The sequence below is a fragment of the Emys orbicularis genome, chromosome 2 (assembly GCF_028017835.1).
Source record: "Emys orbicularis isolate rEmyOrb1 chromosome 2, rEmyOrb1.hap1, whole genome shotgun sequence".
Classification (NCBI taxonomy): domain Eukaryota; kingdom Metazoa; phylum Chordata; order Testudines; family Emydidae; genus Emys; species Emys orbicularis.
The window spans coordinates 286,931,740-287,075,918 of record NC_088684.1 but is presented as its reverse complement, the minus strand read 5'-3'; the positions used below and the strand labels follow the sequence as shown (position 1 = coordinate 287,075,918).

Sequence of the window (144,179 nt, the reverse complement as noted above, 5' to 3'; positions counted from 1 at the left end):
AAAACTCATGCAAATCACCCAGGGGGTGGAACGGCTCAGGAGCTGTTTACAATCTCAGGGGGCATCACCCCCTACTGTTTTTCGTTGCTAGGAGCTGTGTTAATCCTTCCCCCCCTCCTCCCGCACAATCAGGGCCATTCACAGGAATCAAAATGTCACGCTTTTGGAGGGGCACTTTGTGTCCCCTGGCAGCCGGAGGGGCTGGCTCTCCCCCTCTCCCTCGCTCTCTCTGCCCCGGCCCTGGAGGAGTTCTGTGCCCCCACTGATTATGGGGCCCGTGCCCCTATTTGCCCCCCCTTTGCGCATGCCACAGCAGACAATCACACAGAAAACATCAATACATTGAATACAATGGTCCTCAAAGATACTGCCTGGGGTTGCAGTATCTGTCGCAGAAGTGACCAGCCCTTCTCAGTGGCTGGCTTTTGTTGTTTGAACAGGTGAAGATGCTCAGGGCTTTGAGGGATACTTTTTCCTAGTGGCATTTACTCATGTCTCTTCTCAGTTTGCCGTTCATCTAGCGTTGGGCAAAACCAGTTTGGGATACAGTAAGTGCCAACCTGCATCTTCCCTCAATCCTCACAATTAAGCCAAATGTCTAGAGCAGTGTTTCCCAAACTTGGGACGCCAATTGTGCAGGGAAAGCCCCTGTCGGGCCGGGCTGGTTTGTTTACCTGCCCCGTCCGCAGGTCCGTCCGATCACGGCTCCCACTGGCCGCGGTTCGCTGCTCCAGGCCAATGGGAGCTGCTGGAAGCGGCGCGGACCACGGTTTGCTGCTCCAGGCCAATGGGAGCTGCTGGAAGTGGCGCAGGCCGAGGGACGTACTGGCCGCCACTTCCAGCAGCTCCCATTGGCCTGGAGCAGCGAACCACGGCCACTGGGAGCCGCGATCAGCCAGACCTGCGGACGCAGCAGGTAAACAAACCGGCCCGGCCCGCCAGGGGCTTTCCCTGCACAAGCAGTGTCCCAAGTTTGGGAAACACTAGTCTAGAGCTTTATAAATGTTTCCACACTTCCTGCTTGTGGCATAGCCAAGACACGAGCAACTGGCTTTTGTGTCTGGACAGGGGGTTGAGTTAATGGGAACACTCGCTACAACTCACGTTAAATTGCTAGTGAAGACAAGCCCCAGGACAGAAGGTTGTTTTCATGGTATTTCAAGCCTGGCCACAAGCGGAAATATACTTGAAATCTCATGAAAACAGTTGACCCTCAGTAAGATTGCTATCTCATCACAGTTTCTAGACCAGGGGGTTGTGTCTGCTCTGGTCTTAATAGGGGCAGGGAGCCGGGAATCATAGAGGGGCTCAGTTTAGGAAGGGAGGTTCTTGGTGTGGTAAAGGTTAAGAATCCCTGTTTTAAACCAGAGATTTGGATTATAGTTTTTAATAAGCATCTGAGCTTTTGGATGCTAGTTCAAGCTGATTATCCAAGCTCAGCTGACGCCTGACATCTTTTGAGCGAACTCTTTTACTAAAGAGAAGGGAATATTGTCCAAACACCTGAGTTCTGCTGTGAACTCTGTGGCCTATGATGGAAAACATTTGATGCTCTGCCAAATTCAGATCCAACAACAATATTCTGTGCTCTGATATATAATACATGCAGCTTAACAAAAGACCAGGAAACACCCAAGGGGCAGGACTGGCTGGCTGTAGTCAAGGCAGGCCTTTCATTCGGCAGGAAGGTAGGCAGAGAATAAAACGCAATCAAGGTATTTTTTTTTAAACTAATATAATAGTTAACTGTGTTGTAAGCAAACACAATTTGGGAGTCGGAGAATGACACCATCACAGTGCTTTGGCATATGAATGAAAAGAGAGAGTCAGTGAGCCACATTGTACCCTGCGTTACTCCTGTTCAACCCCAGTAACTTAACAGAGGGGAGAATTTGTCCCAAAGATTGTAAAGACAGTAATGAACTGGCTGGTGCATGTGCATTCTACTGCCATCTACTGGAGAGACTGAGAACTGGTCACCTGCGTGTCATAGATCTTATACTGATACCACACAGTTTGCTTTAACTCAAGTGGTAGTAGCCTGTGCTTACAGAGCAGGAGGATCTACATTCTCTGCCTCCTGCTGCCAGGATGTTCTGAACAACAATGGTGATGACAATAAAGCTCCCAGGTGTCTGGGTTTGTTACAATGTACCAGCTCAGGTATTACTTGAAATAAATGGGGGGTTAGCCCCAGTACCCTGGCTAAATTGCATTCTAACTTCCCCCTGCAGTGTCAACTGGCTCTTGTATCCCTGTTTGCTTCCTGTTTAAACTGTTCTGTAGTGTTGTGAGTGGTTGATTAGCTTTTGGGTCAGACCCCAGAGGTGGCTGCATGTCACTGGTGGGATTAAGTGGATCATCTGTCTATACCAGGGGTAGGCAACCTGCGGCACGCGTGCCAAAGGTGGCACGTGAGCTGATTTTCAGTGGCACTCACACTGCCTGGTCCTGGCCACCGGTCCAGGGGGTCTGCATTTTAATTTAATTTTAAATGAAGCTTCTTAAACATTTTAAAAACCTTATTTACTTTACATACAACAATAGTTTAGTTATATATTATAGATTTATAGAAAGAGGCCTTCTAAAACTGTTAAAATATATTACTGGCACACGAAACCTTAAATTAGAGCGAATAAATGAAGACTCAGCACACCACTTCTGAAAGGTTGCCGACCCCTGGTCTATACGCTGGGGAGCCTCTGGAATGAAAGACATTTGATACATGGACATAATCATAAGAGTGCAAGACTTGGAGCTATTTTTTGTCCTAAAGAGAACCACAGCCCCCACTGGTATTTATGCTATTTCCCCCCTTTGGATCTGTGCCTCACCAACCTACCATACAAGCTTTGGGCCAGATCCTCAGCAGATGTAAATTGGTGTAGCGCCATTGGATTCTATAGAGCTGTGGCGAGTTACACCCATTGACGATCAGGTCCCATAGCTTTGAAAGTTACCCTGTCTGTCGCCTGGGAATCGCCTGTTTGTTTTACTCACACACAAGAAGGTGGAGTTAGTGCAGAATGGGTGTGAGGGGGATTCCTGGGTTTTGCACACAGCCGAAGCTCCCATCTGCCCCGCCGTACAATACATGCTAAGAAGCATAACAGGCCAACGTTCTGCTCCAAACTCCTCATTGTGCTTTTGTGGGTACGATCCACAGCTCATGTCGTGCCTGGCATCTTGTTTGACCCTTTGGCCCTGTTCAGTGTGTGTAACATGGGGCCAAATCAGAGTGTGGGGCAGCATTTTATCTATCCTCATTTGAAATGACACCACAAGGTGCAAGGCCGTGGGGAATCAGAGCCATGGTCTGTTGTTCGAATGGCTAAAGCCAGCAAAAGTCTGCAGTGAATTTTGTTCTTATGGGTGAATCCACGTTCTAGGAGCCTCGCTGCCACTTGGCTTGGAGTTTTACCAAACTGGATAGTTATTGTACACTTTGTCTTTCTCCCCTTCAGTTCAACCAGCAGAATGACGGAGACTGACACGGGCCTCCCCACTATCGAGAGAAAGCCGGGGCTGCAGATATGGACCATAGAGGTACAGTGAGAGGAGCGCATCCTTCGCAGATTGGAGGGGGAGGGTCTGGGGGTGTTTTACAAGAAAGAGATGCTGTGAAGATTGCTTAGGTGAGAGAGAAAAGATGGTCTTGTAGTTAAAGACGAAGGAAGACTAGGAATCAGGAGACCCAAATTCTATTCCCAGCTTTATCCCACTCTGTGTGTAACGTTCAGCGACTCGTGCGACGGCTCTTGGCCTCAGTTTCCCCATCTGTAAAATAGAGATAATACTGACTTAGGAAACAGGAATGTTGTGAGACTAAAGTTGATACTTTATTACAGTAGCATCCAGAGACTCCACTGCACTAGGTGCTGCACGTACACTCTGTAATAGACAGTCCCCGCCTTGTACAGCTTTCAATCTAAATAGACAAGACCAAGATTGGGAGAAAGGAAGCGTTACTATTCCCACATTACAGCTGAGAAATAGAGGATTTAAGTGACTTGCCCAAGGTCCCGCAGTGAGTCAGTGGCAGAGTCAGGGACTGAGCCCAGCTCTTCAGAGACCCCAAGACTATCCAGAGCAGATACTGTTGTTCACAGCAGCACTGATGTGACTGTAGATATGCCTGAGCCCGGTCTGCACTAGTGGCTTAGCACTGGTCCCGACGGCCTGTTGCCAGCCGTGACGGTAAGACAGGTGCTAGGGAGATGCTGCAGCTGGCGGAGAGTCCTGACCAAAGAGGTGGCCGTGGCTAGTGCCTGGCTCAGCCTGTTTTCCCCAGAAGGGTGTTCCACAGCTGGCCGCCTGCTGCTGAGCGTGCCCCAAACAGGAGCCCAGCCCGAGGCTTAGAGAGCAGAGCCCAAGGAGCTGAGCAGAGACTGTCGTGTGACTCTCACTGGCAGGGACTGTGCAGTGAGACCTGCTTGGCGAAGATGTTGCCATTGGGAATGATGGAGAGTCATTGCCTTTCCCTGTTTGTGCACGTGGCATTGCGCCACTTTCCAGGGGAGCTGTCATTAAAAGCAAGTCTGTTCCCCAGGGACACGCTGGTATGAGGGGAAACCAGTTGGGCGACCAGAAAAATGCACGGCTTGAACTGCTGTGAGCTGCAGGCTCAGCACAGCCATAGAAGAGAGTGTGAGTGTGAGTGTAATGTTGGAAGGGGTTCTCAAGCTTGTAGTGCCCACCAAAGCTGCTTGTTAAACCCCCTCTCCCACCACCAAAACTGAAAGTAGGCCAGGGCTGTCCACTGGCTCAAACGTTCCCAGGCAAATGCTGGAAGCTATCGACTCTTGCCTTGACCCTCAGATCACCCTGTCACAGAGCTGTGTGGTTCAAGAGGCAGCTTGGAGCAGGAGGTGTAACTAACGCTCTGAAGTATGTGCACTCACTGATCCCTCCGCTGCCTCGCCCATCCCCACCCTTAGTACGATCGTAATTCCCAGGCTACGTACTGTGAGCAGGAGAGATCTAGATAGGGGAGTCAGAGATGGAAATGCCTATGACGTCATCCAGTCCAACCACCGCGCCCCCCTCCCTACAGTGCAGTTACTAGTTATTCATTCATTTGGCTTTAAAATGTCCCAAGCAATGAGGTCTCCACCATTTCCACATGGAATATGTAGTGGCTCACATTGTCAGGCCCTTTTTCCTGGTATTCACCCCAGTCCTTCCTTTCTGAACTTCATTCCATTCCTTCTCGTTAGACACACTTATTACTGCCCTGAATACGTTACTCTCACCTTTCAGATACTCATTGACGGGGCGGCGAGTTATATGGTACCGGGGTGCCCGTGCTCCAGGAATATTCAGGGCCCAGGGGCCCGGCTCCACCAATGTTCAGGGCCAGGTCTCCCCCCCAGCCCCGCCTGCCGTGCCCGCGCGTCTCCCCCGAGTGTCTCCCGGCCCCGCCTGCTGCCCCCGGGTGATTTAAAAGGGCCCCGGGGGCCCCCAGCCGCCACCACCGGCAGCACAGTGGGGCTAAGGCGGCTTCCTGTCTGCCCTCGCTCTGCGCCACTCCCAGAAGCGGCCGGCACGTCCCTCCAGGCCCGGGGGAGGGCGGGTTTCTCCGTGCGCTGCCCCCGCCCTGAGCACCGACTCCGCAGCTCCCATTGCCTGGGGACTGCAGCCAATGGGAGCTGCAGGGGTGGTGCCTGCAGGCAGCGGCACATGGAGACCCCCCAGCCCCTCTGCCGGAGCCGCTGCCAAAGCGGTGTGCGGGTCGTTTTCAAGAGCTGCCCGAGATAAGCCCCGCACCCCTGCCCCAGCCCGCACCCCACACCCAAACTCCCTCCCAGAGCTCACACCCTGCACCCCCTCCTCCACCCCAACCCCCTGCCCCAGCCCAGAGCCCGCACCCCAAACCCCCTCCCGCACCCAAACTCCCTCCTAGAACCCGCACCCCTCCCACACCCAAACTCCCTCCCAGAGCTCACACCCTGCACCCCCTCCTCCACCCCTGCCCCAGCCCAGAGCCCGCACCCCAAACCCCCTCCCGCACCCAAACTCCCTCCTAGAACCCGCACCCCTCCCACACCCAAACTCCCTCCCAGAGCCCACACCCTGCACCCCCTCCTCCACCCCTGCCCCAGCCCAGAGCCCGCACCCCAAACTCCCTCCCAGAGCCTGCACCCCCTCCTCCACCCCAACCCCCTCCCACACCCAAACTCCCTCCCAGAGCCTGACCCTTCACTCCTCCTACACCCAAACTCCCTCCCAGAGCCCACACCCTGCACCCCCTCCTCCACCCCAACCCCCAGCCCAGAGCCCACACCCCAAACCCCCTCCCGCACCCAAACTCCCTCCCAGAGCCTTAGGCAGGTGTGGGGGGGCGGGACTTGGACCCGTTTTGGGCACCACCAAAAATTATACAAACCTGCCGCCCCTGCTCGTTGATCGTTGTTTTGAACCCCGTATGGTTCATTGATTCATAGATCTTAAGACCAGAAGCAACCCATATGTTGCGTCAACTTGTCTACAGGCCATAAAGTTTCACCCAGTGACCCCTGCACTGACCCCAGTAACTTGTGTTTGGCTAAACTCTTCCAGAAGGACATCCAGTCTTGCTGTGAAGACTCCAAGAGATGGAGAAACCTTGGTAGCCTGGTCTAAGGGTGAATCACCCTCGCAGTTGTAAAAATGTGTGCCTTCTTTCTAACTTGAGTTTGAGTCCCCTCTTGATTGTCTAGCACTGTGTTAATAAAAGGCCTGATATGGAACAAACCAAACCAGAACATTTGCCTGGGAAATTACAATAATATGCCCTTGTGTACATAGTGTGCAGTATGTACAGTGTACGCGGTCAATGTCTGCCTACACCCATAGCACACAGAAATCAAACTAGCCCAGGACTGTGCTCTATAAATAGCGAGTGAGTCATAAACCACACATCATTGGTCTGAATTTCAGCCCAGTGAGTTTGCCTGGTTTCATATTCTTGTTTGAAGTGAACTGGAAAACTCCATGCAAATGCGAATGGAGCCCAGAAATCTATTCTGCCTGTTCTCTGCTTATCTGAGTGAGGGAACACGACGGGGCTCTCGGCGTGTGGCTTACTGACCTTTCAAACGCTAGTTCTCTGCCTCTATGAAGCCTGCTGTCTCTTCAGTGTTAGCTAGGGTAGGTGCCAGGAATGCTCCATTCTGGGCTGTCGCTGGCCTAAGAGGTCAAATGCAGCAGTCGAATCCTCTGGTAATGGTGAGCCTTGATGCTGCTCAGGCCAACAGCAGGGTTTGAACTCAAGTCTTTCAGCAGTAGAAGTATGAGGCTTTGTCACTTGAGGATAGCTCAGTGGTTTGAGCATTGGCCTGCTAAACCCAGGGTTATGAGTTCAATCCTTGAGGGGGCCATTTAGGGAACTGGGGTAAAAATCTGTCTGGGGATTGGTCCTGCTGTGAGCAGGGGGTTGGACTAGATGACCTCCTGAGGTCCCTTCCAACCCTGGTATTCTATGATTTAAAGGACTAAGGGCCTGAGTCAAAGCCTGTTGAATCACATGGGATTTGGCCCAGGCTTGAAGCAGTAGGAGACCTTTACCTCTGCTGATAATCATAGATAAGATGAGACCTATACTGAGCATCGGGTTGCTTTGTTATTTATTCATTCCCCAGATGCCTCCCTGGGCTGGGCACTGGACAAACAGATAATAAGACAGTCCTTGCGCTAAACGACTTAGCAACAGCAACTCAGGGGCACAGTCGGGAATAGAACCCAGGTGTCCCAAATACCTGTCTAGCACTCGTCCCACTAGACCACGCTGCCCCCAAAGGGAAGCGGTGTACTTCAACAGAGGCTCAAAACAGATAGATCTATTTTAAAGGTCCATTAAATCATAGAGGGAGAATTCAGCTTGTGCTTCTGGGCTTCAGCTAAAACTGAGTTGTTAGCAGTCCATCTTTATTAATCCTTGGAAAATTTAGGGATGGATTTTCCCAGCTAGGGGACCTAACAAATTAGTTGGACACTTCAGCAGTTGCTCACTGATCGTATAGCGATGGGTGCTGTGTAAGAACTTAAACAGAGGCCAAGGCGTGAGTCATAGAGGCCTCTCGCCCTCCAGTTCAGAGTTGAAATCCTTTGGCTTGCTCTGCACGTTAGAGACATGCTGTGAATAGAATCCCCAGCACCTGTTGCTAGCACTATGCAAAATCTTAGAGCCTAATATTTTTAAAAGGTGTTTTGTTGTCACGTGGTTTACCCAGCCTGTGTCTGGAGCACAACAGCTGGTCTGGAAGCATCAAAGAATTATGTTTGACCTGCTGGGGTGTGTGGGTAGGTGGCTGGGGTTAGAAAGTGCTGGAGTCTCAGACTTTCCAACAGTGTAGTTGTAATATGGCCTTTCTGCAAAGGTGAACTCAATGGCACAGACCATAAACAGCAGAAAGACATGATGGCTCTGGGAGCAAGACTCTTGGGTGCTTAGTGCCTGGCTCCACTGAAGTCAATGGCAAAATTCCCCTTGATTTCAGTGGGGCCCGGATTTTGCATCTTTGCTGCTTCCCTCTTTTGAACCAGGCTTATGGCAATATACAGAGGAGAAGGGTGATACCCCATTTGTTACCCCAGCAAACTCACTGCTGTATCTTGTCCGTGCATTTTTATTTTTTTTTACTGTTGCTTTCTCCGATTTCTTGCAGAAAATGAAAATGGTTCCCATTCCCGAAAAGGCTTATGGGGGCTTTTTCGAAGGAGACTGTTACATCATATTATATGTAAGTAAGCCAAGCAGATGTCAGTATGTTTGGAAATGCTCTGCACTATTTCATTAACCTCCCTTGGACTGGAGCTCAAGTCACTACTTTGCCTGGTTCCAGCAGCACCGTGGTAAAACGTAACTTATTCGCCATCCCATCAACAGCCTGATTTTAACGCCTGAAGTTGCATATTCAGTATAAGAAAGGCCAGAGAAGCAACAATGGGGGGAAATGCATGAAAAAGACAATCATCTCTGTTATGTCCTCTTGAAAATAACCCTCATACTCTGTGCTCCTGCAGACTATTCCCTCCAGGGAGCGCTAAGGTGAAGGCCTATAGTTTGAAAACTGACTAACTGGATTTTGGGTGTGCCAAGGGTGCCCAGTTTTGAGAACCTTAAAATGGACCTGGTTTTCAGGGGTCGGGTGATCAGCCCTTTTTTTTGAGAATCGGGCCCCTCTAAGGTGTCTCAAGTTGGGCTCCTAGAAATTCAGGCAACCAAAATCACTGGTGGTTTTTGCAAAAGTTGGCCTTAGTGACTTGCCCAGGGTCACACACTCAGTCCGTAGCAGAGCTGGGAATAGAAGCTACGTCTTCTGCATCCTGTCCTGTGCTGTAACCACAGTATTGTGTAGTGGTAAGAAAACTGGAAGGGGGGGGGGGTCAGGAGAGCTCACGAGTTCACTCAGAATTTGAGCCAGGCTCACTTGCGATTTGACCCAGGCTACCCCAAAGGCTGAGGCACTTCTGAGAACCGAGGCTGAGCAGCTGGCTTGCAGCAGCAGAAGTGCCGTGCGTTCCCAGGGTGATATTCCAGGAGAATGTGCTGTATTGGGGCTTCTTTAATATCTCCCTAACTCTTCATTTGCATAGATCATTCCAGGTTCAGAGCATAGGCACTGGAACTAGGGGAGCTGGGGGTGCTGCCGCATCCCCTGGCTTGAAGTGGTTTCCATCATACACAGGCTTTACAGTTTGGTTCAATTCTCTCAACCCCCTCCTCTCTACACATTGTTCTAGCGCCCCTGGTTCAGAGGCCTGCTTGGGTTCACTTTTCCATTTGGCAGCTGTTCGGAGCAGTGCTCCAGAGTGACCATTGCAAAGGGCCGAAAGCATCTTCGATGGGCTTATCACACTTCCTAAAGCGGGTGGGTGGGGGTGTAAATTCTCCCCTTCCTCCATAGCCCCTGCAGCTCAGGTCTTCCACCCTCCAGATTAGGGAATTGCTGGTAGACCCGCATGGTCAGTGGGACATAGACCCACCCCTTCTCTGCCAAGTCCTGCCCACATTGCACTGGTATATGGGGAGCTCAGGCAGAGCCATGTTACCCCCAAATCCTGCCCTGCCTTCCTTATGGAGGGGAAGCAGAATTATTCCTTTGGTTTATACAGGGCTGGAGGTGGACTCAAATGGGTCTCTTCTTCCCACCCATCAGGCTGATGCAGCTGCACATGGACTAAGCCAGGGTTTATTCAGGGGAGGAGTGTTGGTCACTCCAGCATTAGAAGAATCAGCTTGTTCATGCTGGGACATGCTTCACTTTCCAGGCCAGGCATTGCCTGAATACAGCCTGCCTGCTGCTCAGTGACTCATAGGGTGGCACCCTTGGGATCTTTAACAAAAGGGAAGGCCCGCCATGCCCTGCAGCTAGTCATATTTCTCAAGCAGATGCTTTATGAAAGCAAACAGCAAGGTTGGCTGAGTCTCGGGCACAGCTGTGTGTGCTCAGAAATGAAAGCACCCAGCTGCCATTGACTTGAATGGAAATTCTGCGTGAGGAGGTGATGACAGAACTTAACCCTTAGACAGGGCGAGGGAGGAAAGGTGGGGTTGTGCTGAAGAGTTTGTCTACACTGCGGTGAGACACTCGTGGCTGGCCCATGCCAGGTGATTCAGGCTAAGGGGCTGTTTAATGATATAGACGTTTGGGACCCTCTTACCTCGCAGGGTCCTAGAGCCAGGGCTCCAGCATAGGCCCGAATGTCTACACTGCAATTAAACAGCCCCTTAGCCTGAGCCCCACAAGCCCGAGTCAGCTGGCACAGGCCAGCCGCAGGTTTTTAATGGCAGTATAGACATACACACGGCCAGTAGACGGATCGACGGGTAGCAATCGATCTATCGGGGATCGATTTATCACGTCTCGTCTAGACGCGATAAATCGATCCCCGAACGCGCTCCCCGTCGACGTATGGAGGTCGCGGACTGTTTAGGTACGGATTGTCTCTAGAGCAATGAGGCTCTGAGCTGCTTGCAGGATTGCACATTACATGGAGTGATTTCATTGCACATTAAGCAGCTATATCGAAAGAAATCAAGTTCTTCTCTGCTTGGGCTCTTAAACCGGTGCTCACCAACGTTATCTGAGTGCTTTCCACAGAACAAAACAGATAAACAGAATTTAGCCTCAAACCATTTTATAAAATGAGTCTCTATTAGTTTTCCTTCACAGTGGATGATGGAGTTTATCATTATAGGTGATGAGAAATGCCCAGCACCATTCACAAAACACCTGTCTTCAGAGGGCTTGCCTTTTCTCTTTAGGCTATTTGGCTTCACACAACAGGAATCACAATGGGAGGTGTATGGACCTCAAACGCACATGGAGCTAGACCTGTGTTTGAGAGTCAGCAGGGTTTCACACACACCATTTGTAGTCACTTTGTATTTATTCTGTGTATTCTCGGCCTTTTGGCTGAGGGGTGAAAACATTATGTGTGTATAGAAGCATAGAAGATTAGGGTTGGACCTCCCCCACTGCAACTTGAGACCACTGCTCCTTGTTCAGTCATCTGCCACCACTGAGAACAGCCGAGCTCCATCCTCTTTGGAACCCCCCTTCAGGTAGTTGAAGGCTGCTATCAAATCCCCCTTCACTCTTTTCTTCTGCAGAGACATCGAGCCCTATGATCTATATTGTGTACAAAAAATTGCATTCAGTGAATGTTATTTAGGCTGCAAAATCAATCACTCAAAAAATTAGGGGGGAAATGCCAGATTTACAGATGCCCTTGCAATGGTCAGTCTGTCACCTTGTACCCAATGACCTGGGGATCCTGTGGGAAAAACAGTGTGTGATCATGTAATTGAAGACTGTATCCTCATAATGCACATGTGTGAGAGCGTTTTGTGCAAGGTTCTGACCGCATGTAGGAACATTCATTAAATGACCAATAGAACACTCACCAAACATGAGAGTAAGGGCAGCTCGCTAGTTGTGGCAGTCAGGCCCTGATCTGGGAAAGGATGGGTCTAGTGGTTAGTGTTAGTCTGGGGCATGGGAAGCCTGGGATCAAGGCATTGTTCTGCCACAGGTTTCCTGTGTGAATGTAGGCAAGTCGCTTAGTCTGTGCCTCCATGAACTGGGGGTAATAGCACCTCCCTACCTAGCAGGAGTGTTGAGAACAAATAGAATCATAGAATATCAGGATTGGAAGGGACCTCAGGAGGTCATCTAGTCCAACCCCCTGCTCAAAGCAGGGCCAATCCCCAGACAGATTTTTACCCCAGTTCCCTAAATGGCCCCCTCAAATAGAGTGAAGATTTTGAGGCGCTCTGTTACTATGGTAATGGGGCCATATATGTACCTGAGACATAACAAGTAAGCACTTGCTAAAAAGGTAGGCATGTGTTTAAGTCCCATTAAGTGCTTTCCTGAATCAGGGCCTCCCGGCGTTCTTTATGGCTCAAATCCTGCTCCCATTGAAATCACTGGCAAAATTCCCAGGAGCTTCCGTGGTGCAGGGCTTGGCCCTAGGACAGCTTGATCTCAGGTAGGTTTTCGCATGCAGAATATTAAGGGTAAATCCTGTTTCCCTTGCTCAGGGGAACGTTCACTGCCTGCATGGGAGTTTTGCCTGAGTAATGGCTCCGCGAGCCAGCTCTCTAGTTTATACCCGTTCTCCTCTGCCAGAGGTATTATTCACAAGATGCCAATCATGCTTTCAAGCTGGCCTGGTTCCTGGATTGCAGGTCTAAGCAGATCTGCATGGTTCCACTGTGTGAACCCTCCCAGTGCAACGACTCTCACCCTGACCTCCTCTTTATGCCACTTTTGTCTTTCCAAGAACAAGAAGACCTCAAACGGCTTCATCACAGACCTGCACTACTGGATCGGGAAGGACTCCACTCAGGATGAACAGGGCGCTGCAGCCTTCTACGTCACGCAGATGGATGACATGCTTGGGGGAAGCCCAGTGCAACATCGAGAAGTGGAGGGACATGAGTCCGAGGCCTTCAAAAGCTACTTCAAAAGTGGCATTATGTGAGTGGAAATAAATGGCGCCTGCCCAGCTGGCCCAAGCACTCAGACTAGGCTGTAGGTCTGGTCAAAAACATTATTATTTTTTAAATTTTCCCTGTTTTTTCCCCAAATTTTCAAAAAAATTCATCACAATTTTAAAATCTGAAAATTGTTGACCAGCCTCATAGTTGGTCAAAATCAGGGGAAATTTTCATAAACTCCTTCCTCAAATTTTTCTCCCCAATTTTTTTATTTTGGAATGGGAAACATTTCACCCATCTCTACTAAATCCTTTGAATCTTTACTGTACATGCAGGGTAAAAAATGGATGGGCCAAAATCTCCTCTTCATTAAACCCCACGCAGGCCTGAGTCTCATTTCAGGTAACCAGGACACATCGTTAGGACCTTCATAAAACAAACTCTGTACAGGACATGATTCTAATCTCACATTGGCAGTAATCAGGAGTAACTCCATTGAAGTCACTCTATTTTAGGCTCTTATGTGACCTCCATTACCAGAGTATATGAATGCTTTACAATCTCTAATGTATTTAGACCACTGGACCAGCCTTTCTCTCCGGGACTGCCTCATACCTTGTGTAGTTATTCATACCTGTGCAAAGCCGGGCTAAAATGCTATAAAATCTGAATTCACCCTCACATTGCTGATAGCATTTTGCACCCATTTTATTAACCATTATTAAATTTGTGGACCAAGTTGAAATATTATGTTACTGGTGTGTTACCAACTGGGCTAGAACTATTATAAAACCCCAAAGCTACATCTTTTCTTTCCCACACAGGCATGCACATTGCTGAAACTTAGTGCAAGGCCTGATACATGCATGTGAGGTGTGCGATTGTGCAAAATACATGGTGATCACGAGAGGATGCCACCCATCCCACTCCTTGCTGGTGCACCCCACAAGCCAGGAAAACAGCTCAGGAATTGGGCTGCGTCTGTGTCTTCATCATAAAGTTGTGTTGGAAGGAACTAATGACATCATGCCTTGTGACAAAGGTGTGGGGCAAGGGTACCCCAGTGTCACGAGGCACCTCACTACCACCTGCCCTTAGCGCGAAGCGGGGAGCATGGATCAGCGTTCAAGTCACCCTCCCCACAGTACCTGGCCTGAGCCAGGGAAGCTAATGGTTCAACTGGTGGACCAAATGCGGTGATGAATCCTGAGGCACGTTGCGCATACGCTAAGAAGAAGAAACAAGAAGCAGTCAACAAAATAAGAACGGCCATATTGGGTCGGACCAATGGTCCACCTAGCCCAGTATCCAGTCTTCTGACAGTGGCCAATGCCAGATGCTTGAAAGAGAATGAACAGAACAGGGCAGTTATCAAGTGATCCATCGTCTGTCATCCAGTCCCAGCATCCGGCAGTTACTGTGTATTAGCAACCTGAATCCACTAGTTTCTGGCAACACAAGACTTCCCTCCAGGCCCCTGTCTCTCAGTACAGGTTAGCGGTAGGCACACACCAACCTCCAAGTCGTCTGAGCATCCTGCTGGAGTGCTCAGCCCCTGTCCCATGGAGCACTCATACAAGTCTCAGATTGGCTACTCCCAGAGGAATAGTACACATAAGAACATAAGAATGGCCCTACTGAGTCAGATCAAAGGTCCATCTAGCCCAGTATCCTGTCTTCCGACAGTGGCCAGTGCTAGGTGCCCCAGAGGGAATGAACAGAACAGGTAATAATCAAGTGATCCATCCCGTCGCCCATTCCCAGCTTCTGGCAAACAGAGGCCAGGGACATCATCCCTGCCCAGCTTGCAAGATTCAACTCAGCATCATCATTTACTTAACACACAGCTCTATATATATTGATAAACTTTTCAAAGAACAGAGATCCAAGTGGTAGAAAGTAAGAATATTGGAAACAAATGATTGCCTAGAAAAAAATCATAACACGCTTTCCAGAGCCTAAAGTTAACTCGAAAGACATTCCCTGTCTCCTACAGGGTAGCTTCCCCTAATTCCTTTCCCCAGCATTTTCAACCAGTTTTACTGAGGTGCTGCTTTCTCCTAAGATCAAGTTTGCTGATGGCTTGCCGTCACAGTTTGAAGGAATAACTGGGGAGGGAGGGTTCATCTGCATCCCCAGATCAAGTTTCAAAAGTTCATTGTCTTTCTTCAAAACAGGATAAACCCCGACTGGGTTTGTTTTTTCCTGCAGTTTCCGTAATCTATTGATTAGAATTTTGCTCAGACTTTAAATGGATGTGAACTGTACAATATTTAATTTACATGTAAACAGACAGAGAAACATTTCTTGCCTGAAAAAACACAACTGCTTTTCACCTTTCTGGTGACCAGTCCCTTTGTCACAGACTTTAAGTACATAATTGTCAGTCTATATACGTAACTCCTTACCCAACATCCATACGTACACCTCACAATGGTTATGACGACCAGTGTGACACAGGGTTTAATTGGAAACCTTACATGACATTCTTCTAGTGCACCCAGGGGATCCTTGTACCCTATATGCCCTTGGCATTCAGTGGTTCTTGGGTCACAGTAGGACCTGCAGTCAAACATTGTGATCCACATGTCCCACAGCACAAGCACAAATAGCTTACGTCGGAGAGGAGGGTGGCATCCTGAGTCCCTGCAGAATGTTGTTTTAATTAGGGGTGGTCAAAATTTTTCCATGAAAACTGTTTTTCGATGGAAAATTAGATTTTTCAATACAATGGTTTCTATTTTCAAAAAGAGTCTGGGGAAAATTTTGCTTTTTCATCAAAAAACTGTGTACCTGGGAACTGAAATATTTCAATTCCGAAATGCCTCTGCAGTGCCTATGGGGGAGAGACTTCAAGTGGTCACAATTCCATTCTCCTCTATGGGCCAGGTTCACCATATAGACTCCACCTCCCATGATGCACCACAGCCACGTGAGGCTTATGATGCAAGAGGGAAGATCATGGTGCATCATGGGAGATGTAACCTGACCAGAGAACCTGGCCTATCGAGGAGAATGGGAGCACGAGGAGCACAAACTACAACTCCCCTGAGGCACTGTGGCAGCATTTTCAAAAACAAACTTCTGGATATTTCAGATTTTGATTTTTTTTTTTTGCCAAAAACTTGACATTTTCCTGGGAAAACCCTCATTTTCTTACCTGCTCTAATTTTAACCCTCGATTCCCTGTTACGCAACAGCTACAAGAAGGGAGGCGTCGCTTCAGGATTCAAGCACGTGGAGACCAATATGTACAACATCAGACGCCTCCTTCATGTCAAGGGGAAGAAGCATGTGTCAGCCACAGAGGTAAGGGCAGAAGCGCTTGATTTGTATTAGTCACTCATGGTGAATTTCATAGGAGCAATGCTGTCGGTTAATGGTCTGGCATACCATATGGCTTTCCAGTGCGAGAAAATCTGGGTCAGATTCTGACCTCACTTCGGTTTTATACCCATGTAACTCACCAGGACCAAATCCTCAACGGGTGTAAATCACCCTGATTCCAATGAAGCCAATGGTGCTGCATCAGTTTGAACCAGCTGACCATAGATTTCAGTGGACTTACGCCTTACACCGGTGTGAGATGCAAATCAAGCCCTCTGAGCAATGGCTGCAAACACGGAGCCTGATTCTCGTCTTCTTTACACCAGTGTCACTCAGTGTTGAAGACAATGGAGTGACACTGGTATAAGTGGAAGCCGAATCAGATTTGCAGTCCTTCTAGCTGAAGTCATGGATTTCTTACACAACTAAAACGGAGCCAACTATGAACTTGATCTTGTAGCAGCCTTGTCGTCTGAAGCTGGAGGAAAAAATGGTTCCGGTTTTTATATGCATTTCCCTAGGGCCTGCTGCAGGTGGTTGTAATAATAATTATTACATATGATGATATCATGTATCATTATGTATGATTAACATATTATTCAATAATATTATTGTATTTTTAAGACCGCATTGGATTGCCAAGACATGCACATGTCTAAGCTGACTCACCGCACCGCTGCATTGCTGTAACCCTGGCTGTCCCTTCCCTCCCCCACTCAGCGCTAATATTAGGCCCCGATCCTTCAGAGACTTGCACACATGCTTACCCTTATGCTGTGCTAGGAGTCTCATTGGCTCCATCAGTGCCAACTCACACAGTACGCGCAGAGCTTCTGACCCTGCTTTATGCAGGATCGAGACCTTGGCTTGCATATGTGGTACCCGTAAATAGATGAGCCTCCCAGACGGGGGGGGGGGGGGGGGCTAGGGGAAGGGCGCGATAGAAGCCCCCTGCTCTGTTATGCAGAAGCAGCTGGGACTGCAGCACTGAATATAAAGGATCTCTTTCAAGCACCAGCATTATTACTCATCACCACTGTAAGCTCCTTGGTGCAGGGACTGTGCGCTTTCTCTTAGTCCTGAAACTTTTCCATGGGTGGGGGGGGGGAGGAGGGAATCCATTTTCCGATCAACTCTACTCAACTGATTGTTCATCACAGTTTGAAAATCCCTGCCTTCCAGAATAAACAACGTTCAATAACTTACAGTGGGTTTTGCTATCCTGGAGAGAGAAAGAGAGAGAAGCTGGATATGAGTCAGCAATGTGCCCTTGTTGCCAAGAAGGCAAATGGTATATTGGGCTGCATTAGTAGGAGCATTGCTAGCAGATCGAGGGAAGTGATTATTCCCCTCTATTCAGCACTGGTGAGGCCACATCTGGAGTATTGCGGATAAGTTGGAGAGAGTCCAGTGGAAAGCAACAAAAATGATTAGGGGGCTGGGGCACATGCCTTATGAGGAGAGGCTGAGGGAACTGGGCTTATTTAGTCTGCAGAAGAGAAGAGTGGGGGGTGGGGGGGATTTGATAGCAGCCTTCAACTACCTGAAGGGGGGTTTCAAAGAGGATGGAGCTAGGCTGTTCTCAGTGGTGGCAGATGACAGAACAAGAAGCAATGGTCTCAAGTTGCAGTAGGGAGGTCTAGGTTAGATATTAGGAAACACTATTTCATTAGGAGGGTAGCGAAGCACTGGAATGGGTTACCTAGGGAGGTGGTGAAATCTTCATCCTTAGAGGTTTTTAAGGCCCGGCTTGACAAAGCCCTGGCTGGGATGATTTAGTTGGCGTTGGTCCTGCTTTGAGCAGGGGGTTGGACTAGATGACCTCCTGAGGTCTCTTCCAACCCTGATATTCTATGATTCTAAGCTGTTGGCCAGTAGGCCCAGCCAATCATTTATTCCTATGCAGTGTCCTGCACAGAGGTTATTGCTGTTACCAGAAAACTAGAAGTTTTAAAAGAAGAACAAGGAGATCTGCACATGGGCGTGCGCGCATATTCTTCCTTGAATTTTAAAAAAATGCCTGGTGTTCCCATCCCTTCAAACAGGATAATAAATGATAAATCCCTGATCGTGTTATGAATAGTTTAATGATTTTGCAGAGAAAAATAAGCATGTTGTTAATATCCGAGTGTAGTTCCTTCCCCAGAAGCCAGTTTTCCTTGACGATCATTGTTCCCTGGTAACACGCACTGTTTCATTATCTCGTGACAGGTGGAGCTTTCATGGGACAGCTTCAATGAGGGGGATGTGTTTCTGTTGGACCTGGGGAAAGTGCTGATCCAGTGGAATGGTCCCAACTGCAACATTGCGGAGAAATCCAGGGTCAGTGCAGAAAACGCCATTGGATTTATTTGGGGCATTTTGAAAGCCTGAAAAATGAAGAGAAATATGACCAATGATGATTGCAAAATAGCAGCCTCCCCGGCACAAAACGAGTGATACACTGATGAGTAGTTAAAACCCTATCAGAGGGCTATATTCCCATTAACGGCTGCTACAGGAGAGGAAGAATCGTGTTGCTGTTATGGCATGGGACAGGTTCAGGGGATGTAGGTTCAGTTCCTGGCTCTGCTGCAGATTCTCTGTGTGGCCTTGAGCAAATCACTTAGCCTCTCTAGACATCATTTAGGTCTATGTGACCTAGTGCTTAAAAAGTCAGGAACTTTATGTACACTAGAGATCTCAGGGGTGGGGAAATTTGTTTTAAAAGAAGGTAGTGTGGACTAGTGCAAAGTGACAGAAGAAAAAGTAGCAGAAGAAAAGCAGACGTAGAAATAAGAATACCAAGCTCTTATGTATCAGCTTTTCTCCATAGATCTCAAAATATTTTACAAAAGTATCATTATCGACATTTTACAGATGGGGAAACTGAGGCACAGAGGGGTGATGTGACATGGCCATGATCATCCTGCAGGACCATGGCAGTGTTAGGGAGGACTAGGTTCTATTCCTGAGTTCCCATCCAGCGTCCTGTCCCACTGGACCACACACTGCCTCTCTGTGGTTGTCAGGGCCAATGCAATGGAAGGCCATCAAAAACCAGGAGGCAATTATGAACCAGGTTCTGGGGGCATAGGGGAGATGCCTGAGGTTGTGGGTGAACTCATGGCACTCCTTTATATGTATGAAAAGGCAGGCAGCATCTTTCTGCATGTTGTGGCATCCGGAGAGCTGGGCATTGGGGTAGGGTTACCATATTTGAACATTCAAAAAAGAGGACACTCCACGGGGGCCCCTGGCCGCGCCCTAACTCCACCCCTTCCCCGCCCCCATTCAAACCCCTTCCCCAAATCCCCGCTCCGGCCCTGCCTCCTCTCCCAAGCGCGCCACGTTCCCCCTCCTCCCCCCCAGCCGCGCGAAACAGCTGTTTTGCGGCGCATGCGCTGGGAGCTAGGGGGAAAAAGCGGGCGCTCTCTCGAATGATCAACTCTTCTTTGGGGAAAAATAATAATGGCAAAATCCTGGATGTTTAGATATTCAAAAATTCCTCCCAGATGGCGATTTAAGAACCAAAAAGCCGGACATGTCCGGGAAAATACAGACGTATGGTAACCCTACCTTGGGAACACCATGGAGAAGGTAGCAGCATGGTCAGGGTAAGGCGAGCAGCTGATGCTTTCAGCAGAGGTGGAGAGGAGGCAGGTTCCCCAAGGAGCAATGGGGCAGAAGAGGCTGCAGGGCAGATTTCCAGACATGAGAAACGTGGCAGCAGAAGGAGGGTTTGCAGTGAGAGATGATGTCCAGATTTCCTTCGACGCTAGAATTCCAAGGCTGCTTGAAAACGTTCTGTCTAAACTGTTTTTCAATGGAAAATTGGGTTTTCAACTCAATAGCTTTTTTCACCAAAAAATGTCTTTCTACAGAGAATGTAAAGATTTGGTTAAAAACCGAAACGTTTCCATTTGGAAACGCTGCCGTGGTGCATCATGGGAGTTATAGTTTGGGTGCCTCGTGCCCCCATTCAACTTGTGGAACTCCTTACCTGAGGAGGTTGTGAAGGCTAGGACTATAACAATGTTTAAAAGGGGACTGGATAAATTCATGGTGGCTAAGTCCATAAATGGCTATTAGCCAGGATGGGTAAGAATGGTGTCCCTAGCCTCTGTTCGTCAGAGGATGGAGATGGATGGCAGGAGAGAGATCACTTGATCATTGCCTGTTAGGTTCACTCCCTCTGGGGCACCTGGCATTGACCACTGTTGGTAGACAGATACTGGGCTAGATGGACCTTTGGTCTGACCCAGTACGGCCTTTCTTATGTTCTTATGTTTGTGGTTGCCCAGCCAGACTGCATTGACCAAGATAATAAATTGGACTGAAATATCCTGTGTGAGCATTGAAAGTCAGTCCTGACCCGGCACCTACAGAGGTGAAAGGCGAGTCCTTTCATTGGCTAAATCAGGACCTATCTCTTACAGGGACTGGCTCTGGCTCGTAGCATCAGGGATGATGAGAGAGGCGGCCGTGCCCAGATTGGCATCATTGACAATGAGAAGGACTCGCCGGACCTCATGCAGATCATGAAAACAGTGCTTGGGGAGAGACGTGGGGCGCTCGGGGCCGCCACGCCCGATGAGAAAGCCGATGAGCTGCAGAAAGCAAACGTCCGGCTCTACCAGTAAGTCTGGGCTAGGCCTCCAAACCCAAGCCCTGGGAATGAGTGTGTGTCCCCCAAGAGGAGAGTCCCTTCTCCCCCAGCCCTCTGTGAATTTTTCTCTGCCCATTGCCTCCTCTAGTGTCTACGAAAAGGACGACAACTTGGTGGTGCAGGAGATAGCCACCCGGCCCCTCACACAAGATCTCCTCCAGCATGAGGTAAGGTGTGGGGAAATAAGGGGGGGATGCTAAGGTTGTAAGCTCTTTGTGATGAGAACTGTCACTTCTTGTCCCCTGCCTGCACAGCACCTGCATAGTGGTAACTGGGTCCTTGCCTGAAGCCTGTAAGTGAAATGATCAAACAAATAATAATGAAGGCGGAGTATGGCAGTTAGGTGCCTAACTACCTTGGAGGCTCTTGGGCCTTAGAGACCTTCCATATCTCAAACTATCAGGTGCCTTTTTAAAGGGAACCACCGGCTGTCTGAGGTCTGCTTTTGGTGGTTGATGGGTGAAGGTGGATTGAAGCCGCTATGAGAGACGGTGACCTGCCCGCCCTCACCGCCCATGGACATGTGACCTTGGCAGTCACTAAAGGAACAGTCAAGTGTCTCAAGGCACTGTCAGAACAGAGATGGTTAATAGCTCATGTTCGTATACATGAGGGAGGATCTGGCTAAAATATGATAGTGAATTTGTCCCTACTAATTTCTTCAAACAAACCAGCCCGCAAGATCGGGGGGTTACCATGAGGGAAACCAATACGTCTGTCAGCTGTCACCAACCCCTCTGACTAACCAGGGTTCTCGCCTCCCTCCCTCCCTCCCTCTGTTTCTTGCTGTAGAAGCGTAAGGTGTTATCGAGGGTGGATTAGTGTACATGTCACCTCTGAGTAGAAATGATAAATAGTGCTTAATTTGTAATGAAAGAGGTGCCGGGGCTCAAGCAATTTTTTTACTTTCATAACTGATGCAGCAAGCCCGGAGGTGCTGGGGCTATGAACTGCCAAGCCCAGAGGTGCCAGGGCTACGAACTGCCAAGCCTAGAGGTGCCAGGGCTCAGCCCTGACAAGCCCTGGCACAAATTAAGCACTGATGAAAAGGTTCTGCGTTCTTCTGGGTTGTTTCTCTTTTCCTTCAGAAACAAGCAGCTCAGTTCTCCGTCACTGTTACCTGGTAGGGTGCCAGGATGCAGTTAAACTGTCAGGGATTTGAGGCAGAGTCACATGGCCTAGTTCTGATCTGGCATCAGGGCCAGCTCCAGCTTTTTTGCCGCCCCAAGCGGCGAAGAAGAAAAAAAAGATAAAGCCGAGATCGGTGGCACTTTGGCAGCAGCTCTACCGTGCCGCTTCATTCTTCGGCGGCAATTCGGCAGCCGGTCCTTCCCTCCGAGAGGGAGTGAGGGACCCACTGTTGAATTGCCGCCGAAGACCCTGACGTGCCGCCCCTTTACGTTGGCCACCCCAAGCACCTGCTTCCTGTGCTGGTGCCTGGAGCCGGCCCTGTCTGGCACAGCCTGGTTCTGATGTTGCACTGCTTTTACACCAGTGTACTCCTCTGGCTTCAGGGAAGTCACTCCAGACCTACACTGGTGCAAGACAGGTCCAAGTCAGGCATGGCTTCGTACTCCTCTAGCTCCCAGCAGGCACTCTACAAATCAGTACCACTCATTAATCTAGCACAGTGGGCTGAAGGTTGAACTTTCAGGGCCTGCATTTCTAGTCTCTCTCACCCCATGCTTTTGGGAACTGACGGATTGGTTGCTGCTGTGTGCAAAGGACTCATTGCTGGGTTTGGAACAAGTGTCAGATACTCCAGGGATCAATTTGAGCTGGGTCCAGTGCAGAAAACATTGCACCCATTTTCCAGGAATAGTGCAGCTGCCTATACTAGCTCTTACGCTGCTGCTAGCAACCGTGCACCTGAACCACTGCTGGAAAAGGGGCACAACATTTTCTAGTCTAGACACTTTGGTGACACTTGAGTGCAGGTGACACTTTGGATAAGGGGAGACACCTGGCCCCAGCAGAATTTTTGATCTATCTGTTTCCTTTGCTTCACTTCAGGACTGTCACATTTTAGACCAAGGTGGTTTTAAGATCTATGTTTGGAGAGGAAAAGACTCCAGCAAGGAGGAAAAGAGAGCAGCATTCAGCCGCGCTGTGGTGAGTCCTGTATTTAAAACAATCTGCTAGGGGAAGTAGCTAAGAACTATCTTGGACGTTGCTGATCATTACAATGGAGCATTGATTGATGGGAGCTGGCCTGTTTTCTCGCATATTAACTGAAGACAATATAGTAATAATGGATTTAAACCAACATTGTCATGCTTGGATGAATTAAATGGGAGCTGTGGGGGATGAGGCCACTTATTTATGTGCCGAAGAGTCTTTCCACCGACTTCAGTGGGTTTTAGAATAGGTCTTAAATGGGAATTTGTAGTTGACATTTTCAAAGTAGCCTACGGGGTTTAGGGCTTTGTCTTCACTGGGGAAGACGGTGTATTCATGAGTTCGCTGACTTGAAGTGAAATCCTACCGAAGACAAGGCAGTTTGTAGTTTTCACACAAGTTAGTACATGAGGAACTGCAGCACAGAGAGGCTAAGTGACTCACCCAGGGTCACACAGGAAATCCGTAGTAGGGCAAAGAATTGAACGTGGGTCTACCAAGCCCCAGGCTGACACCCAAAACACTGGATCATTCTTCCTCTCAACTCCTGGTGGCTCATCAGGAGCTCTATATATCTATGAAGCAGGGAGAAAGGGGGGCCATTCCTAACCAGACATGGGCCCATGCTGCCCTGGTCAGTCCTGGATATTGTATATCTCAGAGTTTGTGGGTGTCTAGATCTGGATTTTTGGTGCAGCCTTGTATTATAAAGGCCAGTTACAAAATTTAGGTCCAGCTCAGGGATTCACATTCCAAACCTCTTAAGGGTTTTGGGGGTATTTGGATCAGCGGGGTTGGTGTAGGTCCAGGCAACATTCAGTCCAGTTGTACTTCTGTACAGAGATTGGTATGAGCTAAGTGAAGTCCTTTTGGAATCCCCCCACAGGGTTTTATCCAAGCCAAGGGTTATTCTGCTACCACCAACGTGGAAGTGGTGAATGACGGCGCAGAGTCGGCAATGTTTAAACAGCTCTTCAAGAGGTGGACAGAAAAGGAGGAAACTCAAGGGCTTGGCAAAGTCTACACAACTAGCAAGATTGGTGAGATCATCAAGAATGATGCTGATAAATTGGAGAGGGTTCAGAGAAGAGCCATAAGAATAATTAAAGGATTAGACAACATGCCTTATAGCTATAGACTCCCGGAGCTCAATCTATTTAGCTTAACAAAGAGAAGGTTAAGGGATGACTTTATTACAGCCAATAAGTACCTCCATGGGGAACAAATATTTGATAATGAGCTCATCAATCTAGCAGAGAAAGGTCTACCATGATCCAACGGCTGGAAGTTGTAGCTAGAGAAATTCAGACTGGAAATAAGGCGTAAGTTTTTAACAGTGAGTGTAATTAACCATTGGAATAATTTACGTAGGGTCATGGTGGCTTCTCCATCACTGATCATTTTAGAATCAAGATTGGATGTTTTTGAAAGAGATGCTCTGGGAATTATGTGGGGGAAGGTCTCTGGCCTGCGTTATAGAGGAGGCCAGACCAGATGATCACAATGGTCCCTTCTGGCCTTGGAATCTGTGAATCCTCCAAGCCAGCAGTGGCTGACATTTAGCGTGCTTTATTGTCATTGATTTTGAGTTCTGTCTGCTTTCCTTATGAAAAATGATGCCCAAAGAATATCTTTTACACTGATTGTTTCAAACCTTCAGTACCTTTAAAGCCTGATTGCCCATTCTTCCATAACCACGTATCTTCCATCTTCTTTGGTAAAATAGAAAGGATTCAGCAATTTAGCAATAACAAAAATTGCTGATACTGAACGCTTACATAATAAAATAGCGAAACCGTCCGCTATGTCAAATGTAAACTGTGGCAATCAAGAAATCAGGAAACGAATCACAAATATTTACAAAAAAAACCCTTTTAACTTCAGAAATCAGTAACTATGAATCTAATAATTTATACTGGCATAAATCTGACTCCATTGAAGTTAATGGGCTTGTTCTGGATTTACACTAGTATAAGCGTGAGCAGAATTTGGCTCACTGGCTTTTGTTGAGGTGAATGTTACGGTGTATTGTTCCAAAAGGGAAAATGTTGAGCTGAGGGACAACAGACCTGGATGTTGACAGAAACGTGAAGTGAATATGCGTAGTTACATAGATATTGGATGTCTTCATCATTGTCTGTCTCCCCTCATTACCTCCAGAAATTTAACCATTTTTCCTTTTGAAAATAACATTTAAAAGGAGGAAATTATCATGAATTGTTTGTTTGGGAGGTGAATATAGGGTGACCAGATGTCCCAATTTTATAGGTACAGTCCCGATATTTGGGACTTTAACTTATATAGGTGCCTATTACCCCCACCCCCCCCACCCCCGTCCCGATTTTTCACAATTGCTGTCTGGTCACTCTAGGTGAATAATACTTTGAATGGAACTCATTGGAGCCAATCAGGGTGTACTTTTTGAATATACAATGTGATTGAGTAATTCTATTATTATTGGCCTCTTAGGAGGTCAACAATAGAACACCCAAGCTCCATCAACAATAGACGTGTACTTTGAATCATAGAACCATAGGTTTAGAAGGGACCACAAGGGTCATCTAGTCTAACCCCTGTCAACATGCAGGATTTGTTGTGTCTACTTACTCATGATATGATGGTTTTCAGATCATTACAAGCCAGGATTTTTCTCATGTATGTTATAATTGTGTGTAAATATGGGGCACTTGACAGTACTTAAACTGTATGTTCATACGGTTTGGTTAACATGTATTCTGCATATGTGTACAGCCAAGGTGGAGCAAGTGAAATTTGATGTCTCTCAGTTACATGCCAGACCAGAGCTAGCTGCAGAACAGAGAATGGCAGATGATGCCTCCGGGAAAGTTGAGGTGAGCAATCACTTTCCAAATCACTTTTCTCTTACGTGGGTTGCAGTCCTTGGCATATTTCCAAGCCTCTGCCATTTTTACATACAACTGCTGTGCAGATCTGCCCTAAGGCAGTGTGGCTGCAGCCAGAACGAACTCCCAGAATGCTGTGACTATTCAGAAGAGCTATTATAAATCCCCTCTCCCCCAGATATTCTTTGGGGGGGAGGAGGGACATCTTACCCTATGGTCTTTTGATCAGTGATGCAAAGGAGTCAGCAGGTTTGTTCGTCTAGCTCAGGTAAGGCACTGCGCGTTGTTAGCAGCCGAGAACGCGCTGATAGAATGGGCTGAGGAAATCAGTGGACTCACGCAGCCAAAACTGGAGTAACATAGCGGTGAAGTGGGCATTTGATATAGAGCCTACAGGCCTGAACTTCAGTGGGCCCCTGAAGAAGTGGCTTGGGTATATTTACACCCGCTCACATTTGCACATGCAAAATCCACCTTTCTGACCAGGCGGTTTCTATGCAGGTGTGGAGGATTGAGGATCTGCACATGCAACCAGTGGATCCCAGGACTTACGGGCAGTTCTACGGAGGAGATTGTTACCTGGTCCTCTATACGTACCTGACCTCGGGCAGAACTCATTACATTATCTATATGTGGCAAGTAAGTAAAAGGCAAGCAGGGAAGGGCTGGATATAATTGATAGAAGCTCAGAACCGAAGAAAATACAAAAATAACCCAACCCCCAAACGCTCACTCGCTCTTTGGAAAGCCCAGCATCTTTGGCTCTGTCCTGCTCTTTTGAACCCCAGTTGAGCCAGTGGTGGGACCTTCTGCATCCTTCCACATGGAGGACTAGCATGTTTCACTGAAGCAGGGCCGGCTCCAGGCACCAGCCGAGCAAGCTGGTGCTTGGGGCGGCAGATTGTTCGAGGCGGCATTCCGCCCAATCCTAGGGTGGCACGGCCGCTTTTTTGTTGTTGTTGTTGTTCCGCTCCGGCCGCCCTGTAGGGGGCGGCGGCGCGGAGGATGGGAGCACCCTGCAGCAAGCCCGGCAGGGCAGCCCGCGTCCTTCCCTCCCCGCCGACCGGAGTGGAGCCCTCGCGGCAGGCGGCGTGGCGGGAGGGGCCGCGTGGCAGCACCCCGCTGTAGCCCTGGCCGCCCCCCATCTCTCTCTCTCCTGCCCGCTCCTTCCCCCTCCTCCCCCCGCTAGCCGGTCCTCCTGCACCCGCGCTCCGGCGCACAGATCATTGTTTGTTTGTTTGTTTTTTGCTTGGGGCAGCCCAAAAGCCAGAGCCGGCCCTGCACTGAAGGGTATGATCGAATCAGGCTGCGAGTGGCAGCACTGCCTTCTACTGCAGTTCCTCCAAATGTGAGCCCAGCCAAGGCTGTCTGAAAGGAAGCCATAAACACACTGCTGCCCTGAGACAATCAGAGGCTGCTGAAAAGCATGGTAGAGCTTGGAAAGGGGTGGGGCACGCTACCCTTTGGAGGTATAGCATTTGCCACCATGCTGTCCATCAGGAAATGTTCTGTACTGTCCCAGGCCTGCGAGGACTACAGATGTTTTCCTCTGGCAGATGGGGCAGAAGGTTTCACTTGAATGACCTGCATTTTGTCAAAGCAACAGCAAGGATTGGCCCAAAAGAATTACCATTCCCCAACGCGCACACACTTTTCATAAATCTGGTAGACCTGGCGGACCTCGCACCTTGTGTAACCCTTTGCTTGTGCGCCAAGTGAATGCGGAGCGTGTGGCCGGCTGCCGCACTCCACCCCAGAGGTGGCTTCAGGCACCCTCGCTTTGCAGAGGGGTACATGACGATACAAGATGCAAGGAAGTGGAGACTCAGGCCTGTGGTTTTTCTCCACTGCCATAACCCGCAGTGGCAGTGTTGCTGACTCTCGTGATTTGATAGCAAATCTTGCAATACTTCATGATGTTCTTCACAGCCCCAGGGCGTGAGTCACGGGAATGGGAATCTCGGCTTTCACTTTTTTAAAAAATATTTTCTATCCCTCATGAAAACATGAACCCTAAAGGCTCCAAGACCAAAAACCAAATCAAAAGAATCCCACATGGATTATTTTTTAAATCTCATGTCTTGTTGGGATCCTGCCTCATTATGTTTGAGTGCCTGGGGCTGTTTGTAACTATGAAACATTCCGTGCGCTTAGCATCTCCTGACCAGCGATATCAGGTATCTCTCCTTCGATCCTAGGGCCGCCATGCGTCCGTGGATGAAATCACTGCCTGCGCATTCAACGCCGTGGAGCTGGACAAAAAGTACGGGAACGAGCCGGTGCAGGTTCGAGTGACGATGGGCAGGGAGCCTCAGCACTTCCTTGCCATCTTTAAGGGCAGCCTGATTATTTATGAGGTAATAACGACTTTGACTCCAGAACGCTGATGCCCTTAGGTGGGTGGTCGGTGATGAGGGTCACACCTGGGACCTCTGGATCTTAGTGCACGAGCCCCTGCTGCCTGAGCTGAAAGACACCCCTCTGTTAGCCAAACCTGCAACCAGCAGATCAATTTCTAACTAGCCCAGCCGTCACTAAGAGAGGGACCGAGCACCACGCCGCGTAGGCAGAGCTTACACCAGGAAGGAAGAGGAACTGTTTAAGATGGTAGATGGGGGCATTCCCAGGAGGAATGGGACTGTTTAGACTGAAATAGCCTGACAGGTCTCTTGGAATACTATGACACAGCCCAAACAGAAGTGCTGGAAACCCATACTTCTGTCGTAGGAACTTATTCAGCCCCTGTTGAGATAATATCTGAGCCCTGCTCAGTTGTTAATGGATTTAACCTCTCAACCTCCCTGTGAGGAGGAGGGCAGGGCTATTATCTTCATTTTGCAGAGGGGCAACTGAGGCACAGAGAGGCTAAGTGACTTGCCCAAGGTCACACGCAGGAAGTCTGTGACAGCGCAGGGAACTGAAAAACCACTGGGCATGCTTCCCCTCTCCACCTGGCACGTTTCAAACGAGGCTGAGCAAAGCACTAGTAAATATCTCATAGGGAACGGGGCTAGACTGGACTAGATTAAGCCCTCAGATCTTTTCCATCTCTAGATTCTAATTATTTTGTACAGTGTCGTGCATTCAAATTCTATCCCCGGAGGCTTTGCGGAATTAAACACAAGACGTATTGTCGTAAATCACAGCAAATGTTCGTAGGCTGTCCGACAGCATCTTCCAGTATCCAGCCTCAAAGTCCCCTGCAAGCCTTGTCCCTGCCACATGACTGTGAAGTGTTAGCCTGTTTCATAGGTTCTCTAGTTACAGCTAAGCCTGCTTGGGGCTCCTGGGCCCTGCGTCACGAGTGACAGATTAAATGGAGGCACGGGGAGAGCCCGAGGTTGCTCAGTGCTGGCCTAACGCTTGGCTTTGCTGGAAGCAGAGTTAGGCCAACACTGAGCATTGCTCATTAGCTGGCTTGCCCCTGGTTACACAGCAAGTCTGTGTCGTGGCTCAGTGGTTCTCAACTAGGGGTACGGAGAGATCTTCCAGGGGCTACATCAACTCATCTAGAGATTTGCCTAGTTTTACAACAGGCTATGGCCAATAGCACAGGGCCAGGGAAGGCAAGAGGCAAGGGAAAGGTGAGCAGCTTCACTTTGAAAAAAGCGCCTGTACTGACCTATAGCACAGAGCACCGTGCTTGGGGCACTGCCTTCTGCACAAGGTGCTTAGTCAGGGAAACAGCTTCTTCCCGCTCTGCAAGGCAGGCTGGAGATTCCCTCCTCGGCCTTCCCCATTCCTGCCCCTGTGTTACTGGCAAATGCCCACAGCAGGCATGTAGCATGCTGGCTGTCTTCCTGGTGGGAGATTTGAGGCCTGAGCCAAAGACTGCTGAAGGAGCAGAGAGGCTCCCAGGGAGTCCAGTGGGCTTTGGATCGGACCCTTGATCCCTCCATTCTGGCAGCTTTTAAGGGCAAGACACCCGAGTCTGCTCTTCTCACCAGAGGCCTCTTGGGCTTTCGCACCCACCATACCTCATGACACGATCTGGATTTTTGTAGGGAGGCACGAGTCGCGCACAGAATAACGAGCCCGAGCCCATGGTCCGTCTCTTCCAAGTGAGAGGTACTGATGAGATCAACACCAAAACCATCGAGGTGCCAGCCCGGGCCTCCTCCCTCAACTCCAACGACGTCTTCCTGCTCACGACCAACCAGGTCTGCTACCTGTGGTGTGGGAAGGTAAGCGAGCAGATGAAAGGAGCAGCACAATGTTGATACAAGGCCCAATTCCGCCACCCTCACTCCTGTCGACTGGTACCTCGTTACGCGAGCAGTCCCATCAGTTTCAATGAGTCCACTGGGAGAATCGGTCCCTAGGGCCCAGATCCTCAAAGGTACTGAGAAATTGATGGGAGTTAGGTGCCTAAATGCCTTTGAGGGTCTGGGCCTAGATGACTGCAAACGACAGTCGTAACAACGACTGACATCTCTGCCGCGTGCAAGAGGAAAGAATCTCTCCCTGCAGAATTGACACATCCCCTTATTGGCCCAGCCACTGGAGGGGGGAAATAATCCCAAACATTTGGGCAGCTCTAGTTCTCTCCAGAAGAGGGAAGTGATGTACAGACCATCAGCTCACAGGTCTATTCTGCCAGGCCCCTCCTGAACCCCTCTAATCTTGTGCAGGGTTGCAGCGGGGATGAGAGAGAGATGGCGAAGATAGTGGCCAACATCGTCTCCAAACGGGACAAGCAGACCATTCTGGAGGGGCAAGAGCCGGTGGAGTTCTGGGCAGCACTGGGAGGAAAAGCCCCCTATGCCAGTGACAAGAGGTAATTCTTTAAGGGCTGCAGTGGGCTTGCACAGCTGTAACTAAGCAGAGAGTCAGGTCTTTGCAGGAAGACGGGGTAAGGATTTCCAAACTCGGCCCCCTCACTAGAATGGGCCAACACGGAATCCCAGATCAGAGCATCCCCAAGCTCTGGATGTGACCCAATGCCCAGTGAAGTCCATGCAAAGACTTCCATTCACCCCAATGGGCACTGGGTCTGGCCCTTCTCGGGGAACGGGGGTTGAAATCCTGTTCTGAACTGGTCTGAGGCTTGGGTTCCTCTGTCGGAGCTGAGAAGAAGGGCTGTGTGAATGCTCCGATCGGTTTGACTGTTACAAACGTTTGCCTGGGACGCAGGAAGTTTCAGGAAGCTAAACCTGTTTGGAGCAAACTTAACCTCTCCATTCCACCTAAGCTGAGTCTGGGCAAGGTAACAGGTCTCCGCGGGAGCTATTTAAAACCTGGTGGGTTCATGTGGCTTCAACTTGAAAGCAGGCCACATCTTGGTGGTTCGGGTGGAATTTTGCTTTGACTTTTGGTGGGGGTGAAAGGGGTTCTGAACCCTTGGGATCAACTCCCAAAAAGATTCCAGCAACTCCTTTCCCCTCTCCCCCCTAACCTGCCAGCTTTCATCACAGCTGATGGGTGTTGCCATGTACAAGTTTGACCCCTAGTGGCCACAACTAGTGTCTGCAATGCATGTTGGACTCAAACATGGGAAAAGATTTCACATTTCCTGGTTCTTCTCGTCCTGCCAAGATTCCAAGAGCCAACTGTCCGATACCAGCCCCGCCTGTTTGAGTGCTCCAACCAGACAGGGCGGTTTATCATGACGGAAGTGGTGGGCTTCTGCCAGGATGACTTGGATGAAGATGATGTCATGTTACTAGACACTTGGGAAGAGGTCAGTGGAATTCCCTCCTCTCTCCCCCTCCCCCCCGTAATGGGAGCTGTGCACTTTTGTTGGCTTGACTTATTTTAATACAGTATTCAGCATGAAATTCAGAACCGCATCTTCCATCCAGGATCTCAAAGTGCTTTGCCAATATTTACACAACACCCCAGTAACGTAGGCCAGCGTAATTAATAATACCTAGCACTTTTGCAACACTTTCCAGCCAACATATCAAAGCGCTTTACAAAGGAGCTCAGTCTCATTAGAAGATCGGGTGGGGAAACTGAGGCACTGAGAGGCAAAGTCAGCCCAAAGTCAGCCAGCAGGCTGGGAATACAACCCAGGTCTCCTGAGTCCCAGGGCAGTGCTCTAGCCACTAGGCCACGCTGCCCTGAAGAGAAATTACAGTGTTAGACCCATTCGGCGGATAAGAAACAGGCACCATGCCTGGGATTTTCAAAGGGGCCTGAGGGAGCTCAGCTCCCAAATTCCTTGAGATCAGTGGCAAAGCCTGTACTAAAATCCAGTAGCTTTTAAGGCCAGACGGGTCCACTAGACCATCTAGACTGACCTCTCACTCTAAGCAGTACGTGTCGGCTCCACTGAGCTCAGGCTCTGGGGGTTTGGTTAGATGTTGCTCTTGCAGCTTCCTAGGTGCCCTGCCAGGAGGAAGGGAATTACGGTGCAATTCTGAGAATCCTCTGCCTACTGTGGGATTGCACTGAGCATATACAAGCAGCTATTCACAGCGGGGCTGGGTGATGGTTCTGGTGCCCCATAGGCAAAGCTTTGCCAACACATGTATAGGGATGTGTTCTCTTTGTCACACTGCTAATCAGTTAGTGTCACTGATGCGCTCGCCCCATCCCCAAATCCTCTTCCGTGTGCTACAGTCAGTGATCAAAGCCTGCCCCAAATTTTAGGGGACAGAAGGGAGTAGAGTTGGACTGAAAACTGAGCACTCAGCTCTGACTCCAGATTAGGTTTGAGTTCTAGGCCAGACCAGCGCTAGGATTTGGGTTTGACTGCATTGGACATTAGCGGATGTCTCCACTGCTGCTGGGACGGGAGCAGGTAGACTCAAGTAGACATCAACAAGCTTGCAAGGGGAGCAGTGGGGGCAAAACACCTAACTGGCTTCAAGACTGAGCTTGGTAAGTTTATGGAGGAGATGGTATGATGTGAGACTGCCTACAAGGGCATGTAGCCGATCTCTGACTGCTGGCCGCAAATATCTCCAACAGCCAGTGATGGGACACTAGATTGGGAGGGCTCTGATTTACTACAGAGAATTCTTTCCCTGGTGCCTGGTTGGTGGGTCTTGCCCACATGCTCAGAGTCTAACTGATGGGCATATTTGGGGTTGGGAAGGAATTTTCGGCCAGGTCAGATTGGCAGAGACCCTGGAGGGGTTTTGTCTTCCTCTGCAGCATGGGTCACGGGTCACTTGCAGGTTTAAACTTGTGTAAATGGTGAATTCTCTGTAACCTGAAGTCTTAAGCCAGGATTTGAGGACTTCAGTAACTCAGCCAGAGGTTCTGGGTGTATTACAGGCGTGGGAGGTGTGGTTCTGGGGCCTGCCATGTGCAGGAGGTCAGTCTAGATGAGCATGACAGTCCCGTCTGACCGTAAAGCCTATGAGACTCTCACTAATTCTGTACCAAGCTAGCGAGAGAAAAACAGCAGTGTGGGCATTGCCGCATGGCCTGTGGTTTGGGCTAGCCACCTGAGCTTGGACCAGGGGCTGTGCGGGCTAGGACGTGAGTGGCTAGCCATTGCTGCATCGTCCATGTTGCTGTTTTTAGTCTACTAGCTCAAGAGGACCTAGGGCGAGTCTGTCAACCCAGGCTGGGATGCTCACTCTCAGCTGCATTGTAGACATACCCCTGGAGTGCTGCTCGCACGGGCTGTCTGCTGTTTCAGAACCAAGTCGGATGTGGTGTGTAGGAATTAGATAGTATTCTTCTAGTGCAGCCTCCCAGTCTTCTATAGTTGTAGACAACAGAACCCTGCCAGAGCCACAATGTACATAGGTAGCTCGACCTTGTATGTCTGTACATAGTTAATCAGTGTAGTCATTTGGAGTCCTGTGTGGTTTCCTCATATTCTTACTGCTGTGCAGAGAGCGGGAAAACAGGCCCTGTCTGACTTCGGAGTCAATCCAGAATCAAAGTCACAAGGACAGTTTCAGAACCAGCCATTCCAATCAGAACCTGACATCCTGAAGAGGCTGATTGCTTGGTTCTTGGTTTAGAACCAGCTCTAGAGTGACTAACGGCATTTTTTGTGACTGACGAATGAGCCCACTGCATATTTTCTAGCCCTGAGCGGTGCCATCTGGGAACCCACTTTGCCGCTGAGGCCAGCATTATATGGTACCCGCTTATATGGTGCTACACATGCTTCTCAGGACACCTGCCAGACCATCATTTAATATATAATTTGGTTCCAGGAAATAATTTGACCGGTGCAGCGAACTACCAACAAAGTGGGTTCGTTGTGCTTTGCCCCAGTCATGTGCCTTGCTCTGATATCCGATTATCACAATTATCAATAGGGAGGGAGACTAACCATCCAGATCTCCAGTGGTTCTTACCATTCACTTGTCTTCTCCCTTCTCCCACTGTAGATTTTCCTTTGGATTGGCAAAACCTCCAATACATATGAAAGAAATGAGGCTATTTCCTCAGCCAAAGACTATCTGAAGACCCATCCAGCTGGAAGAGATTTAGCAACACCAATAATAATGGTGAAGCAAGGCTATGAACCACTAACCTTCACAGGCTGGTTCAGTGCTTGGGATCCGTATAAGTGGAGCGTAAGTTACTGGGAAATCTGTGTGTCTTGTCTGTCTGAATGAATATATATATATTGCATAGAAGTATCAGTAGGTAGGGGTCTACGTATTCTCTACTGTGTGTAGCATAAAAATTAGTGAGAATGTCATTTGGGGTGCATCACAAATAGAACTAAGTGAAACAGTTGCTTTAATAAATTGCTTTTCAATTAAATGCAAATTTTGGGGGGGGAAATACATTATATAGTTGAAAATATGAATATTTTAATCAAAACCCCAAATCCTGAAACCCGGATTCCAAACTTGCCTAGCTCTCATTAAAGACAAGCAATTTAGGCCCAACATCTAGATTGTTCAGAGGATTGTCTGTTGTCGTGTTTTTAAGTTTTCATAAAAGCAGATTGTTTCGGTTTTTTAATTAATTGAACACAATCTTGCTGAAACACTGCCCTCCAATGCTGTGAAGCCAGACTCCAGCCACCTGATGGCGATAGAGTGCACATGAATGGAGTAGAAATAGCAAGTGAAATTGAGTAGTGTTGAAGAGATATTGGTAAGTGAAATGGGGGAAAACTACAAATAGCTTCAGCTAAACCCAAGCATTCAAAATCATGAGATTGGCTTAAAAATCATAAGATTGTAAAAAGTAATAAATCTTGGGTTCTTTTTATTTGCCTTCTGGTGGTGTTGGAGTCTTTAGGAATCATATATTTTCAAGCTTTTCCTGGCAACTACAAAAGCTAAAAACTTTATTTTTTAAATGACAGCTGAGATTCTCACATAATCCCATGACTCCAGGAGCTGGGGCTTTAAGGAAAACACCAGATGCCATGAGAGTTGGCATCCCTATGGCTTTCAGGGCCATGTGGTTCCCCTACACTGGTTATTCCTGTCCAGGGGATGGGGAATTGCTGCAATTCTGCACTGTGGGGGATTACTACAAATTCTCTCTTCAATGGGGATGGGATTTGCCCACCCTTGCAAAAGGGGCAGGTGATTAGGATCCCAAAACTAGCAGGTCCCAGGGGACCCCCCAGAGGCAGTGCAAGGACCTGTGCCACTGTGTTTGTTCCCAGATCCCACCCATCCCCTGACAGATAGGCAGGAGATAAATGGAGGCCATAGCAAAGGGTATAAAGTGCATTCTACACAAGAACCATGCCTTTCCCTCCATCCTATGGCACCCAGTGATGCAGCCTGAGCTCTTAATTCACTCGGCGACTGATGCAGCTCTCAACGCTGCACGTGGTTCCTGTCTTGCAGCCGCAGTTCCTGGGATTCTGCATCCCAACTCATGTGGTATTGACCTAGATGCTGGTTTGAGGAGCAGGAGTACGTTGTAACTGCCGTTTGAATGTGCTCACTGAAATAACAGTGGCCTTTTCGCTGAGTCTGATTCTTATAACTCTCTTTACCTTTAGGATGGGAAGTCCTACGAGGAGATGAAGAATAGCTTAGGAGATGTGTCTGCTATATCAGAGATCGCAGTGGTGAGTGGACACAGAACTTGTAGCTGGAACAGCTAGATTTTACCTGTGCTACCACGGCTAAAAGCTTGTTTCTATTACCTGAGTAAAAAGGACCAGTTGCTGTTGGTAAACAAAAGAGTCATAGATGCCAAGGCCAGAAGGGACCATTGTGATCATCTAGTCTGACCTCCTGTATAACACAGGCGAGAGACTTTCCCCTCTATTCCTAGAGCAGATCTTTTAGAAAAACATTCCATCTTGATTTTAAAATTGTCAATGATGGAGAATCCACCACGAGCCTTGGTAAATTATTTCAATGGTTAATTACTCTTACCGTGAAAATTTACACCTTGTTTCCTGTCTGAATTTGTCAAGCGTCAACTTCCAGCCATTGGATCGAGTTAGACCTTTCTCTGCTAGACTGAAGAGCTCATTATTAAATATTTGTTCCCCACGTAGGTAACTATAGACTGTAATCAAGTCACCCCTTAAACTTCTCTTTGTTAAGCTGAATAGATTGAGCTCTTTGAGTCAGTCACTATAAGACAGGTTTTCTATCCTTTAATCATTCTCACGGCTCTTCTCTGAACCGTGTCCAATTTATCAACATCCTTCTTGAATTGTGGGCCCCAGAACTGGACACAGGATTCCAGAAGCAGTTGCACCAGTGCCAAATACAGAGGTAAAATAACCTCTCTACTCCTACTCAAGGTTCCCTAATTTATATATCCCTGGATCGCAATAGATTCTTTGGCCACAGAGTCACAATGGGAGTTCATGTTCACTTGATTATCCACCATAACCCCTGAATCTTTTTCAAAGTCACTTATAGTCCCCCATCTTATAAGTACAACCTACCGTCTTTGTTCCTAGATGTATACATTTACATTTAACCATATTAAAATGCACACTGTTTGCTTGCACCCAGTTTACCAAGCGATCTGCATTGCTCTGAATCAGTGACTTGTACTCTTTGTTATTTACCACTCCCCCAATTTTTGTGTCATCTGCAAACATTATTAGTGATAATTTTATGTTTTCTTGCAGGTCATTGATAAAAGTGTTAAATAGCCTAGGGCCAAGAACCGATCCCTGCGAGACTCCACTGGACAAACAACCACTTAATGACAATTCCCCATTTACAGTTACATTTTGAGACCTATCAGTTAGTCAGATTTTAATCCATTTAATGTGTGTCATGTTAATTTCATATCATTCTAGCTTTTAAGCAAAATGTCATGCGGTACCAACTCAAACGCCTTACAGAAGTCTATTATGTCAACGCTATTACCATTATCAACCAAACGTAATCTGATCAAAAAAGATATCCATGTTGATTGGTATTAATTACATTACCCTCCTTTAATTCTTTATTAAGAATTATATGCATCAGCTGCTTCATTATCTTGCCTGAGATTGATATCCGGCTGCATTTTACCCGGGTCATCCCGTTTACCGTTTTCAAACATTGGCTCAGCATTAGCATTCTTCCAATCTGCTTGCACTTCCCTAGTACTCTAAGACTTATTGAAAATCAGCGTTGATGGTCCAGTGAGCTGCTTGGCTAGTTCTTTTTAAATTCTTGGATGCAAGTTATTCAGACCTGCTGATTTTAAAATGTCTAACTGTAGTAGTTTTTGTCTAACATCTTCCAGAGATACTAGCGGAATGGAAAGAGTGTTATCATCATCATATGATGGGAGTATATAATCTTTTTCCCCCCAAATACAGAACCGAAATATTTTGAACACTTCTGCCTTTTTTGAATTATTAGTGATAATTGTGCCATTTCCATCTTGTAATGGACCTGTATCATTGTCAGGATTCTTTTTGTTCCTAATATATTTTAAAAACTTCTTCTTGTTGGGCTTAACTCTGCTGGCCATAGATTTCTCCAAGTGTCCCTTTGCTTCCCTTATCAATTTTCTACAGTTTCTAACATGTCATTTATACTCATTACTATCAATTTCCCCTTTCTTCCATTTGTTATATTATTTATTTTATTGGGGTTTTATAATGTTAACCACTGGTTAGAGCAGGAAATGTGAAGCCACAGTGTCTAGGTTATTGTATGTTCTCAAAGTATGACCTGTGTGTCTTTGTGTAACTCTCAGTGAAATAGGTATAATGATCTGCACCTTCTGTACTACACATAGCTCCCATGGGCTTCAACCACAGCTGCACAAAGGCATCTAACGGCATGGCTTGGCCTTCTGGACAGCCACTATATAAGTTACATATGCAAAAAAAAAAAAAAAAAAAAAACCACAATGGGCAGGGATCTTTGGTGGAGCAGTTTGTATTGGCAGTGCAATCTCAGCACTATGCACTGCTATTAATGATGGCAAAGAGATGCCAAGTACCAATGATAAATGTATGGATTCCACAGGGTTTGTCTTGTTCTATATTTGTACAGCACCTGGCACTATGGGGTCCTGGTATGTGACTAGGGCTCCTGGGTGCTACTGCAAAACAAAAAAATTTAGCTGGATTGGTTAGCCGTGATTGGTCACATGGTATTGTTTCCGTCCCCTGATTGGATCAGTGTGACTCTTAGAAGGAGGGCAGGGAGAAGCTACTGGACAGCCAGTTTTGAACCATGCAGGGAGAGACGACAGTTTGGGGAAAGGAAGTAGATGAGCATGACAATTTAGAAAACTTCTGACCTTTTCCTATATGGCTCACACGGGCCTTTGCCAAGGCATCATTAGTAAAAAAGTCAGGTTACTGTAAGCAGTATTGACTGGATATTTATAAAGTTTACAATCACCGTTGCATCTGGGATCCAAGGCCATGATGTAATGTCTGATGATTGATGGGAAGCTGCTATATTGAGTAATATTATGGGCTACAAGTTCTCTCTACAGCTTGAGGGTCCTTAGCAATGGGCCAATAAGTCCTGATTCCCCCCTTTGATATTTTAACCCAATTTATCGCATACTAAGAAAAGACCCACCTGCCCCTGGCAGGAATAAACATCCCAGGAAATCACAAAGTCATCCACAGATCTATTGCACCTGCCCAATGTCACTGTACTGACAGACTTTCCTGTACCCCGTAGGATCTTAACAATGCCAATCTGAACAAGAGAAACGCAGACAGTAAACCTGCCAGCCCGGCTGGTCCAAGAACAGAGAGAACTTCACCTGCATATAAACCACACCCCAAAAGCAACGTCAACAGCACTAGCAACTATCAGAATAACAATGCCCCTTCGGTAGTTTCGGCAATGACCAATGGAAATGGAGCCTATCCCAGAGAGGTGCTGATCAACAAGACAGTGGATGAACTTCCAGAAGGCGTGGATCCTGCTAAAAAAGAGGTAAGGGAATTGTCCAAGCATTGGGTTGATGCAGTTCCAGTTGCACATTGAATTTAGTCAAAATGATTGGCTAAGTGAGACCTGTTGCTCTCTAGGTTTATTAAGCTTTGCTTCAGGCTAAGGGAGTGCACTGGATAACTGAGGGAAGGATAGACAATAGAATCATACTAAACACAAGGGTGACTGTCTCGTAGCGCTGATTAAAAACTGGACTTTCCGTCTCGTGGGAAATTCTAATATTTCTATACTTGTTTTCATCCCAGATTGGGACAAAAAGGTGAAATATTGAAACTTTCCTCGGAAGAAACGTTTCCAAAACTCATTGATTCAGAAATATGGAAATGTTTCATTTTGACACTTTCCGTTGAAATAAAAGGTTTCTGTACGTCTATAGTCCAGCCAGGGTACAAGGCCCATATAGGACATGGGCACCAGGGACCCAGAACTACAACTCCCAGGAGGCACTATGGCACAGAGATTAAGGTTGACCCCAAATGAAAAGAAGAGTTTTGTTTTTTGTTGACAAAATTAAATGTTTCATTTAGATTTTCCGCAGCAGAAAATTCTGCTAAACTTGATCTTTTCCCGTGGAAAACAGATGGTAATGAAACCCCATTCTCAGTTGGGCAAAGGTTGCATTCAAAATTTTTCTTCTGGCCCGAATGTTTTGCCAGATACCAAAGCCAAAGGCAGATAAATGTTCACCATTCCTGCATGATCCAGGCTCCACGAGGGTTTAATCATCTGGGGACAGCGTGTCTGTTAGCAATTGACAGAGGGGTATCCATCTTCAGCCGAACTGTTAGCAGCACACTGCAAGAACTAACTGTACCTGTTGTGCTAATGTTCACACTGGAGCTGTTCAGGAAAAGAGTGTTTTCTCTCCTGTGATAAACTTCAGTGCAAACAAAAACGCTTGTTTGTTTTCTACAGAGTTTTTTGGATTTCCATTGGAAACCTGAAAATCAAACCTTTTTGAAACCTTTTTTTGTTTTCAGCAACTGGGAAATTTCAGCTGGTTGAGCAAAGATTTTTGGTTTTACTGAAAACTTTCACCTGAAAACCTTCCCAAAATGTTGTCCCATAGAAATTTCTATTTTGACAAAATAGCCATTTTCCATTAAAAAAACAAAACAAAACAACAACAATAAACTTTAATGGGAGCATTTCAGCCACGGGGGACATTCAGCTCTGTGCAAAAGGCCGGCTTGAGATCTATGCACCAATTAAGTCCTATTTGAGCTGCCAGTCAGTACCTAAGTGGTGCATAGGCCTTGTATGGACTTCTGCAAAAGGGTGAATTTCGCCCACTCTGCATAATGGCTGTTACGAGTTCATTGTGCATAAGGAAGCAGTAACGAAGCCGGAGTGTGTGCACATTCCAAATTGCTAGTTCCACCTCATGCTTCTCGGCACGTCATAATTCTACTCTATTCAGCCCATCACATGCCGTTATGCTGTAAACTCAGTGGGGCAAGGAAGTGTGTGCTTGTCACACTTCACTCCTTGTGTGGCACTGTGTACATCAATAGCACTTTGGAGGGCACCACAAGGACTATGCATCACTTCAATTTTAGGATTCTGCAGAGGGGTGGAAACTTCATCCTATACAAAAGACACTAACTGAGGGTGACTGTTTCTCTGCTACCGTTTTCCTCTGCAGTACTATCTGTCTGATGCAGACTTCCACGATATCTTTGGGAGATCCAAGGATGAGTTCTACCAGATGCCCAGATGGAAGCAGCAGAACGAGAAGAAACAGCATGGACTGTTTTGAAGCAGAGACTGTCCTGCGCCTGCTGGCTGTGGAATGAAATCATGATCTCTGTAGCCACAGGAGGGGAACACAGATACTTGTCAAAAAAACCTATGCAAAAACCAAAACCAACCCACCCAATCCAGGCCAAGCAAAGCTGCAACCTCTAGGGTCAGAGAAGCTTAATTGAACTGCTCTTCCTTCCCCCCTGCAAACAGTGGAAATTAGAGATCCATCTCCTGAAGATTTGACTCCATGCTTTGATATTTTCTTGCCAGTTTTGTACCATTATTGCCAGTAGCTGCAAAGACCTGTCAGTGTAGAATTAGTGCATTGTACACAGCGGGACGGTTGCCACGTTTTCAAAGTCGGTGTTTTCATTGTGGAACATAAATACTGCATGGCAGGTTGTTCGATTGTCACGTTTGAGATGAGGCGGGACCAATACAAAGATGTAGTGGGAACTGGAGTAGCCAAAGTAGAGTAGATGAGTGATACTTTCAGATGGACAACTTCCAGCTCCCACAAGTGGCTTTTTCCCAGTAAGGAATAAGCATAATAAATGTTTGAGTAAAGTTCATAACCTGACATGGTAAAAATTCATCAGAACCTGGCTCAAAAAAATAACATTTTTAATTTATTAAATGACTTATTTGAAAAGAAAGCAGAGACGTAGAGCCAGGGGCTGCTGTCTATATCCAGAGTCAGGCCCCAGTTTTTACAATCGGAGCTGTGTGCTGAATCCTTGCTCCGTACAGAGCCCCATTGACACCAGTGGATTCACATCCTGGATTCACACGGATATAAGAATCTGCCCATGTGCCTCCGATTGCAGGATCAGAGTCTTAGGGAAACTATTAGGTTTTCACTGGTATAACCAGGAGCAGAAAGTGGTTCTTAGATACTTTTGTCTCCACATGGCCTCTCTCAATTACTCTGTCACCACATTCTGCTCTGGGTACAAAGAGCACATTCCATATCACTTTTTGAATTTTGATTTGGGGCACGTGGGTGATTACAATGTAATGGATCCGGCTGTAAAAAATCAGTGTGACAATGGCTACAGTTTCAGCTTTGTTCCGTTCAAACCCAAGCAGTGATTTCACATAAACAACCGAAAGTCATGCTTTAAGGATGTTCTTAATAAAAATGCGTGTGATGGGCTCATTTCACTAGGGTAAACTCTGCCCATCTGAGAGAGCTACTGGCCCACACCTCCCACCAGTAAAATAGCCTGGTGATTTTGTGGGTGGTGGATGGGATTTCTAAAGAATAATTTTGTAATAACGTCTGGCTAGATTGTCAGCCCTGGAGCTGGAAAACTTGTCTATCCCTGGAGCAGGTATAACACAGGTCATAGAAGTGCAAGCTTCCCCTCCAATGCTCTGCTAATATACCGTTAGCCTGATATAAAGGAACACCTCTAGAAGTGAGAGGAGGTACTTCATTTCCCTTCATGCCCATTCAGTAATTGGGCTGGTGTGACGGGGTTCCCGGGATGCAACCTGAACTGTGGGACTGCTGAGTCCTCTGTCCCCCCAACCTGGGCTCCCTCGCACATTGTGATGCTGTTGGCAAGCAACAAACCTCTGGCAGGTACTGCACTTACACAGATATCCGCAAGCAGGGACATGCCCAACTGAGTTACATGAATGCTTTTCCCAGCCACTCATGAACTAACAACAGAGAGGCTTCAGTCAATTTCCCCCCTTCCCCCGCTCCCCAGCCTTGCACCCCAGAGCTGTGCTGCCTTGCCCTGGTCAGAAGCCTGACCAGTGTACATTCATTACCCAGTCTCGATGTGGAGAGGACACACACTAGCCTTTAGAAAAAAGAACGAGGAGTACTTGTGGCACCTTAGAGACTAACAAATTTATTTGGGCATAAGCTTTTGTGGGCTAAAACCCACTTCATCGGATGCATGCAGTGGAAAATACAGTAGGAAGATATATATATATACACAGAGAACATGAAACAATGGGTGTTGCCATACCAACTATAACAAGTCTAATGGCAACACCCATTTTTCCATGTTCTCTGTGTGTATATATATCTTCCTACTGTATTTTCCACTGCATGCATCCGATGAAGTGGGTTTTAGCCCACGAAAGCTTATGCCCAAATAAATTTGTTAGTCTCTAAGGTGCCACAAGGACTCCTCGTTCTTTTTGCTGATACAGACTAACACGGCTGCTACTCTGAAACCTGACACAAGCCTTTGTAAACTGATCTGAGATTTCCCAGGCACTTCAACCAAAACCCACTGCTTTAGGTAAAACATAAAACACATTTATTAACTACAGAAAGGTAGATTTTAAGTGATTGTAAGAAGTAAGCGTAGAGATCAATGTTGGTTACCTAAGAAATAAAAGTAAATTTGCAGTCTGAGTTCTCTAAACTAAACAGGATTTGAATCAAGCAGTGCTTCGCCCTGACAGGTGGTAAAACAGGTCACAGAACTTCAATACACAGGCTGGAACTCTCCTCCAGCCTGGGACCACCCTCCCCAGTTCAAAGTCTTTATCCTCCAGATGTGTTCCCAGGTGTTGAGCTGTGGGGGGAGTGAGGCCCAGTCATGATGTCACTTCCCCACTTTATAATTTCTTCCAGCTGTCTGGAAACACCTATGCTTGTGACGTGTGGATCTGCCCCCCTTGGTCAAGGATTCTCCATTGCCTATCTGTGCTGTCTGTGGAGTCTTCTGGGGTGGTCGTTGGGAGTATGGATTCCCTTTAATGGGCCATCAGCGCGTCTAGCTCCTCCATTGTTGTACCTGAAAGGCTGGTCGTGGGTGTGCCAAACCTCACTATGGAGTTCAGTAACATACACACAAACCTTCATAACTTCCCATACAACAGTAGCACATACAATCCAACAGGCTATTAATGTTCAACAGATAAAGATGATACCTCACAAGGGGCACTTTGTACAAAACATATTAATTATATGACAGTGGTGAATATGGGGGTTCCAGGGTGGTGTTTTGAGGTACAGCGTGCCACACCTGGCTCCTGCATCTGTGCAAAAATTATTTTTTTAGTTTTAACAATTTTTCTTATTATTTGTAGTAACGTAGCACCAGGTGCTCTGGACCCTTGTCCCTTTTAGAACTGGACTAAGGCCCCTAAGGAACTTTTAGTGTAGACCAGCAGGGTCTACATGGGCCAGTTAGTGTGCAACATGGTGCACTTTAGAAATCATAGTGTGTATTGGTGTACAGTGTAGACAAACCTTTAGGCCAACAACTCGTATCATATAGGCCACCAACTAGCCAACAGCTGGTAACAAATTTTGGTTGCTATGGAGCTACACTGGATTGGAATTGGTGACCTCAAGGTGATAGGTTCTAAACAGTCTTCTATTTAAGAAAGTGGCAACAGTCTTCATTCTGGTTTCATACTCAATATCTGGATTTATTTTCCATATTATTGCTGTCCCTGTTTTGCTTTAAAAGCCTGATCCAAAGCAGGGCCACCCAGAGGATTCAGGGGGCCTGGGGCAAAGCAATTTTGGGGGCCCCTTCCATAAAAAAAAGTTGCAATACTATATTCTCGTGGGGGCCCCTGGGGCAAATTGCCCCACTTCCCCTCCCTCCCCCCCCGGGCAACCCTGATCCAAAGATCATCGAAGTCAATTGGAGGGCTGTCTTTGACGCATAGAGCACAGCAAGCAGGGCTACAACAATACTGCACATTCAGGCATTGGACAATTGACATATGAATGGCCACACTGGATCAGACCAATGGTCCATCTAGCCCAGTATCCTGGCTTCCATCAGTGACTGGTGCCAGATGCTTCAGAGGGAATGAACAGAACAGGGCAATTTATCAAGTGATCCATCCTGTCATCCAGCTTCTGCCAGTCAGAGATTTATGGACTCCCAGAGCATGGGGTCGCATCCCTGACCATCTTGGCTAATAACAATTGATGGACCTGTCCTCCATGAACTTATTTAACTCTTTCTTGAGCCCAGTTATACTTTGGGCCTTCACAACATCCCCTGGCAATGAATTCCACAGGTTGACTGTGCATTGTGTGAAGTCCCTCCTTATGTTTGTTTTTAAACCCGCTGCCTATTAATTTGATTGGGTGACCCCTGGTTTTTGTGCTAAGTGAAGGGGTAAACTATTCTTCTTTATTCACTTGCTCAACGTCATTCATGACTGACTAAACCTCTATCAAATCCCCCCTTAGCCATCTCTTTTCTAAGCTGAATGGTCACAGGCTTTTTAATTTCTCCTTGTATGGAAGCTGTTCCCTACCCCTAATCATTTTTGATGCCTTTCTCTCTACTTTTTCCAATTCTATTATATCTTTTTGGAGATGGGGCGATCAGAGCTACACGCAGTATTCAAGGTGTGGGCGTACAATGGATTTATATAGTGGCAGTTTCTGCAGGCAGGCCCAGCATTGAATGCAGTGGGGTGATGGAACTACTAAATTGCACCTGGAGGGGGTCCCTCTAGGTCAGAGCTCAGGCACATGGGTGGGGTCTGAGTGAGAGAGCTCATCCTGTTTGCTTCCCACAGTGCCCACATTCACACTGTCAGCTGGAGACCTCACAGCATGTTGCATAAACGGTGATCGTCATTCTCCATCTTCCAGCAAGGTTAATGGAGACACAGAGGGTCAGAGTGAGAGTTGGGTATAAGAGCCATACTTTGACTCCCAACATTGGTACATTCCAGTGGATCACAACTGCCCCTTTTCATCACGCTTACACAGCTTTATCAGGATGATGAAAGTGTGGCTGTATAATACACTGGCTGATCATGTCTCCTGCTGGTGCCTGACTCCAGCAACGCTAGCAGTCTGCTATTTACTCACCCCTAACGCCCTCTCCTTTAGATCAGAGGGTGTCAAGGTGTCTTGCTGTGAAGGTCCCATCCTTGCTGATAGCCATGGTGTATATCACCCCTTTACAGTTACACATGTCTAAAACCACATCCAGGTTCATGTTTTGACATTCAAATCAGCATCACCCAGAGCTGAGCTCTAAAGGCCAGATTTACAAAGGTATTTAGGCACCTAAAAATACAAATAGGTGCCTAGCAGATCTTATGAAAATACCCAAGTTTGGTACCCAACTCCCAGTGGGGGCACCAGCGCAGCAAGCGCGTGCCTGGGGCGGCAAGCCGCGGTGGGTGGCCTGCTGGTCGCTGTGAGGGTGGCAGTCAGGAAGCCTTTGGCAGCGTTTCTGCAGGAGGTCCACCGGTCCCGCGGCTTCACCCGCAGAACCGCCAGATCACCCGCAAAACCGCCGCCAAATCCGCGGGACCGGCAGACCTCCCGCAGAAACGCCACCGAAGGCTCCCTGACTGCCATGCTTGGGGCGGCAAAAAACATAGAGCCGTCCCTGCCAACTCCCATTGACTTTCAGCACCTAAATACTTTTGTAAGTCTGGTCCTAAGTGCCCAGCACCAAAGCCAATAGGAACTTGATCAGGATCTAAACAATGTACCAAGCAGAGTAGGAGCAGGACCGGCGCAACCCATTAGGTGACCTAGGCAGTCACCTAGGGCGCTAACGTTTGGAGGGCGGCGACCGCGGTGGCCGGATCTTCGGCTGCCCCGGTCGGCGGTGGTATTTCAGGGGCGGGACCTTCCACCGCCTCTGTCGGGGGCGGCATTTTGGGGGCGGGACCTTCCGCCACTTAGGGCGGCAAAAAAGCTGGCGGCACTCCGGAGTAGGAGGAAGAGCATAGAAGACTCCCCAGAAGACTCTATTGGGGAAGCAAAGTGAGAGAGCCAGTTTAAGCAAGCAGCAAATAAGGAGCCGCATGAGCTAGACAAAGAAGAAATGGCAACAAGGATGTGGGGACAGCTACTGATGCATGAATAAGGAAGCAGGTGAAACGGGAGGCACAAGTCACCCAGCTGTATAATCCAGTTTTTATTGCATCATCGTATCTATTTTGAACACCAACTATGATCCGTGTATGTCATCCCTGAAAAGTGGTCAGACGGCTCTGCCCAACTGTATTCACCTCCTATACACATCACATTTGTGTGACTTGCCCTTTGCATCTCCAGAATTAATCCATTACACATTGCTGCTCAATCGAGTGCAGTGAATCTTGCCTAAAAGCTTTGCACGTGGGCCATAAGTATATCAGCTGATTGATTCCGGAGCGATAGACATACAATAGGATTTGGGAGATTGGTCTATTTCACTGCAGGTTACCTTCACTCTCGCTCTTGTAACACACAGGAAAATCCCAGTGAGAGGGTTATTGCTGTCACTCAAAAGCTGGTAGACGATTTTTACAAACAATAAATCAAAGCGATATTTTAGCCCACTGCAAAAACATTGATCTTGTCTCCTTTGTAGAGTGAGTGGCTTCCTCAGCTGTATGTAGTTCATAAATGCAGAGAGAAATGGTCCTTAATGGACACATATCTGGACTTTATAACACTTCCCAGCAGCGTCTGACAGAGCGTTCCACTTTCCTGCTGCTAGCCCAGTGATGCTGAGCTGACATTCGTACAGCGCTTGTCATCACAAAGTGTCACAAAACACCCTGAAAATTAGCCAGTGATTACTTCATTCACCACCAGGCTGAACTGCAGCAGCTGTTGCACAGTGCACGGCCACGCTGCTGAACAGCTTTAGGGGAGGGAATGAAGAACCCACCAACCTGGAATGGGACCAGGATGCTAATCCTTGGCCTAATATCCTTACTCTTAAGAAAATCAGCAAGTTCTTTAACAACGCCAGGTGAGTGGGACACTGGTGTAACATCTCCCCGAGCCGAGCGGCTCACTGCCCCTTACCCTTCAGCTGGGTTATTGCCTCCGCCCCCATTTCGCCACAGAACACAGGCAGCGCCTGCAACCAGAGATTAAACTGAGACTCACAACCAGAGCATTAATGCCGTGGATCTAATCGCAACCTTGACCAGACAATGACTCCAGGTTACAACAGCACAACGTTTCAGGAGCCCCCTGAAACTAGCCCTAGAGAAAGGAATGGGGGCTGTGTAACCCATTGGTCAGTGTGTGTTACTCATCCTGCTCTGCGCCCGGGCCACGGACAGTGAATGTTGCAGCCCCAGCTATGGAGCCTTTGCTTTTTAGCTTAAACTGTAGCAGCTCATGGTTTAGCTTGGGAGGTCCCAGGTTCAATCAGCAGCTTCCAGGTGGTCGTCAGAGCTGCAACCCTCTGGCCCTGTGTTGCAGTCCCCCGATACTGCATTGAGTTCCATATGGCTGAGCGTCTGCATTTCCTTTTGCATCTTCCGGGGCAAAGGCAGCAGCAGTATGCGTGTGTTACTTGGAACACGCTGAGTGGACAGGGAGATGCTCCAGCTATTCCCAGGGCCTAGCTAAAAGCTTACACCCTCCTGGGGAGGCAGGCTTCCGTGCCATATGCTGCACCTCCATAAACAGCCTAAAAATGATGCAGTCCCCCTAGATCGGAGAAGAACAAGCCACCGGCAGCCATGTTCCTTCCTTCAGCTAAGTGGACTATTTTCATTGCCCCTATTAGTGTGGCGTGAGGCCCCTTTGCGCTCGTGAGTTACAAATATCGTGTCCATTAAGACTTATGTGCCGAAACTATCTGTGTTTCTCATCAACGAGCCACATGGCCTTAAGGACTGGCTTTTGGCTAGATTGCCTTGATCCTTACATCACCAGTTTGAACACAGCCCAGATTGCTAGCTGCCTGTTTCTCTTTAATTATATTTCCCCCAGCATATGAAGCTAACTAATGGGCAGCACCGTGTGTGTGGAGGGTATTTCACAGATCACCCCTTTCTCTCTTGGGTAAATGTTGTCCTGAACCAGCCACCCTCTTGGTGGGAGTGTGGGGATGACCTTAGTGCTTCAGTTACTATGATCCTTCATTGCTGTTCATAGTTACATCAGGGTGTTTGAAGTGTGCCCAGATGCCTGGATTAGCCATAGCTCAATGGAAACCACAGTCATTCCTTTCAAAACCTCTCCTTGCTGTGGACCCATTCAAGTCTAGCCATCTCATCAGAATGCTTTTGATTTCATTTGGGGGTTTGTCAGGATAAGGCTCAATCAGAAACAGCTGAACCACTGAGTGATTTCAGAAAGAACCCTCACCCAGCTGAAGAGAAATGATCCACCAGTCTCCAGCTGAGAGATCACTGCCTTTGGCCTGAGACTTAGGGTGTCTACACTGCAGAAGGGAGGTACGATTCCCAGCATGCATCGACTGGAGAGGCCACTTGCCTATTTTAAATCAGACAGTCCTCTTTGTGGGTGATTTGTCCCACATCCAGTACTGAAACAAAACCTGACATGGTTTTGTCCGGTATCGGACTGAGGACCCCATTTTGAGGAGCATGCCGCTCCACCCCAGCCAGTGTGACTGTAACCCTGCCTTAGTAGGTGACAACTGAGGATGTCAAATTCAGGACAAACTGCTGAGAAACAGGGCAAACACAACCCAAAACTGGTGGTTATTCTTTTATAAGATACTACACTTGACCAGAGCTCGGAGAGGTACCAAACCAGCCACAAAAGCAAACTCCTGTTTCACCACACTGGCTAAGAAGAAAACAAAGGCAGTTTCCTCAGACATTCCAGCTTTTATATCACCACCAAAAATACTGGATTCAGAGATGAGAGGTTCTTTACAACCAGTCTCCTCAAATAAAAGGTTCTTCTGATCCCAAAGGCCCAGCCACACACCCAGGTCAATATATAACTTAGAGCTTACCCAAACATCACGCCGATGCCAATCCTTCAGTATCTAAAATCTAACAGCTTATTTATAAAAAGAAAGACAGAAAGGTGAGAGTTAAAATTGGTTAAAGGAATCAATTACATACAGTAATGGCAAAGTTCCTGGTTCAGGCTTGTAGCAGCTGTTGGAATAAACTGCTGGCTTAAGTCAAGTCTCTGGAGTACATCCACAGCTTGGATGGGTCATTCAGTCCTTTGTTCAGAGCTTCAGTTTGTTGCAAAGTTCCTCCAGAGGTAAGAAGCAGGATTGAAGACAAAACTGAGGTGTTTCCAGGGCCTTTTACAGCTTTTGCCATGTGGCAGGCATCCCATTGTTCTGATTGTGGAAAATGACAGCAACAAGATGGAGTTTGGAGTCACATGGGCAAGTCACATGTCTATGCCCAATTTCGCTTAGTCATTGCAGGAAGCCATTACCTACACTCCAGACAGCACGCTTACATGACTGTCCACTCAGTGCAGATGGGCGTCTTGCATGGTCCATTGTCAACCAAGTGTTTCTTGATGAGCCATTTAATTTGAATAGTCCCTCCAAGATGTGCTGGCTAGCTCCTTTGTGGGCGGTACCGCAGGAGTCAACATTTGAAATCCAGGTATAGAGCCAAACTTATAACTTCAAATACAAACATGATACATGCATACAGATAGCATAATCATAACCAGCAATTGATAACCTTTTCATAGACACCTTGCTTGACAAGATTTGCTGCAAATATATAACAGTGTTTGCAACAATGATCTATATGGTCATATTTTAATCAGATACTGTCACATTGACGTCACACACACCCCATGCATGCACGGTCATGCTCTTCAAAATGGCATTCCCCCACCTGGCCCAACCTCACATGCACCATCACACCAGCTGAGGGGGATCCCCGCCATACCCAGAAGTACTGGAACGTCCGGTATTCTGGGAATTCGTCTGTGGTCACCCTAGCGTAGCCAGACACGCACTAACTCGGCTTGTTGCTGCACGGGCGGCGGCTAAGACTAGCCACTCAAGCCCAAGCCTGCCTGCCCCCTTGTTGGGTCCAAGCGTGGGTGGCAGCCCAAGCAGCAGTGTCCATGCTGCTACTTTTAGCAGACTAGCCCAAGTCTGGCTACCCGGGCTGGGAATCACAGCCCAGCTGCAGTGCAGACCCTTAACTATCACAGCACTTTTCATACTTCGGGCTAGATTCACAAGGGGGACGTAGGCACCTAGAGGGGCAGTTAGGCACCTAAGTCCAATATTTAGGCGTCCCGTTCATTCACTAAACCACCACTGAGTTGCCGCCTAACCCTATAGTTGTTTCAAGTCCCCATCACGGCACTTAAGTTTCTGTTGGTAAAGTCCCCATGGCGCCTACTTTTCTGCTGGTGGGCAGGTGCAAAGCCACCTAAGTTCTGAAACCACTTGGCAGCTCAGTGCCCAACTCACCTCTAAGCCCCAGCTGGATGCACAAACTAGGCTCCTTACCCACACAGATTGCCTTTGGCGGGGGGGGGGGGGGAGGTTTCAGAGCACGTCTAGCTTGGGGCCCCCCAAAAAAACAGCTGTGGTGGCTGTAGCAGGGTATTCTGCGGTGGGTCTCTCAATTTCTCCTGCTGAAGCTGTGCCACTTTGTATAAATAATTCAATAGCGACAGGGTCCAAGACCAACTTTACAGCCCAGTGGTCAGGGCCCTCACCTGGGAGATAGGATATGTGGGTTCAAGTCCTGGCTCAGTGTCAAAGCTGGGATTTGAACTTGGGTCTCCCACAGCCTGGCTGAGTGCTCCAGTCAGTGGGGCATTGGGTATGGGGCACCTCTATCTTCTCCTTGGTTTGCCTTGATGAAGGGCTAACCTGGTTTAGCAGAGGTAGACACCTCCCTCTGGCCTGGAGTTAGTTGCCTAACTCCCTTTGAGGGGCAGGGTGTCAGCTCCCTCCCTCTCCTCAGCAGTTCCTATTAGCTAGCTTAGGCAGCTCCCCCCTCAGCAGGTTGGCATCTATGAATCCCTTTTAGGCACCTCACTCTCCCCCATGCATGGTATAAGGAACTTGGGTGCCTGACTTGGGGTTGCAAATTCCACTAGGCAGCAGGGTGCTGAGCGCTGCAAGGCCTCGGGCCCCCTTGGGAGTCTAGCCCCCACTACACATCAAAAAGTTATTCACTGGGGCCAGATCCTGCAACGTCTGCCTCACACGCGTAACCCCACTGAAGTCCGTGGGATGGCTTGTTGAGTACGAGTTACTGTGATGAAGGAGCATTTGCAGGGGGGGCACACAGATACAGGCATGTTGTGCTTACAGAGCACTTGTCAGCTCATAGCACTTTACAACCAAGGTAAAGTCTCATGATCCCTGTTTTACAAATGAGAAACTGAGGCACAGAGAGGCCACGAGGTTTTTCTCTCACGTCACTAGCACGAACCATCACAACCAAACCCAGTGCCAGTACATTACTCGCTCCCCAATAGGGGCCTCATTAGCTGTGGCACAGGGGAGCAGTTGCCCCTCCCAGGACTTTGGTTCCCCTCTGACTTTTAGGCAGCTGCTTTAAGCAGCAGATTTGGCCTGGTTTTCCCTCCGACATGACAGAGAGGCAGCCGGGCCAAATTTGCGTGGCGCTGTGACCCTGTGCACCAAGTCGCAATGCCACTCACTTAAATTTGGCCTGGCAATTTTTTGGCCTCATGCTAGAGGGGCAACCATGCCAAATGCACTGCCCCAAGCCCACGAAGATGGGGATGGCAGATTGTCTCAAGCAGCCTCTGGCCAGCCAAATAGAAAGTAGCCGCCGCAGCCTGGGCCAATGCTGAGTGCAGAGAAAGCAGGGATACCCCAGGCCGGCTATTGGTGAGTCACCCCTGATCCTGGCCCCCCTCTAGGATGGGACCAGCCCACTAACCCCTCACCAGCAGCCAGAGCCTCAGCAGGAAGGCGAAAGCAGGGATTCAGAGGCAGCTCTGTCTCACCACTGATTTTTTTTCTGAACCAACACTCCTGCTCCCCAGCAGTTCCACAACACACACCTGGCATCTGAACTTCCTCAGAGGTAAAACACAAGAGTCGGCTGCCAGTTTCTAACAAATCCATGTGCTACAGGACGCCAGCATGGAAGTCCTGCTCTATCTGCTCCAAAAACAACAATCTGTGTCCTCTGGCTAAAAGGGAAGGTTATACTATGGAGAGGTTTGTTTAGGGCTAAGATGGATTCCAAAGACCTGAGCAGGCAGTTTGCAGCCTCTTTTATAAGAGGCACCTGGGGAAACCCAGGTGCCCCTCTTGATTGCCGCAAGACTATAAAAATGAATCATGGGCCTATGCTCTGGGAAGTTTTGGTAAGCAGCTAGGGAAAGCATAGTGTGCGCTCAGGGTATTCCTGACCAGAGAGTGCTCTATAGCGTGAGTGCGTGCTATCAAAGAGCCCTTGTGCTAAGAAGCCGTTAGCTCTTGTAGCAATATACTACGTTTGTAGAAAACAAGGCTATGCTGAACTATATCTTACCTGCCCGTACTGCTGTCGCTAGCACTTGTGCTCCCTTAGCTGCTAGTAACTAATTTAAAGTAAAGGTTTGGCTGGGTTTTAATGATTAGACACAAAGCCTAAGTCCCCAGACAACAATTAAACAGCTAGTGGTTTCGAACACCAGCCAACAGCAGTGTGTCCAGAAGAAAGGTTAACATAGCTGCTAGCAAATACTGCAGCAAAATACATCTTCCACCAGAAGCCCTAGTGAATAGAGGGGTTTTGTTGTGTTGGCTAAAAGTCACTCACCTGGGCTATTTTGGGCCAAGGGAGTGTGGGGGAGTGAGTGGAACAGGACTCAAAGAGACACTGACATCTTTCCTTCACCCAATTGCTTTGTGCCTCTTACTGTGCCATGCATTAGAACAAAGTGAAACTGACTAAATATGGACAATGAAACAGACAAGACTTACATTCTTCCCGCCTGCATTACAAGAAGTAACAAAAGAGGAGAAAGGATGAAAAATAAATCAGCTATTTTTCAGAATGCTTCCATTTTTAATAGTCTGAAGTATGATCAGTAACACAAGTGTGGACAATTTTTGAAAATATATTATTTTCTCTCTACATTATTCCTCTAGCTCTGTAGCTGTATTTTGGAAAAAACAAAACAACCCACACACCTTACTGCTTTCATTTTCAGAGAGCTGCTACCTATTTTTACTGTGCTGTGATGTTCAGTTCCATCCAGTGAAATAATAACCAGATAAACATTTAAAATTATTCTTTCTACTGCCTTTTTCTCAGCTTCTCCTTCTTCAAAAAGATGTTTTCCATACACACTGAAAATGTTTTACAGACTGTATTTAAAAACAACAACCTTTCATATGTTCAGTTTAATACACTTACATTGTCTTCTGTGAAATTAAGTCTCTGTGGTCATCCTGTGTTTAAAAAAGAATTCCCCCCACTAACAACTTCTCCTTTCCTTTGAAGAATGTGACTCAGCCCTGTTCATGCTGGATGCAAATAGCACATCAGTGGAGTAGTGTTCACGTATTTTTCATCATATTACAAAATAAAGGTGATCTTTGTAGTGTAGCTTTTTATACTGTAATAAAGAGGACAGAACTGTGTCTCAATTTAGGATTTAAAAGAGTGGAGTATGGGCCTGATCTGAAGCCAACAGGTGTTTGTCCACTGACTTCATTGGCCTTTAGATCAGGGCTTATTTGTCCACCATATATTGCTTATACAAAGTTTGGATGTGCACCTTTACAATGACAAGGATGCAAGTGTCACATCTGCCTTCCAGTGAACAAACACAACACCCCTCACTAATCTAAAATTCATTTAAAATCCCTAAACTGCTCTATAAAAATAGGAGTAAAATAAGAATTACCATTCATTAAAAATCAAAATGTGTTGAATAGTCTTATTAACAAAATCTCAACAGCAGTGTCAGAATATTTTCAGCATAATGAATGGAGGGTGTGTACAGAATAAAGGTATTTTTAGCAGCATGGGAGTCAGGCTGCACTGACTTATACCTCTCCCAAACCCAGAGAAGGCACTGGGGATTGCACAGGGTAGGGATGAGGGCAGATTTCGGTTCATTTTTAGTCTGTAGCAGTGTCCATTGATTCTTGAAAGATGGGTTCCTCTGCTGTTTCTAATTATTGTCCAGAATATTGATGTGCACAAAAAGCATGGCTGATGGGTATGGGTCCCCATTCTTGGTCAAAAGATGAATGTGGCGGTAGCCTGGAATGAGGAAATACACAGACACAAGCGTTCAGTTTCAAGTGACGACGTGGTTGCTACTCTGAATGTTTTACACGCAACACCATGGGATTGGATGAGAGAGCAGCTTATTTTTTATACGCAGGACTAGGGGCATTTCTACTGCCATGCGAAAGAGTGACCGTCCCACATCACTTCCATTTCCTACGCCCGTCTTCCCCTTCCCTGACCTTTAACTTTGGGCCATCTATAACAGGTACAACAGTGCACTGTGTTATGGTACAATCCAATGATATGTTATGGCTCCACAATTACACTTTACACCTCTTCTACGGCTCTTTCCATCTGAGATCTCAAAGCCCTCAACAAGCATTACATGGTTCAGTGACTACGTTAGCGTTAAGTGACTTGCCCAGTGGCTCACAGGCAGTGGGAGAGCCAAGAATAGGAACCAAGAATCCTACTACCGCCGCCCTAATCGCGGTTTCCCTATAGGTGCTACTCCATAAACAATATATGCTGATTTTTTTTAAAGGTCCCTACTTATCCAACCCTAATTACAGTGCTTATTAAGTTGCTAGGAATACACTGAGCAGAGTTCACATTTGACCAGAAACTGGGTCTGATCCCACTACATTTACAATAGATCACTCATGATCACAAATGTTCAGACCCTTGGTTTCGTATTGTGCCTGCAAAGATGGCAGCACCAGTATCAGAGTGCCCCTGAGGCACTGGCTCCGTACCGACCCCGACGGAAGTGAACTGCCGTCTGAATTAATACCACTGCTTCCTGTAGCACCTGGCCTTTCCGAGGCAGGCTGATAGCATGTTGCAATGAAGCTGCTTTATTTGAGAGTATGCTCAAACCACATCCTGTTTCCTGCTGCACGCCTGCGAGTGAATCCACTGTGTGTGTTTTCCCAGCATCTTTCTTACAATGCATTACTCTGATCTCCAAAACAATGACACCGTTCTGCAGTGGTCAATGTAATGGCTTATGCTGGGCCTTTAAGGGAAGTCTCTGGAGGCCACGCTACCCTAATCCTAACAAACAAAGACTCAGGCAGTCAGTGAACAAGCAAGTGGTCCCAGGGTAACAGCTGGTCATGTGGGAAAATCCAGGCTGTTAGCCTCTCTAGGGCACCGCTTGTTTTTAAAGGGCCGAGCTGATGTGGTTTGCTCTGCTCCAGACAAAGCTCCTTACCTTGTTTTAGACAGGTAAAGGGGATGGTGTACTGTCCAATGAAGTCATTTTTGGTTGATACATCAAAGTCTTCCACCACAAAACGGACCAGTGCGAGTTCGGGGACGTCAATGTCAAATCCAAACTCTTCATCCCACTTTGGGTTGAACCCTGAGCAAGGGAGAAGAAAAATAAACCCAGTCGGGCCCAGCCGAAATCAAGAGGAGACGTCTTGCTTGGGAAATATGCTCCAGCTCATCCACAAGCGATTTGGCTTGACGCAGGACTCACGGGGCGGAATTCTCTGGCCTGCATTACGCAGGAGCTCAGACCAGCTGATCAGAACGGTCTGTTCTGGCCTTAAAATCCATGCATGAAATCTCAGTCCCACAGAAATCAATGGGCGTTTTGCCACTGACTTCAGTGAGGTCCAGATTTTGCCCTAGAAATCCATGAACTGATTGGAACAATGTGAACCACAAAATAATTGGACTGAAACAAGCGTTTCCACTCTACCGTGGCATTGCTGACCATACTTTGGCTCATGGGGTCCCCTCTGCTGCAACAAGACCCAGTGGCTCTCTTCTAGTTGTGGGGGATGGGCCTTATCCCCTTGGTACTCTGCAGATGCCCATCCATGGTGAACTGACTCAGAGGCTGTAAATTCCCATTTGGGAATAACCAACATTGACTCCTGTTGAGTGTTCATGTCAACTAGATTACCAAGGTGAGCAGAGATCTGCAGGATCCAGTGCTGCACAAGTGTTCTCTGAATTGACCCCAGGAATTCAATAGATAAATCTTAAGGGGAAAGAGAAAATCCCTCTTTCATCCAAAATTACCCACCTACCTACCTGTTTGTGAGTCCACGGCACGGCTACCTGACCTAGCCCAAATTGTGGTTCGTAGGGGGTCTTTTTAAAAGAAGCAGGATACTTCTCCAATGATGTAGTGGGTAGTTCAGATGCAAATCGCTGCTGAATTCAGGAAAGCAGTTGTCCCATATGGGGATAAGTCTAAGACAGGGGCGGGCAAACCTGAGGGCCGCATTGGGTTTAGTAAATTGTATGGAGAGCCGGTTAGGGGAGGGGGTCGTGGCCCGGCCCCCACCTCCTATCTCTCCCCCCCCCCCCCCGAACTCCTGCCTCATCCAACTCCTCCCGTTCGCTGACGACCTCTCTGGGACCTCTGCCCCATCCACCCCCCCCCCCCCCCGCTCCCTGTCCCCAGACCGCCCCCGGACCCCCGCCGCCCCATCCAACCCTTCCTCTAATTCCTGACAGCCCCCCTGGGACCCCTGCCCCATCCAACCACCCCTTCTCCCTGTCCCCTGACTGCCCCCAGAACCCCTGCTCCTGACTGACCCCTGCCGCCCCATCCAAACCCCCTCCTTCCTGACTGCCCCCCGCGACCCCTGCCCCCATTCAACTCCCTGTTCCTCCCCCGACCGCCCCAACCCCTATCCACACCCCTGCCCCCGACCACCACCCCAAACTCCCCTGGCCTCTATCCAACCCCCCCTGCTCCCTTACCGCGCTGCCTGGAGCTCCGGTGGCTGGCGGCGCTACAGCCACGCCGCCACCACCGCGCAGCACAGAGACCGGGTCAGGCCAGGCTCTGCAGCTGCGCTGCCCCAGGAGCTCACAGCCCCGCCGCCCAGAGCATTGTGCCAGCGGCAGAGCAAGCGAGCTGAGGTTGCAGGGGAGGGGCCGGGGGGCGAGCCTCCCGGGCCAAGAGCTCGGGGGCCGGGCAGAACGGTCCCGCGGGCCGGATATGGCCTGGGGGCCGTAGTTTGCCCACCTCTGGTCTAAGATGAACAGGAACAAGCGCAACTGTTCAGGAGAACTGCCCTTAGTGCCAGGGAGAATTCAACAGACCCAGCCCTGCAGTCTTGATTCAGACAAAGCTCCAACTGACTGAGTAAGCAGTTCTGCCCGAGATAGGATTAGGTCTCTGTCCAACTGGTTTATAGCTTTCGATTCGGGATTGCTTTTCTGCATACAGACAACAGCACTTTGTCAGTAATGAAACTGACTGAGATCTGCGGCAGCTTTTCTTTGTTAGACCCACTTTAACAAAAAGAGCTACTGAAGTTTCATTCACCAGTTAGTAAAAGAAATAGCGCAGCTGGAAGGGATCACAGTCATCTCCACTCTCCAGTGATAAAACAGACTTGGACAAAAAATCATCAGCTTTTCACAGAGAGGAGCCCTATCATAAACGCAGCCCTGGTCCCCACCTACACCCTGAGGGTGCGCAGGTCACTAGCTGACCTGAGATCTGGCTCTGGAGGTCAAAACTGGCCCAGAGAGCTGGAACAAACCCCAGATCTGAACAGTGGATCTGGAGCCAAAGGTGGTACCTCTGGGGTTTCTCTCCATCCTCACAGGATTGGACAATCTGGTTGTGAGGAACACAAGAGCCACCCCCTCTTTTGGATCACTGATCATTCCCAGCATCAAACTCAAAGCACACGTTGCCCTTTGATTGACTCAGGCCTCTGGTTCCATCCAGGAAATGCCAAAAAGAACAGAGGCTGCTCTGGCCATATTGCCGCCTGAGCAAAAGCAGCAATGTCTGGGGAGCTGGCGAGAGATCCCACAAGATCTCCAGCGCAATCGGATCAGTTGTAAAGGTCTGGGTCAGCTGGAGATGAGGGAGTGCAGAGGGACCCAGGCTGACAGTCAGACGCTTCCTGCCCAGCCCTGATACTGACTGACGTTACGTAAATCACTGAAGCTACCTTGTGACTTGGAGGGCACATCTGTGCTTTCGGATAAGAGGCAGTACGAACGCTCCTGCACGCGCTACTCAGATCAGCTACCCAGATCCAGGAGCAAGTAGATGGTGAATGGAGTGAGTTTTGGCTCCACCCATAAAGCGCTGACCTCACAGCTGTGCTGGTGCAGGGGGTGTCAGAACTGGCTGCTGGTTTGGGTCAGCAGCACATTGCTAGACCCCCAAAGCTAGAAGGAAGCAGAGGGAATTATGCCTCAGTGGTGTGGCTGCCTCCTAGCAAGGTGCAGCCCGCCTCAGGACCCTGCCAAAAGGCACAATCCAGCCCTTAGCCGCTCTGGGCTTCAGTTTCCACATCTATAACAAGATGCTACTGATGCCTGAGTAAAGCACTGTGAGATCTCTGGCCGAGAAGCGCTAAGTACTGTAGTACTGCGTTTCGGAGGAGTATCCATACTCTGGGGTGCTAATCTGAAGCAAAGCTCTGATCTTTTGGATGTTCATTCATCCTGTCAACGCTGCAGAGGCCAGAACCCAAACACTAGATTTGGGCGCTGATTGGAGCTGGGGATATTCAGGTCTGGGCTTTGGTTCAGCCTCATTTCTATTGCTGATGAGGATCTTGTGACCAGATGATCAGAACCACAAAATCAAAGCTGAGCGGCTGACAAAGAAACAAACAGGCTAATCAGATCAGAGGCACCCACACTTCAGAACGTCTAAGCGAACGGAAGCCATTGTGCTCTCTAGCTCAGCCGGTTTGTTTATGTGGTTTAAATAAGCCACTCCCAAGAAACAAACAAGGAGAGCGATAGAACATCCTGTTCAAAACTCAGCGGAGCTCTACACAAATTGTTCAGAGGACAGTGGTTCTGGGCGAGGCCTGCTCTAGTGAAGCAAACAATGGGCTCTGCGTGCCCTCAGCATCCACCGAAGGGCACAGGAACTGACAGCATTGCAGAATTGGGCCTCAGACACAATGGTTTGCTAGGAATACTATTCACAAGGGGAACATTTGCGGGTAGTCCACTTTCAGTCTGATGCTCTCATCAGACAAAGACATTAAATGGGACATTTAAGTTGAACAAACGCACGTCTGAACCCCTTCTTGCCTGAACTAGGATCAGTATTGCCACGCCCAACCATTCAAAAAGCATGAGTCAGGATCCAAAAAAATCCTGACGTTTGGCTTCAAAACCCTGAGAGTTTTTAAAAGTAATAAAGTTGGGGGTGTTTTTTCTTTGCTTTCTGGGTGGCACACTCGGATCACCTTTCCAAGCTCTGCCCTGCAACGATGAGGGCTCAGAAACTTACTCTTTATTAATGAAAGTCTCGTGTAACCAAGTAACTCCAGGAGCTGGGAGAGACTGTGAAAAAAACACTACAAGGTCACAAGCCTTGCAGCAAAATTGTGAGCTGACATGAATGTAAAATAGATGTAAATAAATAATTGACATGCTCTACGAGGAGAGTTTCAGAGACACAATTCCTAGCTCTTATCCACTCCTAATGGGAACTGAGAGCCTAAGCTGATGACTCCTATATGAACTCATAAGGAAGCATTGATTTCACACAACTGTCCACAGAGATGTGTCATCCATCTCCTTCCCAGATGGGGGTGCAGGAGGAACAGTGAGGGATGTGTCTGCTCCAGAAAGCTCAGCCTGGATCTACAACCCTTTGATCTAAGAACCACCCCCTGCGATGTTTTGATTGGGCATCACAATGACAGGGTTAAAGGTCAATATCTTCATAGCTTGTTTATGGACAGCAGCTTCCTGGATGTCACAAGACAGGGCAGCCCTAACAATTAAGGTCTAATCTCCGGCATTTGGTCCATTTAGATTTTGTGGGAAGGCAGGATAGTTACTGACTGTTCCAGGGCGGATTTGACAGCATTAGCCCCAAGACTGTGCTTTTGTCACTAGGGGATTTGCAAGTGCAAAGCAACAGCTCAACATTGTACCCTATGGCCCCTACCTGGTAACAGTCAGAAATCCCAAGCATTCCCAGCTCCCACTGAATCTGTTCCCTGATTTGGGACTTGTTCCTGCAAGGTGATACGCACTCCTGTGGGGTGAGAATATCCCACTGATTTCAATGGAAGCTGAGGGCATGCAGGCTCAGATCCGCACAGGTATTTAAGTGCTGATGGGAGTTAAGGGCCCAAATACCTTTGAGGATCTGGGCCTCAGGGCCATGCAGGTCAGAGCCCTTGATGTAACTTGTATCAGGTTTCCAGCTCAAATAGTGACAATAACAAATTTGGAATTCCCATCCCATTTCGCAACATTCACTTAAAAGTCCCTGTTTCTGTAAACATTCCTGCCAGTAAACTCCCGAAAGTCAACGGGAGCTGTAGGTGCGCAGCAGCTCTGTAGCTCCAGACCTTGGGATGGTATATGCACAGGGCAGAATTTGGTGAGGAAGTTACTGACGTGGTTCTAAACCCACAGGCATGTGACTGAAAGGAAACAGACAAGAACCTTTGGAGCGGGGTCACGTTTAACTAACTGAAATCTAAACCAGGAAGGAAGGAAAGGAGGAAAAGGGAAACACCGCTAGCCCTGGAGAAAATGTGGCTGGTGTTTACATGCACTTGGCTTTGATTCCACACAATAATGTAGTGTGTGTGGTGAGCGGCATCTTTCCCTGTCAGGAATGTGTATGTTGATTTGACAGCTATTTACTGCCTGGATCAGTCTTGCAGGAGAGGAATCTAAGTTATTTCTTGCTCTAGGTATTTATATGGCCCTCATCAGTGCAGTATCAGGCCTGGTCTACACTACCCGCCTGAATCGGCGGGTAGAAATCGACCTCTCGGGGATCGATTTATCGCATCCCGTCAGGACGCGACAATCGATCCTCGAATCAACGCTCTTACTCCACCAGCGAAGGTGGGAGTAAGAGCCGTCGACGGGAAGCCGCGGAGGTCGATTTTGCCGCCGTCCTCACAGCGGGGTAAGTCGGCTGCGATACGTCGAATTCAGCTACGCTATTCGCGTAGCTGAATTTGCGTATCTTAAATCGACCCCCCCCTGTAGTGTAGATGTAGCCTCAGATAGCCTCACTGTTACTAATGAGCCAGCCTCACAACAGTCTGTGAGGAGGGAAGTATTATCTTCTCCATTTTGCTGATGGGGAATTGCATGTAGGAGAGAATAAGTGACTCGCCCAAGGTCACAGAGGAAGGAATTGAACCCGGCTCTCCAGGGTCACAGTCTGTAACCACAAGACCTTTCATCCTTCCTCCTAGACCAGTGGTTCTCAAACTTTTGTACTGGTGACCCCTTTCACATACCACGCCTCTGAGTGCGACCCCCCTTATAAATGAAAAACACATTTTAATATATTTAACACCATTATAAATGCTGGAGGCAAAGCGGGGTTTGGGGTGGAAGCTGACAGCTCATGACCCTCCCATGTAATAACCTCGCAACCCCCTCAGGGGTCCTGACCCCCAGTTTGAGAACCCCTGTCTTAGACGTCCATGATATATGTGAATTTAGCACTGGTGAAAGGTGCCAGTTTGAATTAAGTCCTGTATTTATCCACAGGACAGATACGAAGTTTCCCCACCCTGTCCCATCAAAGAGTGTAAGCCCCATGCTATGAGGAGGATGGTTCGATCCATACAGCCCACTGAGTGGATGACACCATTCCCACCAGACCCATGTACAGAGTGGACCCTCTGTGGACAAATCCCAGCAGACAAGTCCAGGGGCAAGGGAAAGGGTGGCACAGCCAGTGCAGAGGCATACGACTGTGGCCTCTCATGAATCCTCTCCAGACTTGAGAGCAGGCCCCACAGTAGCTTCCTTGGCAAAGGACAGGCCGATCCCTCCAGAGGAAATTTCTTTCCTTCTGAAAGGCTACTGAGGCCTGAGCCCAATGGAACCAAATCCATGCCGTTATCCTGTTTTTGCACCAGTGTTAATGAGCTCAGGATCTGGCTCACTGTCCATACCCAGGAACAGAGGCATGGCAGCAGCTCCAGATCTGAGCCTGCTGCTCTGTACCATGAGCTGTTCTACCTGCCGGTGGGCACATCAGGGTGGGTTAGGGGAGGCCACGTTGAGCTGCACTTTGGAGGGTGTCATCACACGCAAGCATGTTAGGGTGTGAATTACATTCCATTACTTGTGTACAGAGTGAAACCATGCCAGCATGGCCGTGGGATGCTCTGATGGAGCGGGAAGCCACGCTGTGATGCAGAAATCCCTCTTACCGTTGTTTTCAATGACTTTGGTTTGTTTCTTGCCATTGTCCCGCTGGACCCCATGGATCTCGACCGTCACCCTTGGATCGACGATGGAGTTTTTGCTTTTGTTCACCTTGGGCAGCTGCTGGCCGGAGATGATCTGCAGAGGGGACAGTAGCACACGTTCAGGATGAGGCTTGATTTGCGAAACTATCATCTCTTTTCTCAAGGCAATATCCCTTGGGAATACAGCAAGTATAGCAAGTCAGACCACCGTTCTTGCAAAACTTGCATCCTAACTCCAGCACCTGATGCTTCGGGGAAAGGTGTGAAAAGGCCACAGTGTTCTTGGTCAACTGTGCAACGCTCCACCAGCCATGGCAAGGGGCAGGGAGACGGAATTCCTAATGGACCCCTGCTGATGAGCGATTTATACCCTGAACCAATACTGAAGGATGTTTACCAAATAAATGCTTGTAGCCATAACAATAAATAATGACCTATGAGCCTTGACTACCCTTGTTTTATCCTTTTCACACATTTTATACTAAACCAAGAAGGTGAAGTCATGAAAAGAGAGTGCTTTCTGAGAGCTGGGCTCTGCCACCCCAACGCATTATTATTATCATTTATTATTTGAACTGTGATAGTCTTAGCAGCTGCAGTCACGGATCAGGACCCCACTGTGCTAGGCACTGTTCAAACACAGACCAAGACAGCCCCAGCCCCACAGACCTTATAGTACCATAGGCCCCGATCCTACCAAGATTTACATATCTCCGTCACTTTATGAACACTGAATAATCCCATTGACTACTCTGTGCATCAAGTTAAGCATGTGCGTGAGACTTTGCTGAACTGGGGCCTTACTTTGTGACTAGTCCCTTTGACTTTGAAAGGAATTCTCACAGAGGCCCCTATTCAGACTGAAGTCAATGGGACTCATGCACATGATTGATTGCTTCGATGACTAGAGCTGGACTTAAGCAGGAGTTTCAATCTTGGTGAATCGGGGCCGTGAAGGTACTGCTCAGTGTGGGTAGAGGTGGCAGAATTTAGATCTGTAGAAGCACATGAAGTTGGCGTTGCTGTTACAATTTTCCTATTCCAATTCTTACTTTAATCTGGAGTTTCTTCCGCATCCACCAGGCTCCTTCTGTGATGGATTTTGGATTGAATTTGGATTGCTTGTCCCGAAGGAAGCGTGGCTTTAGGACATACCCAGAAAACCCATTGTCCTGGAATCGACCCTGGTAAATGTCCATTTCTGGGCCTGGCGTCTGGAAATTCAAGGCAACTGGAACAAAAAAAAAAAAAATTCACCTTCCTATAAACCAACACACCTGGTTTTATAGTGATTTTTCACAGCATACAGCTACCTTCAGACATATAAAGATTTGCCTTTGTGATCTGCAGCACAATAGTGATAAACTTTGCTTCCTAGAGCACTTTTCACCTGAGGATTTCACAGATTTTAAAAGGACCATCCTGACCATCTAGTCTGACCTCCTGCATAACACAGAATTTCACCCAGTGATTCCTGAACCAAGACTACACCGTCAGGTTGAAATGGAGTGTATCTTTTAGAAAGACATTCAATACTCGAGTGCTGAAGAACTCACCACATCCATAGGTAAGTTGTTTCAGTGGCTAATTAACTCACTGAAAACTGCACTTTTCTTCCAGTCTGAATTTATCCAGCTTCAGTTTCCAGCCATCGGAAATTTTTAGGCCTTTGTCTGCTAGATTAAGAAGCTCTCTATTTTCAGAAATCTCCATGTAGTTACTTAGACCCAGATCTTCAAAGGTATTTAGACACCTACATACCTCTGGGGATCTGAGCCTTATAGACTGATCAAATCACCTCTCAATCGTCTCTTGGCTAGACTAAATAGACTGAACTTCTTTACTCTCTCACTATATGGCATGTTTTCCAGGCCTCGAATCATTCCGAGCCCCTCTCCAGGTTATCAACACCTTTTTTGAAGTGTGTACACCAGAACTGGACACTGTATCCAGTAGTGGTCTCACAAGTGCCGCATACAGAGGTAATACCACTTCTCTGCTTCTACTCGATATTCCTCTGCTCATGTTCAGCTGGTTTTCCACCATGACCACTAAGTCCTAAGTGCCCTACAAAAATTAAAGACAAAAATGATCCTCTCATTCACACCTCTATTTTTTCACCAATAAATAAAACACAAATAAATGCAACATAATCTGCCCATTTACTTGGGTGCCCAAATATGGACATAGGTGCCTAATTTTCAGCACCCATTTTTAACAATGTTGGTCTCAGTGAATTCTCCAAGATCACAGCGGCAGTCGGGAATAGAACCCAGGATACCAGACCTTCAAGTGCATTCGCTAACCATTGGACCATTTCCCCCCCTATAGGGGTATAGAATGGGCAAAAATACTTTATTTCATGAGTAGCTTCATGGAGCCCTTGTTTTTGCAATTTGTTTTTGAAACATTCATATCTCCTCAAAGTTTCAGTGTTCCAGGAATTTTAAAAGATTGCTTCTTTGTGTTAGATCTGTTACTTTTGGACCCAGGAACTCGTCCGCTAAGGCACACCCAGCAGGCTAAGTAACCGGCGTGCTTATTCAGCTGCTGTTGCTTCTTACTCTGCCACACTATATTCCTCCACTACTATGGGTCCTGATACATACTGGTGCCCTCTAGTGCAGTGTTTCTCAACCTTTTTGATACCAGGGACTGGCTTGCTGCCTTCCTAAACTGTGTCAGGGAGATCTCAGGAACCAATGCCAATCCAGGAACCGGTTGTTGAGAAATACTGTTCTAGTGGTTAGGCATGGCACACACACACAATAACATTATCTACATTACGCTTTGAATACAGGAAGCAGCTGCAGAAAATGAGGAAGTATGGAGCTTCATAGTTACATCACTGCACTGGGACTCAGGAGGTCTAAATTCATTCCTGGCTAGCCACAGGCTTTCTGTCTGACCTGGGCCATGTATCTTCTGTCTCTACGTTCCCCATTTGTTAAACACGAATACCAAGAGTTCACTATCTCACAGAAAACAAACAACTCATGACAGATGTTAATCATGGTGTTTAATGCATTGCTAGCATGTGCTAGAATGAGATACTATAGCGATAAGCACAGTATAAGAACCTGCATAGCATGTTGTGAGCAAACATTCATTAACGTGTGTGATGTGCTCTGTTGACAATAGTGATGAGTTACCACAGACCGGGTCTATAAATAATCTTCCCCATCAGTGTGCTGGATTACAGGGTTGATTGGTCTCCATGCCCAATCAGTGCTTAGCCTCTCTTCAGGGACTGAGACCACACACAGGTCAGTCACATACTAACAACATTTAGGTCCCTGTTGATCTGGGTCCGGTTTGCAACCTGGTAGCTTTCAATTGCACTTACTGATCTGACAGCCAACGTTCCACAAGTCAACTGGGTTATAGTTGGAAGAATCTGTCCTCCAGCCAGCAGGATAGACCCGGCTCAAATGCCTGATGTTGTGATGAATAAAACTGGTTCCTAGAGAAACAGATACAAACACCCTTTTGAGTGATTTGTGCTATTTCTATTCCTTTTTAATGTTATGCAGCTCCTTTACCTGTCTACTTAGCCTGTGTTTTAACTTTGCATATAACACTTCTGTGACATACCAGGGTACAATCCGGACTAATGAGCAGCTGCGTCACCCCACCCTGTAACCTGGGGTGCCCTTTACAATGCCTCGCTGCTGTAGCCTCCAACCCGGACTGCTCGCAAACAGCCTCCAGCATGTAAGTCACTCCCAGTTACATCTGTGTGTGTGCTGCAGCCAGCCATACATTGGCTCTTACCAGCCTGATTATATTGCAGGGTGACCCCAACACACCCCCAGGCCTGGATTTCCCCCCAGAAATGTATGTCCTGTGCTGCCCAGCTCTCACCTGGACAGTACAAATATTCTGAGTCCATTATTCCTTTAAGGGAATAATATGCACACAACTTGTTACTCCAAATGGAGTTACCCAGACACTTCAACTTGAACGCACTGGATTAGATCAAACAATAAAACAAGTTTATTAACGATAACAAGATATGATTTTAAGTGAGTACAAGTAACGAGGCATACAAGTCAGAAATGGTTTCAAGAAAAATAAAGATAAAACACTTCCTGGTGCCTAACTTAACATATTCTATTAGATTCAAAGCAGAGTTTTCTCACATGTTTTAGCAGCAGTCTTACCGACCAAACTCTTTAGGTCAGGACCCCTCCCCCAGAGTCTCATGGCTGCTTCCTTTGTCTCTTCAGGTGCAGTGAATGGGATGGGCAAGGAGAGAAAGAGAGAGGGGGGTGCCTTGGGGTGTTCGTCCCTCCTTTTTATAATTTCAGTCCCTCTCTTGAAAAACATTGCTAGCTGAGACCCAGGAAACACAGAGCCTATGTGGAAGGATATTCCCTGCTGGGTTTTTTCACCTGTTTGAACTTCCTTTGCTGTCCCTCCCTGCTTGATGACTCAATTGACTGCTTAAATACATATTAAGACAAGCACACATTCCTTTGTTTAGGACAGACCTGACTTCTGCCTGGGCAGGGCTGTGGGCTTTGGAACGTGTGTTAATAACATCATACAGGGGAATCTTGTAACTTCTCAATGTTGCCACACATATTTTACCAGGGCAATACTGACCAGCGAATTATGAGTTTTTAAATGATTCCTCACACGGCACACCTTGTACAAACGTTATTACAATGGTGTATAGAGTGTGAACACAGGAGTATATTCTGTCACAACTTCTTTCCCTTTATCAGATATACTGTCACTAAATCACTTCCACTGCTTCTTTTGGTGATATGCCCAGCCAAAGAGACCAAATCTTTTAGGTGCCTCCTCATCCACATTTGATCACTAATCTGGTGGTGATCACGCCAGAGTGGACTCTCATTCACTAAGTAACTTGAACCCCCGCCCAAACCTGCAGTCACTTTGCATACAGTTCCCATCCTGAGTCACCACTGCTGGGAACTAGAGCCGAGCAAGTATTCGATGAAGTGGTTCTGTCTTGTGAATACTAAAGCAGATGAGTATACTGGCAGGAATGTTGACCAAAACAGTTAATGTGACACAGATAATGCAGAACATTCACAGAAAGCAAAATTCAAAGAGCAACTATTCACACAAGAAACTTGATTCTGAGAGTTAAACTCATCCAGTCAGGCAACAGAAACAGACCCTGTGACCTATGCGTCCATTCAAAACAGCTTGAACAGCATAGAATCATAGAACAGAATCATAGAATATCAGGGTTGTAAGGGACTTCAGGAGGTCATCTAGTCCAACCCCCTGCTCAAAGCAGGACCAATCACCAACTAAATCATCCCAGCCAGGGCTTTGTCAAGCCTGACCTTAAAAACCTCTAAGGAAGGAGATTCCACCACCTCCATAATCTGTGGCCACCCCGAAGCTTCTTGGGTGTTACTGCGTTGCACACAATGGCCACTATGCTGTACGCTCAGTATTTCACCATGACAAAGGGACAGAACCAAGAGTCTCCTACTCTAAAGGAACAGGCCCTTTCTGCTTCAGCTAAATGGGACTCTCTGTTGGGTGCATGCAGTATAGGGCCTAAGAAACCCAGCTATGAGACATAGCGGAAATAATTCTGTCCAGCAGACTGCAGTGGTGTACATACATTACACTCACACACACAAAATTCACCACATTACAATATCTATTTAAGATTTCACTACCATGCTTAAGGAGTGTAAAATGCTGCTCTTGCTAAAATACCCTCAAGATATCAGTTGTGGATTACAAAAGAGATCCAATGGTGGGGTAGGGAGGGAAGTTGCCATTTATATGTAGAGCGACAATGCTAAGTTGTTTTTAGATTCTAAGGCGCTACCAATCATGTAGGAGGGGACTCTCTTTTTCTGGCCATCTTGCCTTTAAAAGCGAATCTTCACATGGAAAGACTAGAGAAGGAAGCGAGCACCGAATGTGTGGGTTCACGAACAAGGGGACTGACAAGGAGGGGACTAGCAAAGCCTGTTGACAAGGCTGGAGGCACGTACCTGACTCCTGCGCCAGTTTCTGGGCTTTGCTCTCGGTGAAGGACGACATCTCGTAGAAGGCGCGGGGGGAGGTGGTGTTGTCGAAGCCCTGGAAGTGGACGCTCTTGCAGTAGATGACGATGTCCGATAACTCCTTGGCCAGCTTTAATTTGGCGCTCTGGAGACAAGAAAGCAACAGGTTTGGCCTTTCTTCCACACACGCCCTCCCAACTGCGCAGTGTATGCAGTCCAGTGATCACCGGGGAAGGACACCAGGGCCTCATTCCTGTCTCCTTCACAGAGGGATCCCCCAGTTTTTAACACCCAGAACCTTTAATGCAACTGGACTGTACCCGGCTTCCCTTCCTCTCTCAGAACAGGTTGCTTTCAACGCTGACCACATGAACAGGCTGATTCCTGGTTGCACATTTGGTCTAGGCAAACCCCACTCCAGTTAAGAAAAAACTCAGGATGGCGGTGGGATTGGTGTTTGCATGCTGTTACCCAGCTCACTCTTCTGGCCATAGGCACCAACTTTTCCCAGCGCCGGAGGCAGGGCCGGCGCAACCCATTATGTGACCTAGGCGGTCACCTAGGGCGTTACAATTTGGGGGGTGGCAACCGCGGCGGCATTTTGGGGCGGGACCTTCCGCCACCTAGGGCGGCAGAAAAGCTGGCGGCGCTCCTGGCCGGAGGGTGCTTGCGCCCCCGGCCCCGCCCCTGCCCCGCCTCCATTCCAACCCCTTCCCCAAAGTCTCCGCCCCCTCCCTGACCCTATTGGACTCCTTCCCCAAATCCCCACCCTGGCCCCGCCTCTTCTCCGAGCGCACCGCGTTCTCCCTCCCTCCCAGCACTTGCCACCATGAAACAGCTGTTTCGCGGCGGCAAGCACTGGGAGGTAGGGGGAGAAGCAGGGACACGGTGCGCTCAGGGGAGGAGGCGGAGGTGAGCTGGGGTGGGGGGGCAGGGCGGGGAGCTGCCCCAATTTTTCCCCGTGGGTGCTCCGGGGCAGGAGCACCCACGGAGTCGGCACCTATGCTTCTGGCTCGCAGGCTGCTAGTGGTGGGAGGTCTGGGAAAGGTCTGGGCTGTGCATGTGAGCTCTAACTGGGTTTCATGCAGCAGCTGCTTTGCTGGCCAAGTCCCATTGTTGCTCGGTGTCACAGGATGATGGACCCCCCACATTGTGCAGGCGGAAAGCTCTGCGTACGGCTTTCTGCAGCGTGGGACCAACCTCGTTTTGTTTGCACTCCCGGCCACAGCCCTTGACTCCAGCACTCAGACTTTTCAATTGAGTCTCAGCAATTGATTGTCTCAGGGCCAGCCGTGCAAACCGGAAGATCTAGCCTGGCTGGGAAGAAGGGAACAGAGAGGGCAGGATTTCTGGCTCCACAAAGCTTGGAGCTCTTTGTTCTGAGATAGACAGGTTCTGATTTGGTCATGTGATGCTTTGGCCCCTGTTGCTGCCACAGCCACCTTAATTACTTCCGGGATTTAACAGGAGGAGGCAGCTCCCATGAGGGAAAGAAGCAGGAAAGAAAAATAACCAACGTCCAAGGAAACACCTGCTTGATTCCAGATTAGACATGAAATATAAATCTCTGGAAACTAGGGAAAACACATGATGGACCAGATCCACAGTGGGTGTTCATCATCATTGACTTTACTGTTATACACCCATAGTGAATCTGGCCCATAGTGCATAGGGACATACACACACACCTGGAGGCTGGGAAAGATCAGTGGTCTAAGATAAAGGGCCAAATTCTGCACCTGGATGCTTCAATGAGTTATGCGCATGTGTCTACGGGTAGCGCTTTAAAAAGCTATGTTTGAGTCTAGGGAAGGACCAAGATTCTTAAAGTTTGGCCCTGCCTTGCCTGAACAGATCAAACCATGCCCCTTGGTGTAAATCAGCAGAGCTCCATTGAAGCGACACTAATTCATACCAGTTGAGGACCTGGTCCCATATTAGAAAGTGGGTTTGTTGGACCTACACTATGTTCAAAGCCCCATGTAGAAGGGTCTAGTTTTCACAGCCCCATGATGGGTGCAATGGGATAAAGTGCTAATGTAATTTATTCACCTTAATTTGGGTTATTGCTGATTATGCACTATATGTATCTTATGTCTTTTTAAAAAGACTTGGGGAGGTGGGAATGGCTATTGAAGGGGAATTGATCATTGCCTTGTTGTGGGTCCCACCATGCCAGAACTAGTCACTGGAGGGAACTTTAGGAATAGACATGTTGGGGGAGGTATAGCTCAGTGGTTTGAGCATTGGCCTGCTAAATCTAGAGCTGTGAGTTCAATCCTTACAGGGGCTATTTAGGGATCTGGGGCAAAAATCTGTCTGGGGATTGGTCCTGCTTTGAGCAGCGGGTTGGACTACATGACCTCCTGAGGTCCCTTCCAACCCTGATATTCTATGGAAACAAACTTTGTATTGTGGATAATCTAAGCACTATACCCAGATGTACAGACACTCTTTTCTCAACCTGTGTATTATATAATTTTAACATTAGCTTTAATAAAATGTCAAGGCCTTCTGCGGGCTGGACAGCCAGGATCTAGCTTATGCCCTTTCCCTCTCCACATAATTCTTCCCATTCAGAGATCCGGGTCAGGGCTTTGACTTACCGTCCTCTTCTGCTCTACCTCCTTCTTCACAGACTCATCTTCCATTTCGGCTGCTTCATCCTCATCGGAGACATCTTCAGCCTCTATGCTACTGTTCCCGTTCATCCCTATGGTGTCCTCCAGGCTGTTCAACTTCTTTCCCTTCACAAGGATCTTCCCCTTTAATTGCTGCAAAAGGAGTTGTGGCAAAAACGGGTGTAAATCAGAGCAGAATCTGGCCTGATCTGTAATAAATCAGAGAAGGATGCTCGGCAGGACCAGGGCCCATTTGAGCTTCGCAGTCACTGGTTATTAGCCAAAGGAATCCAGTTAATGGACAAAGCCATCAGCCCACCAAGGCTGTACCCTACACCCTGAAGTGGCCAATGCCTGAGATTTCAAAGAATGGCAACCACCTCCCAGCCCATCTGCAGAAACCGATGATCAGAAAAAGCTCCTGTCTGAATGCCCCAAGTAATCAGCATGCTCTCTGAAACATGCAGTGTGATCCACCTTAAATTACCAGACATAACTACGTGTCCTATTAAAGGCTACAAAATTATTCAACTCTTTTTGAATATCTAACATCGCCCAATGGTCACAGAACAAGACTGGGAGTTAGGACAAATGGGATGTATTCCTGGCTCTGTTACTGCCTCGCGGAGTGACCTTATGCAAGTCACTTAACCTCCTTCTGCCTCTGTTTCCTCATCTGTAAAATGTGGATAGGGAAACGTACACCGTTTTGTAAACTGCTTGAGAGCCATGGTTGAAAAGTGCTATATGCCAACAAGTGACAGCACGTATTTGACCAAAGGATTCCACATGATCACGATGCACTGCTCAGTATGTTGGACAATGGTCAGGGCCAGCTTGGAAGATATTCTGTGCTCAAACTCAAGGAGCGCTCTGGGTTTTTAGCACATCTCACAGACAGACTCTTTATAAGCAAAACAAAAAGATTAGGTGCCAGATCCCCCACTGGAGCAGATCAGCATCCTCCAATACAGCAATGCCAATTTGCACCAGCTGAGGAGCTGGCCCAAGACATTCAATTTTTGTATTATATGGCTTATCACAACCCACGAGAAGGTCCCGAGTGACTTGACCATGATCTACAAGTAGCAACACGGGGGAAAGATTTCTGATAGTAGAGGGCACTTTAGGGTCGGAAGCTGAAGCTAGATAGATTTAGACGAGAAACAAGTGGCAAACATTTAACAGTGAGGGTAATGAACCATTGGAACTATTTACTTAGGGATGTGGTGGAATCTCCTGTTATGGCTCAAACAGAAGCTATGGGCCTGATGCCAGGATCACTGGGTGACATTCTCTGGCCTGTATTACACTGGAGGGCAGGCTAGATGACCAGAATGGTCCCTTCTGGCCTTACAATGTATGAACTCCACTAGCACCCTCTGCGGCTCGTTACTTTTTTACTCAAGTGGGTTGGGATTTTCAAAAGCACTTAGCACCGGCCCAGCTCTGCTCCCAGCTTGGGTGCTTAAGTCAGTGCTGAGGATTAGGAAAATCCTACCCTCAGTGCACAGCACTGTCCTTATCTTCCCAAGGAAAGATGGAATCCACGAATAAACCACTCTGCTCGCTTTGGTATGATGCACTCCCCCATTCTTTTATGTCCTGCCGAGCACCCACAGTCTTAAATGTATTTATTCTCTCAACACCCCCCTGAGGCAGGGCAGTGCTCGTAGCCACATTTTATAGCTGGGGAACTAAGGGGCTAAGTGCCTTGCCCAAAGTCACACGGGATGATTGTGGTGGAGCAAAGAATTGAGCTTGGGTTTCCCAAATCCTCAGCTAACGCCCTAACCACTGAACAAGCCTTCCTCTAGATTTCTGAGTGCTGTGATGGGAGAGGCAACAGTCATGCTGTTCTTAAATGACAGGGCTGTAGTAAACCAGGGATCTTTTTAAAGCAATCAAGCCGTTTTCAAAGAACATTATACTCTCTTTGTGGGTGACAGCGCATTGTACCGTGTCTCAGCAGAGACCAGCCTGACACATCAAGCAGTGATGTTGCAGGAGATTTTGCTGGCCTCACCACAAAGTCTGGCTTGAACTGAAATTTACCATTGAAACCTGATAAAGGAGCCAAGCTTTTTTTTTTTTTTTTTTCCTTAAGACATCACAAATAAGCTGTTTACTTTGGAACAACCCTCCTGGCACTCAAAGACTGCACAAAAGCTGCCAGCAGGAGGGTACCAATTACCAGGCAACATATGGCAGGAACAGACATCGCCCGTCCTCATCTGGGTATATTTCACTTGATTTCCTGCCACTGCTAGGGCCTCGGGGATTGGTGCACTCCAGCCCTTCCTATTCTTTGCCTAGGGCATAAAATAGTTGTGTCTCCTTAGGGGTGCAATATTTTGGTCTAATTGCAGTTGTTGGAGTGAGTATGCGGGTGCAGGTGGCCTGTGGTATACAGGAGGTCAGACTAAATGCGCTGGTGATCCTTTCATTTCTCTGCATTCATTTCAGGAGCCAGTTGAAATCCGTCCCCCTTTTTTAAACACTCTCCATAGAGCGTCCCTCTCTTTACACCTTCCTTATGCCCTGCAGTACTTTAGCATCCCCCTATTCCTCTGTCCTTTCATAACATCTAGACCCTGCAGGAGAAATTCATCCCTGCACAGAGGCCTATGCACCACTTACATCCCACTCAAGCCTTCAAACAGGGGGATTGTTAGGCCTCATGCTGGCACTCTCCACAAGGGTGAACTTCATCTCACTAGCGCAAGAGCCTTCTCCCATGCAGATTCTGGAGCAGCCTCTACTGTATATAAAAGCTGTGTGTTGCTATTAGTTATTACCTCTCCGCCTCATTGGTACTTTATCTCTGTGACGCTGCCTTTTTATCACAGAGCTCTCTAGGGAAGGGCATTTCAGGCCTCCTGGCCCCAGCCTCATTTCTGGGTCCAGAAGAAAGAAAAAGGATGGTCTTGTGATTAGGGCCATGGCATAAAATGTAGGAGATCTAGATTTAATTCCCAACTTTGCCACTGACTTTGTGCGAAACCTTAGGCAAATCACTTAATTCCTCAGCTCTCTGCCGGCAAGAAGGGACTAGTAATCTTTCCCCATTTTTTGAGTCTTTGAATCAAGTTTGGATGGTCTTTCTAAAAGATACGCTCTACCTCAAACAGAATTTATGGGCTGATGCAAGAATCAATGAAGCTCTCTGGCCTGTGTTATACAGGAGGCCAGACTACTTGATCACAATGGTCCCTTTTTGGCCTATGAATAATGTCTTTCCCCTTCACCCCCCCTTGCCTATACCTCTTGATTTCTCTCTAATTCTGTTGTGATTTGGTATTTATCAGTGAGGGTGAAATTCCCCCTTCGCTGTTGGTAGGTCAGTCTTAAGTCCTATTTTGAGAGCTTAAGTGGCACACTGGTCTTGGTGCTACCCTCTTACACAGAGGTGAGGTTCATAACTGAGCTGTGTGAAGCATTTCAGGCTCCTGTTTCTGTAGAAGATGCTGTACTACAGTGGTCTCCAACCTTTTTACACCCAAAATCACTTTTTGAATTTAAGGGCAATCCAGAATCTACCCTGCCCCTTCCCAGAGGCCCCACCCCTTCCCCAAAGCCCTGCCCTACTCACGCCACTCCCCCCCAGGAGGGGATGAAGGGTGCATGCTCTGGGAGGGAGTTTGGGTGCAGGAGGGGGCTCCAGGCTTGGGCAGAGTGTTGGGGTGCAGGAGGAGGTGCGGGGTACTGGCTCTGGGAGAGGGGCAGGGCTGGGGATTGGGGTGCAGGAGGGAGTTTGGGGTCCTGGCTCCAGGAGGGGGCTCAGGGCTGGAGCTTGGAGTGCAGGAGGGGTTTTGGGGTGCAGGAGGGAGTTCGGGGTGCTGGCTCAGGGCTCAGGGGTTGGGGTGCGACCTCCCGCTGAGCAGCACTTACCTCTGGCGGCTCCCGGTCAGTGGTGTAGTGTGGCTGCCGCTAAGGCAGGCTCCCAGCCTATCTCGGTCCCACGCCACTCCTGGAAGGGGCCAACGCGTCCCTGTGGCCCCTGGGGGGCGGGCGGCACATGGCTCCACACGCTGCCCCTCTCTGCAAGCACCGCCCTGCACAGCTCCCATTGGCCACAGCTCCACGTTCCCAACCAATGGGAGCTATGGGGGCAGTGCTTGCAGCCAGGAGCAGTGTGAGGAGGGAGACCCCTATCCCCCCACCCCCGGGGCCACACTGGCTGCTTCCAGGAGCACAGTGGGGCCGGAGCAGGCAGGAAGCCTGTTCTAGTGGCAGCCCCGTTGTGCCGCTAGAGAGCATGATCGACTGGGAGATCCTCTAGGATCGACCAGTTGATTGCGATCAACCGGTTGGTGACCACTGCTGTACTACAATAAAAGTTGCATTGAACCTAATTTCCATGAGGCATGTATGCTGAGCATTGACATACTGTCAGTCAGTATGTCTATCTGGAACAAGAGATGCTGACATCCTGATTTTCAGTGGCTTTCCCCCAGGATGAAGTTTAAAAAACTAAATGCAGTCTCGGTTTCCCTCCATGTGATATTAAGTAGTTCCTGCCAAACTACGCCTGAGGGGAAAGAGAATCAACTCATTAGTTCAGCTCTGCTGCGCACGTCCTTTGTGCTATGTAGAAGCCTCAGCGTTCCTGAAATGCCTCAGTAAGTAATGGCAACTGGCAAGACTTGACCACAAAACCCACTTCGTTTACCTGTGGGAAGCACAAGGTCAAATACAACACAATATATCCTGAGAGGCAGCAGGATTGGGAGGCCATTTGGGGATTTAGTTGGGGATTGGTCCTGCTCTGAGCAGGGGGTTGGACTAGATGACCTCCGGAGGTCCCTTCCAACCCTGATATTCTAAGAAACTTCTTTCTAAGAAACTCAGGACTAGAAGCCAGGGATAGAGAGTCCCGGCTGCAGAGCTAGCCACACCTCTGCCGGCCTTCTGGTCTCTCCGAGTGCAGCCCTGCATGTCTCAGCCCTCGTGCCTTTAGCCTTCCCTAGGGTGGAATCCTGTGATTCTCCTGCTCTCAGACCTCCGTGCTGCAATACCCTGCACATCCACCATGCTGAGTTCAGGCACTGGCGGTTCTACGCTGTGAGAGTCTGACCAGTGGCATACATGAGCTGACAGCCTTTTCGAACCAAAGTTATTTTAACAACAGGAATAAAGCATTTGTTTTCTTAAAATCCTTCTTCTCTAAACAGTCTACAGGCGTGTCTATCTTACCTAAAGCCCTATCATCCCCTGATGGTCACTTAGGCAGCCCTAACTTCTTCAGACTCCCCAGCAGGTCCCTGGTGTCTCAGTCTGGTGCCCCCAATGCCCCCCCCCAAATATTCCTCCCCACCACCTTTGACAGTGTTCCTTTTTAACTTGCCCAGGTTCTTCTGATCTCCTGTGTTCCCAGCCTTTCCCTGCCGTGGCATTGTCTCTTAACAACTCTCCGGCATTTGCTGAGAAGTGGCTTATCTTCAGCATTCGTTTCCGTCCTGCTTGTTTTTCCCAACAGCCCCTTTTAAACTCAACCAGTCTACGCACAAAGTAAACATCCCAATAACCCGGCCGACACACAGTATTCATAAGTTATTACAAAGTAGCTCCAAATGCATCACACACAGTTTCATAGATTCATAGGGACCATTAGCTCATCAAGTCTGAGCTCCTGTATAGCACAGGTGAAAGACCTTTATACGGTTCTGTCACTGACCTGATACATAGCCTTGGGCACTTTACTTAACCTCTCTGTGGGCATGATCCTGGTAGGGGCTAAATTCAGGTGAGAATTAAAAGGGCTCAGCACCTTGTCCCAGTTTCCCCAGTGTGCAGAATAAAGATACTTTCCTACCTATCTGACAGGGGAGCTGTGAGGGTTAATGAGATACTGCTTGTCAAGGGCTCTGAAGATCCAATACACTAATTCTTATTACACCCTTATTTTGTACAATGTCTTTCAGGGAAATTGTCTCCTGAGCTGCTTTGCAGGGTGAAATAGCAATAACTGCACAATGAAGTTAAATGAGAAAAAATGGCAGAGGATGGGAAAAATTAAAGGGCATCAACAAGAGAGGAGGAGAGACATTTTCCGGTGAGGTTTTTAAGAGAGGCGGAGAGAGAGGAAAGTTAGCCCAGAAAGGAGGGGCTGCAAAGGCGGTTCCCTCCAACACTGGAATAACTTCGGGAAAAGACACAGAAGAGGAGCCGGGAGAGGAGGTAGAGGGATCAGACCTAGATTCTCTCTCTCTCTCTCTCACACACACACACACACACACACACACACACACACACACACACACACACACACACACACACACACACACACAGAGCAATTTGCACTCCATTATACGTACAGGGTCAGGACTCAAAAGAAACACTGATGGAAGAGGCTTTCAGAGTAAGTTGCTTGACCAAATGGCCCGGTCCTGTGCCTTTCGGGGCAGTGCTGCTACTCTATGGATGGCACAAGCTCACTCCAGGTCTCACAGGGTATGTCTGCACTGGAATTAAAAACCCACAGCTGGCCCACACCTGCTGACTTGGGCTCGCAGGCCTCAGTCTAAGGGGCTGTTTAATTGCGGTGCAAACGTTCCAGCTTGGGCTGCAGCCTGAGCTTTGGGACCCTCCTACTTTGCCCGAGCCCCAACATCATAAACAGCCCCGTAGCCTGAGCCCAAGTCAGCTGACATGGGCCAGCCACGGGTTTTTAATTGCAGTGTAGACACACCACAGCGGACTGGGGATTGCAGGAGACTTGTGCAATGATGGCTCTGACTCGGGCAGACGTTCTGCCACTGAGGAGTGACTCAAGCCCAAGGAAGGTGAGATGGGCAGGGGGCCACTCCATGGAGAGTTAACAACTCTGAAGTGTTGAGAGGCCAGGGGGTCATGGTCATATGTCTTTCTGTATATGAGACGGTGGGCAGCAGCACTGTGGGCACACCAGCCCATAGAGCAATGGCTTCTGGGGCAGCCCCTGAGAAGGGAGATGCTGTAGTCAAAGTGAGAAGCCATTGGCTAAATGCCTGCATGGGGATGTCAGGGTCACAGCAAGAGCTAGCCACTCTATCAATCTGGAGTGTTTTATGAGGACTCTTTATTATTTAACCCATCTGATTCCTCTAGTCACCAACGACATTAACGAGTGCTTTATTTCAATTCCGGTGCTAGGCTGGTGAGGCTATTTTCTGCATGCTCTGTAGTTAGGATCACCCACCCGTGAGTTATTGTTCCATTCTGATCTAATTATTTCTTCCACTTGGCTCCCGAATGAGCTTTCTGAGAGACAGGGGAAAATAAAAAGCCAGGTGCCTTTCAGAATGGCAAATGAAGCCACTGGATTTTGTTCCTAGGTAGAGTGATGTTTTCCTCCCAGGAGGTCACGTGCAACGTGATAAAGAACAAGCAAGACAAACTTAGAGAGCCTTATCAGGGAAACCTCCAGGGGAAGTATCAGAGGGGGAGCCGTGTTAGTCTGGATCTGTAAAAAGCAACAAAGAGTCCTTTGGCACCTTATAGACTAACAGACGTATTGGAGCATATTGGAGACGTATTGGAGACGTCTGTTAGTCTATAAGGTGCCACAGGACTCTTTGTTGCTTTCTCCAGGGGAAGATGGTTTCATGGAGAAGGAAGTTTCCATGGAGGGTGAACTAGTGGGGCTAGGATGGAATTATCCATTGTACATCTTTACCTTGGATGTGAGAATTGACATACCATGTGCCCAGCAATGCAAATCAACCATCCATCTGTATAAAGTGCCTACCCCCAGTGCTGCTAGGAGACTGTTTGTGCTCTGGGCTGGTGGAGTGAAGAGTGGCTGAGGAGGTCAAACCCCACTATATGTGTGACTCTAGCCTCTCCTTTCTCCTCCAAGCCCCACAGCAGCCTTCCATGCCGGCCTATGCAGGGATGTTACACAGACTGGTTCCATGGCCCGTGGGGGTGCACTGGCATCCATGCAGCCATCTGCCAGTGGACCTCCCTGGGCAACCCCTGGGCATAGCTTAAGTGATGCAGGGGCTTTTGCTGGCCCTTGGCAACAGGGTTAACTGCCCCTGATGTGAGTAGGCAATGAGATTACTTATGTGCATAAGGACTGCTCACATCAGTAACGGTTTGCAGGATTAGGACCTACCAAATTAGATACACTCCCTGGACAGCACTGTCATTTATTAGTGCGAATCTAAACTGTGTCAACTTCCCTTTTCCTGCAGTGTGGTATATTTCTTTAAGTCCTAAAACTACCCAGCCAACGGATTCCATAATGATGCTTCTCCTGCTTTGCATTTTGTTTACAGCCTTCTAGCTGTTTGCCAGGGGTGGATTCCAAACTGAGAAAATAAATGGACACACTTTTTCCTAATAAAAAATTCACTGCCCCCTCCCTCTTGCCAGCTTTACTAGGAAGTGGAAAATCAAGGAAGGTTTTTTACGTATCAATTATAAATGAAAGTATTTTCTGCAACAGTCAACAATTTGGTCTTGAGAAAAGATTCTACTAGGCACACATGTTAGGCAGATGGAGGAATAGTACAGGAGGAAAAAAGTGAGGAATTATTTTGATACCACTATTTTTCCTTTTTTTTAAAAAATAGCTGACTAGGCCAGATCTTTAGCTAATATAAATCAGCATAGCTCCATTGACGTTAATGCAGCGACACTGATTTACACCAGCTGAGGAGCTGGCCCATTGTCTATCAGAGGAGCCAGAGTGCACATCAGGTGGAGAGCAGGAAACAAAAATGTACAAAATGTCTTTGGTTTTTGTTTGATTTATTATTTCCCATTTTATTTGTTAAAGATTTATTTATATATATAATTTTCCTGGGCTACAAAGAGTTAACAGCCCTTTGAAAAGCAATCAGCTGATTTCAGGATTTTGCACTGAGGGCAAACAAGGAGCCAGGAAGTGAGGGGAAAGCCAGTAACACAATCCCTCAAGAGCTTGCTTGTCCAACTCAGTAAAATCTTATTCAATCCCCAACCTCGGGGTGTGTCCTATTCCTGCACGAGCCATGGCACAGTCAGTGCTTAACTATGGAGTGAAATTCTTTTCCCTAATGCAAAGGTCCCAGTGGAACAATGGTGCGTTTATTGATAATAATAAATCCTGTTTATTATAGCAATGCCTAGGGATCAACCAAGAACAGAGCCCCATTTTACTGTACAAATACAAGGTAACGCTCCCAAATGCCTTAAAATACAGCAGAACACGAGAGACGCCAAATTTCTATGGTATTTTTGACCGCTTTCCCCCCTCCCCTCTCTCCCGCACTGACCATTGGATTTTCCCCATCCACAAACTCCTCCCAGCACTTTCTGGGCCAATGAAGCTTTGGGTAAAAATAAGAGTTTAAAAAAGCATTCAAAATGCCCTAGTTAATCCATGGTCATTTTTGTCGCTGTATCTTCTCCACGTGCTGCTGTTTTGGAATCAGGCTGAAGTCTCATAGAGCGGGACAGATTCTCAGCTGGTATAGATCGGTGTCGTTGGCATCCAGGGAGCTACGCTGCCTCACTACCAGCTGAGTGAAACTCTGGCTAATTGACTGCAACAGTCCTAATGAGTTCAGCTCTGTACTGAATTTATTAGCAGCATGGATAGGAGCCAGCCGAGGGCCCACAAGTGTTAACTCACTGACTTACCTCGTCAGTCTGCTGGGTCCCTTCCTCCCCTATCAGGCCTAGGGGTCAGCTCCCCAAACTCATGGGCTGCACTGATGTGCAAGGATCTCTAGGCACGTGCCACTGGCAAGGGGCCTCCATGCAAAGGTCCATTGCCTCTGCACTGCCACCCAGCTCTCCCCCTCCTTGCAATCCCTTGACAACGCAGCCCCCATGCTCTCTATTACTCCCCAAGTCACCACTGCCCTCAGAATCTCTCTCAGTGGGAAGAAAGTCTGCAACATGACATGGTTTGCAGTAACCTGCACTCATTTTCCCCAGGCATTTTGAGGTAGGGAAGGGGAAGGGGAAATCAGTGCAGCATGGCTGTCTCAGTTACTCTGTCTACTCCCTGGGAACGGGCCAGAATCCTCATGGAATAGCTTCCAAGGGACTGAAGGGCAGCAGAAAACAAGCCAGTAAGAGCTTTCTTCTTTTTTCAATACAGAACAGTGCTGCTCCTCTATATTATAATCAAGCAGTGGTCAATTCTGCCTATTCAGAAGCATGGAGACAACTCCCCTAGCTACTTCTCCCAAGGAACTAGTCTTCACCTCATATACTCTAAAACTAATTAGGATAACTCCAGTATCCAGAGGACATTAGGCCCCGGAAGGTCATATTAACCAAGTTCTGTGTAAGGTGAGCATATACAAAACAGACCTGTAATACCCAGCTGACTGGATGTACCCTGTGAGAAAGCAATTGCTAACAGGGCTGAAGACATTGTCTGGCCTCTGGACCAGAAATTCCCTGAGTTCCACAGAGTCTGTCTTCAACTGAGACTCCTCAGTGACTCTCCTTATCAAGGTGAGTGATATTACATCAGTCTGGTAAGAACGCAGGCCGTGTAACAACATACAAAGCAGTAAAGTAGCTCCACTCACCTCCGGCGAGGGGAAGTCTGATGTATTTCCATCAACTGGCATTACCAGCAGCATGTCCCCTAGGATTGTCTTCATGTGCTGAGCCATCATCTTCTGCTGTTCCAGGCTACAGTGGTTCTCCAAGGAAATGATTACCGGGTATGGAGAGGTCTGTGGTAGGACAGCAACATACATCATGGTTTAACTCTGGCAATCTCTTCCCTCCGTGTGTTACAAAACCAATGTGCTGCTAGCACTTTTCAAAAGGCACATTTCATTGGAAACTGGGGTGTTAACACAGCAGTACAAACGAGTTCAAATACACATTAACTTTACACTATTTAACATTACACATTAACATAACATTACACTTTCATAGCACTATTTTGGTAGCCATCTACTGAAGCCTCCCAGGAAGCGTAATCTAGAGGCTAGGGCACTGGACTGGGAGCAGGGTCTCAATTCCCAGCTCAACTGGTCCACAGACCTTGAACAAGTCGCTTAACTTTCCCTGTGCCTCAGTTCCCCAACTGTAAAATGGGGATAATGCTTCCTGACCTCAGAGGGGTGTTCTGAAAGTAACATCCATTAATGCCGGTGAGATGCTCAGATACGAGGGCAAGATAGATCCTATATCATCAAGTCATTTCTTCCTTTCCTGATAATGCATCTAACGGGTTTTAGGACCCCAGGGAAGTGCTACCCACTGTGCACCCTCCTGGATATTTCCTTGCAATGTAGGCTTCTGATTTCTGCGTCCTAAAATCCTGGGGAATACTGGATGTTGGCTCTAAAGGCAAATTAACTGAAGAAGAAGGAGCAAGCCTGAGTCCCCAGTGAGTCTGGAAGAACAACAGTCTTGGTATAAAGGATGACAGCCCAGGGCCTGCTATGCAAGGCACCCAGGTTTGATTGCTACACCCTGTAATTTACTCCCAGTAGGAAGAGAGAGGGAATATCTCCCATCAGTGCCTCACATGCACATACATGGATTTCTCTAAAACCTCTGGAGAAATAAGGCTGAGCCATCAGACATCAAAGCCAAGCTAAGCATGAACTGAACAGCCAAGTTAATTTGACTGCCTACATTTCCCATTGCCTACATGCATTATTGTTCTAATTTCTGGTTACTGTCTTCACTGTGGTAGGGGTCCGGGTCCCATCGCGCTAAGTTCTGCGCCCATGTGCAATGCAAAGACAATCCCTGCCCCAAAGGGCTCAGCATTTCAATAACCCTCAGGTGCTGCTCACTGCAAAGGGCCAGGCACAGGTATGGCAGCCCAGAAAGGGACCAATGAGAAATGGAAGTATGCAGGTTTCATTCTGTACGCACAATGGAAAGCTGACTATTTCACTGGAGCGGAACGTCTGCCTGTTTGTTCTCAGGGAAAAGAAATGAAGCTGCAGGATACCCCCTTCCCCGTCCTTTGTTCTTACTTTGAAAGCATAGTTCTTGATGGCCTTTATGGCATCACTGAAGAGGATCTTGGAGGTGAGTGTGTAGCCATGATAAATGACAGGCTCTGAGTTAGGACCATCCCAGCAGTCCAGCTCCACACAGCGGCAGCCTTTGGTCAGGGCTCTGGAAACAAAGAATGGAGGCATTTGGGTTTTTCTCCCCCCTCCCCAAAATGGGACGATGTCGTATATGGGCATTTCAATATACGCTGAAGGCTGATGGGTGGCTTTGACAAGTGCAGAGTAAGTGAAAATAGGGGAACTTGTAAAAGTGCAATGGGACTGAGGAGAGGGGCACTCAAGAGAGATCAGAGCAACTGAAAAGAGAGGCGTTCAGAGAAACTGATGAACAAGCTCAGAAATGCATAAAGGAATCTGAGGAGAGGGGAGATGGGAAAAGCTCAGGGCAGCTGAAGACAAGTGGGATCTGAAAAACACAGGGGGGTTGGAGAGAAAGGAGATTAGGGAAGCTCCGAGATGGTGAAGAGCAGATCAGGAAAGGCTGACTGGGCATAAAGACAGTGGATCAAAGAAGCCATCAGTAGCTGCCACGATCAGAGAGGCCTAGACCATGTGCATTCTTCGTGCAGATTTGACAAGGAGTTGGGGATGCATTTTCAAAGCTGTGCTCACTGATGTAGCTATGCGAACTCCACTGGCATTTAATGAGACTAAATCTCCTTTAGAAAGTTCACCCCACAGATTATACATCTTGAATGTGCACTCAGAAAGCCCCTGCCCTGCATTGTCTGGTTCAGTCATTTCCTGCCTTCAAATGTAAGTTCTTGTCTATATTAATTCATCACTGTAGGCTTCTGAAGATGATCTTTCCACTTTTCTCTACAGAGGAGTATGTGTACAGTAGGCCATGTGTACAGTAATTCCCCATATTCTTAAAGTGACCCATCTCCTATAAGCACTGCTACAAGACCTGTGGGAACCACAGAGTTCACCACAATGGAAACAGGATTAAGTAATTTCCGGATATTGCAAAATGCATTCAAATAACCAGTGAAAGCAATTCACTGAGCTAAATCCTCTGCCCCCTCCCCATCGCTTTGACTAGATAGCTGCTGCTCCCCAACAATTCCATCAGGTAGGAAAAGAGCCACGGTAGCAGAGCACCTACTCAGTGTAACTAACGCTCACAATCTGGTCATGACTCACGTGATTTGGGGGGTTTCCTCCTGGAATCATGCTATTGCCTGAGAATTCAGCTTTCACTGAAAAAAGAGTAAATGTCTAGCCCTCATGGCTGCAGAGAAAAGCTTGAAAACATGACCCATGAAGTCCCCAACTCCAGAAGACAAATACAAAGCATGTTACATTTATTAGTTTTAAAATCTCATTATTTTGGGGGCCTGACTCAGGATTATTGCACATTTAGGGTTGGCAATAGCTCTCTGCTGGCTCAGTTACAGGGAAGTTTCTTGTTGGCTAGCCTGTTTGCAGCTGTTTGAGGTCACTCCAACATCTGGCCACTAGCTGGCAGACACAACAAGCAGCAATAAGGTTAGGGTCAGTTCATGCAAGGGTGGAATTGAACATTCTAGGATCAAGTCTGCCTGTATGTATTCTGTATCCTGGTACAATCTGTGTTGAGAGATCCCCTTTACCTGATATAGGCCTCTGTGCTACTGGGCCCTCTGATCTGGTCTTCCATTAGATAGGTATTGTGCGACGACGACACCAAGTAGTGACTGAGGGGCTGAGTCATGTCCTGGTAAACTTTACTGTGAGAGGAGTTGAATATGTTCCCCTCAGCAGACAGCAGATACATCAGGAAACCATCTTTGGTCATGATCTGTTGTTTCTTGGCTACCAGATAAAAGAAATATAAACCAGCGGTGAAAATATGACATCTCGGTACCGGAAGAATGTGAAACATCCTAAGGGTATCCTGGGCTGTGAGGCCCCTCAACACCACCTGCCCTAGTGTGAGGAAGATTTATCTGTGCCTTGCTGTGGGTCAGCTCTCTGCCACCACCAGGTTCTGGCTACACAAGCACTGCCTTCCAGGCCTCCACTCTCTCTGAACAGGTTAGCTAAAGGCACACACCAACCCCCAAGTCTTCAGAGCACTCCTTGTCGTGTCCAGCCCCTCCCAATGACCAGGCCTGCTGTTCCCAAAAGAGCAGTATACACCAGCTTGTAAGATTCAACTCAGGATCACCACTTTGCTTAACAACACAGCACTGAGATCTATTTACAGTGAAAACAAGAATAAGTTCATTCTCAAATTCAGACATTCCAGTGATAATGAGTAAGAATACTGGAAACAAATGGTTACATATAAAACAAAACCATAACATGCTTTCTAGAGACTAAACTTAACTAACAAGTTACCCTCTTGTCTAAAGAAGCTTATCTCACCCAAAGTTAACTCCAGTGGTTTCAACCAAGCCTGGCTGAGATCCCTCTTTCATGAAGCAAACTCGCTGTCCGTTTATGTCCTAGGTGAAGGATGACAGATCTTCTTTGTCCCCCAAACAGACCAGAACAAGCCTTTGATGTGCACTTCCAGATGGGGTTCCACTCCCCACCCCCCACTGTTCACCTCTTCCTGCTATTCTTCTTGCTTTGACGTTTTCACAATCCTTCATTAGCATTTGGTTCAGACTGGTGAGAGGAGATTCACCGTGAACCATACAGTGAATTGTCAGATAAACATTCTTGTCTGACAGAAAACCTGTTTTTCACCTTTTCACCTGTGACTAGTCCCTAGACTCAGGATGTAATTTTCAGTCAAATATTATGTGTAAACATAGCTCTTTACACAACATGCATACATGAGTTCATGATATCGATGACCAGTGTGACACTGGCTTTTATTTGAGACCTCACAGGACATGATTTGGTGAACTAGAACGTACATACCAGACCCAGGGGATTCCTGGAGCCCCTCAGCCGCAGGCACCGAATTTCTTCTTTCCGGGTGGGGGGGTGCTCCACCCCCACTCCACCCGAGGCCCTGCCCCCACTCTGCCCTTTCCCCCAAGGCCCCACCCTACCTCCATCTCTTTCCGCACCCGCTCCACCCCCTCCCCCTAGCGCCTCCCACCCGCTGCCAAACAGCTGATCGGCAGGTGGCTGGTGGGTGCTGAGCACCCATTATTTTTTTTCATGGGTGTTCCAGTCCCGGAGCACTCATGGAGTCGGCACCTGTGCCCTCAGCACCCCTTGGCCAATAGACATCAAGAGATTTTTGGGTCACAAAGAACTAAATCTGAAAGGATTAATAACTGTACCCACAGATGCCTGCATACAGCTCCCACTGACTTCAATGAGCTGCCTATGCTGAATTTGGCCTTAGTGACACTAAAGACGTTAGTGTTGTTCAGTAGAAGCTGATAGTCCCCTTTGCCTGACAATGCTTTTAGAATAAAAAATGAACATCTAGCTTTATATCCCCTTCACATCCCTCAAATTCCCTAGGAAACGCTAATAATGTATCGCTTGAGTAAACCAAGATTTGCAAAGGGCAAAAGACAACAAAGTACAGCTGTACTGGCTTGACTAGAGGCTGCTCTAACTTATGCTGGGAACTGAACTGGTCCCCAGGCCAGTCCCAAAGCCAGGGAACCGCACAGCTACTTTTGTCCCCACCCCATTCTCTGCTGCGCCAATGACAGCACAGACACAGCCCAGGATCATGGCCTTTTTGCTGTTTGGAACATTCAATCTAAGACGCTGCACGGTGGTTACTCATTTCATCTCCGAGCAGAAATAAAATAATTCCGTATTTGCTCTATTGAAATGCAGGTCACTTAACTGGCTGCCTAAATATGGATTTAGGTGCCTAACTATATTTCGGTACCCAAGTTTCACTCCTTGTTCTCTTTGGGCTAGATTGGCTAAGAAATGCAGACATGGCGACGCTGAGCGTTACCGTGTTTTCCAGGCAGGGCCGGCTCTAACTTTTTTGCCGCCCCAGGCAAAAAAGAAGAGCGCCGCCCCGCCACCCCCCACCCCCCAGCGCCACGCCGCAGACCTCCCCCCCACCAGCGCCGCGCCGCCCAAACCCCCGGAACGGCGGGCCGCCAAACCCCCGCCCCCCAGAGCCGGGCCGCCGAACCCCCGCCTCCCCGCCCCCCGAGCGCCGGGCCGGGCCGCCCAAATCCCCCGAGCGTCGCGCCGGGCCGGCCAAACCCCCGGAGTGCGGGGCCGGCAAGCCCCCCCCCCCCCCCCGAGGGCGGGGATTTGCAAAACCCCCGACCCTCCCAGCGCCGGGCCGGGCCGCCCAAACCCCCCGAGCGTCAAGCCGGGCCGTCCAAACTCCCCGCCCCCCCGAGCACCGCGCCGCGCCTCGCCTCGCCAGCCAAACCCCCGCCACCTCCCCCCGAGCGCCGGGCCGGCCAAACCCGGGCACCCCCTCGAGCGCCACGCCGGACTGGGCCGGGCCGGCCAGACCCCCGCCCCCCCCGCCCCTCCAGCGCCGCACCGGCCAAACCCCCGTCTCCCCCCGAGCACCGCACCGCGCCTCGCCAGGCCGGCCAAACCTCCGGAGTGCGGGGCCGGCCAAACCCCCGACCCCCCCAGCGCCGCCTAAACCCCCGGAGCGCCGGGCTGCGCCACCGAAACATCCCCCGCGCTGCGCAGCTGAAAAAAAAAAAAGAAAAAACCCTTGAGCGCCGCCCCGCCGAACAACAACAACAACAACAAAAACACCGCGAGCGCCCCCCACCACCCCAACATTGGCCGCCCCTTCTCAGGTGCCGCCCCAAGCACATGCTTGGTCAGCTGGTGCCTGGAGCCGGCCCTGTTTCCAGGTGCTTGGAAAATCACTGGGATTCACAAAGGCTGCGTTGGGGAGCCTAGGTTCCCTATGCAGTGACTAAGGAGAGATAGGCAGTGGGGTCTCAGAATGGGATTCACAAAAGCCAGCATGCTAAGTGGCTCCTCCCCTTAGGGTTGCCACCTGTCCGGTTTTCACCTTGGCAGTCCAGGTTTTGGCTTGTGTGTCCGGGTGCCATTTGACCCTGATGTCCAGTTTTTTTGATCTGGGGGGAAGAAGCAGAGCAGGGGCGGGGCCTTGGGAGGAAGAGATGGAGATGGGGCGGGGCCTTGAGGGAAGAGGCGGAGCAGGGACGGGGTTTGGGGGGAAGAGGCTGAGCAAGGGACAGCGCCACGGGGGTCTGGTTACCAGCCATTAGAAAGGTGGCAAACCTACCTCACCTATACAAGCCAATGGGAGATGCCAGCAACGGGAGTGTGTCCTAAGCCCCACTGCTCTCACAGAGATGGGTCCTAAGTGCAGGCTGGAGGGAGGCACCTCCCTCTGCTTGGGATTCTCAGCTGTGAACCCTCTCTTGGCATGTGGCATCTATGCTGTCTTTGCAGGCAGCCAGGGGAGGACCAGAGCCAGCTCCCGCCTAACTTTTAGCCCAATGGTTAGTGTACTCATATGGGATTTGGGAGACCCCTAGCGCAAATCTCCCTTCCTCGTGAAGGGAGTAGAGGGATTTGAACAAGGATCTACCACCTCTCTAGGGAGTGCCCTAACTGAGCTCTGGGATATTCTGAAGTGGGGCTCGCTCAGTCTCTCCCGCTGAGCGAGCCCCACTGTGGATAAATCATATAAAAAGCCCTTGGGGCAGGGGGACTGGATCCCAGGTCGCTCACCTCCCAGGGGAGTGCTCCAACTGCCAGGTTACTGAGTCATTCTCAGACTTGTGCTCGCTCTCTCTCTGGCCCAGTGAATCTTACCGTGTTTTGTGTAAGCTCATCTGCTTACACAAGGGGCCAGATCCGGTAGGAAGTTCTTACCCAATCGGGCCCCACATGTGACTTAGGGTGGAGGGGAGATATGATTGAGGTCTATAAAATCATGACTGGTGTAGAGAAAGTAGCTGAGGATCTGGCCCATTGAGTTCAATTAAGTCTAGATGGTCTTTCAGGTGGGACTCTGAAAACCTAAGTTCTGCCCGCTCTGCACAGAGCTCAAAATTCCCATAGTACTTGGTTTGCCCCACAGGATCCTACCTAGCAATTCTCCGAGTTTGCTAACATCTGCCTTCTTGAAGTCCAGTGTCTTTCTTTTGCTGTCTTCCTCCTGACATTCCTTAGAATCATGAACTCTATCATTTCATGATCCATTGTCACTCAAGCTGCCTTCCATCTTCCAATTCTCAACCAGTTCCTCCCTATTTGTCAGAATCAAATCTGGAACAGCCTCTCCCCTAATCACCTTCTCCACCCTCTGTAATAAAAAATGGTCTCCAATGTATTCCAAGAACTTGATGGATAATCTGTGTCTCGCTGTACTATTTTCCCAACACATGTCTGGGTAGCTGAAGTCCACCATCACCACCAAGTCCTGTGCTTTGGATGATTTTGTCAGTTGTTTAAAAAAAGCTTCATCCACCTCTTCTTCCTAGTTATGTGGTCTGTAATAGACCTCTACCATGACATCACCCTTGTTTTTTACCCCTTTTAGCCTTACCCAGAGACTTTTAAGAAGTCTGTCTCCTATTTCCATCTCAACCTCAGCACAAGTGTATACATCTTTGATATACAAGGCAACCCCTCCTCCCTTTTCTCCCTACCTGTCCTTCCTGAGCAAGCTGTACCCTTCTATACCAATAGTCCAGTCATGTGTATTATCCAGATGCCTGGCCTGGGGCTGCCGTGGGCATGCTCAGAGGCAGGAACATAGGCACTTAGGGAACTTTTGCTCCAAAAATTTAGGCTCCGAGTGAGCTTAGGTGCCTACAGAGTTTGGTGGCAGCTGAGAAGGAGTTTTGTGAATCCCAGTAGGGCCTGATTCTGGGATTTAGGTGCTTAAAGTGGCAGTTAGGTGCCTAAATCCTATTGTGACTCTAGCTCTTTGTGACTCAGTTTCCCCATCTGGAAAATGGAAATGACAATACAAATCTGCCTTTGTAAAGTGCTTTGAGATCATCAGATGACAGGTGCTATAGTAGTGCTAAATATTATACAAGGATTATTATTAAATAAACCATCTGTCGCTTCCCCACAAGGACTACAGCAACCCTTAAAACTCTATATCAACCACTTTCCTGCTGGGTACTGCACCAGAGCAAAGACCTGAGAAAAAAGACACTTTCCAGTCTACCCAACACATCCCTGGGGAGCTGCTAACATTATTCTGGAATATTGACACATCAGAGATGGCTGCTGCACTACAAGGACACGCAAGGCTGCAGAAGGAAACAGCAGCAAAATAGTTCCAGGAATTGCTCTACCCAGAGCAAGCATCTTAGACTCTCACCCAAATAGCAGCCAGTGCTGCCCACCCACCTGTTTCGTTGGGTTCATATCTCTCGATCAGGGAGAGTGCAGATTCAGGGACAGCGTCCTCCTCCTGCTGCTTTTCTCGGAGGAACCTCAGCAGGTTGTCCCTGGACATGATCCCTTCAGCACTGGAGTATTTTGCGAAGATCCCATCTATCTCCGCCCGCTCAGTCAGCATCTTGTAAAATGTCTCTATCTCCTCATCTTCCAAGGTCTCTGTCTTGGATTTGTCACACTGCTGTAAACGTAGAGGGGAGAAGGAGTGAAAACCGTCTTTCCTTATAGCATATTCCAGTCGTAATCTGCACCAGCTCTAAACAGTGTAGAACACAAAATAATTGGAAAGTTATTTGCCGCCTAATGAGAAGCCCTTGATTGATGGCTCTTACTGACCTATCCAGGGTCACTTTCTATCACTGAAACATCAACAGTTATTACTACTTATTATTTGTATTACTGGAGCACCTAAAAGCACTAATCATAGAACAGGATCCTGTTGTGCTCGGTGCTGTACAAACACGGAGCAAAAAGACTGTCTCTGCCCCCAATAGCTTACAATCTAAGATAAGACAAGATACAACAGATGGAGATAGACGGGAAGTACAAGGAAACAATAAGTGAAACATGTATTAAGCAAGTAATGAAGGGACTGATGTACAGCCAATTAAAGTCAACGGAAAGATTTCCATTCACTTTAATGGGTTTGGGATTTGGCACTAAGAGACTAGCAAGCAGAGGCAGAAAGGCTGGTTGAAGATGTTCCATAAAAACTGCTTTTGGATGGAAAATTTGGGTTTTCAGCAAAATGAATTTTTTGGTGAAAAGTTCCTGCGTTCTGTGGAAAGTTTTAATTTCTCCTCAGAAAAACACATGCCCCCAAACCAAAATATTTTGATCCAGATATCCTACCTTGGTGCCTCAGGGGCGCTGTAGTTCAGTTTCCTTGCATCCCCAGTCTCCTCTAAGGGTTGGCCTCCCCAGATAGATTATGATGCATCACAACCAGAGACTCCCATGAGGCCACCACCTCCCATAAGGGGAGACCGGGATGCATTATGGAAGATGTAGCCCTTCCAGAAGCCTAGCTCATTAAGGAGAATGGGAGCATAAGGCACTGAAACTACAGCACCCTTGAGGCACTATAGCAGAATTTCTGAACTGAAAAGTTTCAGTTTCTGGCTCAAATACTTCGGTTTTTGATGGTTTATTAAAAGTCAAACTTTTCCATGAGAATTAATGTGTTTTCATCAACATTTCCAATGGGGAAAAAGCCATTTTCCCTACCAGCTCTAGTTAGCAGCTGACTAGATGTGATATAATGGTTGCCCTTACAATCTTTGTAAGAGCAAAGACCTGAGAAAAAAGACACTTTCCAGTCTACCCAACACATCCCTGGGGAGCTGCTAACATTATTCTGGAATATTGACACATCAAAATTAACATTACAATGTTAATTACTTTGTTAGGATTTTTGTTGGTAAACATTTTAAGTAACTGAAGGTCAAACAAAACAAACTGTAATGGAAAACCTGGGCATTCATCAAAGTGCTCGCTTAAGACACAGAGTCTCTTATTAGGATTGAGGGATTTTTGGTGCAGGTTTCTCTGTACCTAGCTTATCAGTTGATGCCTAGATATTTGGATGACTGGCTCTCTATAAATTTCTAATATAGACAGCCAGCTCTTCCATAGCTGAGGATCTGCCCCATTGAGTTCAATTAAGTCTAGATGGTCTTTCAGGTGGGACTCTGAAAACCTAAGTCCTGCCCGCTCTGCACAGACCTCAAAATTCCCATAGTACTTGGTTTGCCCCAAGGTCCTTGGCCAAAAAAGGTCCCATCCCCCAGCCCTGAGTGCTGTAGACCATGCTGTGTGCCATTTGGTGGTCACCACCCACTTCAGAAGTGGCAACTTTCAGGGGTTCTGTATGTGCATAGTACATAACTGGCTCTGGGATCCCTCAGGATGGTAGACACGGTATAAATGCAAGATATGGTTATAGCCCTGATTCCTAGAAACAAAATGCACATTTCAGTTTAACCAACCATCCTGTTAGGACCCAAGCCAAGCCGTGCTAATCACACAGAAGACAATCATAATGCCCTGAGGTTTCCTCTAGCAAGATGATAATGAGGTCTTTGGGGCACTGGTATTATTGCTCTCTATGGAAAGTCACCGCTGGAACACTTTGGGAGCCGTTGGGCTGCCTAGTTATGAACCAAACTAAACTATCCAGCGGCTCGTTGCATTCTACAAGTCAAAACTATGATCTCACAACTGGCATGATCAAAGTGACAGAGGTGGCATTTATTCACCTTAATGATGAGAGAAGCTGAGAAAGTGGCCTACTTACACGCTGTTTCTCCTGGCATGCTTAGTAATTTACAAGGACACCCTCTACATAGGTTTCAACTTATTTGCTTTTTTAGTTTAATATTAAGGTTGTTAAATGGTTTTTGCAGATGCATGTTAACACTATGGTGTATGGTACAGATGGTGTCGTTACAAGTTTATAATGTTTTTTGTTTTCTTTCTGTATTCTGATGTGTGCACTGAAAAGCATAAAAACACTAAAAAATTGTAATCCTACAAGATAGTTTTCTACACTCTTGAAGCAATTATTTTGCTTGCTGCTGTCTGTGTCTATACCATCCTGTGGTGTCAGCTTGGTAAAGCTTGTCACCTAAGCAGCGTTAGATTTGTTCAATTCTTGGAGAAGAGGCACAAAGACAAAGGCAGACTGGCGATAGTGGGGATTTGGCCAGTGACGCTCTTTCCTTTGAGACAGAACTGAGCCAATGCCCGAGTACGGCTGTATGGAGGCTTGTGCTGCGGTAAGGGCCACCTCTTGGAAGCCTGGCCATTAGTGGTCATTAAACAGACTTCACTGCCCTTTCCAAAAGAACAGGGGTGCAAGTGCTGCCATCATGGCCAGATTCCAGTTTGGGTTGCTCTGTGTGTGTGAACATGTTCTCTGAGTTTGACCTGTATGGCATGGTCCCCTCACTTTGGGTTTGAATGAGCCCCATATCACAGAGAGAATCTTGGTCCAAACTGCTGGGTTTTACCTGGCTTTGATGCATCCTGACACCCTGAATCAGACTGAGTTTGCCAGAAAGAGTGGGGAAACTTTGTGAAGAAACAGCTGAGATCAAGTTTGAAATGAAATGCACAACCAGGTGAGTTTTATGTGGCTTCTGGTTTCATTGGAGACGTTGTACCCAGGTCTACTTAGAACTTATAGAGGAACCACACAGGTATGGGAGGCCACCTTGACGGAAAACAGGACTAATTTAGGAAAACACCCTTATAGCCACTGTCTGTCTGATCGATCATCCTTCATTAGTGCGCCTGTACGAAGAACCGCACATTGCTACATGAACCAATATTGTCAAGTGCTTAGTCTCTCTTTATAGCTTTAATTCATTGAGCCCAATGCTCCCCTATGCAGGAACTGAAACGCCTCAAGTCTCCACTCCCAGAATTTCCTTCTAATTATTCCATTGAGGGAGGGGGTTAGGAAGTGGCAGGGGATTATGCTCCCTAGATCTGTCAGAGACAAGAGTGTCTGTGTGGACGTCTCTCATTTCTCCACTGCCCACCCCTTCCCCGCCTCCCTCTATTCCCCTGGAGCTCTCACAGAGCACATCCTCTGTAAGAGCAGCTCATTCTCACTACTGTAATTTGCATTTCAGCTGCACCTACAGGCCCCAGGTTAGGTCCCCATGGCTAGGTGCTGTACGCCCCACAGAGCTCACAGTCTGAAAGCTGTTCTTCTGGATGCTCCCTGACTGCGGCTACTCCAAGAGGAGTCCCCTCAGAGGAGCAGGCCCGTTCCACCATTTGGAAAAGGAAGAAAGCACTTGTTACTGCAGACAGAGCTTGTGTTTATGCAGCTTTATTCTGGGGGTTCTGCAGCAAGAAATCAGTAGAGATCTGCTGGCCAACCTCCCCCCGAATCCATGTGGAGCTCCCACACAGAGAGGTCTCCACAGATCTAGAGTGAGGGGAGCACAAAGAGCTGGCATGCCTCCCTTCTATGCAATACCCAGCTAGGACCTGCAGTCTGAGGCTCCCCAGTACAGCCCTGCAGCAGGACTGGGGAGACTCAGACAGGAGGCTGCCATAACAGCGGGAGCGGGTAAAATGTACTTTGTTGCGGTCAGGATTGGATGGGCAAAAAAACCTGACTGTGGTGGGAAAATACTAAATCTCTCGCCAGTTTGTCATAATAGAATTTCAGCAATGGAAAGCAAGGGGGTTTTTTTTGTTTTTTTTTTAATAAAGGTTTTAATACTTAACTTTAAGCGAGGGATAGAAAGAGATCTGATGTCTCATAACATATCTTTTTACATGGTTTAAGCAAGATTTGTTTTATTCTTTTAGTGGTAAAAATTGTGTCTGAATGCCATTCATACATATATAATATATTAACCAATCTGGGTTTTTTTTGTTTGTTTTTTTTGTTTTTAGTAGCGTGGGGGAATCTGTCTCTCTTGCGGGATTTGCGGGATCTAAGGTTTCCGTGGGTGGGAGTGGGTACTGCGGGGTGGGACGGGCGCAGGATTTAAAAAATAGTCCTGCGCAGGGCTCTACTCCCCAGCCCTCCACTTGCAGAAGCAGAGGGGAGCATCAGAACCACTACTGGGTTTTCACAACTGTGTGTGCTTTTACCATTTAGTAGCGCTCTGAAGGGAAAGGAACAGTTCTTTCTGACACTGCCCACTTCAGGGAAGTTAAGTGACGGATGTGATGAGGGCCTAGAAATCAATCCAATGGGCTTTGGCTCATGCAAGCAGGAAGGCTGGGTTTCAGGAACACTAAAAACTCAACATCTCAGGACTTCTTGACACCGTCATTACCTTCCCACTGGCTCCGCCAGCAAGTCGAAGCTCAAGAAATTAGTAGTGCATATCCCTGAGTGGAGTTCATGTGTCTTGGGTCATTAAAGCACCATAACTGCTCCAAGCCAGTGTACAGTGTTGCATAACTATCATGATTGTATTCCTTTAATTCACACTTTCCCCTGCCTTGTATAACTTTCCTTGATTTTACAGAAGCCACTTGGTATTTTACTCCACTGTGTTAGGGCAAGTGACTATAGCAGAACTTATTCCAGGGGGGACTAACGTTTTCGGCGTGTAGTCGTTACACTCTGAAGTCCTGACCCACCAGTGCCCAAGGGCACCTGCTCTCTCACTGATCTTATCCATTTATCTCGCATTATCCATATCAATGTCTGATCCTTTTCTGCATCCCCCTCCATTCTTGGACTCAATTATACCTTTGGGACATAGCAGCTCTCACAGTGGGTCCCCCATTCACCATGGGTGGAGTTTTCAAAACGCACTCAAGGTTGGCCCAGCTCTGCTCCTACTGGAGTCAATGGGAGTTTGACCATTGATTTAACTGGGAGCCCAGTTAGGCCAACAATGAGCACTTTGAAGATCCTAAGGCACATGCACAATCCTAGGGCTCAGTCAGCATGTTGGGAGTTTGCCTCTGCTTAGGTCTCCAGCCAGTTGGTGTGAGGGTCAGGGACTGTGACCCCAAGCCAGCCCATTCGCTGCCATGCCAATTGTGAATTCTCCTTACCTGAAAGATCTGCTTGGCATAACTGTCATCCATTTGAATGTTCACTTCTTTCAGGAAGCTCTTGAGCTCTTTAAAGCTCATCTTGTTGTCTTTGTTCTTATCGGCTTTCCGCAAGCAGGAGTGAATCCAGCTGCAAGCTGATGTAAGGAAATCACTCCAGATCGATTCCTTCCCCCATCTATCATCCCTCCCCCTGGGGAAAAAAACTCACCTAGAGTGCCATCAAGCCAATTTACACCAACTGAGGATTTGGCCCTCTGTTTTTAAAGAGCATAGGAGCCCCCGGCCGAGGAGAGATCTTTCACCCACTGGGAGTGGGAAAAACATTATTTGCCCCACAATTGCTTCTTGCCCCAGCTGAATCACAAAACATTTTTGCAAGAGAATGAGCACTGCATTCAAGGCCGTTAACAGGGGATTGAGGGTGAGGGAAGGAGGGCAAAGAGCTCCCAGAAGGCAAAACTGATGGTTTCCTGCATGGATAGGTGGGATTTGATCGAGATCCAATATATCAAGTAGCATTTGGTTGGAGCTGGGGAAGACGCTAAAGAATCCGTGCCTGGATATTGGGAAAAGATTCCCCAGCAGAAACATTACTGTTCATCTTGTGAAAGCTATATGCTGTCTACTCTGGTATATATTTGAGGATCTGTCCCTATATTTCTTACCATTTTTTTAAAAGTAGAACTGGTGCAGCTGGTAGGTTCCGACGTTCCCTTGTAAAACGCATACGGTATAGATCACTGTAGTCTACACTACCCTAACAGTACAGCTTACAATGTTACTGCACGGTTTCAACCGATTACAATAAAATATCTGCAATTTTTTTTAAGAATGATGCTCAGGAAATTTCCACTGGCATTCCTATGTCTTTTCGGGAAGATTATGTCAGACTGTTAAATGTCTTGGCGTTTTTTCAAAATAGGAACGGCTATTACTGCTGCAGAGCACCATCGTTCTTTCTGCTCGTTTAATCATCAAATGAATGAGGTCTTCAGGGAAAGCATTCTATTTTTAAACTAGGACAATTATCAAACTAAGATCAGGTCATCCAATCTCTACGGACGTAGTCCTCACTGCCATAAACGGGACTAGGACAGAAGGCACTGTTTCAAAAATCATTCCAAAAAGACTAAAAAATGCCCATTCTGGGAGATGAGGGCCTGAGCTAGAATATGATTAACTAACCCTAAGGGACAATACACAATATTTTAACTGGGCCCATCATATTTTCCCTGAGAAAAAAGATGTTTACAGATACCCATAGCGTCCACAGTGGTAACCCTTAATATGTGAATATTTACCTACAATTGCCACATTTGTATCTAAAGCAGTGGCTCTCAACCCCTTTAGCATTGTAGCGCTCTATGTGTTATGTGGGCCACATCCACACAATATATATGCTACCTGTATGGCCCTGAGGATGTCACATGGGCCGCAGCTGGATGCTGATTGGGCTGCAAGTAGCCCGCCATCTGAGAACCACTGATCTAAAGGCATGTCTAAATGATCAAATATTTCAGAAGCTGAGGAATGCTGGGATGTTAGTTAGCTATAATTGACAGGCAATTAACTACCCTCCACCACCACCACGCCCTCCTCCTTTCCCCCCCGCCCCCCACGAAGGCCCCCAGAGCCTGGAAATATTTGATCATGTTTATACTGCTGGTGTGAATTGAGTTTAAGTACTCCTGTTTTTTAGAGGATTATTTAGCATGATCACAGTTTGCACCAGCAGCATACACAGGATCCAGTACTTCAGGTTTGGATGGGGAGGGGGCTCCAGGGATGTTAAAAACCTGTGAATTACAGCTAATTGGCTCATTAACTCCCCTGGCATTCCTTGGAGTCCAAAGTATTTGATTGTGTAGATATGCCCAGAGAAGAAGTGGGTTGTAGCCCACGAAAGCTTATGCTCTAATAAATTTGTTAGTCTCTAAGGTGCCACAAGTACTCCTGTTATTTATGCCCAGAGATTGTGTGTCACAGTATTTATACTTGGAATAGGAAGCGTGTGTAAACTGTGAGAAAATGTTGCCTTTTTCATGGTGTATTGAACTTTGCATCTTCAAAGACTAGGCAAGTATTAAACAATGACCTCACCCAATATCCCTGTGAGACTGGTATTATTATCCCTATTTTATACACCAGGAAACTGAAACAAAGAGAGGTTACGCTTTCTCTGAGGGCACTGTGACCAATGTGGGGGTGCTCTTTAATAACTATTAATATTGGATCTGGATATCATTAGCCTGGAGTATGGGGACCATCAGTTGGGGTGCGTATTTCTCCACTGGAGTCTGACTGCATAGCGGAGCCTACCTAGGGGGAAGGAGAGGAGGCTCTTTCTAATGACTCCTAAACAGCTCACACTTACGGGTCATTAAGGGACAATGCCAGAGCAAGTAGCATTAATGGCTCTCACCCACTCTCCTGGGAAGCACCAAGTTTTGAACAGGTTAGTCAGACTGAGTCCTGGTCTACACTGGGGCGGGGGGGGGATCAATCTAAGTTACGCAACTTCAGCTACGTGAATAACGTAGCTGAAGTCGACGTACTTAGATCAGTACTTAGATCGACTTACCGTGGTGTCTTCACCGCGGTGAATCGACTGCTGCCACTCCCCCGTCGACTCTGCCTGCGCCTCTCGCAGCGCTGGAGTACAGGAGTCGACAGGAGAGCGCTCAGGGGTCGATTTATCGCGTCTAGACCAGATGCAATAAATCGATCCCTGCTGGATCGATCGCTGCCTGCTGATCCGGCGGGTAGTGTAGACATACCCTGAGGGTATATCTCTACGCTACAAAGGCACAGTTGTAGCGCTGCAGCTATGCTACCGTAGTGCTGTACTGTAGACACTTGCTATGTCGACAGGAGGGTTTTTTTTTTATCACTGTAGTAAATCTACCCCCTCAAGAGGCAGTAGCTAGGTCGACAGAAGAATTCTTCCACCTACGTCTACGCTGGGGATTAGGTTGACCCAACTACATCACACAGGGCACAAAATTTTTCACAGCCCTGAGTGATGTAGCTAGGTAGACCTAAGTTTTAGGTGTCGACCAGGCCTGAGAGACTCAGACGGAGAGTCAACCATGTGATGCTGTATGGAATATGGGTGACCATTTATAATATTATGGATACCAATATTACAAAATTGCAATGAGTCATACAAGCTATGCCATGTAAGGTATCCGTGGAAAAGTTATGATTTGCTAAATATGATAAGCTTATTTATATGTGTGTATCATCTTTGTATCATGAGTTATAAATCATAGAAGATTAGAGTTGGAAGAGACCTCAGGAGGTCATCTAGTCCAACCCCCTGCTCAAAGCAGGACTAACCCCAACTAAATGTGTGTGCTATATCTGCATCTCAAACTTGTGCTATGTTTCTGGGTGACACCCCCAGACAGATTGGCATCAGCACTATTCAGCCTGCTTACTGGCCCATCAAGGGCAATCAGTTGTACAAAGAACCCATTAAGAGAAGCCAGAGGCTACGCCTGTGAGTCAGCAAGACATGTAGGGACATGCCTGTGGACAGGGGACTCCAAGTGCTTTTCCAAGTCCATGTCCTGTGAGCTTCTGTTTGGGACAGAGGATGTACATGCCACATAGCAATAGGGTGACCAGATGTCCCAATTTTATAGGGACAGTCCCGATTTTTGGGTCTTTTTCTTATATAGGCTCCTATTACCCCCCACCTCCTGTCCCAATTTTTTACATTTGCTGTCTGGTTACCCTACATAGCAAAGGATATAAAAAGGCAGCTGCATCATCTCCATTTTGTCTTCAATCCTGCTTTCTACCTCAGGAGTAACTTCTCTACGAACTGAAGCTTTGAACAAAGGACTGACAGACCCATCCAAGCATTGGATGTGTTCCAAAGGGACTTTACAAGCCAGCAAACTCACCGATGTTGCTAAGAACCTGATATATGGACTCTGAAGTCACATGTATGTATCTTATTGCTTTGACCATTTAACAGCTCTCTTCTCATTCTTTTCTTTGCTTTTATAATAAACCTTTAGTTTTAGATACTAAAGGACTGGCTGGCAGTGTGGTATTTTGGGTAAGATCCAAACTAGTATTGATCTGGTAATGTGACTGGCCCTTTGGGGATCAGAAGAACATTTTGTACAGTGAATAGAGTTTTAAATAACTTCTCACTGTATTTGACCTAAGTGCTGATTGGGAGCCAGAGACTTGAATGCAATAAAGGAGGCTGTGTGATTTCTTTTTTTCAGCTTCTTGATAACCAGTGTGGGGGATCAAGAGCACAGTTTGTGACTGGTTGGTGAACTATAGTGTTAACCACCAGTTTTGGGAGAATCTGCTCTCCTTTTTGCAGCCTGCCCACACCTTGGCATTTTCAGTGTGGGCTACGCTAGGCACCTTGGGTCAAAACCCAGACCCACAGGAGGATCTGGGAATGCTAGCGCAGCATAAGGTTACATGAGACTAACTACACCTGCTGTTTGTTGCTTTCAAATCCCTTTTTTCTAAAATGCTTAGTTCCAACTGCTAAATAAAAATACTGTCTTTTTCAGAAGGCCATTTCTCACTATATCACTGATCACATATTTCTGAAGGGAGGAAATGCAGGTACCCGAAACCCAGTCAGACCTGCAGGGCAATAAGCGATTGGTATACACAGGGCAGTGTATCTGTGATGGGGTGTTCACCCCACACAGGATTGGAAAGGGTTAAGGACTATTAACATCTGCACCTGGAGCGAGAGCCAGGGAGCAGGGTATTGGTAGGAAGCAGGTTCAACTGTGCAGGTACAGGCAGGGCCTATAAAGACAGGAAGCTGGCAACAGACAGGGGCAGCTACTGAGAAAGAGCAGTCACTCCCTGGGAAGAGGGAGGAGGGTTTGGAGCTGGTACTCCTAGAGAAAGGGGGGGAATCAGGAGTGGTAGGAAGCAGTCCAGGGAAGGAGCAGTGAGGGCTGGGAGGGTAAAGCACAGAACTGCTAGGTTGAGGGTCCCTGGATTGGAATCCGGAGTAGAAGGCGGGCCCAGGTTCCCCTACCAGCTACTGAAGGAGTGGCACCTGAGGCAGTGAATGGGAAGACTACCTAGGACTGCTGAAGGAAAGACTTTGATATATCCTGAAAGGGAGGACGCTGAGTGATCTAGCTGGAGGGCTGAGTCATGAAGAGGATGCTGCAGTTCCTGGGATGAGAGACAGAGAGAGACGGTGTGACAGCATGCGACCACGGGAAGGGGTGTCAGACTTGAGACTAATCCCTAAAGTGACCAGGAGGAGGCACCAGACAAGCAGTGATTGGTGCACCCCATCACAGTACCTGAGTCCCAGTCCAAAAGTAGAAGATTTGCAAGGTTCCACCCTGAGAGAGGTGAGGACAAGAAGCCAAACACTCAGAGAGACTAGAAATGGGGCAGAGACACAGCTAGCCATCTAACCGCAATGGTCACACAACCATTTAATGGTAGAGCCTCAAACACAACTGAAGATTTCCTGGGCCTCATCCTACCTCTGACATATCCCTCATTTCAGACCCAAGGTTAACTATGTTCCCTCACTTCTGTTCTTAAAAATGATTTACATCAGAAATAAAGAATCAAGGATCAGAGAGATCATATAGAAAGCATCATTCATGCTAAAGGGATGAATCCTACAACATTAGAAGTGTCCTGCATGGCTAATTGTTTGTGCTCCTCATTTTGGATCTTTGTCGCACATTGCATCCTAGGTTTGGGCCTTAGCAGGTTGAGAGTGGGTTGCTCGAGTGGTTGGGGCACTAGCCTGTGACTTGGGAGACCTGGATTTGATTTCTTGCTCTGCCACAGACTTCGGTGTGACCTTGGGCAAATCACTTAGCCTTTCTGGGCCTCAATTCCCCATCTGTGAAATGGGGCATATAGCGCTGCCCTACCTCAAAGGAATGTTGTGAGGATAAATATGTTAAAGAATGAAGTACTCAAACACAATGGGGATGGGGACCATTTAAGTATCTAGGATGGATGGAAAGCTATGGCTTTAATTCCTGTCTGAACAGGGAGACAATATTGTCTCGTTGCCCTTTTAAAGAATTTGCTGGCTCCTGAAGCTACTATCTTCCACTAGAAACTAAGGAAGAATGACTGAAGAATTCTAAGGCATCTAGTGAGTTTGTTCAAATTAGAAATTCAGGGGATGTGACTCTAAAGCAGGGGGGGGGGGGGGAAGCAAAGCTGCTGCATTTCTCACAGCTTAGATTGAAAGTTCCCATGTATTCTATGGACCAAAGTCATCCCAGGCAAAACTGCGTGCAACTTCCACTGAAATCAACTGAAGCTATGCCTGCTTGCTCTAGAGCTGAACTGGACTGTTAATCGGGCACTACTGTATATACAGAAGCATCAAAAACCATCTGTGAACTGCTTGATTTTATTCCATGTTCATGTCTTTAAACTAGGGTGGCAAGCACGGGAAAATGTACTGCAGAGAACAACCCTGCCCTGGCAGGGGGAAGAATGGACCAAGGGCCCCCAACACTACTTTCCTATCTATCTATATTCATATATATGATGCCCATTTCTTTTCAAGAAACTTTCACATCAAACCACACTTCCAGGCACATCCACTGAAGAAAGACTAAGTTTAAATTCCAGGCTTTAATTAAACATCAGCAAACCTAAAATGAGAATCTTGCTGTTCTGTAATTCCAGGTTGGGTTAGACTGATAGTAACTGTCCCAGACTGGACGCCAACAGTCCACCATAATTATTCTTCCAGAAATACTGTTTGCCTCCCCACCCCATTTAACTTGGATTCTGACTAGGAGTTAAAGAGAGAGAGGCATGTTTCCACTTTAGAAATTGCAGCCTTTGCTCCGAACAAATGTTATTGTTATTTAGATACAATCATCTCTACTCTTAGATGGAAATAGTTCAGTGGTTTCAATTGGACATGCTCCAGAGGTGGCTTTTTTGTAGCCGTGACTCCCACAGAGGTGGTGATGGAGGCGTGCAGTCATCACAAATGTTAACTAGAATGAAAACAGCCAGGCAAATATTATTTCTGGCAGCCCCCCATCCCAGCCATGGGCTTCTCCAGAAAGGAAGGCTCTAGAAGGCAATAACTTTCATGAGCCCTAGTGAAGGCCCCCTACCCATGAGTACCAACAAGGCATAGAGGAGCCAGTGTAGCAAGATGGTGGCCACCGAAGTGAAACCTAGCAGTGAGATGGTGGTTTGGCTGCAGGTGGGAGCATGAGGCACAGTGCAAGAGGACCAGAGGGGTAGCCGTGTTAGTCTGAATCTGTAAAAAGCAACAGAGGGTCCTGTGGCACCTTTAAGACTAACAGAAGTATTGGGAGCATAAGCTTTCGTGGGTAAGTTTCTCCTCCCTTGGTGTTCACACCTAAACTGCTAGCAGAGCACCTCACCCTCCCTGATTGAACTAACCTCGTTATCTCCATACTGATTTATACCTGCCTCTGGAGATTTCCATTACTTGCATCTGAAGAAGTGAGGTTCTTACCCACGAAAGCTTATGCTCCCAATACTTCTGTTAGTCTTAAAGGTGCCACAGGACCCTCTGTTGCTTAGTGCAAGAGGAGTGGCTGAATTGAGTTAAGAAGGGAGCTAAATTTGGGGGTCAGCCCAAGTGGTGAAGAAAGTCTCAACTGAAGTGGGGATGCCAAAAATGTTTGGGAAACAAGGGCCATCCTTCCTCAGAGTTCAGGGCACGCCCTGATCACTAGCTGGGGTCAGGAAGAAATTCTGGTGATCCTGTATTACATGATACGGTACAGTAAATTCCCTCTCCCTATGCTATGATATTCTACAATATTGCAGTTAGGTGCAGCTTAAGGTTTCCATCTGCCTCTGAAACATCTGGCCTTGGTTGCTGTTGAAGACAGGAAATCTTGTCTGATCCACTATGACAATTCCTGTAGGTATGTTCCCAATGAAAGCCAAAGGGTGATAAAGTAGGAGGTGATGGAAAGTCACCAAAAACCAGCAAAGACTTGTGAGGGGAATACACGATATTAAGAGCTGGAGGAATTCGGACTTAATAGACCCCTATCTACTGTGGAGGTCACAAGAAAATTAATGACCTTAGCAGGACAGGAGTCAGGGAGGTCCCTCATTATCAAGGGCTAATTGGATTAGGGAAGTCCCAGTGGTAAGCACTAAACCCCTAATTAGGCTCAGCAAACACCTCAGCGCCAGAGACAGGCAGATTCAGAGCAATGTCAGAAGAAAGCCAGGCAGGGGCGCTGCACTATAACGAGAAGACCAGAGCTTTACTAGCAGGAAAAATAGTCCCCAGACTGTGAGCACTGGGACAGACTAGCTAACATCCAGGTTCAGAGCCCTCCAGCTGAAGATGCTGGGGCCAGCACCAGAACCTCTGGTACATCCAGAGGTTATGAAGTAGTAGAAAGACCTAGTGAAGGTCCCCCACCCACAAGTGACAACAAGGCACAGAGGACTAATGTAGCAAGATGGTGGCGACAGAGGAGAAAGTACTGACCCAGCAGTGGGTTGGCTCCAGATGGGAGCAAAGGCACAGTGCGAGAGGAGCGGCTGAACTGAAATAAGGAGGAAGCTAAATTTGAGCTTTGTTGACCCAGGCAGTGCCTTCCTCCCAAGAGGATGGGCTACATCATTCGCTCAATGGCACTGTGGCAACAATTCTGCATTGTTTGGTCAGTGCTGGTCAAGCCAGTAACTTCAACCAGACATGCCTGCATATATCTGAGGGCAGAATCTGGGCCTAAGTGGCTTTAAGGACCTTGGAATTGGTGGTAAGCAAAAGCTATTTGGTTGCATCTCACTCTCTTGAAGTATCATGCTGTTCAGCGACAATCACAGACTGCTATCAGAAAAGAAAGACACGAGAAGTAATTCTTCTGCTCTACTCAGCACTTATAAGGCCTCAGCTGGAGTACTGTGTCCAGTTCTGGGCACCACATTTCAGGAAAGATGTGGAGAAACTGGAGAAAGTCAAGAGGAGAGCAACAAAAATGATTACAGGTCTAGAAAACATGACCTATAAGGAAGGATTGAAAAAAATCGGTTTGTGTAGTCTGGAGAATAGAAGACTGAGAGGGGACATGATAACAGTTTTCAAGTACATAAAAGATTGTTACAAGAAGGGGGGTGAAAAATCGTTCTCCTTAACCTCTGAGGACAGGAAAAGAAGCAATGGACTTAAACTGCAGCAAGGCAGACTTGGGATGGACATTAAGAAAAACTTCCTGTCAGGGTAGCTAAGCACTGGAACAAATTGTCTATGGAGGTTGTGGAGTCTCCATCATTGGAGGTTTTTAAGAACAGGTTGGACAAACACCTGTCGGGAATGGTCTAGTTATTACTTAGTCCTGCCTTGAGTGCAGGGGACTGGACTAGATGACCTCTCAAGGTCCCTTCCAGTCTTACCCTTCTATGATTCTATGATTCTATGATGGGCATGAGATCCCTCATTATCTGCAAGTCAATAGCTTGCATGCACTGTGCTGCAGCAATAGATGCAAAATTGAGAGATGAATGGCAAACTTCCCTGCTCCTGATGACTGTTTTGCCACTCAAAGAATCTTTAAGCCTCTCCCTTCCAGAGTTAATTTTCCAACCAACTCTCAATAGTGGCAGCAAACTACAATAAAACCTCTATGTCTGCGACTGTTTTGCCGCCAGATAAGTGCTGGCACCTTTTTCTCTCTCCAGAGCTGGTGTTTGTTTCTGAATGGCAATCAGGATTTGTACTTGCCACGCAATAACATTGGAACTAGGACTCCGAATCACCCACAGGTTAAATGCAGTAAGGGTTCATGGGAGATTCTGTGTCTTACCAAAAGCTTCTGTCATGAGCTTCAAGAGATGCCCTGTCTCCAGTGAAAAGACAATGCAGGTTCCACTGAGAAATCCAACTTCAATAGACTTAACACCCCAGGTTCTAGTCAAAGCACAACCTAGGGGAGAGAGGGATGTGGCAGGCTGACTAATGGCTAATTCAGCTTGACAGTCCTGCTGGTGGTACCGAGGGACCTCTGTGGGGAGAAAAACCTGTCCCCTTCTCCCCCACAGAGTGTGAGACCACAGCATGAATAAGTATGTTGAATAACCTATAAAAGGACAAGGGATGGTGCAATATCTGTAAAGTCCATCCAGGTTAGTGAACTTGGCACTCACAAGACAACCAGTGGGTCAGAGCCTCTCAAGAATGCTGATTCAGGTAGGTTGCTTTAATAGCAGGGAGACCCACAGAGCATCCAAAAGGCCAAATGTGGTCCAAAGAGTTAAAAAAATGCAGCCCACAACCACCCTCACTTTTAATATGGCAGCGAAGCCTACAGATGCTCAGGGATCTATAGCCCAGTGCATGAAATTCTGGCTCTATTGAAGCCAGAGGGAAAACTCCTATTGACTTCAATTGGGCCAGGATTTCACCCAGTGACTCACTGGCTTTGCTTCTCTGTTGCATTCCTTTCCCCCTCTCCTTGTTTGTAGTGTGTCTATATAGCACGCAAGCTCTTCAGGGAGAGGTATTCCTCCCACGCTGGCATAAATGAGGAGGAACTCCATTAAAGTCAGTGGAACTACACTGATGTAAAATTGGTGCACAAAAGAGGAAAATCAACTCCTTTGCATTACATTTCTATAAAACATCATAAACATTACAAGCCTGTCATTAATTGCCAAGAAATTCCCATCCTGGAGATCATGGTGAATGAAACAAATCCCTGAAGAATCTAGGAACTAATGGCTTTTTTATCTTAAATCCTCAATGAGACAATTCTTTGTTTAAAGGACTTTCACATCAGTATAAATCAGGAGTAAGTCCATAGAGTTATACAGATGTAAAGTCAGTGTGAGAGGAGACTGACTCAGTGCCCTGTTCATAGTGCAGTTTTGCACCCCCGCACACACATACAAATACCCCAACTGAGACAGACAAGTGCATCTTTGTTGTGGTTGGATAATTAATCACTTTTAAAATGCAAAGGATACTGTTGGAGTTTCTGCCTCTGGCTCATGGAATTGTTCTTGGCTATGATTTTCTTCAGGCCTGCAGTCCAGTGGTTGGCATCATCTTCAGAACTGGCGATAAGATCCAAGTTTTTCCGTTGGTCTTTAAAGATGATGGAAAAACAGCGATGCTCAGGGACATCTTTGGCGTACTTTTCCATCCCCTCTGTCATGTGACCGGGCCTCACATCCCGAATATCTTCAATGGAGACTGTGGAAACAAAGGCTCCTGCTATCAGTGGGGTGGGGGGGGTTAGCCAGTCTTAACTCTGCTCTGAGGCGGAAATTAACACATAACTCTTTATTTTCCTTTTCCAATAACCACTCCCTGCAAGGCCCGAAGGACTTTTTCCCCACCTCTCACAAACAGAATGATCAAAAGCAGGGGCGGCTCCAGGCACCAGCACAGCAAGCGCGTGCCTGGGGCGGCAAGCCGCGGGGGGCGGCCTGCCGGTCACTGTGGGGCCGGCAGTCAGGGAGCCTTCAGCGGCATGCCTGCAGGAGGTCCGCAGGTCCCGCGGCTTTGTTGGCAATTCGGGGGCGGGTACGCCAAAGGCGCGGGACTGGAGGACCTCCCGCAGGCATGCCGCCGAATCCGCGTTACATACGGACCTCCCACAGGCGCGCCGCCGAAAGCCACCTGACTGCTGTGCTTGGGGCGGCAAAATACATAGAGCTGCCCCTGATCAAAAGGAGGGAGCAGCTGTATCAAGAGAGGAGGAAGCTCTCCTTTGTTCTTCGCTTCTATCATCATTTTAACAAATAAACAGGACTCATACTGGAAGTAGCAATGTGAGACTAGCGATGTCTACTGTTTAGAGCCCCGGACTGACTGTCAGGAGGCCTGGGATCTAGTCTTGACTCTGCTATTGACTTGATGTGTGATCTTGTCATTAAGGCCAAGATTTTTCAAACCAAAGTAATTATTTTGGGTGCACAACTTGAAACACATTTACAGGGGCTAATTTTCAGAGAGAAGGTGCTCATCGCATTCGGAAGATTACTCTTTAGGTGTCTCAAATGGTGCCCAGAAACAAACACCCAAAATCACTAATGTGGCCTTAAGCTGTCTATGCCTTTGATACCCCATCTGTCAAATGCTTTGAGAGCTTCAGCTATTTGGAACAGCTAGACTATTCTGATGTGTATATAGAGTTAGGTGCAGTATATTTAACAAATGTTGGGGAAGTGTTACCTCAGTGTATAACAGTATCTCCGCCTGCTAATCATATCAACTTCATCTATTCTTATCACAGAAGAATTGCTTAAAAAAACAGCCCTAATAAAAACAGAGGGTCTAATCTTCAATGGGAGCAGGAGCAGGGCCAGAACACTGGTCCCTTCTGTTAATACTGTCTGCCTTCTGTTTGAAGACTATGAAAAGGCAAAGCACTTTGGGCTAGATTCTCTCCTCACACTGATGTAAATCAAGAGTCACACGAGTGTTAAACTGGTATAAGTGGGAGAAGAATCAGGCCCATTTTCTTGTTTGTTCAAGATAAAGCGTCAAAGCAGTTGGCCAAAACTGGCAATAACAGGCCAAACTACAGGCCTCAGCTACGCCCATGCTACTCCAGTCCCATCATCCAGGGCAGATTTGATCCCATTTGCTGTAGGGAATCAGGACACCCAGTTCAAATATAAACCACACAATCTGATCTGTGTGGCATCATCTGGGGGAAATTGGCCGCAGCTGTAGAAGCTAAATCCATGCCAGATAATCAAGGTGGATATTAGAGAAAACCTAAATAAACAGAGAAACAGATGGCTGTTCGATATGTGGACAGAAACACACCTTATTAAACAAATCTGTGTAACCTGAGGCCCTAAGCGCTGACTAACTGCTCAGTAGGGAGGGAGAGACCTGCAGGGGACGCTGGGTCAGAGGAAAGGACCTAGTTAACTGTTTTATTTATGCTGGACTCTTGGTTTGGAGAAATAAACCCATCCTGAAGAAAGGAGCTGACCTTTTGCTGCTATTAGGAGATTTATTTGATACTCTGGCTCGTGAGTTGGCCCACCAGTTTCTATGTGGAGGAAATGCCATGGATTAAATCTCGGGCTTCATATGTGCCCTACCACTTAGCTATGGTCCCAGCCACTCCACCCCATATGAACCAGTGGCTGGGCAGCAGTAGAGCACAGACCACACTTACTCCTAATGTGTCACTGCGGAAGTTTTAACTGTCGATTCCTAGATGGTTCGGACTTAGGAAAGGATGGCTGCTTGTGCAAACAATAAATAAAACTTCAGAAGTTTTTAATCCAATAGGAAATATAGAACTGATTCTCTGGAACCCATGGTCCAGACCCCATGATCTAGCACAGTGGTCACCAACCGGTCGATCGTGATTGACTGATCAATACTAGAGGATCTGCCAGTCAATCGCGATCTCCAGTGGGGTAGCAGGGCTGCCGCTAAGGCAGGCTCCCTCCCTGCCCCGGCCCCACGCCACTCCTGGAAGAGGCCAGCACAGCCCCAGTAGGGGCAGGGGTCTCCCTCCACACGCTGCTCCTGCCTGCCTGCTTCGCCTCTGCAGCTCCCATTGGCCAGGAATGGGGAGCTGTGGCCAATGGGAGCTGCGGGGCGGTGCTTGCAGAGAGGGGCAGGGCGTGGAGCCACGTGGCCCCCGCCCCTCCCACACCCAGGGGCTGCAGGGGCACGTTGGCCCCTTCTGGGAGCAGCATCGGGCCGGGGTAGGCAGGGAGCCTGCCTTAGCAGCAGCCATGCTGCGCCGCCAACCAGGAGCCGCCGGGGTAAGTGCTGCCCAGTGGGAAGCCACACCCCAGCCCTGAGCCCCCTCCCGGAGCCAGCACCCCAAACCCTCTCCTGCACCTCGAACCCCCTCCTGCACCCCAAGCCCCAGCCCTGGTCCCCTTCCCAGAGCCAGCACCCCAAACCCTCTCCTGCACCCCGAACCCCCTTCTGCACCCCAAACCCCAGCCCTGGTCCCCCTCCCGGAGCCAGCACCCCATATCCCCTCCTGCACCCCAACACTCTGCCCCAGCCCGGAGCCCCCTCCTGCACCCAAACTCCCTTCCAGAGCTTGCACCCCTCACCCCCTCCTGGACCCCAACCCCCTGCCCCAGGCTCAGCCCAGAGCCCCCTCCCACACTGCAAACCCCTTGGCCCCAACCCAGAGCCCGCACCCCCTCCCGAACTCCAACCCCCTACCCCAGCCTGATGAAAGTGAGTGGGGGGGGGGAGAACGAGTGATGGAGAGAGGGGGGGAATAGAGTGAGTGGGGTGGGGCTTTGGGGAAGGGCGGGCCCTGAGGGAAGGCGTGGGGTAGATCCTGGGTTGCCCTTAAAAATTAAAAAAGTGATCTTGGGCGTAAAAAGGTTGGAGACCACTGGTCTTGCAAGATGAGTCCATTGGGGGTGGAAACAGGGGAAGGACTTAAAAACTGTCCCTGAAAAGACTCTATGGTACACTGCAAGGGCTACTGCTGATACAAGGGGGATTGGGTAGAGAGAGCTGCTCTGGTTAGAGAAGGTAAGTGGGAGGCTGGGGACAGGATATAAACTGATTACTCCTGAAGGAATTCTGCACCACTGTGCGTGCCCAGAATTCATGTCCCACGCAGATTTCTTTGCTTCCATGCAGAAAAATGACTTTCTGACAGCGAAGCTAAGGGAAGCTGCAAGAGCAGTCACATGCCCCTCCCCAGCAGCGTGGGCCCGTCGTTTTGGGCACCCAGAGCAGTTGGCAGAGAAGTAAATCACTGCAGGGGGGCGGGGCTGGAGACGCCCCTGCCTGTCCAGGTCAGACCCATCTCCCGTCCGCCCAAACCCTCCATACCCAGACCCCCCAGTCAAGCCTCACTCCCCGCACCCAGAACTCCCCAAACGAACCCTCGCACCTGAACCCCCACCCCACCGAGCCCCTCCTCCCGCACCTGGCTCTCCGCAGCCCCACCCCGGCCAGTGGCTCCTACCCTGCAGCAGGCTCAGCTGCTAGTTCCGGCTGGGCTCAGGGTGGGGAAGGAATGCTCTTCCCCTGCAAGGGCCAGGTCAGACCCACCCCCAGAAACCTACCCCAGCTCTGCACTAACCGACACATCCTGCCCCCATCGGTCCTCAGCCGCAGGGCGAGGGGTCACTGTACAGGAAGCTGCTCCTCCATCTGCCCAACCCCCGGACATCTGGATCCCCCCATACCCAGATCCCCACACCAAGCCCCAAGTCTCCCGCCTCTGGACCTCCACCCCTGCACCCAGACCACCCTCTGCTGAGTTCCTCCCCCTTGCATCCGGACCCCCCCAGACCCCCCCCAGGCCCACTGAGCCCCCCATACTAGAACCCCTATACTGATAAGCACCACCCCCTATGCACCTGGACCACCCCACAAGTCCCCTCGCACCCAGACCCCGACTCCACCAAGCCCCACTCCCCCAGCACCCAGACCCCCCGCTGAGCCCCAACCACCTTCAACTGGACCCACCTGCAGAGTCCTATTGCCCCTGCACCTGGAACCCCCCCAATGAGCCTCTGTGCATCCACATCACCCCGCACCCAGACCCCCACACTGCGCCGCCCACACCCAGATTGCCCCACCCAGAACCCTCTCACCCCACACCGGATCCCCCTCACACTTGGATCCTGCCGGGCTGAGCCTGCCTGCCGACACCTGATGCACCTGGTGTGGCACTACTAACCCTGGTGAGTTGCTTCACCAGCTACTCCTGAGGGAATTCTGCACCAAAAAAATAAAATTCTGTACACAATGTTTTAAAATTCTGCAAAAATCTGCAAATTTTATTTGTCAATAAATAAATGTGGAGATTCCAGCATGGCAGTGGGGAGCACAGGCGACATTTATTTATTGACATATAACATTTGCAGCATTGTACAATATTGTGCACAGAATTTTTAAGTTTTTGGTGCAGAATTCCCTCAGGAGTAACTAATTAGGCAAGAGCTCAAGAGACAACTTGTGAGTGTGGAGATTTTTAAAAGACATTTATTGGGTGAATGGGGATTTTTTAAAAAGCTTTTGTGACAGACCCAGACCAGTGGGGTACAGGAGTCTGGTAGAGGGCAAATATACTGGTCACTGGATGAGTAGTTTTCTGTTCCCTGAGTGACCAGAGCAGGGGCTGCACTAGAGTAATCAGGAACCTGCTAGAACCAGTTAAGGCAGGCAGGCTAATTAGGACACCTGGAGCCAATTAAGAAGAAGCTGCTAGAATCAATTAAGGCAGGCTAATCAGGGCACCTGGGTTTTAAAAGGAGCTCACTTCAGTTTGTGGTGCGGAGTGTGAGGAGCTGGGAGCAAGAGGCGCAAGGAGCTGAGAGGGAGAGGGAGAGGGAGAGGGAGAGAGAGAGAGAGAGAGAGAGAGAGAGAGAGAGAGAGAGAGAGAGAGAGAGAGTGTGTGTGTGTGTGTGTGTGTGTGCGCGCGCGCGCGCTGGAGGACTGAGGAGCACAAGCGTTATCAGACACCAGGAGGAAGGTCCTGTAGTGAGAATAAGGAAGGTGTTTGGAGGAGGCCATGGGGAAGTAGCCCAGGGAGTTGTAGCTGTCATGCAGCTGTTACAGGAGGCACTATAGACAGCTGCAGTCTACAGGGCCCTGGGCTGGAACCCGGAGTAGAGGGCGGGCCCGGGTTCCCCCCAAACCTCCCAATTGACCTGGACTGTGGATTCTTCCAGAGGGGAAGGTCTCTGGGCTGTTCCCCAACCCACATGGTGAATCTCTGAGGCAAGAAAATCCGCCAATAAGCATAGGACCCACCAAGTTAGAGGAGGAACTTTGTCACACTTTATACAGCTCAAAGAATGCATTCATCTCTAAAGACAAGAGCTGAAGCCAAAGCAACTGGGCTGGTCTATTTCCAAACATTATCTCTTTGCTCTCATTGGAAAATCTGGGACCAGGCCTAGTGCAAAAACATTATCAGCTGCCACAGAATAGGGAGGCTACTGTACATGAACAGCTAAGGCTGAGCCGCAAACTAAGCAAACACTGTATAGCAGGGACACAGAAATCAGCTAACAGTGAAAAGGAATCAGAAACAGAGACGTTTATAGCAGAGGAACAAAAATGGGACAAATTTAGCAAACAGATAGACCCAACGAAAGTCCATGGAGCTGCATGGGTGTAACTGAGAATAGAACAGAAAGTTTATCACTGCTTCCTGCTTTGCCTGGATGTTAATATCTGCTAAGGAGTTGATTTGTATATAGGCAAATGCCTACAGCAAAACACAAGGAGACTTGCATAGTTCTGGCCCCGGCCCGGGACATCAGTTCAAACAGATAATCTGCTTTAAATGTACACCCTACCTTTTTACAGATTAACGTTCATGTGTAGACAAACCCTTAGTCTCCAAACACCCCTGTGCACCAGGCTTTATTATCCCTTCTTTTCAGGTGGCTAACCTGAGGAACAGAAAAGTTAAGTGATTCGGTACAATCAGGGCCGGCTCCAGGCACCAGCTTACCAAGCAGGTGCTTGGGGCGGCCACTTCGGAGAGGGGCGGCACGTCCAGCTGTTCGGCGGCAATTCGGCGGACGGTCCCTCACTCCTGCTCGGAGCGAAGGACCTCCCGCCGAATTGCCGCCGCAGATCGCGATCGCGGCTTTTTTTGTTTGTTTGTTTGGCTGCTTGGGGCGGCCAAAACCCTGGAGCCGGCCCTGGGTACAATCACACAGCACATCAGTATCAGGGTTGGAAATGGAAACCAGGAGTCACCTAATGTAGCTGCCAGACAACATTCCTTTCCCTATTAATTAGCTGACAGTACTATGTGGTATTCGGTGACATTGAGTTATTCTCACACACTGTAATTGACTCAGTGAATCAGATCTGTTTACTGCCAGGAAATGTAAATGGGAGGTTTATCCACATGCTAATAGCTAGCCACCATATTTGCATACAGAACTGTCTGTCAAGGTAAAGCTCACCGTTCTCTATCCAGCTGCCTTTCAGTTTAAGCTCTGCAAGATCTGTCTGGCACACTGTCAAGAGCAGATAACAGACACTATCCAACCACAAAGCCACAGCATCAGCTAGGACATCTGCAGAGAGCCTGCATATCACAATAAACACAACGTGCTGGGCACAACAAGCGTCAATATTATTCTGTTTGTTTAACAAGGTAACGTGGTTTCTTTCAGCTGCACTGAAGGTGATTAACAATTAAGGGCTAAAAGCTAAAATGATTATGACTTCTGCAACCAATTCAGTCTAGAATTCAACAAATCTCCCTTCACAGAGAAGGTCCAGGGTTGTAAAACTCTGCTCCTCATTGTGGGATCATCTAAGACGTATACACATTTTACAAGAATCTGGTGCATAAATTTTAAGCATATTATAAGATTCCCTCTATAATCCATTCATCTAGATTTTTATGTCATGCTCAGCACCACGGTATCGGACACCTGTTTAGACTGCCTTTAGAATCCCTTAGTTCTATTTTAGGCTCACACCCACTTACCACTACTGCCCCTTACACATAACCTCTGAATTTGGCCCTAAAACATGACACGTGGCCTGTCACAATCCATGCAGAATATGTGCTGTGGAGAATAGGGACAATATCTTGCCAGCAGACTGCCCAGCAGGCAAATAGCCCAAGATACGCAACAGGCTGATTTAAAATGCAAAGCTGGGCAGGTCTGCATTTGATAAAACTTGAGAGACTTTGATAAACACTCATTATCAATAGACTTATCAGTCAGATGGTTTTGTTTTCACAGTGACTTGTGCCTTGCATAATACATTCCCATCAGCAAATATTTTCAGAGACAAAGACATCTGGCTGTGGAGCCAAAATTCCCGAAAAACTGTACAGCTAATCAGGGGAGAGAAGTGGTCATTTCAATGGACTGGTTGTTGGGTGTATAGTTTCGCCATGTCACCCCTCTCTTTGCATCTCTCCACTGGCTCCCTCTTCTCGATCACAGCAAACATGAGCTACTTCTCTTCATGTTTAAGGCCCTTCACAGCCTAAACCCACCCTACCTCTCAGCTCTTGTTCAGTACTGAAAGGTCAAGTACTGAATCCTTCATGCCACCCTCCATTGCCCACTTGATAAATTTCCAATCAAGCACCTTGTGCTTTCTCCTCTGCTGCCCCACATGCTTGAGAGGAGCTCCCTGTAAACATCTGTAAAACTAATGCATGATCCTCCTTCAAAACCCTCCTTTAAGCTCTCCTTTTCCGTAAAGCCTACAAAGATCTTGACAACAGTTAGGCTGTTGGTAAGATGAGTCCACTGTGCATCATGCTGACCAATATTATCTCACTGTTTCCTTGTACTCCCCCATCTGTCTGTGAGTATCTATCTGTTTGATGTCTCTTGTCTTATACAGTACTTGCATTGTAAGCTTTTTTTGTTCTGTTTGTGTACAGTCCCTAGCACAGTAGAGTCCTAGTACATGACCTGGGGCTACTAGGTGATACAATAATACAAATAATAAATAATAATTATTAATAATTATGTTGACTTCATTGCCCTAAGCATTTCATTCATTGACTGGCAAAGAGTAAGCTTGGCACCATATCACACCCTTTCCTTTCTTTCTACAGTAAATTTAGCTGGGTTGATGCATCAGAGATTCAAACGTTGCATCTGCTTGGTAAAATCAGTAACCCTGATTTGTAACCCTTTTAACTTTCAAAAGGGTTTTAAAGGAAAACGCCTAAACCCCCATAATAACTCAGTCATGAATGGTTTTCTGATAAACACTGATCATACAGTCCGTCAATGGAACAGTTTTTGCACTAATCATGCACTATGCCCAAACTATATAAAAACACATCCTTTATACAGCTGGAAGTTGAAGTCAGCAAAGTTCAGTTGGAAATGAGGCATTTTTTAAACAGTGGGGGGTAATTAGCTGTTAGAACAGATTCCCCAGGGATGTGGTGGATTCGCCATCCTTTGGAATCTTTAAATCGGGATTGGATGTTCTTCTAACGCGTACACTCTATTTTAACCACAAGTTATTGAGCTGGATGTAGAAATCACTGGGCGAAATTCTTTGGCCTGTGCTATGCAGGAGGTCAGGCTAGTTGATTATAATGGTCCCTTCTGGCCTTAAAATCTATCACTTCTAATGGCTGGTATAAACGGACTTCACTGGAGCTATCCTGATTTACACCAGCTAAGAATCTGGTCCCTTGTGTGTTATTCCCATTGGAATCAATGGCAACTGTAGAGACTCAGGAACTTTGAAAATTAGGACACTTATATTTAGGTGCCTAAACATGGGCAGCCACATTTTCACCAAATTTTGGGCTAAATCTTCTGCAAACCCATATGGAAAAATGCTGTAGAAATTAACAGGGACTAAACAGAAACCAAGGAAAATAATAAGGTTCTCTAGAATTACTCTGCATACCTATAGAATTTGAAAAGGAATGAGATCTTTTCAGTAGGTTTTAAACCTGGGGTAGGCAACCTATGGCACAGGTGCCGAAGGCGGCATGCGAGCTGATTTTCAGTGGCACTCACACTGCCTGGGTCCTGGCCACCGGTCTGGGGGGGCTCTGCATTTTAATTTAATTATAAATGAAGCTTCCTAAACATTTTGAAACCTTATTTACTTTACATACAGCAATAGTTTAGTTATATATTATAGACTTATAGACAGAGACCTTCTAAAAAGGTTAAAATGTATTACTGGCACGCGAAACCTTAAATCAGAGTGAATAAATGAAGACCCGGCACACCACTTCTGAAAGGTTGCCAACCCCTGTTTTAAACCATGCATGGGATTCAGTAGCCCGTCTAAAGGACGGCTCAAACATTCTATAGGAAAGTTACCATTTTGTATTCAATTCTATAGGGCTTTTCAATAAGGGTAAGTAGGGATGATACTTATCTACTACACAAGAGTGTTGAGAGGATTAATGAGTAATACTACTCTGGACTTGTAGAACACTTTCCAATTGAAGACTGCAAAATGCCTTCCAGACCTGAATCCCCACAATACCCCTGTTATTATTCCTCTTTTATAGAAGATGGAACTGAGACATGGAGAGGTTAATGCCTTGTCTATACTCAAAGAGTTGCTCTGGTTAAAGTAAATTGATTTAAATTTGATCTAGTTAAACTGGTGCAAATTCCTATGGTAGATGCACTTAAAATGTTTTAAGTTGTGCTTAAATCGGTTTAGTTTGCATCAGTAAGTTACTTTTTAAATCGAGTCCATTAAACTGATGTACGAGAGCTGATCGGAAAAGGGCTTTTTTTTTTTTCTGCGAAAAATTAAAACGTTTCAGCAAAAAAATTGAAAGCTAAAATTGTTAAGCCAAAATTAAAAATTTTCAATCAATGCCCAAACAATTTGATTTGAAAATGCTGCCATGATGGCTCATGGGAGTTATAGTTCATGTGCTCCATGCCCCAGTTTTCTTTTATGAGCTGGACTCCCCACCTGGACTACATTTCCCATCTGGCTGAGCCACTGCAGTGTATGATGGGTCGTGTTGTATCATGAGAGATGTAGTCCAGCTGGGGAATCCAACCCATAGAGGAGAATGGGGGAATAAGGTACCTGAACTACAACTCCCATGAGGCACTGAAGTGGCATTTCTTGATCAAAATTTTTCAGCTTTGGTGTGTTCACAAAAAGCCATTTTCCACAAAAAGCAGACACTTTTGGTGAAAAATATCATTTACTCAGAAAACAATTTCAATGTCAAGTTTTCGACCAGCCCTAGTTTAGACAAGGCCTTACTGAATTAATCTAAACCAGGTTAAGCAGGGACTACACTGGTTTAAGTGAGTCTACATTAGGGATTTCCTCCAGCTTAATTAGATGGATTAAAAATTAATTTTAGTTAAAGCACTGCAACTTTTAGTATAGCTAAGGGCTACGTGATTTGGCCATGGTTTAATGACAGGACAGAATCAGAGCTGGCAATAGGACAAATATGTCCTGAGGCCCTCACATGAGGAACATACTACCTCCTCCATTAATTAATGCAGTGCGGTTTGTAACATGCTTTGACGATGGAAAGCGCAAGGTATTGTTCTGACTGGCTATTTGCCAGCTTCCCAAAGCAGACATTTCCTCTTGGCCATCTGTTAATCCTGTCATTTGAACGACCTGTTATCGAGAGACCAGCCTAATCTCTCCCTTTTCCATTGAAAGCTGGGAGCTGATGTTTGGCGGGTTTTTTGTTCCCAGACAGAAATCCTTCTCATGAGCAGAAGCCTGTGGGAGAAGATAAGTGACAGCAACAATACAGGCTCCACGCTGCCGCTGTAGTTGAATGACAAGTAACACAACACAGAGTAACAGATCTATAGGCCTGACCTCTCTGGAGTGAATAAAACACACAGGGGGCTCCTGGCCGACCTGGCAACTTCCAAAGTGTACAAACAAGAAGCCCCTATGCTGTGTGTTGTGTGTGGAGGCCTGGAGCCTACTGGAGTAGTGTGGAGGCCTGGATACACCATATTGGCCCTGCATCTGTGTTCCATCTCTAAAGTATGAACAAGGAGTCCTGCTCTGTTATATCTAATGCAGGCTGTACATCAAGGGGCCGGACTGTGACAGCCCTGTGGATGGGTACCCTCTCAGGGCAGGGAAGGTGCAAAGACCCTTCCTTCTCATCACATCCCCACCCCTGTGCTGGATTCAAGAGCAGTGACTGCTCCCACCTAGTGCTCCCAGGACACAAGCCACCCCAATGGGGGCAGGCAACGTGGCTCTGCCGCTCCAAATCGACCAGTGGACCAGACATGCTGCAAAGGAGTACAAAGGATGCACTATCCGAGGGGTCAGCAACCTCTGGCACGCGGCTCGCCAGGGTAAGCACCCTGGCGGGCCGGGCCAGTTTGTTTACCTGCCGCGTCCGCAGGGTCGGCCGATCGCGGCTCCCACTGGCCATGGTTTGCCGCTCCAGGCCAATGGGGGCAGCTGGAAGCCGCGGCCAGCACATCCCTCAGCCTGTACCGCTTCCCGCAGCCCCCATTGGCCTGGAGCGGCGAACCGCGGCCAGTGGGAGCCGCGATCGGCCGAACCTGCGGACGCGGCAGGTAAACAAACTGGCCCGGCCCGCCAGGGTGCTTACCCTGGCGAGCCGCGTGCCAGAGGTTGCCGACCCCTGCACTATCCTAAGAAATGATGCAGCAGGCCTGTTCCATCTGTGCACGCCCTGAAGCACTGAACCGTTCCCTACTCCTGCCAGAATCACGTGGCTTCGGACCAACCCAACTGCAGGGCAGTTTACCACTGCGACCATCTGGCCCCAAGTGCAGGGGGCTTGAGACAGCGCAGCAAAAGCTGTGACGAGGCTAGGATGTGCCTGGTGTCAGGGCTCATCGGGGTCACCACAGATCAATGTAGCACAGACCAGTCTCAGATAGGGACGATGATTCAGAGGAGGGTGTAAAACCTTATAATGCACTGTAGCGGGGCGGTTACCCTGCTTCGGCCCGGGAGGGGTTAAAACAGCCCTGGGAAAGGGCTGCCCCTGGGAGCCAATACGTTAGGCTGATTGGGGAAGCAGCCACAGCTGGGGCCACACTCCAAACAGGCCACAGCTGGCCCTATAAAAGGCCAGTGAGCCAGGAGCTGACAGAGTCTCTCTCTAGCTGTGGAGAGAGACAGGCCTGGTTGCCTGAGAACTGAGCAGTATACCTAGAGTGGAGCAGGGCTGGGGGAAGGCCAGAGGAGCTGGGGAGCTCCAGCCTGGAAAACCTGCAGGTTGCAGACCTTGCTAAAGGCTGGGAAGGGTACTGGGGTTGCAGAGGTGCAGCCCAGGGCAGGCAAAGGCAGCAGGTCCGAACCCCCCTTGCCGACGATGAGTGGTTTTTAGACTGCAGTCTGCCCCAGGGAGCGGGGGCTAGATGATGACTGGCAGTAGCCACTGAGGCAAGGTGGGGATAAGGGGTTGGGGGTTCCCCTGGGTGGGGAGACCCAGAATGTGGGTTACTGCTGGGTCAGAACCCTGACACAGAGGGGCACTGGGGTCTGGGAGGGACATGGGGGGGGCCAGCGGCAGGCAAGACATCGGCCAACAGAGGGTGCTCTGGGGCTGGAGAGCTAATTCCCAGGATGACCACCAGGAGGTGCTGTGCCGGTGAGTTGTCGCCTTGCTACATGTACCTAAACCTGAAACACTAATTCCTGAGGAAACAAATCTGGTTGAAGGGAACGACGGCCTTGTGGGACTAAGCTCACACCTGGGGGTTTGACCACCAGGGCAGTCCCTGTGCTTCTGGCACTTGGGCCAAGTCACTCACATTTAAAAATTTTTTGCAGCCCCACAGCTGGCCCTGGGTTTGGAAGGTAGAGGTCAGCTCCTGGATCTTCCACACTCAAAGGGCCCAAAAACTTGGGCTTTATATGAGTGGAGTGAACTCATCCTTTCTGGGCAAATAGCTGAACTCAGTTCTGTCACTCCAGCCCAGCGTTTGCTTTTAATTCTAAACAACTACTCACTACCATCCACTCTGCTTGAATGCTGCGTCCAGTTCTGACACCCACCATTCCAGAAGGATGTTGATAAATTAGAGCGAGTTCAGAGAAGAGCCATGAGAATGACTAAAAGATTAGAAAACGTGCCTTACAATGACAGACTCCCTGAGCTCAGTCTATTTAGCTTACCAAAGAGAAGGTTAAGGGGTTACTTAAACACATTCTATAAGAATTTATCTGGGGAACAAATATTTAATAATGGGCTCTTCAGTCTAGCAGAGAAAGATATAACATGATCCACTGGCTGGAAGCTGAAGCTAGACAAATTCAGACTGGACATAAGACACACATTTTTAACGGTAGAGAAACTGATCATTGGAACAACCTATCAAGGGTCAAAGTGGAGTCCCCACCACAGACAATTTTTTTTAAAGCAAGATTGGATGTTTTTCTACAAGATATGGTCTAGGAATTATTTTGGGAAGATTCTATGGCCTGTGCTCTACAGGAGGTCAGACTAGATCTGTGGTTCTCAAACTATGGTTTGGGACCCCAAAATGGTCACAACCCCATTTTAATGGGGTCGCCAGGGCCAGCATTAGACTTGCTGGGACCCAGGGCTGAAGCTGAAGCCTGAACTCCACCTACACCTGGGGCAATGGGGCTCGGGCTACAGCCCCCTCTCTCCCCCCCCCCCCCCCAGGGTAGCAGAGCTCAGGCTCTGACCCCCCTCGCCCCCAGGGGTCATGTAGTAATGTTATTGTCAGAAGGGGGGGTCGTGGTGCAATGAAGTTTGAGAACCCCTGGACTAGATGATCACAATGGTTCCTTCAGGCCTTGAAATCTATGAATGTATTACGCTAGCTACTAACCAAGAGGAGTCTCTGCCAGTTCATTATATGAAGGGGGGATGGTGGTAACTAGAAATACAATCCCCTAGGGTCAAGGGTGTTTCTCTCCATTCCAGGAACAGGCTGCAGGGAGCTTTCTAAACTCTCTCTCATTTCTGCCATCCAACACATACATCTGTTTGCTTTCAAAGCTGTGTGTCGTACTGAGGAGAAAACACAACTCCCTCTCCCTGCTGCACTGGATCACCGGAGCCGCTTTCCAGTGAGATTTTTGTAGTGAACGAGCAGGGGATGAGTCCTGGAGCCACATCGCCATCAGGCTGTGAGCCAGCTCTCGTTGGCCTAGCAGCGCCAGGCTGGGGCAGTGCCAGGACAAGCCAAGGGAAACCCAGTGTGCTGCAGGAAGTGGTGCTGGGCTGGGCTAGCACTAAACTCATGCCTCATTATGGTGCTAGGCCTGGGATTGGGGGAGACAAAAGCCGAGGTTGTGGTTGTTTAGGGCCTGATCCCGCTACCGCTGAAGTCAGAGGCAAAAGTGCTATTAAATTCAGGGAGAGCAGTGTCAGACCCTATGAACACTTTAACAAAAGCATAAGGACTCTAGCCCCAGAGATCTTCCCAAATCCCGATGTGGGTCCAGGGCCCAGATTCTCAAAGGGACTTAGGCGCTGTGGAAGCAGATAGTGCCTAACTCCCATTGAAATCAATGAGAGTTAGGTGCCTGAATATGTTTGAAAATCTGGGCCCAACTTTCTAAATTCCTGCTGTACTTTGGACTGGAGAGGATATAACCCTTCACTTCCCATCCTAGATGGCTGCATACAGTGTTTCAATGTACTATGGAACATGCACTGTGTGTCAAAAGATCTGAGTAGCAGCTGACTACAGAAGATTATTAACATTCAGGATTTTCACCCCCTTCCTTCTTTCTCCTGCTCCTCATCCTTCATTCCCATCTCTCTCCCATGAGAGCTCTCACTGGTCATGTGTCTATATGAATTTACTAGGCCTCTGTGGCTTTGACTTTTGATTGCTGTTACAGAAACAAATGAGAGGGTGATTGCAATGTAATCATTGCAGCTTAAAAGCAAAAACAGGTGAACCAGAATGCCTGGCAGTGCAAGAGGGCTTGGGCATTACGGGCCAGATTTTCACCCATAATTAGGGCCAGTTTTTCAAAAGCGCTCGGCACTAGTCAGCTCCTGTTGCAACACTCATGACCAGATTTCCAAAAGAGCCAAGCGTCTAATGTGCACCCAATGTACTATGCTCCTTGGAAAATCTGGCCCTGTAGGCCTCACTGAACCATGCCAGAAGCACATAAATCAATGGGCTCCTGTACTAGCTGGCTCCACAGCACAGGCGCCAACTTTTCGCGGCACTGGTGGGTGCTCAACCCCTTCCCCAAAGTCCCTGCCCCAACTCCGCCCCCTCCCTGCCCCTATTGGACCCCTTCCCCAAATCCCCGCCCCGGCCCCGCCTCTTCCCCAAGCGCACCGCGGTCCCTCTCCTCCCCCTCCCTCCCAGTGCTTGCCGCCATGAAACAGCTGTTTCGCGGCAGGAAGCGCTGGGAGCTAGGGGGAGAAGTGCAGCCGGGGCACGCTCAGGGGAGGAGGTGGAGGTGAGCTGGAATGGGGGCGCAGGGTGGGGAGGGGAGCTGCCGGTGGGTGCAGAGCACCCACCAATTTTTCCCTGTGGGTGTTCCACGGAGTTGGCGCCTGTGCTCCACAGGGAGGGCAGATTAGATCAGAGTTCCATAAACAGAGACATCAGCCTCCCAGGATGTCAAGCCAGCATCTTTCACGTACCCATAATTCACAACTATTTTAAATGTATAATCAGAACATTTAAAATATATATTCTTCATTACCAGGAGGAGCAATTATAACCCGGTTCAGTGATGTGTGTTACAGATCCCCTGCTGTGCCTGACCCACATAGAGGATGTGGGTCTGTTATAGCCCTCAGCTACAGCCTGGCTTTGCAGCTCAAGCTGTCGAGACTCAAGTTTTTCACCTAGAGGACCCCACTGGTGGCCATCACACAATGGCTTAAAACAACATTATTTTGGTGTGACCTTGCATCCAGTAGCCACAATAGCAGGAAATCCCTCAAATCAGAAATATGACCTGTACCCTGCTGAGAGGTTATTATGCTCAGGTTCCTCTATCTCACTGTTCTTAGCTGTGCTGCAGATAAGACTTGACCAGCTTCTGACACCTCACAGCTTTCACATTACTGATTCTTTTTTCCTTCTGGAAAATGCTAGTCAGCTTGTATGGGTGCTAATCCTGGGATTTTATAGAGGTTCCAAAATAAGTTAATTAAAAGCAAAATGTCAGGCACCTGACAGAACATGTTTGCCTTTGTGTTCCTTGTTAGCTTTCTGTGTTTGTTTAATGGAAATATCCCATCTCCTAGAACTGGAAGGGACCTTGAAAGGTCATTGAGTCCAGCCCCCTGCCTTCACTAGCAGGACCAAGTAGTGATTTTGCCTTAGATCCCTAAGTGGCCCCCTCAAGGATTGAGCTCACAACCCTGGGTTTAGCAAACCAATGCTCAAACCACTGAGCTATCCCTTCCTTGTTCGCTTTCTATGTTCCACGATATCTTATTTTAAATGATGACCCTCCTATGCATTTCCTTTCTGTTTAATGCTTACCAATACAAGACCAGCAAAAGAAGGCAGCTGTAGCACAGTGCCGGGTAGAGGGAAAGTACACCACTAAGTGTAATCCACTATACACCCAGGGCCTTAAAACTAAAGTCAGTTTATGCTGTGATCAGGAAAATATACATTGATATGCTTGTGCAAGCCCAGATGCACACAGATGATGACTCCAACTCACACCATTACCAGCTATAACCCAGCTAGCACCACGAGGTAACCCACTGGGATGGAATGCAAATGCTGAACACAAAGACCGAACAGCAAAGCAGGCTGGGCTTCTGGTTATGGCTCCAGACTGGAATTCAAGAGATCTCAGTCCAGTTCCCAGCTCTGCTGCAGACTTCCAATATGACTTTGGGCAAGTCACTGAATCTGTCTGTGCCTGAGCTCTCCCTTGTCTTGTCTAGTTAAGCTCCTTGGGGCAAGGACATCTCTTACTAAATGTGTGTACAGCACCTAGTATATGGGGACCTGATCTCAGTGGGGCTCTCTTGATGTTACCTGAATATATCATATCATATATATAATATTGTGGATAGTTTGGTTAATCTATGTCATGTGTCCAGATATTATGGTGGTGGCTTACAGCATTAAAGAAACTAAATACAAGTAACTGAATAGATCAAATTCTAATACAGTTCCCTAAAGCCCTTAAAAACCCAGTGCATTCAGGGCCTCAGCAAGCCTGGAGAATACTCTCATGCATTACATTTGCCATTTCCTTTTTCCTGTGTGAACTGTATGCTATTTTAATTCACACCCTTGTTTGTTTTGTAACTAAATGTTATCTGGGCAAGGACATTATGATAGTTACTTTCATTCACACCTATAACCTATATAGAATGGGACTTAACTGCAGAGAGAGAGAGAGAGTTAGCTAGGGCCTTTATTAATTATTATTATTATGTCTATTACAGTGGTGACTGGAAGCTTCCACTGAGTTTGGGGCCCAGTTATGCTAGACACTGTGCAAACACCCAATGAGACGGTCCCTATTCTGAAGAGTTTACAGCATAAACAGGGTAGGAGAAAGGAAATATTATAATTCCCCCGTTATAGATGGGAATGGAAGCACAGAGAGATTAAGAGATGCTCACAAGGAGTCTATGGCAGAGCCAGGAATTGAAGCCAGATTGCTTGAATCCTAATCCACCTTGAATCCTAATCCAGTTCTGTAACAAGACCACCTTTCCTCTCCAGGTCCCAGTCCTATCTGAACCCTCACTCAGGTGAGTAGCCCTTACCCCTGGGTGTAATCCCAGACACTACTCAGAGGAGTAAGAACTACTCACCTGAGATTGAAGGCTGAGCCCTTAGCTTGGTTAGTTTCAATTGTAACAGGCAAACGTTGTACAAACAACCTGGGCAATGTGACCTTGCACTGCAGCACACCATAAAAATATATTTGGTATTATTCACCTAGCAGCTTACAATTCTCCTGCACTGATCTTTGTTTTATATCAGACAAACCCATGGCCAGCTGAGAAGGAGAGCAAAAAGAAACACAAATTGCCGTGTGAGCCAGTAAGATCACATGCCTGATGCACTCCCCCAAGAACAGGCATGTGAGCTTACAGTTGTTAACAACCAGCCACCTTTTCCCCCAGCATCTGCCAGGGCTTGTCGCCCTCTCTCTTTACAGCCTGTAGTAGTTCAGGATCACTGTTCACTCTCAGGTGTGCGTTCTGAGTGGTGAAGCCCAGAATGGCCTATGACCTGACAAACTCAGAGATTCTCTCTCTCTCTCTCTTCACTATGGCCTTTCTAGCCATATTTGTCCCCAGGACTGAACTTCTGGAGGTAAGCAGTGGAGCTGGGATGGTTTATTACTGACAGTGATGGGCAGGATTCATGTTTCTAAATCAATTAGGAGAACAACCTCGCCCTCACAGAGCCAGAGGAACAACAATGCACACCTGCCGTCTGCCCTTTCCCTTTGATCCCTGCAACTTTCCCTTTAGTTCTGAGGCCTGACTCTGAGCCAGCAGGCTCCCACTATCTCCTCTGCCCCTCGTTCTGCTTTCCCATGGAGACGCTGCAATTCTCCACAGCTGCAGTAAATGGGAGCCCCTACGGTTTTGTGCTGGGTTTTCCCTTGTCTGTGTGTGTGACCCAGTCCACACCCAGAAGTAGCTCTGCCTGTCCTCACCGGCTGCAGCCTTTGCTTGCTTAGGTGGGCTTGGAGGGAGGGTGGAGGGTCTGTACCCCGGTCTCATTCTGAAACAGCTGTTTTACACCACTCAGGGAGCGTACAGCAACCGTCAACAGCCCACAAATGGGGAGAATTCCTACACTGGCCCTGCCCCACAAGTGCAGGGTGGTACTGGGGGACATAGACAGCCCTCAGATCTGCCTAGGTTTTGCCAGGGGCCATTTCAGCCCCTAGAGCAGCCTTGAATCCAGAAGGCATAAAATTGGCTAAGGGGAGAGATAGCTCCGTGGTTTGAGCACTGGCCTCCTAAACCCAGGGTTTGTGAGTTCAATCCTTGAGGGGGTCATTTAGGGATATAGGGCAAAAATCTGCCAGGGGATTAGACTAGAAGACCTCCAGAGGTCCCTTCCAATCCTGATGGTCTATGACACCAGGAGACTGAGCACTGGATCAGACTCACTGACTGTACATGGAATGCCTACTTCCTGTTTTTACTTTCCTGTCTCCTAGGCCTACCCTCCCAACCAATTACCTCTCCAGATACCATACTGCTGGACATTACACTGTCCCTAGGATAAGGGGACAGTCACTTACAGAGCTGTGATTCTGGAGACCTCAGCATCTTCTTGGATTCCTGCCATATGGTTTTGCAGTCTTCCTGGAGCTTGTAAAACCTCTCCTTTCTCCAAGAGCTGGACTTCACTTTCAGCAGCTGGCTGCCCTTCAGGAGGAATATCAGATCCCTGTCATCTTGCAGGCCTGCACAGAAGAGCATTACCATTAGTATAACAATTAATGTCTATGTATACAGAGCTTTCCATCCAGCAGAATCCCAAAGTCATATACATACACCAATGAAATGCAACCAGCTCTGGGCTGGACACCAGGGAATAATTAGCACAATGTAGAGGGAGAGAGAATTTTGGAAAACACTGGGGCAAACTCCTCCCTTGCAAAACAAAAATCTCCAGGATCTTTTTTTCTTTCCCACACAAAGAGACTGGACCCTTGCTTTTATGGTCTTGTCCAAAAGATCGCAGCCCTGTCCGGGGCGCAGCGCGGTGCCAGGACAGGCGGGAAGCCTGCCTCTGCACCCCGGCTGTGCCGCTGACCGGGAGCCGCCGGAGGTGAGTCCATGCCCCAACCCTGCACCCCAATCCCCAGCCCTGAGCCCCCCCAAACCCAGAGCCCCCTCCTGCACCCCAAACCCCCCATCCCCGCCCCAGCCCAGAGCCCTGACCCCCTCCCACACCCCCAACCCCCTGCCCCAGCCCTGAGCCCCCCAAACCCAGAGCCCCCTCCTGCACCCCAAACCCCTCATCCCTGGCTCCATCCCAGAGCCTGCACCCCCAGAGATGCTTAGTTTTGCAGTTCTCAAACTGTGGATTTGCATCTCCAGAGATAACATGCTTGTTAGCAGCAAAAAATGTTTTTAAATAAATAAATAATATACAGAGGTGAGAAATAACAGACCTCAACTCTACTGTCCCCCTGCAAATTTGTGCACACCGAGTCAATCCCTTACCTCTCTCTAAAAGTGCAACGTTTCAAAAAGTTCAATGAATAAAAGATTGTTGGGGGCGGAATAGATCTGGACAAGGAGAAGAAGTCTGGAAATAAATGTGAGAAGGGGGGACAGGCAGTAGAAACAAAAGTGAAACTGTTTGAATTGCATATTCCAGAAGTCTTGAGGTCTTTCTGAGTGCAGCCTTCATTGGTTTGAGATCTACCATACCATTCTCTCACTAGAAGGGAAAACCTATAATGGCAGCAGGCTGTAAAAGAGACCCAGTTTGGGAATAAGAACCATTCAAGAAATATATGTTTGCTGATGATGTTTTAAAGAAAGTCACACCAGTGAACTGCTGGAAGTCACTTAAGCACTTGGATTCAGAGACTGCTGAAGTGATAATCTCACTTTTAACAGCAGTAGCTTCTTCTGCCGGTGTAGAAAGAATATTTTCTTCCTTTGGACTAATTCATTCCAAATTGAGAAATCGTTTGGGACCTGAAAAAGCAGGAAAGCTTGTTTTTCTTTTCCAGATTATGAACAAACAGGAAAATGAAGGTAAAGACGACTGAGTTAGCTGCAGAAGCCAATATTTTAAGTTTCTCATGTTGACCTGGCTGACACAGTCGATTTCATTTTTTTTTTAATATTTAACTATTTTAGTTAAAAAAAAAATTAACAAAAACAAACCTGATTTTAAAAAACATGAATGTTTAACTAAATTCAAAAAATCATACGCTTGTTTTGTTAAAATATTATGTTTGCTGTTGAAGAAAAAAAATTCAGAATACATAACATTGTTGTTTTAGTTAAATAAAACAATTTAAATGTCTGTCTGGTGATGTTCTCCTCCTAATATAGCATGGCAAGAAAATCCTCCAAATATTAATGATTAAACTGTTGAATTGGAGATAGTTCACCTCCCAATGACTTCATAACTATCTGCTTCAATTACCTTTGGTAAATTAGTAACCAAACAATCGTTCATTTTCTGATATAGCTGTAAAACTAATCTGAAAAGTTTTCAAAATAAATCACTTTAAAAATATATAGTGTGTACCTTCTAAAAATGAAACCTACATCTATCTCTGGGTTGTGAAGAATATGTATTAAGGTTATAACAACCAACAAGAATGCACTTTTATGTAGAAATCCATGATTAAATTGAGTCTTCCTGACTGGTGATTTCAATCAAATCCACCCAGCTGGTAACAGGTTACCTAGGCACCATTTCAGGCATGAAAATTCACAGCTGATTAGTACACTGTTTGTCTGCAGCTAAGAACCTCCTGTGACACATCAACAGCAAACGCCTGACAGGTCAGACAGGAAACCTAACTAGGCTTAGCTACCACTAAAGGAGGTATAACAGCATCATACTTAGAACTGAAATGTGTCTTTAAGCTACAGGCTGAGCTGGGGATGGGAGGAGGAGCAGCTGATCACCTGAATCAGTGGTGCCATCCCCAAATATTCAGAATTTATGAGCCAGCCCCCAAAACTGGTGTGGCCAGTTTGAGAGAGCTGTCTTTTGTTCTGTGTTTGTAGAGCACATAACAAAGTGGGGCCCTGATCCATGACTGGGACTCGTAGGTGTCATGGTAATACAAATAAATAATAATAATAGCAGGGCCAGGAGCATGCAGACAACTGCACCGGCGTGTGCTTGTAGGCTAGAGAAGAGGCAGAAAGACTGCGCTGTAATGGATCAGACTGAAGGTAACATTTTAGGTTGCCAAGCACAGCCCGAGTCTCGGTAAAAATAACTTTGGATTTTGGGATTTCAAGCACCTTCCTAGCAAGGATCTCGCAGCACCGTACAAACATTAAGTAACTAACCTCACCACACTCTGTGAAATGGGTGAGTATTATCATAGCCACTTTACACAGAAACTCAGGCCTTGAGACATTAACGTGCAACTTGTCCAGTGTCACTCAGGGAGTTTATAGCAAAGTGGGAATACAATCCAGGAGCCCTGGGTCTTAACCTCTCCTTGATCCCACCAAGTCATTGCTCTGGGGTCTCCTCTAGGGCACAGCACCTGGACACTCCCTCGATCTACCTCTGCCATGTTGCCTGTGCCAGACATGTCTTGTGGAAAGATGGCAGACTTCCCTCTCCAGGGTTTTCCTTGTAATACATTTCACCAGCACTAGACTCATTTTAAAGAGGCCGAGAAGAAGGCCTAGATCCTGAGGCTGGCTCAGGAGTCAGAGGCAAGGGGTATTACAGGAGATGTAGAAACGAGATGGAGATCCTGGAAAGATTATCGAGGTCTCTCTTTCCCCAGCATTGCCTTGGGTTTAAAAATTTTATTAAGATGATGTTAAAAAAAAAAAAAAAAAAGTGAACAGAGTTTGAGCATAGAAGTTTCTGGTTATCAGGGAATAATGTACAGATTATCGAGGGTGCAAAGTTTGGTTTAAGATCGGGGGGCATAAGGAATACATAATCTGCAATATCCCCGATTGAGGGTAAAAGGTTGATGGGTCAAGGTACAGGCATTGAGATGTGAGGGTATGAAGTTCATAGAGTGGCTATGTTCGGGTGTGGAGTATAATGAGTGGATATGGTGATGAGGATGGATTGACCCTCATTTGGTGAGATTTAATGTTCAGGGAGTTTATGGTTCCAGTTCATATGATCCAACGGAGAAGGTCACTTGGTCCCTTTCTCATAGTGGGAGAAAGATGTCACTCTGGCTCATGCCTCCTAGTACTGTCGGTGGCCGGTGATGTGCTCGATGTAGATGTCCCTGGACCATCGGATGGTGTCTGAGACCATGAGGCGCTGCATGAGCCGTGCGTAGCGTCGACCAATCCCGATTACATTTGTTACACACCTCTCTGTCTGAGAGCACCCCTGGGCCTCTGAGCTTTGTTCTCTGATTTGGTGGTGATTGAAGTTAATTAAACTAGGGCCTGATCACCCGGTATCACCGTGATAAAAAAACACACCAAAATTCGCTGATTTAAAAAAAACTATAAAAATCAGCATTTTTCTGTGATTAAAATGAAACGCTGAACTTTAGTTTCCCAGGCCACAATATATATAGGTATCAATTGAACCCGATGTTTTACTGATATACAGTTGAACCTCATTTATCAAGCTCTCCATATTAACCGAACCACCAGCCGCCTGGGGATGACAGCGGCAGGACTCGGGTGGTCAGCCCCAGGTGAGTGGGCTCCAGCTGCCAGCACTGCAAGGGAATGACCACCCGAGTCCCCCTCCCATCTTAAAATAAGGGATAGAAAGCTCTTTGCCAGTTCTCCTGATCATCCCAATTTTTGATTATCCGATCTGGCTCCGGTCCCAATTAAATCAGATAAACGGGGCTCCACTGTACATTTAAAGCCATTCAACAATCAACCACAAGTGGAGGAGGTTGCGTGCATTGAATAAGTGTCACTGGTACTTTCAGTAAAATTTAGTTCATAGTTAATATGTTTTTATTTTTTTCACAAAATGTAAAAACTTAAGATTCTCTGTAAAAATGCAAATTCTGCGTCTTTCCATGGGAAACAAATTTCTAGGATCCCTGCTGATCTGTTCTTCTTCTAGGAAACTCCCACAGGAAGGTTCTGGGTGGGGGGGAGAACATGAACCTTTCCCCTCAAATCATTCCTGGGTAGGGTTCACCCTACTCATGGAATCAGCAATTGCCTGGATCCCCCAGGCTCACGGATTGATGAGATTCATGCAGCTCTGGGGAGAATCTACGGAAGCCCAGCATCAGCCATGTGGACGTTTTCTGCCTTCCACCCCAGCACGGGGATTCCATCCTCGGAGTTACACTGCTGCCTCTGCCAGTATGAAATGGGTGGGAGGAGATTTCACACAGTGGAGAAGATAATGCAGATTCAAGCTTCCGTCGCTGTGCTGTGGATTTCCCCCAGGGTTTGTGGGCAGAGACTGAGCTTCGTTCTTGCTGACCCCACTCACCAAACTCCCATTCCTGCTCCAGGCTTTCCCCCTCCCCAGGCTCAGGTCCTGAATCCATGGAGGAGTCCTGGGAGTGGGCAGTAGGGTGAACACTCCTGCAGAGGTAGCTGTGCCCCTCACCCAGGGTGAGATCTGGGCATGGAAGGAACGCAAGTCACTACAGACACACATGACCTGTGTGGCCAGAGGGAGGCTACAGAGCCCTGCATGGTTTGCTAGTAGGCGCATCACAGCTCTTCCAACTAACACTGAGAGGCTGGGCAGAAGATGTATGGACTTTAGGAAGAATTTGAACCAAGAAAGCAGTCACCTTGGATGCCCTGGGCAGAGGGAGGTTCCAGGAAAAGAGGCTGCATGGAAAAGGATGGGAGAGAACAAGGAGGCAGGGAAGCTAGGAGGAAATGAGAGCAGAGAGGGCAGGGCCAGTGGAAAAGCCAAAGCTGAGAACTTGGGGAAAGAAAGAGGAGGCTGATGGAGGGATGTGACTAGCTCTCTTCTCCCACCCCCGATGGGCACTGTATGGCTCAGGAGGCTGGTATAGGAAGGAGTACTGCAGAAAGGGATCTGCGGGTCATAGTGTATCAAAAGGTAAATATGAGTCAACAGCGTAACACTTGCAAAAAAGAAAAGGGAAAAAAAGCAAACATCATTTTGGGATGTATTAGCTGGAGTGTTGTAAGCAAGACACAAGAAGTAATTCTTCTGGTCTACTCCGGGCTGATTAGGTCTCAACTAGAATATTGCGTCCAGTTCTGGGAGCCACCTTTCAGGAAAGATTAGGCAAATTGGAGAAGTCCAGAGAAGAGCAACAAAAATGATTACAGGTCTAGAAAACATGACCTATGAGGAAAGATTGGAAAAATTGGGTTTGTTTAGTCTGGAGAAGAGAAGACTGAGAGGGGACATGATAACAGTTTTCAAGTACATAAAAAGTTGTTACAAGGAGGAGGGACAAAATTTGTTCTCATTAATCTCTGAGGATAGGACAAGAAGCAATGGGCTTAAATTGCAGCAAGGGAGGCTTAGAGGTTGGACATTACGAAAAACTTCCTAACTGTCAGGGTGGTTAAGCCCTCGAATAAATTGCCTAGTGAGATTGTGGAATCTCCATCCCTGGAGGTTTTTAAGAGCAAGTTAGACAAACACCTGTCAGGGATGGTCTAGAATGATTGATAATGCTTAGTCTGGTCTTGAGTCCAGGGGACTGGCTAGAAGACTTCTCAAGGTCCCTTCCAGTCCTACGCTTTTATGATTCTAACAGATTTATTTGGGCATAAGCTTTCGTGGGTAACGAAAGCTTATGCCCAAATAAATGTGTTAGTCTTTAAGGTGCCACCGGACTCCTTGTTGTTTTTGTGTTTATGATTCTATGATTCTATAATGACACAGGCCCTTTTGGCTAAAGAACAGTTCAAATCGCGGCCATATCAATAGTGACACAAAGTCCAGAGTGAACTACCCTCTTTCCAAAGTGTGGAAGCACACTGGTATAGATGAGCGGGCACTGTCTGCGGTATACCTGCTCTGGGAATAACTGTGGGTTTTGCTCTCCAGAGGAAGGATGGTCCAGTGGTTAGGGCCCTAGCCTAGGCGTTAGGAGACCCATGTTTGAGTCCCTGTTCCATCACAGACTTCCTATGTAACCTTAGGTACATAGGTGCTGGAGCTGGGGGGTGCTGTGGCACCCCTGGGCTTGAAGTGATTTCCATCATATACAGGGTTTACAGTTTGGTTCAATAGCTCTCAACACCCCCACTATACAAACTGTTCTAGCACCCCTGCTTAGGCAAGTCACCTCACTCTTCTGTGCCTCAGTTCCCACTCTGTAAAATGGGGATAACAGTACCTCCCTACCCCACAGGGATGCTGTGAAGATAAATTCATCAGAGACTGTGAGGTGCTCAGATACTATAGTAATAAGATCCCAGATAAATACCAGAGATAGACAGCAATGTCAATGGGACAACACTCCTAGGTGTTTATTTGAACTACTTTCTATAAACAAATCTTTTCTTAGCAGGCTCCTAATCTCAGACTTGATTTTCCCATTGACAAGATTTTCTTGTCTAACATCCTGTTTGGAGCTAATGGGATTTGCTTTGAATATCTACTTTCTGCCTCAATGGGAGATCCATCCACTGTGGCTTCAGAAGATTTTGCATGAAAGAAACCACAGTCACAATACACACCAGTTTTATTACCACGTTATTTAAAGATCTTGAGACTATTACAGAGTAGGCTAAGGATATTTCTTTCCAGTTATATGATGATAACAGAACTTAAATTGGGCAAATAGTAGGCATACCTTGCATTGAGGGCCTTTACCAAGCCCTCCACACTGGGGTCGATTTCCACCTTAGGTCCTAAACCTGCAAAGATTAGGCTGCATGACTGAGGCCTCACTTAGTTAGCAGTCTCTGCATTATACAAAAGATATTCTGACCCTAAAATTATCGACGTGTCTTTGTATGGGTCAAAAAAAAATTTAATCTCCAAAAATACGGTTTCAAAAGGCAGCCACCTTCCCCTCTCCCCAATAAAAACCAATCACATACTTTAAAATATAATAATCCTGGGCTATTTAATGTACAGTGGTTAGAGTGAAATGTGTCATATTTAATAATAGTAAAATAATGCGCTGAGAACACACAATACTACAGAGTAGATGAGACTTCACAAACAAAGTCCCTGACCGGGAAGGATTACAATTTAAAGACCCTAAAAATGGCATCTCTTATAACCCCAATACATGATCTGTCCCAGCCTTACAGTGAAAATGTCAGTGATGGCGCTGAAATAGAGACGCAGAAGACAGATGCACTCATGAGATGTGTACATGAGACTGTAACAATAGGCATTTCCATACTGTCTACAGACAAGCAGGATTTATATGCTTTGACAATATTTTAAATTTCAACTACTGTACCATACACACACACACACACACCCTGTGTTTACTATCTGCTGTAGCTCAGATCTAATGGTGTTAGTTTCAAAAGCAAACAGGTCTTTTGGATAAAAGCCAGTGCAATGCTGTGGTAAAGTCTGAAACTCCTCCAACTTCCACCTGCACCCTTGTACCCAGGGTAGATCTGCTGAGAGGAAAGACGCTGAGACCAAAATCATCCCTTGTGTAAATCCACACAACAGTAACCAGTGATCGGTGAATAACGCAGAGATTAGGAAACTTGCTCTGAATTTCCTGGGGTTTTTTAATCAATCTAATTCAGACCCTTTAATGTAACTTTAGGCTCCATAATAATAATAAATAATAATAATGTAGTATTGATAAGTACTAAAACCAGACTGGAAAATCACTGTGCCCTATACATCCACCGTACAGCCATCAACAGCTCAGTAATATTTCAACATAAAGGCAACAAGAGCTTTAGAAATGGACTCTTAGCCCGAAAGATCCAATCTTCTTCCATGCCTGAAACCAAACAGCTTTGCACAGCACATCTGGAGGGTGGTTAGAGAAAAGTAACCACCGGAGTTTACAAAGAGCTTCGGGGTTTACTTTTGGGTGGGGTAGAGACTAGTGCCTCTGCCACCGCTACAAAGAGAGTGCCAGGCTTAGATTTAGACTAGCCGCTAGCAAAACAGCACGGAGGAATTGGCTCTGACTCGTCCCTTACCCAGTCTGATGCCATTCTGCGTTGCCACTCTATTGCTCTGTTCCTGCAAGACGTTGTCCTGGGATTTGCTCTGTTTGGGTTGTCTCCAGAAGCACTGCATGGTCCAGCCTGGGATTCAGGGAGAGGCACTGGGTGCTGGAGGGGACTGGGGAGCAGTCAGCCTCCCTGGTCCTTCCCTGATCATCCAAGTTCCCCCACAGTGATTGTTGTTAAACAATGTCCCAAGCTCCAGGAAGCAAGCAACAGCAGCAGGAGAGGGAGGAGGCAGGCGGTGGGTGTGACGATGGGATGTCTCTCCTCCCTGGCTTGTTCACAGGCTGCTGCTCATGCAGCAGAGATTGGAGGAGAAGTGACAGCAGCTCCCCGGGTGGAGAAGGGTAAAGTCGCCGCGCAATTAAACTCTTTGTGCGTCACCTCCCGGGGAAATAGCTTCCCAGATGTCACTCCTGCCGCCCAGCCCCTGCTCAGGGCTTGTCAGCTCAGCGTGATCAGAGATGCAAAGGATGGTCTGTTGTAGCGACCCTGACAACGTCGACAGCTCTGCTTGTTCCAAGGAGCTTGTAGGCTAGCAACCCCTGTTGGTGAAGTGAAGCGGGGCTAAGGCATTTCCTCCAGCGTGTGAAAACAGGGTTAAAAGAGTCCAAATGTGCTTGTAAACTGCATTTTGTACAGTGGCACTGGAACAGTTTGTATAATGGGGGTGCTGAGAGCCATTAAACAAAACTGTAAAACCCTGCATATGATGGAAACCACTTCAAGTCAGAGGTTGCTACCACCCCCCAGCACCCCTAGTTCTAGCACCCCGTGTTTGTATCAGTTGTGGTTAATGCAGTAGACTGGGGATCTGGGTTCAGTTCCCAGTTCTGCCAAAGACTTCCTGTGTGACCCCAGGCAAGTCACTTACTCTGTGGCTCCATTCCCCATCTGCAAAACTGGGATAATATTTCCCTTCTCATGCCCTTTGTCTGTCTTATCTACTTGTACTGAGAGTTCTTTGGGTCACTTACCATGTGTTTGTACAGTGCCCAGCACAATGGAGCCATGATCTCAGCTGGAGCCTCTAAAGACTACTGAAATATAAGTCATAAGACAGGCTCCCAAAGAGCAGAGCATCTTTCTTTTCTAAATCCTGGAATCCTGGCTGCCACTTTTAGAGGTGAGGTCTTAGCTACACTAGCCTTGTTTCCCTAAAATTTCCTGCTGTTACTGCCCCATGCGCAGCTCCCTGTGTGGGTAACAAGGAGAGGAGCAGTGCTGCCTAGTGGATAGAGCACTGACTGGGACTCAGGACAGCTGGGTTCTGTCACTGTCCTGCTGGGTAACTTGGGGGAAGTTACTTCACCTCTCTGCATCTTTGCTTCCCCAATTGTAAAGTGGGGGCAGTGATACTGACCTCCTTTATATCAGGCTTTGAGATCCAGTGGTGATAAGAGTAAGTTACTATTTATTTCTAACCCTGGTTTTAGTCTCTCCATAAGGAGTCTAAGCCAGTCATTGGTTTTTAGCTCAAAACTCCAAGTGGCAGAGAAAAGAGTTTCTTTACTATGCGGGGGGGGCACTTTATCTAGTGCCACTACATTCTGTCCGTTCTCAGTACACCTTTCACGGGAACCATACGTCAAAACTCATGCGTCAGCATAGAGAATCTGGCTCCTTTGATCAAACCCAAAGACATGATCAGAATCATTTGCCACTGCCCTCTGCGGAGTTTAATAGTGAAATGCCTTGGGGATCAGTGAGAGCCACTGATGGGTCTTGGAACTGCAGTAAACAAACAAGGTTTTGTCATATTTAGCCAATGTGATTGCAAACCACAGACAAATAACTGGAGGATAGGGGAAATGCATTCTCTGGCTAGGAAGTTACTGACCATTTTAACCAGGGAGTAGACAGGTTAAAGAGGGAAATTTCTCACTTATAAGTACATAATTGTTTTGGTTTTTTTACTCTTCACAGATGTGTAAGGGCTTGCCCCTGCAGAGTGTTCTCTGGCAAGGCTCCCATTGGGAGTTATGAACTCTAGGGAGAAATCCTACCTTGGCCTGGAGATGGACTGGATGATCTAATAGGTCTTATAATATCTATGGACTGCAAGACGGGGCTCTAAACAGCACTTGTAATTCACACAGCATTGCACTGGTTACCAGCCTAATTAAACAGAAAAACAAAGCACCATAGCATAGCGCCAATCACCTGGCAATGCTGGCAGTTTGCTTCCTTTAACATGTCTTTCTGACTTGGCAGCAGCTAGTGTCACTCCCCTAGGGCTCCAACTTGGAGCACACGGAACATCTCTGCTTTATGTTCTTACCAGCACTAATTCATTTTTAAACAATGCAGGTTGCTCAAGTGCAAAATCTACCTGATCTTCAAGACTGTTCTGAGTAAAGAGCTGTCCCCCTTCACTGAAGTTGCACAAACCTTCTGGAGGAGTATGGGCATTTACCCAGGTTAGGCGGATCACAAACACAGCAATGTGCAAGCTAGATTTTACTTTGGGGCTTCGGAGACAGGAAACTCTGTTTTGTTTTAAAACAAAGGTGAAGGTTTTGGGCCAGAAAGCCTTGCTTTGGGAAACAGCAGATCTTTATTTCACTGGAGTTTGGGGTTACATAAAGGTGACATATTTTACAAATGATGCGTATATCTTCCTGATGGTGAGAGGATGACATTATGTGTTATACATTATTACCTAATCACAATATGTGTTACATGATATCATGTTACATTCCAGAGTTGGCTGCACTTCAGTGCGGAAGGGAATGATTCCTGTGTATATGTTACAGGCCAGATTCTCCTACCCTTACTCACACTGGATAGTACCTTGCTTGGATGCCAGTCCTCGAAACGCTTCCGCAACCATGCAACTTTACCCATATGAGCAATCTCATTGAAATCACATGAGATTACTCGTGTGACTACAGTTTTCCATGTACATAAGTATCTGCAGGATCAGGCCTTAGAGAGCAGTCCCACTGATTTCAATAGGGTTACTCATGCAGTAAAAAGAACAGGAGTACTTGTGGCACCTTAGAGACTAACAAATTTATTTGAGCATAAGCTTTCGTGGGCTACAGCCCACTTCATCGGATGCATGTAGTGGGAAATACAGTAGGAAGATAGATATATATATATATACACAGAGAACATGAAACAATGGGTGTTACTATACACTCTATAAGGAGGGTGATCAGTTAAGGTGAGCTATTATCAGCAGGAGAGAAAAAGAACTGTTTGTAGTGGTAATGAAAATGGCCCATTTCCAGCAGTTGACAAGGAGATGTGAGGAACTGTAGGGGGGGATGTGAGGGATGCAGTAAGGCACTACTCATTGTAAGGATGGCAGAATCTTGTCCCAAAGTTAGCAAAGTACTTAGGCCCAGATCCTCAGGCCTAGGTGCCTTATTTCAAAGGGAATTAGGTGCCTAAATATCTTTGAGGAACTGGGCCTTAGATGCCAAGGAAGTGAGCACTTTAGATGGAGAGCACTTTAGATGGGGATCCTAGAGACAGTAAAAAGGAAATGATCTAGGGATTCTTTGGAATGAAAAGGAATATATATGTATAACAATAATTATACATACAGCTCACAGCTTCAAAGCATTTTCCAAATATACTAATTACTCTCCACCACGCTCCTATTAAAGGTAGATAAGGGAGCACTATTATTTTATAGGAAGCAGATCGATTTTTGAGCTTTTTGGGGCAGGAACGGTCTTTCTACTCTCCATCTGTACAGCACGTAGCACAATGGGCCTGTGATCTCAAAGGGGGTCTGATTACTGATTACTATTGTAATACAAATAACAACAGAAAAGTTAATTGATTTGCCCAAATTAATGTCTGATTTGGGATTAGAATGCAGGAATGCTTGGCTCCTAGACCGTGCTCACACAACCAGAGCACAAGGCTTTTTGGTGACCAAAGATGCTGTCACTCATTATTATGTAAGAGATGAAAGATCCTGTACCTTGAATAATCATGACTATTTAGCACATGCCCATTATGTAACTCCTGCTGATGTCAATGGGAATTTCCCCCAGAGGGCAAAGGTCACACATTACAGGCCCTACACCTGTAAATTTAGGAAAAATACATCTCTTTCCAATGACACTATAACCTCACCTTCACTTCATGTGCTTGCCCAGTAAATGTCAGAATTTCTTACAAAATGGCAATAGTGTCAAACTCTGACAATATTCCCCAACCTGGGGTTTGCTGAATTTTCTGTCATTATGGAATGTAAAATAGGAATAATGTTATTCTGCAGAATTATAAACCTAGTGCAAATAGTACATTCACTGCATTGTCTCTTGGAAAATGAGCATGACACCTCCATCATTAGATACCGACTGCTCCTTGGAGAATCGTACTGAACAATAGTGAAAAGAACCAGTGCTACGTTTCCTCTTGTACCTTCCCAAACCCCAATACGATCTCCGAAGAACTTGAATTGCAAGAATGTGAATGTCTAAAGGTGAAGTGGGAAAAGTTTCCAACTTTCTTTCTCTCAGGAGGGGCTGGAATGAGCCCATTGGACGACATACTCAGGAACTGCACTCAGACAACCAGAACATCACACAGGGAAAAACAACAATATGCTATTCACACTTAGCCATTGGCAGGGGGTGTAAGTAATTCCCAGGTTGTCTCAGTGTTAGGGGGCTAGCTTCACCTCTAATCAGCCATCATTCTCTATACACCATAATCTGCACTAGAGCTTTCACACTGTGTTGAGGAAGGAATCTAAGACAGACTGAAGATGACACTTCCTGGGGATAATTTTCATTTTTCTTAGTGAATTTACTGATGGTGAAAGGTGCAGAATTGCTCTCCTTGGCCCTACCCACCATCTTCTAGCTAAACACTTATGTTACTTATACATCTCTATAAGTTTAAAAGAACCCGCGGCAGAAGAACAAAGAAATTCCTCATCAACAATGCCCTTGGCTTGTCCAGTGTGTCCCATGCTTCCAAGGAAAGTAGTGACTTCCAGGCCTATGATTCTGCTGCTTCACAGTTGTTTGCTTTTAGTTTTGCATCCTCTTGAGCAGGGGTAGGCAACCTATGGCACATGTGCCGAAGGTGGTACGCAAGCTGATTTTCAGCGGCACTCACACTGCCTGGGTCCTGGCCACCGGACCGGGGGGCTCTGCATTTTAATTTAATTTTAAATGAAGCTTCTTAAACATTTTAAAAACCTTATTTACTTTACATACAACAATAGTTTAGTTATATATTATAGACTTATAGAAAGAGACCTTCTAAAAACGTTAAAATGTATTACTGGCACACAAAACCTTAAATTAGAGTGATTAAATGAAGACTCGGCACACCACTTCTGAAAGGTTGCCGACCCCTGCGCTAGAGTCTAGTACACAGAATATGTAACAAGTTCCACCTTGTGGTGACTCTAGGAATAAGCTAATTCACGAAGCAGGCAATGTGGGTTCTAGCCTCATTTTTCCATCGCAGGTTTGCTTACACTTAGACTTTCTCTGCCTGTTCCACTCCTCCCCTTTGCCTGCTCCTCCCTTCACAACAGCAAATGTGCTTGAGGGATCCTTTTACTGGTGTTAGTGCTGATCCGTTTTGTCTTGTGAGGGCTTTGAAGTTTACCTGTTTAGCCTCGGATGTTCACTTTAAACACCTGCCAGGCCATGTCAGGGATCTCTCTGAATCTGTGGCCATACTGCCACTTTCAAACTTTCACTTCTCTGTGGCTTTCCTGCAACCACACTTGGTTACATCTCTTTCATCGCTGTGTTAGGTGGAATTATTCTTTGCTCCCCACATCATTTGCAATGGTGCCTGCCAGCTGGGCTGGCCTTAGGGAAAATGTCGTTCTGGGAGAACGTGTATTTTGGCACCCCTGGCCCGTGTTGCCTCCCCGGGCCTCCCCACCCCCCATCGCACCCAGGCCCCGCTGCCTCCCCCCCACATTGCCCCAAGCTCCCTTCCGCAGCCTCACACCCCAGCCATGCCCTGCTCCTTGCCTCCAAGGCACCCGTCCTCCCGACCACAGCACCCGGGGCAGTCTGCCACACTGCCCACCCATAAGGCCGGCCCTGCCTGCCAGTGCTGTGCATTCAAGGTCAGCAGTTGAAGATCCTCATCCTGGCCTTCAGTGCCCCGCACGATCTCAGCTCTAGCTCTGCTCTCCCTTCCCCCTCTCCCCCATTCCTTGCACACCTTCCAACTTTTGACCTCCCGTCATTGCCTTCTCCCACTCTCAGCTTTATCCCTGCCCCTTTGCACGGAGCAGCCTCTTGACCTACCAAGTGTGCTCCTTCTTCCTCTTCAAGTTCCTCATGAAGGCCCATCCCCCCCCACGAATCCACCCTACAGTTTTGCCTTCACACCCTGGCATGCCTGAACTGTTGCCCCATGTATTATTTTTGTCTGTGCTTGGGCCTGGTCTTCACCCTAGGGTCCATGTGCATTTCAGCACCCAGCACAACAGGGTCCCAATCCCAACTGGGGGCTTTGGGTGCTCCCATCACTATTCACTACTAGTCAGAACAACCCCTGAGGTTAGTTATGTGTGGGTTAGGAATCCTCTCCAGTTTAACAGAGAGTCCTGGTCCTAGCCTTTCCCTACCCGGAACTAACTGTGCTACAAAGATCAGCACAATGCCAAACCTTTGGGGAGGTTAAGGGATGGCTGCAGACTACTCAACAGGAACCCCTCTCTGCCTAACAGTGTTAGATTCCAAACAGAGCTGGTCCAGTGCCCCTAGGTAGAAAAGATAGGGGACTATGACATGTGGCTTCAAGGGATTAATTCAGGGAGGGGAAGGGGACAATCCTCAGGGCCCTGCTGGGGACATGGGAAACAAGAAAGTGAACCATTCAATAAGGATTTTATGAATACTTCTAACCCCTTTACTATTGACTCCCACTCCAGTATTTTTGCTGCAGCAGAATGCAGTCGCCTTCCTTTAATGTGGCTGTGGCCCTTCGCACACAGTGACTGTAGGCCATGTTTTAATTGATGAACTCTGATAGAAACGCCAGGTAGAGTCAGAAGAGAAACAATTAATGGACTGCGGAATCCGCCAGATTTCTTGCCCGACAAATGGAGATGGCATTTCACAGAACAAGTAATAAGATAAGATCTCAGCCTTGAGGCGCCTACAGTTGAACCAAACAAATCCAGACATGAGGCACAGAAAAGTTAATTGATTGGAGCTGTACCGGTGTAACTGGCAAAACTTGACCAGTCCAGCTCTCCGCCCAGCTCTCCTCAACAAACCAGCCTACAAATTCACTGAGCACACTCACTAGCTTGTAATATATGTATTGGACTTCTATGGCTTTTTAGTCTGGACGATCCCTTGAATGTCTTTAGAGTCATAGTGTTAAAGACCAGAAGAGACCCCCCACATATCATCCAATCTGACCTCCTGTATATAACAGGCCACCAACACCACCCAGCACCTGCTAGCTATCCTTTAGTACTAACATTAGACCGACGTATTACAGCCCATAGGAGACTAAACTATTGTATGCCGCAGGTAGGGAACTGATTAAGTAAAATATACCCAGATAATCTTTTAAGAACCACTGGATTCGTTAAGCTCAGAATTATTTTGTGCTTGTTGTTTCTTCTAATGTTCTTTTCTTTGTTAATTATTTGAATTTTGTAATATACATTAATTATTATATCTCCACTAGACCAGATTTAGAAACAGCAGGAGCCTCAACATCTATCTGCCACACTGCCCACCCGTTTTACAATGCACCTATCACCAGAGAGTTTGTGCGGTTTAGACACTTTGACATACATGACGGGTCAATATTTCCCCTGATCCTGCACACAGGTAAGCATGTGAGTAACTCCGCTCACCTGAGCAGTTTGGCATGTGAAGGTAATGCTGTGCTTGTGTGTGTGCATGAAAGGGCTCTAATCTTAAAAATTGCCATTTTAAAAAAAGTTCTAAGATTATGCAATATTTACTTCTTTTTTGCTTCAGACAGGCAGTGAAGAATACAAACAGCCACTGAAATCCTGTCTAACAACTAGCCAGTTCCCAAGACTGAATAGTATCCACTTAAAAACGACCTAGAAATCAGAATGGGAATGATTCCTAATAGTTCCAGATGCCTTCCTCGCCTTTCTTTTCCCTGATGAGCTGTATAATGAATAATTCCCCTGCAATGACTAACATTAATCCCGATTTCACCCCACTGATGGATTTCTAACATCTGACAAACCCAGAGGAAAGACATCCTGAGCATGTGGGATCTACCTCCACTTCACTTGTTGAAAGCGGCTGATTATATTTAATGCCACAGATATGCATGGCACTTATTCATTTATCTGTCTCAGGGGTCAGCAACCTTTCAGAAGTGGTGTGCCGAGTCTTCATTTATTCACCCTAATTTAAGGTTTCGCGTGCCACTCATACATTTTAACGTTTTTAGAAGGTCTCTTTCTATAAGTCTATAATATATAACTAAACTATTGTTGTATGTAAAGTAAATAAGGTTTTTAAAATGTTTAAGAAGCTTCATTTAAAATTAAATTAAAATGCAGAGCCCCCGGACCGGTGGCCAGGACTTGGGTAGTGAGTGTGCCACTGAAAATCAGCTCGCGTGCCGCCTTCAGCACGTGTGCCATAGGTTA

The 144,179-nt window shown here is 47.6% G+C and overlaps 2 protein-coding genes across 2 annotated transcripts; one reads left to right on the top strand and one right to left on the bottom strand.

Moving 5' to 3' along the window:
* Nucleotides 1-3,477: 3,477 nt before the first annotated feature.
* VILL (villin like) lies at nucleotides 3,478-40,921 on the top strand. The gene is made up of 19 exons (XM_065398049.1): nucleotides 3,478-3,546; nucleotides 8,646-8,720; nucleotides 12,772-12,968; nucleotides 16,129-16,237; nucleotides 18,467-18,577; nucleotides 20,674-20,873; nucleotides 20,992-21,070; nucleotides 22,917-23,015; nucleotides 23,908-24,061; nucleotides 25,773-25,873; nucleotides 26,387-26,524; nucleotides 28,084-28,242; nucleotides 29,890-30,069; nucleotides 30,517-30,662; nucleotides 31,421-31,565; nucleotides 34,186-34,374; nucleotides 35,775-35,843; nucleotides 38,884-39,144; nucleotides 40,808-40,921. Exons 1-19 carry the CDS (start codon nucleotides 3,478-3,480, stop codon nucleotides 40,919-40,921), a joined length of 2,595 nt encoding a protein of 864 aa, XP_065254121.1.
* A 13,806-nt stretch (nucleotides 40,922-54,727) lies between these two features.
* On the bottom strand, nucleotides 54,728-135,650 carry PLCD1 (phospholipase C delta 1). Its single transcript, XM_065398934.1, has 15 exons — nucleotides 135,551-135,650; nucleotides 127,051-127,215; nucleotides 107,385-107,613; nucleotides 96,417-96,546; nucleotides 90,828-91,059; nucleotides 85,184-85,385; nucleotides 83,547-83,691; nucleotides 82,131-82,280; nucleotides 71,599-71,766; nucleotides 68,981-69,137; nucleotides 66,334-66,450; nucleotides 64,040-64,218; nucleotides 62,949-63,081; nucleotides 56,006-56,155; nucleotides 54,728-54,819 (listed from the first exon to the last, which is right to left on the bottom strand). Exons 1-15 carry the CDS (start codon nucleotides 135,648-135,650, stop codon nucleotides 54,728-54,730), a joined length of 2,349 nt encoding a protein of 782 aa, XP_065255006.1.
* Nucleotides 135,651-144,179: the final 8,529 nt, after the last annotated feature.

What these genes read in the sequence shown, in the direction of transcription:
- VILL (XM_065398049.1), top strand. Translation starts at nt 3,478, where the DNA reads ATGACGGAGACTGACACGGGCCTCCCCACTATCGAGAGAAAGCCGGGG. An exon ending in GCAAACGTCCGGCTCTACCA is followed by an intron (nt 20,874 to 20,991) that starts GTAAGTCTGGGC and finishes TGCCTCCTCTAG; the next exon opens with TGTCTACGAAAAGGACGACA. An exon ending in CTATATCAGAGATCGCAGTG is followed by an intron (nt 35,844 to 38,883) that starts GTGAGTGGACAC and finishes TGTACCCCGTAG; the next exon opens with GATCTTAACAATGCCAATCT.
- PLCD1 (XM_065398934.1), bottom strand. Translation starts at nt 135,650, where the DNA reads ATGCAGTGCTTCTGGAGACAACCCAAACAGAGCAAATCCCAGGACAAC. An exon ending in ATGCCAAGCAGATCTTTCAG is followed by an intron (nt 91,060 to 96,416) that starts GTAAGGAGAATT and finishes CTACGTTTACAG; the next exon opens with CAGTGTGACAAATCCAAGAC. An exon ending in GAAACTGGCGCAGGAGTCAG is followed by an intron (nt 66,451 to 68,980) that starts GTACGTGCCTCC and finishes CTGTTTCTCTAG; the next exon opens with GAACCAGTTTTATTCATCAC.